The sequence below is a fragment of the Dermacentor albipictus genome, chromosome 2, assembly GCF_038994185.2.
Source record: "Dermacentor albipictus isolate Rhodes 1998 colony chromosome 2, USDA_Dalb.pri_finalv2, whole genome shotgun sequence".
Taxonomy (NCBI): Eukaryota; Metazoa; Arthropoda; class Arachnida; order Ixodida; family Ixodidae; genus Dermacentor; species Dermacentor albipictus.
In genome coordinates this window covers 32,796,860-32,941,038 of record NC_091822.1, presented here as the reverse complement: position 1 = coordinate 32,941,038, position 144,179 = coordinate 32,796,860, and the positions used below count along the sequence as shown (strand labels likewise).

Here is a 144,179-nt window from a genome sequence, read left to right as displayed (position 1 = left end):
CCGGGAAATGAAAAGTCAGTCTGCTGAAATAAAGGCATAGAGGCACTGGATAATGTAGGAGCGCGAAAGCTGTGTAATTGTTTCAGCTCTCTTTCTCCTTCTGTCTTTCTCTTTTTTGGTAACAAGGGAGATGTTACACTAACATGTCCAACTGCCTTTATTCAAAATCATACAGAAGAGTTAAAGAGAAGAAAACGAAGAAAGACAGCACCGAGCGGAGGGAAACTTCTTAGGCAATATTCCTCTCCTGCGTGTTATACTTAATGCCTCCAATAAGCGAGTCTATCTTTAACTGTTTCGCTTCTCAATCTTCAACACTAGGGTACGTGTCATCACTAGGATTGAGTAGGTCTACCGTTTAGGCCCCTGGTGATGAACAAAGCCTGGTGAAAAGCCGATGAGCCTTACAACGCAGAAGAGGTTCAGCTGTTTGATTGTGCACCTTACCCCCGAGGTTCAACACTGAACAACTCAAACGAAGGCATGGCACCATCATAGTTTCCTTACACAAATTATCATCGACATGAAAGAGCTGATGTACCCAAGTAGCACTAGTTTACTGTGCTCTCTGTTGCTAATCAACGATACTTGGAGACGTTGCAGGAACAAGTTGCTTTGTCCTCGTGCAGTCAGCTATTCCTTGTGCCAAGGATTCGCACCCGTGAAGCTGGACAAGAATGGCAGGCCCCGGTCCACGACCATCGTGATCCCAGTGATGAACGAGGCTTCCTCGGATCAGAGATCCCAGCCGGTGAACTGACTAGCCCAACCCAATCTTCTTTTTTTTATGCGAAGCATATTACGAGAGCTCAACCCAGCTCCTCAGGCGCGGCGGCGTCGCCATGAAACCACGTGACACCGTGACGTCACGACAGAGGAGAAGAGGCTTTGGTTCAACTCTTGCAAGACGGGCTGGGTGGGAATCGAACCAGGGTCTCTGGAGTGTGGGACGGAGACGCTACCACTGAGCCACGAGTACGATGCTTTGAAAGCGGTACAAAAGCGCCTCTAGTGAATGCGGTGTTGCCTTAGAAACGAGCTGTTTCTAAGGCGTGCATCTCTTGCTCAGGCGCACATTTCGTTGCCGCGCCGAACGCTGCTTTGCTCGACGCTCACCGCGTCCAATGCGGGGCGCGTAGTCGCTGCCCTGTAGCCCATTGTCTTACACCCCTTGGCGGGTCGACGGGAACGCTGTCGCGTTCCACTCTTGAAGGCGAAGCAGTAATGCATGAGTTGTTTCTTCGTCTAGCCGAACCAAATATAGCCAAGCAACAGCAGTTCACCAGGCTAAACAGTGGTTCAACAACTAAAATAAAGGCTGGTATGCTTCGCATCCTGGGCTTAACCTTACCTAAGCCACAGCCATTTTTTTACTTAAAAAGGCGGCACTCAGTGAGCTGGACGATAGAACATGTAGCCGATGCTGACCTAGATGACACATTCAGACACGCGAACCAGTGCAATAATTCTATAGCGCTAACAAAACCTTCATCCGAATAACAGTTCTCAGAGATACCGCCCAGCGTCTTGACATACCGAGAAGAAAGTCCTGCGCGAACGCCAGGAATATTTCAAGTGGCATAACCGAAGCAACATGCCGAAGTATTTTAGCGAGGTATTGCAGGGTGGCTAGTTTTATGGTAAGCAATTCGAATAAGTAATTCAATCAAATGAGTCTTTAGATGTGAGCGTAGGTAAAGTAGCTGTGCAACTACCTGGCGGTAAGAGCCGAAAATGTTACCTCAAGGTTACCAACATGAGCTACGCAACAGCCCTGTTGGGATTTGGTTTGCTCACGTTAATGCGGCATTCTTCGTGCGGTAGTGTATTCACACCTGCACCATTAGAATTGTCCTGGCCACCACTGAGACGAATACAAAGTGGGGAAGAGAAACAATGAAGCTTATTGTAAACGAAACACGTATATAATTAAACAAAGCGAAACACAGACAAACCAGTTAACGAGATGCCGTGACTAACAAAAACACTAATACTGTTCTAGATGTTCTCACACAAAATAAACAGGTATTTAAAACTGTAAGGTTGGTGACCGGTCACAGTTACTTGACATGCGTTGTGGTGCAGCTGCAAGGAGTCGGTCGCGTGAGCATCCGTCGCTGCTTACTTCATTAGAATTGGCTGCAGCTCGGCCAAGGAGTCATAGGAGGGGAGTGGTAGAAAAATTTTGTCTTCTGCACCATGTGGCCAGCGTCCGCGAATACCACAGGGTGGAGGTAGGACCGTGTCCGGATCGTCGCTAAAGTCTTCAAGCTTGGGCCCGCAGCCCGCCAGCTTCGGTTCTCCATCAGGTGCTCCTGGTATCTTGAAGTTCGGACCCGCAGGCCGACAGCCTCGCTTCCTCAGCCTGCCACTCCTAATGTCCTGAGGTTCGGACCCGCATTCCGACAGCCTCGCTTCTACCACCCGCCACCGATCTTTCTCTTGACAGAAAAGAAACCTCCCACTTTTTTTTTTCCATCTCTTCTCCTCCCTCTTGCAGAATTCGTGTGCCTTCGTGACTGGCTGTTCGCTGTTGTCTTGACTGGCTGGCTGGTGCCTGGCTGTTGGAACTTGTAGTACTTCTACAAGTTCAGGTGAGATACATTCAAAGTCTCTTATAGTCGGCTCCTGAGGTCGTGGACATATGCGTACGTTGTTTCATTAACTCCCTTGCGCCGGTTTCTTGTCGAGAGATCCTTGAGTATGGACAGCGGTCCTCGTACTTGACGTCTGTATATCAGTTCAAATGGCGAAAAGCCGAGGCTCATTTGTGTAGCCTCACGATAGGCAAACAGAAGTGGGGCGAGATATCGATCCCAGGCTTTCGGTTTTTCTTGGCATAGCACCCAGAGCCTCACCTAAAGGGTGCTGTTAAAGCGCCCCATCATTCCATTGCACATCGGGTGATAAGAAGTTGAGCTCAGTTGCTTCATCGCTAGTAAATCATTTCTTTCTGTAATCAAGTCTGACGTAAAACAAAATGCCTCGTCACGAAGAATCTCGCGTGGGAAACCAATCATTGGGAACATCTCAACCAGCCCTCCGACTACAGTTGCTAAATCGATTGAAGGTAAAGGGATGGCGTCCCTGTTGCGAAATCAAACAGACTGAGTATATACCGGTTGCCCTTACTCGATGTTGAACTCAAAGGGCCGATGATATCTACCGCGACGCGCTCGAATGAGGTATCAATAAGTGGAATTCAACCTACGGAGGCTTGCTCCCTCTATCCTGTGGAAAGGTTATTTGACCGGCATCGCACAATCTGATAAATCGTTTAACGTCCTCTTGGACGCCGAGTCACAAAAATGATCCAAGGACCCATGTCATGTTTTTCCGAACGCCTTGCTGCCAAGACAATGAGTTGTTAGGCGTCATGTTAAGAACATCGAGGCGCAGGCACCTCGGTACCACTGCTTTTACCATTACTTTCCCGGACGCATTTGATAGGATCGCTACAACACACCCTTACCCAGGTAAAACAAATGGGCAGTTGCACCTTTTCCCAGGATATTTTTCATAGTTTATTCGTAAAAATTGTAAAATTGTAAAGTGTTGCGTTTTCCTGCGGTTTTGCCCGAAACATTTTTCTCGATAGCTGCAAAGCTCCAACGTCTACTGGAGGACATGGCTTCGAGATCTTGGCACCCATTATAACCTGCAGAGAAGCACTATCTTCTTTCAATGTATTCATTTTAGGTGCTGCGCTTCCTGGAGAAGTAAACGAAGACGCTTTCCAGTTGGGAACTGGTTCCACGGGTTGGGATGATCCAGGAGCGTTCACAATGACCACATCATACTACAGACTACCCATGCACTTTGCGACCGAAATACCGGAGAAGTACGGTGATGAAATGTTCACCTTTTCTTCCGGAACGTTAATGGAGCTACCATCAGCCAGTAGTATAGACTCAGCGCCTAACATTGCTTCGTCCTGTACGAGAGCTCGTCGCACAACTATACTGTTGCTTACTGTATCTTCCAGCACCCATACAGTCTGTCCAAAAAGCTCCCGTTCTAACACCGGCGTGTCAAAACATTTCTTCGGTGAGACTCCCAAAGCAATGGACGAAGGCTTTCCATCTCACTGTCCGGTGACACTTCCAATGCCTTCCATGGCATCTTTTTGCTGGCCGAGAGGTATTAGGCAGCATATTGATGAGCCCTTGGCACCAGGTTCATTCCGCTTGCATGATAGCACGTCGTGTTCATATTTGCGGAAATATTCGCAATGTGGGCGTTTTATCTTCGCACGGCAACCGGACGTCTTGTGTCCCATCTTATCCCCTATGAAGTAACAGACTTGCGACTTCATTGCTTGCTTATCCTCCGTTCCTTTTCCAGGATTTTTGTTCAAGCTTCTCCTTGAACACCAGCGCAGCACGCTGCCTCTGAGACCCTAAATAGTGCTCTGCTACTTCCGAGGCCACAGACACGGTCTTGAAGTTTTTCTCGCGAAGGTGAAGCGCCATATTACTATGCCAGTTGTTCAAGAATTGTTCTGCAACTATCAAGTCTCGAACCGCATTCAATGTCTTCCCTTGGTTTGCCATTTCCGCCAAGTAGTAGAAGTAGCTGAACAGCCGAGTGGTACTTACTGATTTCTCAATCAAGCGGTTTAATTTGCAGAAATCTTTCTTGTTAACCCTCAGCTGTAAACCAAACCGTTACAACAGGGCTAGTTTAGTTTTGTTATAATCCAGGGAGTCTTCGGGCGACAAATGACCAAGCACTTTCATTGTTTCTCCACCGAGGCACAAGCAGAGATCAGTGGCCATATTTTATTTTGGCCAGCCCTGTCCCGTGGTTACATGTTCAAAGCGCTTTAAATTTGCGTTGAGGTCATCTCGAGAATCACTGCTCATTGGGATAAGATTATGTGCATTGATATATGTTGAGATCTCGGCTTGGTTCGTGTGACCTGACGCTTTCCCATGTTCTTTACTTTCTCCCGCCTGCAAATTCTGTTCTAATTTAAGCCTCTGTTTGGCCGCCTCTTTTTCGGCAGCCCGTTACTCACGCGCCTTCGCATCCCCCTCATGCGCCTTGGCTCCTTGCTTGAGCGCCCAATTTCGTAATTCCGGGCCCTGCAGCCCCAAGCGCTCAACCAATGTAATAAGCTCTACTAACCTGATGTTCATTATTCTCCGCTCAAGCAGCTATGAACAAAAGGTTTCATCCTGTCACAGCGAACGCCAATTTGTTAGGATTTGGTTTGCTCATGTAAATACGGGGTTGTTTGCCCAGTGGTGTATTTACATTTGCACGATTCGAGTCGTTCTGGCCGCCACTGAGACGAATACACAGTGCAGAAGATAAACAACGAAGCCAATTGTTCACGAAAGATTTACATATTTAAGACAAAGGAAAACACAAACACACTAAACGAGACGCCATGACTTACAAAAACGTTCCTGTAGCTCTAAATGTTCTCACACCTTACTAAACAATCGTTTAGAACAGTGAGGTCCGTGACCGGTCACAATTACTTGACATGCGTAGCGGTACAGCTGCAGGGCGTCAGTCGCGTGCACATGAGTCACTGCTTGCTTCTTTAGGATTAGCCGCAGCTAGGCAAAGCAGTTACAGGAGGGGAGGGGTAGAACATTGTCGCCTTCCACAGCGTGTCACCATGATCCGTGACCACCCCAGGCGGGAGGTAGGACAAAGTCCGCACCATCGCTGAAGTCTTGAAGCTCGGGCCCGGAGATCGCCAGCTTCGCTTCTCCGCCTGGCGCTCCTGACGTCTTGAGGTTCGAACCCGCTGCCCGACAGCCTCGCTTCCTCAGCCCGGCGCTCCTGACGTCCTGAGGTTCAACAACCTCGCTTCTTCCACGCCACATACCGGGCTTCTTCTCGAAAGATGATGATGATGATGTCCTGGATGAGTTTGGCGCTTACCCACTCGCGGGGATTGGCCAAGAGTCGGGCAGACTTTATGTGTTCAGAAAAGGAGGTAAAAATCCCGTTTTCTTTCTTCTCTTCTTGTTCTCCCGCATCCAGAACTCGTGTGCATTCGTGATTGGCTGTTAGCCGAGGTGGCCCGCCCTGCGAGCTCGCGCTGAATTACACTATTGTTTCTCTTCTTTCTACATGACGAGCCCTTAAATTGACAGATAGGTGAGTTGTTAAGGGTTCGGTTCTTTTTGAATGGCGCCACGGGAAGATACATATTAATGCTTGCGTTCATACCGTCATTTCATGCTGATGTCTGTCTGCGGCGCCGTTTTGAAGAAATTAGCACTTGAACTACCACAGCAAAGATAAGGACTGACCTCGCCGATATTTAAGCATTACGTGAGCATAGCTTTAATTCTACGCAAGGCAATTTTATCTTACCACTAGAACGGAGCATAGAGATTGCATGAATCATTTCTAACTCACGTAACATGATTTAAGAACCTAGGCGCCGACAAGAAGCAGCAATAATTAAGGCCTTGGTAGAGGAGTTTGTGATGAAGATCGGAAAGCGATTACTGGTCGAGTGTGCCACAAAACAAGCAAGAACCGACGAAATTGTGGTTATTCTAGCCGTTATGAGCTTGGAAGTAAGGAACAGGATGAACACTTCCATCCTAACTTCTGACCTAACTTAGGCATTATCAAAGTCGACCATGTCGTAAAGACACGAGAACCATGCAGGATCCGCCTCGGTGCAAACAGCCAAGAGTTCCCGGACCATTAGACTTTTATGTAAATCTTAGGAACATGCGACCGAAGCCTTAACTGTTAAGTTACTTTCAGAAGAGAAAAAAGGAAGGGTGGAAAACGCTGATGTTTCTTCGGTTGTGCCAGAACATTTCATCATGCGAAGCAGCATGGACTTTTCTGTGACAAGTCTTAGGGATGACACATACTACCAGCATGCCGCCCCCCTCGCCCCCCTGATCAGATACAGACAGAAGAAACGAGAAGAATTGAGCACAGTTTCTAGTTGTCGCCAGACATTCCGAAGAGCAAGATGTTTTTTAATCTGCCCAAATGTGGCCAAACTAAAGCAACCCGACTTCTCCAAATATAATTGATTGAGGAAGTCAGCGCAGATTTTACATATTGTCTATGTTAAAAAAAGTTTCAAGGCAAGCTTCTGAATGAGAAACAGACGGCCATTGATGAATTCGGAAGCATTGCGCTAGATAAAAATGGCACAGAAAAGTACGGTGCAGACTGTCTTTAGTCATTACGAATTCCGTACTATGTGAGTTCTTTCCACTGAAATCCCTGAGACATGGAATAAATACGCATTGTCATTAAAAACGTTTAATGCTCTTTGGAGGATCTTTTGTTGTAGTCTCTCATGAAATAAATATGCAGTAACACGACGAAGCTCACAGACTTCACAATTATTGAGGCAATTCAGGGGAATGCACCAAAGCAAGCGGAGATCATCATCTACCAAGTGTGCGGTTTGACCTCGCGCATTTAAATTTCTCCATACTGCCGGAATTTAAATATCTTCCCTCGGTAACGTGCTCTGATTCTGCAAAGTCAATTAAGTGTGTCGTGTTTGTTTAAACCTATAGCATAAAGACGCGACGTAACAGCAGTAACAGAAAAAGAAAAGAAATCAACCAGCTACCTGTAAAAAAAATGCAGCGTTCCAAACTCAAGACATGGCATATGGTGTGTATACTTCTGTGTTTTTCATTTGGTGGTGTAGCAGTTTGCTGCGCAGTTGGAACACACTCGCTAGCATGTTGCGCATCCCATAATAACTTCATGCGTGGCCGGCCTATATATTTAATTTGTGCCGCCGGCCTTCAGTATCTTAATTTGCACCATGCTTGGACCAATACATTCGGCATAGCGTACTGATCTTCACCCACTGCAAATATTGTCACGTGGTAGCGACAGCGAAGAAAGCAGCCAAACTGAGAAAGACGAAACTAGCGATTTATAAGGTGAACTTGTGCCCTCAAAACTAGGCTACGCTCAAAGAACGGCGACAGCGGCGAACGCAGTCGGCGATCGTCGAAAATTTGATCAGCGGGCCAAGTGCGTTGGCTTTTATACATCAGTCGTCGAATGTTCCTGAGTATTCTCTGGGACCCGCGTGCCTTCCAAAAAGTTCTATATTATTCAAGTCGAGCACACATGCAATCAGATTACGCAAGGTTCGGTCACAGACAGTGGATGGAAGCATCGATAACATTCCAGAAACTTCCGATACATGCAGGCGCGTCCTGCGCTGTGCGATAACATTTGTTTGGTGGTGAAACGTGTGGCCCGATAAAGACAAACAAGTAGATGTGTCATTATTAAATGCCTGCTATACAGCGAGGGAAAGTACTGTCAGAACAATACAACGTCTATAGACTAGTGCAGCGACATCAAACCGGTTTTGCGGAAAAACCGGTTATCCGGTTATTCGATTCACCGGTTATTCGAATTTGAATACCGGATAACTGGAGTGATCGGTTATTCGGTTAGTAGTAACCAGATATTCGGATAGCCGGATATTCGAATACACTTGTATTTGTTCATCTGTACTTCTGCCCAAATTACCTCTCTTTCTCTCTTATATTAGATTTGTAGTTATTTTTGCAACCGCTCTTGCGATCCAGATATCCTGTCTCGCTAACCTGCTTACCTTTCGTTCTCTAAATTTATCTTTCCAAATCACTGTGCTCTGTAAAACAGTACTAGATGTTTTCTTCCTGAAATTATTCCAAGCGCCAGCTATTTTAGTCGAAGCGCATGTCAATTTAATCCCAGCACCAAATAATTTATTCTACGCTCGACATACTTCAATCCTAATGAGAGTGAATTCAATGCAAAGTAAATATGCATTTGCGGAGGTGTTATAGCAGTTCAAAGAATGATGAAATGTTCTAATTTTGCGCCGACCAAACATAACTGAAGAGTTTTCTTGAAGAGCTTTCTTGAAGTGCATTGTCATGGTACTAAAGAAATGCCTTTCCCGCGCTATACATCATCGAAATATTGCACTAATATGGACAGTACATTATCGTGTAGTGGAACGGGGTAGTGTGTCGTCCAACCAGAAATAATGGCAGAACTGGGGACGCTTCTGCAATGGCGCCACCAGTAGGCAGCTGCAATCGACCAGCGTGCCTAGCGCACGTAATTTAAACGGGTTGTGCAAAACTTTCTGCATTTCTAAACTAAACTGGTCTCAAAACATATGAAATTACTATTATTTACAAAATACAAACAGTACAAACTGTTAGTACACATCAAAACGGGCTCTATGCGTGCACGTTTTGAACCGCAGATCATGCAGTATTCCTGATCGTCTGCACTGCGCTTAGGTTGCAGAAGACAAACAAACACTCTTCTACTCGTTCCATTCGGTAAGCGCGCATATGTTTTTAGTATTTCGAAACACACGGCGATAAGAAGCCCGGAAAGAGCACCTGCACTGTGCTTGGTGGGTTGCTTGCAATTCCTCTCATGTTGCATCAACCAAAACGGCAATCGCCAAGTTTCACTGAACACACACACACACACACACACACACACGCACACACGCACGCACACACACAGACACACACACACACACAAACACAAACACACACACACGCACGCACGCACACACACACAAACACACACACAAACACAAACACACACACACACACACAATAGAAAGCCAGCGTTTCCCGGGCACATACAGAATGTGTGAACGTGGCAACAGCGAGCAATCAGCGAGCTCTGTACGTACATGCATGACTTCCACGACAACCATAACTACCAGTCCCGGAGGCCTTGTGTTGCACCAATATTTTACCTTTTACCAGCATTTATTCCCAGCTGCAGCGACAGGTGGCGCTGTAGTAGACCGGCGTGATAATGGTTCAAGGACTTACTTTTGGAAATGCGGTTTCGGAAAAAAGGAACACACGCTGGCAATACAGGAGCAGGAAATACCTCAGGTAAGAGTAAATACCATGGCATATCGATAAGCGAAGGCAGTACATATATGGAAACACATGAAAAAAGAATAGCAGTAAAGGGGAAGAGAAATCCAGCCATAATGAAGCACAGGGTGCTATGCGGATACAATAGGTATGAGGTGCTCCGGGGTACGTGCAAAGGTGTAATGGTTCCAGGACTTACTTTCGGAAATGTGTTTGTTTGCTTTTAAGCAGGGGTACAATAAGGACTCGATGGGAACAATAGGCCTATGGGACGCATCGCATTGGGCGCTTACGGGAAGACTACAAATAAAGCTGTGCAAGGTGATATGGGCTGGACTAGTTTTGAAGTGAGGGAAGCTCGCAGTAAAACTGAGTATGAAGAACGACTGAGGAGTAAGGAAGAAAGTAAATGGTCTGGGAGAGTGTTGAAGTATCTGTAGAGGAAAAACATTGATTCACAGTGGAGGAAGAGATCTAGACAGCTTACCAGCAGGTATGCGGCCAGTAGGGTGGGCAACACAGCACCAATGAACGTCATGTAGAAAGACACATAGGCTGAAATTAGCTGCTGGGTGGCGGCAATGGAAAAGAAACAGGCCAATGAGTAACTACTTTAGTGGAAAAAGCAAAATGATGAAAGAAACAATTTCTGATAACTCAAAGGGAAGCTCATTACTTTTCGAAGCGAGGTCGGGATACCTTAGAACACGCACCTGTAATATTAGATATAAGAAGCAACAAGAAGCATGTGCGTGCTGCGGTAAAGCTAGGGAAACGATGGAGCATGTTTTATTAGAATGTGACGACGTCTGCCCAGTGGTTGATTTAGGCACCACTGGCCTCCTTGAAGCCCCTGGGTTCAGATAGAGCAGTGCGAAAGCAAACATGAGAAAATGTTCCAAAAGCCAGGGGAACTCATGCTTCAAAGTGTTGTTTACACTGGCTTTACTCAACAAAGTATAACAAAAACATAGACGTTTCGCCACCTATGCGGGTGGCATCGTCAGACGATGCCACCCGCATAGGTGGCGAAACGTCTATGTTTTTGTTATACTTTGTTGAGTAAAGCCAGTGTAAACAACACTTTGAAGAAAGCAAACATGTTAGCACTAGAGATTAGTAAGAGCCGATTGGAAGATTGGGGGAAGAAAAGTAGGGAAACGACAAAAAAACGGACACGTACAAAAGCAAAGTTCACAATAGGGGGCCAGAAATTTTGGTTGTGCGAGTGCATACTGTTTTTCTTTCTTTTTTTTTCTTTTTCAACCAAGGTAGGTCATTAGGCAGTATAAGAGCAAGAGGTTGGTGAGGCAACCAACCGCCCCATTCCAGAGGGGACGCTCTTAACATCCATTCATCCATTCATCCATCCATCCATCCATCCATCCATCGGAATCATTTCGCCGCAGGATGAAAAGCTGCCTTATTCGCCTGTACACAGTAACTATATTACTGCCACCTTCAGGTCGTGAAAAGCGTAGCTATTTGATGCCTTTGCTAGCATGCATTAAAACAAAGGGGCATCCAGCAACAAACTGCTGATTCGTAAGCTGATAAGAACAGGCTGAAAAGAGCGTCACGTGACCTCTCATCGTTCTGTTTTCTAAAAGGCCCGTTGACATGGATATGAAATGAAAGACCTTCGAATAATCTCTGCGATTACCACGTAACGCACCTGAGATCACGTGGAAGAGGGTATGACGGGATCTCGCGTAAGATTCGCCAGCATATTCCTGATTCTCATTCATATTGGCATGCATACCAAACAATCGAGCTTCTAAGGAGCTTTGTGATAGTACCCACGAAGCGTAAACTAGATCACATGGCGAAGGATGTCACGGCACCCTTGGTATCTTTCGGAAGCCCGCATGTGTTTTACAAACACAGTGACATGGGCGTCAAACGAACGGGAATCGCAAGAGCTATCCGATGGTACTCCCATAGCGAACGTCAAATCACGTGGGAGACGCGGTTCCGTGACCTCACGTATCTTTCACTGGCCCATGCCTCATTCCCAATTATCCTGACTACGATATAGAAAATGGAGCTTCGAATAAGGTCTGCGATATCACGCACTTCGCGTACTTAATACCATGTGAAAAATGTCACGTGACATCACGTATCTTTAGCCAGACCATGGGTAATTAGTAACCATGCCGACATTGATATCAAACGAGCGGGAAGATTAAATGCTATGCGATGGTGTACACGTAGTTGACGTTAAATCCCGTGCGAAAGGGAATCATGTGACCTAACTATCTTTCGCTAGCCCATGCATGATTCCGACATATCCATGATACCATGATGATATCCAGGATACTGACATGGATATCAAACGATCGGGCTTCGAACAAGATCTGCAATGGTACGCACTTCGCGTACTTTAGACCAAGTGGAAAAGAGTCACGTGAGATCACGTAGCTTTAGTCAGACCATGACTAATTACAAACCATGGTGATATGGATAATAAGCGAACTGGAAAATGCAAAGCTATGCGACAGTACACACGCAGTGAGCGTTAAACCACGTGGGAAAGGGCGTCATGTGACCTTACGTATCTTTCGCCAGGCTCATGAGTCATTCTCAACTATACTGAAATCAGCCCACACATTCATAATATTAGTATTATTTGCTATGGAAGCATACAAACACGAAAAACAAACAAGGGGGAGTAAGCTGACAACTGCGACTGAGAGGGGCACAACGCCTGCCCACTCTTTCGGGAGCAGGGAATGAAAAGGGAAGAGGAGAAGATAGGAAGCGGAAAAAATAGGAAAAAAATACTAAATAAACAAGACGCACAGACGGAAAACACAGAGAAATAGGTGGAAATGCCACTCACTGGTGAAGTAGTGGGAACGTAGGTCACGTCGTGTCAACACACTGGACAACGAACTGGCCAAACTGCACAGAGGAATTCGAATCTATACCACTCCCTGGTATAGAGGGAGAGAACGTAGGAGAAAGGAGAGTGGGATTTGCACTGGTGCATAATTCCGTCACACACCCCCAAAGGACAAGCCTCTTCATGTTGGGGAGCGTGACGATCAGACACGTCGTCTCAGACGCTTCGTATCCGTTCCAATTATAGCCACACACAGAGACGGGTAAGAACGCGCGTAACAAACGCACAGAAATTAAACAACCAGTGCGTCTTTTGCCCCGCAACACCACGGAAACAGCGGCGAAAACCATGCCACGTTACATCACGTAACTCTGCATTGAACTAGAAAAAAAGGAATTGGTAAAGCTTGCCATACTTTTTTTTTCTTTCCTAGCCCACGCGCACACACACACACACACACACGCACACGCACACACACACACACACACACACACAAGCACACACACACAGACACATGCACGCACGCACGAAGCCTCAAATGCTTACCAATTGTTGGTTCGGTAGTTGCTATCCACACATTAACGATGCTATCAAATTATTGTTATGGACTCGTTGCTGGGAACAATTGCTGGGACACCTCGGTCTCGTTGCTGGGCGGCTTTGTGCGTTATCACTGCACAAAATTCCCTACTATGTCAAAAGAGGTACGCGCTTTTGCGAACCCAGGGTGAGCAGTATTGGACATTTGGCTTTGGCTCGAACAATCTGAGTGCCAGTTTTCATCGGAATTCGCCACACGATGGAGCGGAAGATTTTAAAAGAATAAAATCGGTCAAAATTATCTCGGTATTATTTCTCTACTTCCAACAACGCAATGCCTGAACTCGTGTAGCATTGCACTGTATCATTACTAATTTTTTCTAATATTTCATTTCGCCATTTTTATCCATACGCGCTCTTCGCGATGCACTGACGTGCGTAAATGACGAGATTGTGTCATACTATTACGATGTCATAGAGCGATGCTCAAGGGACGAGCCGCCGCGAAATGGCGACGAACAGGGTCTGTGCCCTTGGCGCGAGCGAGTGTCGGCTAGGCGATCTGGCTCCAGTGTAAACAGCCTGTATATAGCCTCTTTCATATGTGCCTTTCCACACGTAACATTCTGGTGGAGGTCAGCGATCTCCGTCCTCGCCACGGAATTCCGAAGTGGTCGGTACATCGAGCTTGTCGCCATGTCTCCCGGTGACGAGACCGCCTTTGCAATGGCCTCGGCTTGTCCGACTGCTCCAATCATCACGGTTGCCCAACATCGCGACCCCGGTGTGTTCTCTGGCCTGGAGGGAGAGGACGTTGACGAATGGATCAAGTTATATGAACAAGCCAGTGCTAATAACAGGTGCGACCCAACGATCATGCTCGCCAAGTCATCTTTTATCTCCGCGGCACCCCATGCGTGTGGCGCCAAACGCATGATGACGAGATAAACAGTTGGGACAGATTCAAAGAAAAGCTCAGGGAAATAGCTGTTCGGTGACCCCATTGGGTGAAAGGCTGCCGAGAGAAAGGCTCTTGCGTCTCGTGTCCAGACATCTACAGAGCCGTACGTTTCATACAACCTCGACGTCTTGGCTCTCTGCAGCAAAGTTGACCATACTATGTCTGAAGCAGATAAAGTGTCGCATGTGCTAAAAGGCGTCGCCGACGATGCTTTCAATTTGCTTGTTTTCGACCACGTCTCGACTATCGACACCATCATCAAAAAATGTCATCGCCTTGAACAAGCTAAGACCCACGGTATCGCACATCACATCACGCGGCTACCCAACACAGCTGCTACGTCGACATGTGAGGGTCGACCACGCCAGACCACCCTCTGTGACGACATAAGCCATATTGTTCGCCGCGAGCTCCAGGCCGCCTGTTTGCCAGTTTTCTCCGCGACGCCTCCAGATGCACCAGCAACCACGATTGCGTTGATTCAGGCCGTCGTCAGACAGGAATTTCAGAACATGGGTTTCAACTCCGTGTGTTCATCGTCTCCACCCACGCTTCCCCAGTTCTCTAGCAGTCCTCATCGTCCCCGGCAGTCCTTATCTGCCACATCTCCCGCAGCCCGTCTGACTGGCATACCCCTGATGACAGGCCGATCTGTTTCCACTGCTGTCGCATCGGACACGTCGATCATCACTGCCGCAACGGATGGCCACAAACCTCCTCGGACATACACCGCCACTCACTCTCGCCTCTTTGGACGTTGTGTTCCCTATGCCACCCGCCATGAACCCATTGCCGCTGATGCTCCTGCCCCGAACCTTCGCTACAGCCGCTCGCCCTCACCTCGACGCCAACAGTCTCGTTCGTCCCAATCCCGTCGCTTCTCTTCATCGCCTATCGCCTCCCGGATCCAGCCGGAAACCTAGGCACTGCAGCTTCTGGAACTGAAGCTGCGTTGTCCACCCTGCCCTCAAATCATCTGCTCTCGTTACACACGAACCAAAACCTTCATGACGTTGACGTCGATGGCTATCCTGTCATGCCACTCATCGATACAGGGGCACATCTTTCTATTATGAGTGCTCCCTTCCGACGATGACTGAACAAGCTCCTCAACCCAGCTTCGGCACGCGTCATCCGCGTTGCGGATGGCGGTACTGTGCCTATCATCGGCTTGTGTACGGCACGTGTTATCATCGCCGGCTGCCACACTCCTGTCCTCTTCACCGTCATTGGTCATTGCCCCCACGACCTCATTCTCGGCCTCGATTTGCTCCCCGCGCATTCTGCTCTTATGGACTGTTCTGCTAGTACCCTTCGCCTTGATTTGCCGATTCTCGCAGAACATTCTGACGCACCCCAGTGCCGCCTACGCTCCACCGGCTTTATTCGCCTACCGCCAAAATCAATAGCGTATATTGAACTCTACTCTTCCGCAGCAGTCCCTAATGGCGAGTACCTCCTCACTCCTCTGCCCAACATTCCACTACAGTATGACGTTACCGTGCCTCACAGCATACTTACTATTACTGCGAACCACACTCTCAAGCCTATCTTTAACTTTGGATTGGCAAAGCAAATTCTACCGCAAGGTATTTGCCTTGCCAACGTTGACTGTTTCGGCGACCATCACCTGGCAACTTTATTGACCGATGCTTCTTGTGAGCTTAGCAGGCCCATCGTGCCAGATCGGCCGCGATCCCAAGACACAGAAAACGGTTGCGACGGACCTATCTTCTGCGCAGGTTGAAGACGTTTACCAAGTATTATTGTCCTACAGAGATATTTTCGACTACGACGGTCGCCCTTTAGGCCAGACGCTCGCGGTCAAGCATCGTATTCTTACTGGCGATGCTACTCCTATTTGCCGACGACCGTATCGAGGGTCTGCGTCGAAATGCCAAGTAATTCAAAGTTAAGTGAACAAAATGCGATACAAGAACATCATTGAGCCTTCTTTGTGTCCCTGGGCGTTACCTGCAGTGTTGGTTAAAGGGGTGGAGACATCAAAAGTTTCGTTCATGCGTTTGTTGATTCAAACGTTGCGTCATGCTTCAGGGAGCACGATACACACAGCGGGATTCACATACCCGATAAATATTTTAATAATAGCATTATTGTACCGAGCGATTTCGGTTTCGGTTTCTGGGCTCCGGGGGATGCTATGACGTCACAGAGGAGGAAACGCAAGATGGCTTGGTCACATGGGACACAAAAAATAGTGACGTAAAACTATGCTGCGTCGTCTGCTCGCGCATACGCGTCCTCTGCCAGCAGAGGTCAACTGGCGATTCGAAGTGCATGTCGCGATTATTATAATTATTGCGAAGAGCGACAACAACGGTAAGAAAATATTGCGGCTTGTGAGAGTCGGTGATTCATTCCGAAGCGCCGTAATCTTTAGCTTCGAAGTGAACCGGAAAAGGCCTAGCCACGATATCGGCGGCGCCGAACGATCACAGGTGGTGAAGCTGTGATCACAGGTGGGGGCCGTCGGTGCACAGAGTGACCACTCCTCGGACGCTGATTGGCCGCTTCGCCGTACGGCTGGCGCACAAATGGGTCCAGGGCCCGTGCTCTCTACGGCTAGGAAATCTCGCCGTTCGCGAGCAAAACCGCCGTCGCACGGGGGCCCGCGAACGGCAAACGGCGTGCGGCGAGTTTCCGTGCCGGTAACGTGGACGGGCCTTCACATTGAGAAAGGCCAAGCGAAGGAGAGACCACTCCGAGCTGCCGAACTATGCGACTATGCGAGGAGGGAAGCGGACAACACGAACGCCGCATACCCTGGTCCCTTTCGGAGTCGGCCGGCTACTGTTTTACACTCAAACGTGCAAAGGCCCGTCGGCACGGCAACTCGCTGCACGCAGTTTGCCATTCGCGGGCCGCCGTGCGGCGTTCGTGTTGTCCACTTCTCTCCTCCTGTGTCCGTGTCTGCACGCCTTACCCCTTCTTTGCATTAAGAAAGGATTTCTATATGCCTGTAGCTCGGTCATAGTGGAGGCTATGCAATGTCGCTCGCCTCAGCAGGCTCCGTAATCGGCATTTCATCGCTACTCATCATACGTCACGTTTTTGTGTTTGTGTGCTATGACGTCAATATTTTCGTTCCTCCTCTGTGACGTAGAAGCTGGCGCGCTAGCGATGAGTCTCGACTACGAGAATGAGTTTTTAATGACTTTTTGGAGCTGAATTAAAATTATTTTGAAATGTTTGCAGCGTCCGATACCTCGTTCTGGGTGTCCTTGCATACGGAGGCAGCCTACAACATGCTTTTATAGCCTCAAAATTTGGTGTCCCAACCCCCTTAAGAAGAAGGATGGCACGTGGCACTTCTGTGTAGACTACCGTCATCCGGACAGCTTCACTAAAGACGTCTATCCTCTCCCACGTATTGACGACGCCCTAGACCGACTCCGCAGTTCCAGCTATTTCTCTTCTATTGACCTTCGCTCTGGATACTGAACGATTGCTATTCACGATATGGACACAGAATAAACCGCGTTCATCACACCTGATGGCCTATGCCTATTTAAAGTAATGCCATTTGGATTATGCAACGCCCCAGCCACCTTTGAGCGTATGATGGACTCCTTGCTCCGAGGTTTCAAATGGTCCACATGTCTCTGCTACCTCGACGACGTCATCGTCTTCTCGCCCACGTTCGACCCTAACCTTGAGCGTCTAACAGCTATACTTGATACATTTCGAAAGGCGAAGCTGCAACTTAACTCGTCGAATGTCGTTTCGGCCACCGCCAAATTACTCTTCGAGGCCACCTCATTGACGCTTTTGGAGTACAGCCTGATCCCGACAAAACTCGCGCTGTCCCAGACATTCTGGTTCCGAAAACAGCCGCAGACCTTCGAAGTTTTGTAGCTCTATGCTCGTACTTTCGTCGTTCCATTGAAGATTTTGCGGCAATTGCTAGACCCCTCATTAATCTTTTGAAGAAAGACGTACAATTCTCGTGGGGTACTGCAGAAGCCGCCGCCTTCTCTCGCCTCGTTACTCTTCTCTCCTCACCACCCATTCTCGCCAACTTCGACCCTGATGCCCCTACAGAATTGCGTACAGATGCCAGCGGTCATGGCATAGGTGCCGTCTTAGCCCAACGTCAGCGTAGCCAGGATCACCTTATTGCAAAAGAACGGCGTTTGTTTGCAAAAGCAAAAGAACGCCGAGGACTGTCGTTCAACGGACTACCCGGAAGGACAGCTCAACGAAGCCACCTCAACGCCTACGTTGGTTAAGTTCCGATGATGGGGAATCCGCATCGGATCGCTCACCGGAGGTATCAGAGACTCACCGTCGATCCAGGTCAAGATCGCAGACCCGAAATAACTCCAATCCCAAAAACCCACCTCATTCCCAATCACCAAAATTGCCTAAATCGAGGGCTTTCGGCACTGTGACCAAGCAAGCGCCACAAGATAACACGGTAAGCTGGGCACGAGTCGTTTCTCCTACTGCTCGTGTAACAGAAAATCCCGAATATCGGAAGATCATTAACGAGAACAAGCTCCTTACCGAGAGCTTGGCAGAAATTAAGCGAGAGTTGGCCTCCCTCAACGCTAGTCGCTGTACCGAAAGAAAAAGAGCACATACCAAAGCAGCAGGCACGCCTCTCAAGGTTATAACGACGCCGAATTCCATGGAGGTCACACTCCAACAAGTTGCGCGTCCATTACAAACTATGCAAAATTTTCAGCAGCAGATGTACGCTGAATTTCAAAGCCTGAAAACTTGCGTCGATGAATCGGTGGCCAGTGCAAAGAGCGCGGCTCGTAAGCGAGCCAGCATTAGCCCCAGCGCTCAATCTAACCGCCGTCCGCGACCCATAACGACCTCGGACAGCGAAATCACTAATCATGGCGAGTAGAACGCGAGTACATCCCTAATATCTCGAAATTTGGCAATGGAACAGCTGCACCTTCCACAAGCGGGCGGCAGCTCTACAACAATGCATTAATACGGTGCCAGCCAAACCTGATGTTCTTTGTTTGCAGGAGATCGGTAACAAGCCGGTCAGATTGACTGGCTACTACACGATATCCCACCCAGACTACCCTAAGGTCGCGACGATGGTGCTCAAGGACATGGCAATCAGTATAGATTATCTGCGACTAGCAGCATCAACCATCAAATTGTAACAATACTACCGCAGAAGCGTAGCAAGGCAAAAACCATAATCACGAACGTGTAGAGCCCACCTAAAGAAAGGAGGGCCGATATTGAGGCCATCATTCGGTACGTCATGTGTCACTCCGGCACCCAGGATAGACTACGGCTTCTTGGGGACTTCAATGCTCCTCACACCAGCTGGGGTTACCGAACAGACACCCACAAAGGCCGGGAGCTCGAGCAAGCGGCCCAAGCATATGATCTCCAACTCATCATTCTCCTTCAAATCCCGACCAGATTAGGTAACAGCGTCAGTGCAGACACCTTTCCATATCTCACATTCACACTAATGTCAACGAGGTATTCTGGACCAATCTAGGAGAAAATCTAGGCAGTGACCATTTCATTATCAGCGTATGTGTAGGCTCCCCGAAAATTCGGCGACCCTTTGGCCAGGTGGTAATCACGAACTGGGTAAATTATTGCAAAATCCCCATGCTGGAGATATCACCTGAGAACGCTGAAGAGTGGGCAACACACATACGAGACGCTCATAAAGCAACATCTAAGCGGCTAGCGCTCACAGCGGAAACGCCGGTAGTTGACAACCATCTGCTACATATGTGGGAAGCCAGAAGGGGGCTAACTAAACGATGGAAAAAAACATTGACTTAATCGCAAACTGCACCACAGAATTACTGAAACATCAGAGTGGGCAAACGCTTACGCACAGCAGTTAGAGACAGCAAGTTGGGCGAGCTTTTGCGACTCACTTCGCGAAACGTTACACACCTCCAAGACATGGGCGATTCTTCGCACCATAATCGAACCAGGAAAAACAAAAACGGCCGATAACCGCACTCGTCAAAAACTTGCCGGAGAATTTTCAGGAACACATCAGGCCCTCCTCACTAAGCTTAAAGAGAAGTACGTAGGAGCAGTAATCACTCCCCCATGCACCTTGCCATACCAAGGGCAAGAAAACGCGGTGCTAGACGCTCCGATAACTATTGCAGAACTCTTCGCGGCAGCCCAAGCTGCGAGAAGAAACACTGCTCCAGGACCAGATCAGCTCACAAATGCTATGATCCGGAACCTGAGCGACGAGCACCTAGAACAGCTTACCCGGTATTTTAATGAACAGATATGGGAGAGGGGCATAGTTCCACAACAGTGGAAGGAGGCCAAAATCGTGCTTATTCCGAAAGCAGGAAAACCTCATGATGTACAAAATCTCAGGCCGATATCACTAACCTCCTGTCTTGGCAAATTATTTGGGAAGGTGATCCACACACGTCTCACGTCTTACATTGAAGACCGCAACCTGTTCCCCACAAACATATTCGGCTTTCGCCAACATTTGTTGACACAAGATGTTTTCCTGCTACTTCGCGAAGAAGTTCTTTGCAACACCATGGTTGGTGCGGAACATCTCGTTCTGGCTCTTGATTTAAAAGCGCATTCGACACTATTTCAGATGAACTTATCTTATCTGAGCTAAATGACATCGGTTGTGGACAAAGAATCTATGATTACGCCCGCTCTTTCCTGACCTCTGGCATCGCGACAATAGGCATTGGCACTACGCGCTCAGACCCTTTTCCCACGCCCAATAGAGGTAAACCGCAAGGGGCGATACTCTTCCCCCTTCTTTTCAATATCGGCATAAGACGCTTAGAAAAAACACTCGACGTCATACCTGGGATAGCGTACGCGTCATATGCAGACGATATTACCCTATGGGCAACCAGCGGCTCGTTAGGACAAATAGAAGAAATCCTGCAAGAAACAGCGACCGTTGTTGAAACCTTCGCTCGCAGAAGTGGAATGAGCTGCGCTCCCGATAAATCAGAATTTATCTGGATACGAGGTCGAGGCCTTGAAACTCACGAGCCGGTCTACCTCTTTCTAGGAGACAGCCAGATAAAGGAGGTCCAGAAAATGCGAGTCCTCGGACTGTGGCTGCAAAGCAACAAACGAGTAGATCACACAATTTTAACCCTTAGGACACGGTGAAACGGATCTCCCGTATGATCAGTAGAGTAACTTATCACCGAAAAGGTTTCAAGGAAACAGAGATGATCTGGCTCGTTCAGGCTTTTGTGCTAAGTCGTCTCACATATAGCCTCCCTTTCAAGGACCCCACGAAAACAGAACTAAAGGCCCTAGATGCGTTGATTAGAACGTCGTACAAAGCAGCTCTCGGCCTACCACAGGAAACCTCTAGTGAACGCCTGCTGGCCCTCGGGATTCACAATAACTACGAGGAGCTACGGGCAGCGACATTCATATCTCAACAGCAGCGGCTTAGCGTAACCTCCTCTGGCAGAAAATTACTTTGCCGCGTGGGTTACCCGACTCGTCCACAGTATGCGGGAGAAGATTTCGAATCTCTGCCCAGAGTCCTTCGTGAAAGGATCATAGTAGCCCCAATCCCTAAGAACATGAGTCCGAAATACCACCGGGGACGTAGAAGTGCTCGAGCTCTAAAGTTAATGCAGCAATTCGGTGGAAACCCGGATACAGTCTACACACATGTCGCTCGATGAGGTGCTTACAAATACGCCCTGGCAGTGGTAGGAGTGGCCGCAAATCAGGGGCTTGTGACTTGCGCGAAGGCTAGAGTTGCATCTGCGAATACCGCAGAAGCTTCAGCCATCGCGCTAGCTATTAAAAATAAGGACGCTCTAGGACAATCGTCGATAACTCTTACAGATTCCCAAGTCGCATGTAGACTATTCCTCACCGGGAGGCTACCACACAGCACAACTCACCTGTTAGGATCCAACCTAACGCATATCTGGTAACGCATATATGATCATCTGGTGCCCGAGTCACGCAGGACTCGAGGGCAATGAGAGAGCGGACGGCGCAACTCGTGCTTTTGTCAACCGAGTGGCCGACCCCTCTGACGAAAACCCCTTTTTACCATGAGGCATCCTTGAGCACCAGCGGCGCGAGCGAAGAAAGTACAGTCCACCACACCCTGACCTATCCAGGCAGGACTCTTATGACTGGTGCCGAATACAGACTTACACATTTCCAAACCTTTATTTGAAAAACGCCACTCACCCAACGCTGTAGAGCGTTCGCTGTCCTTGGTGCGGAGTCCGGCCAACTCTCGCCCACATTATGTGGGACTGCCAGAACAGGCCGCCCAAAATTTATACACCAAAAATAGCCGGCAAACATTCCGGAAGGGAGCAGTGGGAGACTTGGCTCGCCAGCAACGATCGGGAGATGCAACTAGCGCTCCTCGACCAAGCACGGCGGACCGCTCATGCCAGTGGCGCCCTGGACTAGGGGCTCCACCCACTCGCTTTCTGCATTTTTTTTCATTAAATAAACGTTTTGATATATATTATAGCCATGCTATCCAAATACGTTTCAGACGACCACCGTGACTGGGCCCAGGATCTACCTCACATTACCTTTGTGTACAACTGCTCCCGTCTCGAAAGTGCTGGCTTTTCTCCTTTTTACCTCTTGTACAGTCCTGAACCGAGGCTACCACTGGACACTGTGCTTCCGTCCACCACAGCTGCAACTAGTGCTTATGCCCGCGATGCTATCGCACGTGCTGACGATGCTCACCAACTTGCGCGCGCTCGTCTACAAGTCTCTCAAGGCAAACAAAAAGAACGCTACGACCTCCATCACCGTGATGTCCATTTTGTGCCCCGCACCCTCGTGTTGCTTTGGTCACAATCGCGTAAAGTTGGCCGTTGTGAAAAACTGCTTTGCTGCTACACAGGCCCATATCGCGTGCTTCTCCAAGTGACCGATGTCACCTGCGAAATCGTTCTAGCCACGCCCACTACGTCCTCTGCTGTAACAATCAATGGCATTGCCCACGTCGCCCGACTCAAACGGTAGAACTCTCCACGCGCCTTGGATATTTCACAGCATCGTGACGGCGCTTTTGCCGCCGGGGGGTAGTATTACGATAATATTGAGCGATGCTCAATGGACGAGCCACCGGGTCTCTGCCCTTGGCGCGAGCGAGTGTCGGCCTGGCTCTAGTGTAAATAGCCTGCATATAGCTTCTTCCATCTGTGTCTTTCCACAAGCAACAATATCATATTACACTATGCACATCAAAAGGATACTAGTTTTCTAATACCTCCTAACCTGCGTCGCTGCGATTTCTCGTGATAAATTTTTCGAGATTTCTCTACAGCACATGCGGTTCATTTGGCGCAGCCAGCTCAGTTAACCAATGCGCAAGAAAAATGTAGCACCGTTTACGCAACGAGCAACCTGGCAGGCACAATCGAACTTTAGCAAACACGTTTGCCTGACATGTCTATATCAAATTATTATCGCCTATCACGACTGCATAAGCTCCCTAACAGCTTCATTTCCCAACAACAAAAAACTATTTCTGGGATGCGGGTGACGTTTCAGAATGAAACTGGGAGAATAAATAATAAGGTATATTAGCACGCAATGCATTCGCGATGTTTGCAAACATTTTTCCTGAAGATCCTGACTCAGTGTATAATATTTAGGCACAACGTAGCACAGCATCCGGTTGAACGAGAGCATTACAACAATTCGATAGCATCATTATTGTGTGAACAGCAACTACCGAAACCACAATTTGCAAGCATTTCAGTCGTCCTGTACGTGTGCGAAGAAAAAAAAGATGATGGCGTGCGTTACCAATTCATGTCTTCTATCAATACCACGTCACTTTCATGGTAAATTCCGCCCATCGTGGTATTCATGGCAATTGACTCAGTAGCTAATCACGTTCAACGCAGATTAACGCGAAATCACGTGACGTGCGTTTCTTCTCCCTTTTCGTGGCGTTGCGTGGCAGAAGTCGCGCTGGCTGTTCGATTGCCATTTGTTTAGTATACATACCAGGACATCTGTGAATCACCCAATGACTTGAGAAAGCCTGTGAGGTCACATACCTCCCCTTTTAAGTAGTTTGACGTGCCCTTGGTGGGAACCATAGCAGGGCCTCTTGGAAGCCAGTTCGTATGCTATCCATGTCGATATGGTTGAGAAGCATCTATGGGCCTGCGAAAATTATGTCAAGTCACGTGATACCCTTCACTACCTGCTCTGAAGTTCGCTACGTGGGCAGCACCGCAAAGCTTTCACGATTCCAGTTCGTTTGATATCCATGTCAGAGTGGGTGGAAATTACCCATGGTCTGGCTAAAGTTACGTGATATTTCGACCCTTTTCCAGGTGGTCTGAAGTACGCGACATCTGTACCATCGCAGATTTTCTTCGAAGCCCCATCGTTTGATATGTATGTTAGTATGGCTGGGAATCACGCATGGGCTAGCAAAAGATACGTGAGGTCATGTTACACGCTTTCCCAGGTGGTTTGACGCTCACTACGTGTATAACATCGCTTAGCTTTTGATTTTCCCGCTCGTTTGATATCCATCTCGGCATGGTTGGTAATTACCCATGGTCTGGCTAAAGTTTCATGATGTCACGTGACCCTTTTCCACTTGATCTGAAGTACGCGAAGTGAGTACCATTGCAGACCTTCTTCGAAGTCCGATTGTTTGATGTCCATGTCAGTATAGTTGGGAATCATACATGGGCTATCGAAAGATAGTGAGGTCACGTGATTCCCTTTCGCACGTGACTTAACAGTAAATACGTGTACACCATCGCAGAGCTTTTAATCTTCCCCCTCGTTTGATATCAATGTCGGCACGGTTGGTAAAAACCCATGGTCTGGCTAAAGTTACATGATGTCAAGTGACTCTTTTCCACGTGGTCTGAAGTACGCGAAGTGCGCACCATCGCAGAACATGTTCAAAGCCCGATCGTTTTATCGATCGGGTTTCGTACGGAATGTACGGAATCCGCGCACGAAAATATACGCAATCCGTGTACGAAAATGTATGGAATCCGTGGCAGACCCATCACATTTCTTGAAGGATATCTCCAAAACAGAAGCCATTGGTCTGTTTAGATAACGAACTTTCATCAATTTTGCCTATTAGTTGCGGTGTCCCACAAGGGAGCATAATGGGACCCCTTTAGTTCAATATGTACATAAATGATATTGTAAGCATAGATCCTTCTACTGACTTCGTGATATACGCGAATGATAGCACACTACTTCTTTCAGGCCCTCACCTTTAGGATTTATTGGTGAAATGCAAAGGCCTACTAATTCATTGTCAAGGTTGTCAAGGATGAAGAAGTTAAGAATTAACCCTACAAAGTCTATGGCTATAATATTTCGCGCAAGAAACAAACGGATAAGACTGCATTGCATGCTTCATTTTGAAGATCACCATGTAGAAATATTAGAAGTTCACAAGATACGTGGAGCATATTTTTTCTGTAATTTAAACTGAGATGCCCATACCGACTTTGTCTGCAAGAAACTCTCTGCCGTCTGCTGGGTTCTGCCGCGATATCATGGAACTTTGCCTTTGAAATGTAAATTACAACTTTATTACGCACTTTTCTTTTCTCGCCTTACCTATTGCAATTTTGCATGGGCCACAATGACCAAAACAAACATAAATAAGGTTCTCCTACTGCAAAAACATTGTTCAAATAATCATCGATGTTGATAATACAACTACCCCTAAATATTTTTTGAGGCACATAACATTGTCCGGGTCAACCATTTGTATCACTTTAAATTGTTACAAAAAATGTATTTTTCGGCGGCATCCATTGCCTATTTTTATTCGACTCTGTCATCTGCTGACATGCGTCATGCTAACAAACACACAAGAACTATTATTACATTGCATATACCACGTTTTCGAACTAATTATAAATTACAAATGTTGTCTTACAACCTGCCCCATGTTCTAAACACGTATAAACAAACAATAGGATATACCAAAGCTGAGTTGCGAAAATATTTTGTTGATATCTCATTTTGTGTTTTTTTATGTTTTGCTTCATTATTACTATTATTTAATTTTGCGCATTTGTTTGACTATTTAAACGTTTCTTTTTTCTATTTTATTATTTAAATTCTTGTGCAATGATTATTAGACTCTGTATGTATAACTGCTGAATGTTTTCTCTTTATAGACTGTAACTATTGTATGTATGTCTCATTTCTAGACCACTCGTGTGCTACTGCTTGTAGGGGTTTTCGGGATATAGTCAAGCTGCTCATGAAGCTTTTTTGCCAGAAAACCCTCAGGTTGAACCTGGAAAATAAACTTATACTATACTATACTATACTATACTATATATCCGCGTCAGTATGATTGGGAATCACGTATGGGCCAGCGAAATATACGTGAGGTCACGGGACAGCGTCTCCCACGTGATTTGACTTTCGCTACGTGTATGCCATCGCATAGCTCTTGCGATTCCCGCTAGTTTGACGGCCATGTCATTGTGTTTGTGAATCACATGTGGACTTCCGAAAGTTACGCAGGGTCACGTGACATCCTTCATCACCTGATCTAGCGTACGCTTCGTGGGTACTATCAAAGAGCTCCTTCGAAGCCCGATCGTTTGATATCCATGCCAGTATGGATGAGAATCAGCAATATGCTTGCGAATGTTACGTGATATCCATTAACACCCTCATCTACGTGATCTCAGATGCGTTACGTGGGTATAATCGCAGAGACTGTTCGAAGCTCGTTCATTTGATATCCATGGCAGTGGGTCTTGTCGAAAGCACAATAATCAGAGGTCACGTGACGCTCTTTTCAGCCTATATTTGTCAGAATACGAATGAAAAGCTTGTTGCTGGATGCTCCTTTGTTTCAATGCATGTCAGCAAAGCCATCAAATAGCTACGTTTTGCTTGATCTGTTAACGGCAGTAATATAACGTCTATATCAGTGCAAAATTTTGATGAAATATCACGCGAGAAAGGCAGTTCTGTAGTGCCATCACAACGCTCTTTAAGAAAGCTCTTCAGTTATGTTTGGTCGGCGCAAAATTATAACATTTCGTGATTATTTTGAACATCCTAGAACACCTCCACAAATGTATCTTTCGATTAAATTATTCGGCTGTGAGATTAAATGTGTGGCAGCTGAATCAAACTTAAAGGCGCTTGGAATAATTTTAGCGGGGAAAATCAAGTATATTCCAACATTCGAAAATCCGGCTTACTGGTCATATATAGCGTATATCCTTAATATCTGTTTAATAAAATCCGGATAACCGGTTTTTGAGACCGGATTCATTTGCCTCCGCTTAAACCTGCTGGTCCGTCTGATGTATATTTGCAAGCACTACTACAGAACGCAACAAATGTGCTAGATGACGATGAATGTCATTTAAGCTCCGCCTACAATAATTTCACGTAAGCATGAATTATGCTATCAGTTTCAACATGCTCGTATTAACGCGGGATAGTGGGCGATGCACTTTTTCTGCCAAAGGTCATGAATTTCACGGGCGGCGCGCTCTTTTTGTTTAAGCCATTCACACCGAAGTGGAGCGTGTAAGCGGCCAGGTGGATTTTCAACTTGGTGAGGCAGTGAGCGCAATGCCGGAATTGGAGCTAAAGTAAGCGCACATGAAACAAACCTCTTTTTGTTCCTGCTCGCTGACTCCAGGGCGCATCCCAAAGGTTGTCTTGATCACACCAGGGCTGCGAAAAATTAACAGATACATGCTGACGTTTTTTTTTTAATTTCATAGTTCACTCGCAAAATTTGAGATCAGTTGGTGGTTGCATTCATTCGTAGGGAAACGGTTACAACTAATTCAGCCTCATATGGAAAAAATGATCTATCACAGTAATTACTACGTTACACGGAGATAAACATTGTTTTTGTAGGCTTTCATAACTACTTCAAAAACTTTTGGGTCGGCTTGGAACTTATTTATTTATGCGTAGAAAAGCTCACGCACTGACACTTATAGACGAGCTGTTTTCTGATCCACGTCTTACACATTGGCAAACTGCTATTCCTCCTCTTAAGCTGAACTAGAATGTAGTCCTATACTCCTTTCCTTTCTAACCCATACCATGCCCTTTCTTTCAACGCTTTGGCTACTCCTTTTCGTTTACTGCTTGTTGCGGTGTGGTTGCCTTCTTCAGCTACTTCCTTTAAATGTTTAGCAGCATAAGTTAATGCTGATATAACGCCTAAATAGAACATTTCAGACGAGGTAAGTACCCTGCCGGGAATGCCCTTGTATTGCCTAGAATATCCTCTGCACACGTTTAGTGCGAGCAGCATTCATTCGGAACTACACTTGCTTTTCGTATTATATTTGTATATATCATGTATTTTTCGGTAACTGGAAATACGCCAATGGTTATGTGCCCTAATACGCATCTTGGTGTAAGAGAAGTTCGGCCATTGGGCATGTCCAACTGGACTTGAACCACTGGCTATGTGCCAATGGTTATGCGTCGCTCCTTCCCGCCAACTACTGTGACAGCAAATGGGTCACTGCAATTGGTCTGCACCTCTTCAATGAATAAAATTAACGATAGCGCGAGGAAGTAGCCTGGGGACTCCACGTGCTTCGTCAAGCTCTCTAAAAACCTGCTCTCCACTTCTACATATTGCCAATTCTCTCTATCTCATTACTTTCAATATTAAAATAGTGGAATTGGACATAATTGCATTTATTTTCCTAATCATGCAATTTACGGAAGATTTAAGGAAACATTTGCACAGAGCCACCTGACAGTCCTTACAGTACTGTCTGAAGGCAGCAGCGGCAGGCACAGGCACTGATTCAGGAACGACAACACAAACATTACATTACAACACGAAACAATGTTGGCACCAACTTGTGCCATTAAAAAAGAAAATTTCAATATAAGAAAAAAGACTTCAAAAACCAAGCAATCCGCAGTTTATACATGAAGAAAAAGCAGAAAATTGCAAATTTTTCAATAGCAAAAAGCAGCATGAAACAGAAAGTTCGGTCATGGTGAAGTGCTTGCTCAAAAACTCATACAAACAGGCAACAGAGCAGGACGTACCATAAACGTTATTGCGCATGAGTGTGTTTACCAAGCGTAGTAAGCGATGATGGAGCATTTTAAACGCGCAGTTGGTTCGAGGACGTGGCACATGTCATTGCTCTAGTGATCCTGCGCTGTTCTCTTATCTGTTCTTAACTGCATTAAGTATGTAATGCACAACTAATTCTCTTTCTCGTCCTTACGATAGGCTAATGACAGCCTGTAGCTTCACAGAGAGCGCAGCGTAAGTAATTTCAACTGCTTGTAGAGAGGTGCAGTATGAGCATCTGCTAGAGCAATACAGATGGTACGAATTACCTTTTTTGAAGCAGGAATGATCTATGTAAGTTGGTCACCGATGTCGTACTCCCCATCAGACAGGAGTAGTGTATGTGACTTAGGAAGAGAGCATTCTATGAGAGAAGTATGGCTATGCGTGGCAGTGGTTTCAAACTCAACAGTATTCCAGCGAGTAGCGCGAGTTTTCCTGCCAAGAAGTCTATGTAATCAGTCCATGACATATGGCTATGAAAAAACACACCTAACGTTTTCGCATAGCGTACAAGCTCAATTCTTGAAGAGCCTATTGAATTGTCAATCTCTAAGTGCACTCGTTTATTTTTGGCTTGAAATGAAATCGCTTTGGTTTTGTCAGTGTTCATTATTAAGCTATTGCCCTGTAACCATGTATGTGTTTTAGCAAGGACAGACTTTGCAGTCGAAATGAGGTTTATAATGATGTTGGACGAAAAAAAGCATGGTTGTATCATCTGCGCAAATGCTATATTTTGGTTTTCTCAAGAACAAGATCATTTAAAAATACATTGAAAAGAAGGTGGCCGAATATGCTCCCTTGGGGAACTCCAACTTTTCCTTGCTTGATCTGGGAGCAGACGCCGTTTATTTCGACAAGTTGACTCCGCTGCTTTAAAGAGCATTTGCCTATATATAATCTAATAGCACGACTACCGTAGTAGTTTAGCTTCGTTATTAAAAGTTCATGATTACTATAGTCGAACGCTTTGCTGATATTAAGTTAGGACCCCTAGCGTAGCAGCTTTAATTCAATGTTTCGCAATATCAATTCTTTTTGCTCTATTAGAGCCAGCATTCTTGACCTCCCTCTTCGAAAATTATACTGACAGTCACTTAACAGGCTGTGTTTTCCTAAGAAATTTGAAATACGCTGAAATATTATTTTCTCAAGTATTTTCTCATTCAGGACGACGCTCGATTTATCAAAAAGTTTTGTTTTTCCAAGTTTTTCGGCTTCTTTTCTCATTATAATAATCATCACAAACATAACACATACCACCACCGGTTCCACACTCATTATGGGAAGCATTTTTAGTTCCGTTACCATACTCAGTCATCTGAAAAGGACGGTTAATCGGTCATTGCCTTTAGTTTTTTTTCTGTAAGTCAACTTCTAATGACCCGGGTTTGCTGCGACGTTATGAGATACGTAAATGTACTCTTAAATTTCTCTATTCTAAGTACAAATCATAATCTTTCTTTTTGTTCTCTCTATAATGTTGCGCATTATCTACCCGATTATGCAATCAGGCTTCGGCTGTTTTATGTCTCAAATCATTAGCACTAATCCGTTTGTCTTCCTTGTGCAGCTGTGTGGCCTTCTTGGGTGTTTCAACGTTGGCTGTCCGGACATCAGCGTGCTGAACCTCTCTGCGCATGTCCATCTTTCAACGCATCAAGACATCGATCAAGAAATACGCCCACCAGCATTGGAATCTTGGCATCCGTATCATCATTCTTCGGCAACACGTTCTGATTGCCAGGAACCTGGACTGCAGGGGGCATCACAGTGCACTCAAGCTATAAATGGGATTCATGCTCGTTTTGCAACCACTGGGCATGGCAGCATCGACAGAATGCGGAGCACTAATCCGTTTGTCTTCCTTGTGCAGCTGTGTGGCCTTCTTGGGTGTTTCAACGTTGGCTGTCCGGACATCAGCGTGCTGAACCTCTCTGCGCATGTCCATCTTTCAACGCATCAAGACATCGATCAAGAAATACGCCCACCAGCATTGGAATCTTGGCATCCGTATCATCATTCTTCGGCAACACGTTCTGATTGCCAGGAACCTGGACTGCAGGGGGCATCACAGTGCACTCAAGCTATAAATGGGATTCATGCTCGTTTTGCAACCACTGGGCATGGCAGCATCGACAGAATGCGGAGCACTAATCCGTTTGTCTTCCTTGTGCAGGTGAGCAAAAAGTATGGAAAATGTTTTCGTTCTAATGACCTATTCCTGTTGGTGCTGCCGTGCCCACGGCTTTGTTGCTTGCTACAGGTTTTCACATTGTGTCTGAGGAAATTATTATTGTTAGCCGGAGACATTGAATCGAACCCAGGCCCTGACATGACCCGAATTTTACAACAACTTAATGATATTGCAGTCGACATAAAAGATATGAAAGAGAACAGATTACTGAACATAGAGAACAAATTAGATGCCCTGTCCAGGCTTGAGAGCCGAGTAACGTCCTGCCAAGAACAGGTTAGTTGTATGAGTACAACGATTGAAAGGCTTGAAGCAAGGCTTGAGCATCTTGAAAATTATAGTAGGAGGTCAAATCTGATCATATATGGCATCCCAGAAACTGAAGAGGAAACAAATGAATCGCTTGAAGAAACCGTAAACAAAGATATTTTTCATGATATTTTAGGACTCGACCCTATCCCTATTGAGCGGATACATAGGTTAGGTAAACCGGCAATTGACAAAACACGTCCTGTAATCCTAAAGCTTTTAGACAGTAGGCATAAAACTGTGATACTCAAGAACGGAAAGAAACTAAAGGGAAAAGATTATTCAATTGGCGAAGACTTTTCAAAGAACGTTCGTGAACTAAGAAAGAAACTATGGGATAGCGCGAAGCAGAACCGAGATAAAAAAGAAAGGGTTTCCTTGGTGTTTGATAAGTTATATATCAATAATATTCCTTACGTTTGGGACTGCGAAAAAAATGATAAAGTGAGGGTTCAAAAAAACGACGGGATCGGCGCAAGTCGGCCCGTGACGCGAAGTTGTACGCAGTTGCGAAACCGCTCACCGATAAAGTGAGTGGTTCATTTACCTCAGCTTCTTTCTTCACTAAGACAGATAGCTTGTCTTGCCATAGTAACACGGGCCAATCTAGTATAAAAAGCTTGAGAATAGTTAACATTAACGCACGCAGCGTTGCAAACAAGAAAGACTCGCTTGAACTTAAACTGCTGGAGTTCGACCCACACATATCAGTCCTGACGGAAACTTGGTTACATGAGGACTTAGCAGATGACCTGGTATTCCCTCCTCATTATAAAGTTGTTCGCAAGGACAGGACCTCAAGGGGTGGTGGCGTAGCCATTCTCTTAAAAGACTCTGTAGAATGCGACCTTGTATATGATGTTCCTGACCTTGAATGCCTTTGCATAAAAATTTCTTGCTGGGGTCATTCTTTCATCCTGTATGGTTGCTACAGGCCACCAGATGCCGCACCCGACTATCTTATTAAGCTACAACATCACCTGTCTCATTTCCAAAATAAGAAAATACTGTTAATAGGTGACTTCAATCTGCCAGATGTGTGCTGGTACCGCTTACAAGGCGGTGCTAAGTCTGGGAGCAATGCAGACGTTCTGTTTGATGTCATGCTTACTCATGATTTAGCTCAAATTGTAAATCAACCTACTCGTGTACAAGGTTCATCTTCCTCTATACTAGACTTAGTTTTTGCTAGCCGTCAATATTCTATGCATACTGTATCGGTCGAAACAGGCATTTCAGACCATCACCTCGTAAGCGTATCGATAGATTTAGTTAAGTCCCCTTACCACAACAAAAAAGCCAGTCACGTACGTTGTTTCAAGGATTATTCTAGGGCTGATGATGCCGCAGTGATTGATCATATGGAAACTTGTTTATCGAGCTTCGATGATAATGACGATGTCTGCAAGCTGTGGGAGCGATTCGTCGAAATGTGTCAATATTGTCTAAATGCCTTTGTTCCGAATAAACGCAAAAAAGTTCACAAACGCACACCTTGGATGACGCGAAAGATTATTCAACTGAAGCGAAAACTAAAAAGATCTAAGAAAAAAAACCACCAGTTAAGTCAGATTGAAACGCTTAAAAATAATCTTGAACGTGCGGTTCGTGAGTCAAAAGACTTCTACTTTAACAGAACATTACCCAGTTTTGTTAAAAATGACCCAAGTAAATTTTGGAACTTCCTGAGTGACAGCAAGAAACATATCTCAAAAATAACAGCGGAGGGAGATACTTTGACTGATCCGATTGACATTGCACGCCATTTTAATTATTTTTTTCACAGCGTATTCTCTGAAGAAGGTGTACAAACTGTACAAAGCGCATCAAATTTTCTTGTATCGGAGGTTGACTTTGTTAGCCTCCCTGGTGTATTTGCTTTGCTTTTAGAACTGAAACCTAAAACTTCTTCTGGTCCTGATAATTTACCCAATGTATTTTTGCGACGCTATGCCGAAATAATTGCGAAGTTTCTTTTTGTGTTGTTTAAAAAATCTATGCTGTCATCAAAACTTCCGGTTGAATGGAAGACTGCTCGAGTTGTTCCCATCTTTAAAAAAGGTGACTGCACATTACTACAAAATTACCGTCCTATTTCTTTAACTTCCGCATGCTGTAAAATGCTCGAACATATTATTGCTAAACATATTAACAAATTTCTTGAAGAACACTCCATATTAAGCGACTTTCAGCATGGGTTTAGAAAGGGCTATTCTACAATAACACAATTAGTTACAATAGTACACACCTTTGCTAAAACACTGGATATGAATGGTCAAATAGACACTATATTTATGGATTTCAGCAAAGCATTTGATAAAGTTCACCACGAAAAACTGATTCAAAAACTAAAAAACATTAATCTTCCAGACATTTTAATATCGTGGATTCAAGATTACCTCACGAATAGAGTGCAATTTGTTTCAGTCGATGGGTGCAGCTCCAGTTGTCTCCCAGGCACCTCTGGGGTGCCCCAAGGAAGCGTCTTGGGGCCTTTGCTTTTTCAGATTTACATAAATGATATTGTTAATGTGGTTACTCCAGGAACTCATATTCGCTTGTTCGCTGATGATTGTGTCGTTTTCCGTCAAATTACGTGTACTAACGATCAAAACGACCTTGACCAGTGTCTTCGAAATGTTCTTGATTGGTGCAGCGAGTTTTCCATGGTTCTTAACACTGAAAAAACAGTTTCGATGCAAATAACACATAAAAAGAACCCAATTAACCACGTGTATACACTCGGATCATCAACACTAAAGCAGGTTAATAGCTACAAATATCTAGGTGTAACAATCACAAGCCGTCTTTCCTGGAACTCACATATAGATAACATATGCTCCTCTGCATTTAAAAAGCTGTGTTTTCTGAGGCATAAACTAAGAAATTCACCTTCTCACATAAAACTTCTAACGTATAACACTTACATCAGGCCAAAGCTCGAGTATGCTTCGGTTGTTTGGGACCCATTCACTAAACTTAACATAGATAAATTAGAAAGGGTTCAAAGAAAAGCTGTTAGGTTTATCTATTCCAAATTTAAAATCACCGACTCCCCCACTGACCTCATGGCGGCTAACAATATTGAAACACTTGAAACGCGAAGAGGAAAATATCGCCTTGAATTTCTTTATTCTTTACTTAACCATAAGTTTGCTTTGGATCCTTCACAGTACATATCCCCTCTAACCACACGTTATACCCGACATCATCACATTCACTCATTGACACCGTATTTTGCGAAAACTGACTGTTTTAAATATTCCTTTTTTCCGCGGACAATATCCGATTGGAACCATGTTATGACATCTTAATAGTTTGCAATATTTGTCTCCTTATTTTTATGTATATTTCTTTTCATTGTGTTCTGTATCTTTTGAGTTTTAAGAATATATGCCTGTCCTGCTTGGACCCTGAAAAGGGTCTGCAGTATGTACTAAATAAATAAATAAATAAATTCCTTTCGAGTAATCTGCAGTTTTGCTGACAAGAATGACGTCACCACAAAGGTGAAAGCTAGTGTAATATATATTGGCGCTCGCTTTCAAGCCTTAGCAATGTAACATCTCGAATACATCTTCGAATCACGCAGTGGATCAGAGTAGGAAAAGTGTGGCATTTCTAACGACCTTTGTTTATTACTCCACGCTTACTATAAGAATTATAATGTTTTGGAACCTGTAAATCTTGTGCAAGATATTTTATATGTATGCTGCCTCAGTAATAATAATACGCAAAGCCCGTATGAATGCTCGAGCACCCTACTAAATTAAGCGCATTATCATAACCTATGAAGGTTACGTAACAGTGTTGATAATACTTAAGAGGCTTCTCACTTATCTGAGTCACAACATGGATGTGCTCCTTTCTGGAACCTCTGGGCACGTATTCAAAAAAGCTCTAATGCGCTAATCAATTGCAAGGACTAATTTCATCTAATCCTGAAAATGGAAATAACATTAGCGAAAGCAGCCACCTAACGCTAAAGTTGTAAATAAACAGCTTAATTCTGCCCCATGGTGGCCGGTTTTCTGGGATAGTTGAAGGTAGATTTTTTTTAGTATTCTGAATGAAAAAAACAACAACAAAGTCTGATGGGACGATGGTTTGTGAGAATTTACTATTTTCTTTCATATTGTTACGTGCAACTGTAGCCCAATGCTATATAACTTTATTTAGAGGAAGGTAACGGAAGGCCAAAATGGCGACGCTATAACAAGCGGGTCCACGTCGTCTTCCTCCTCTTCAGCGCAGCCACGCTGTGGTAGCTGTTTCATAGCATCACCCCCGGCAGCAGAAGCACCGTCGCGGTGTTTAATTTACACATCCGCTATGAAAGGTGTATGGTATGGCTTTAGTCTCACCACGTGGACGATGTCACTTGCCGCCGACGATGACGCTGAGAGGTCGGCGGGGACGACTCCATACGTGCCATCGGTCACTTGTCGCACCACATGGTATGGGCCAGTGTAGCGCGACAGCAACTTTTCGGAAAGGCCCATCGTCGAATGGGTGACCAGAGAAGCACCAGAGAGCCCGGAGTAAAGTGCACGTCGCGATGGTGGCAATCATAGAGGCGTCTCTGATGCTCCTGTGAGGCCTCGAGAAGGGAGCGGGCGAGCTGGCGTGCGCGGTCGGCGTGTGCGATCGCGTCGCGGGCGTATTAAGCGGCTGAACGTGTGGCCGAGGGCAACAAAGTGTCTAAAAGCAACGCAGGTTCTCGGCCATATAGGAGATAGAATGGCGAATAGCCGGCGGTGTCGTGACCCGTTGATATATAGGCGAATGTCATATATGGTAAGTGAAGATCCCAGTCGTGGCGGCCGGTCGCAACATACTTCGAAAGCATGTCGGTGATGATCCGGTTGAGGCGCTCCGTGAGGCCGTTGGTCTGTGGGTGGTAGGACGTGCTGAACTTGTGCTTTGTTGAGCACAAGCGGAGGATGTCCTCGACGACTGCGGACAGAAAGCTGCGGCCATGGTCAGTGAGTAATTGGCACGGAGCACCATGCACTAAGATGATGTCACAGAGCAGAGAGTCAGCAAAGTCAGTAGCACACCTTGTCGGATGGGCTCTGGTGATTGCGTACCGCGTAGCATAATCAGTAGCGACGGCGACCCATTTATTTCCGGAGCCCAAGAGTGGAAACGGTCCAAGCAGGTCTAGACCAACACGGAAAAAGGGTTCCGGCGGAATGTCGATCGGCTGGAGAAATCGAGCTGGAGGTGTGGAGGGCTTCTTCCGGTGCTGAGAGGGCTGACAAGCGGCAACGTAGCGCCGCACGGAGCGGGCAAGATCCGGCCAAAGGATCGACGTCGTAGACGGCCGTATGTGCGCGAGACGCCCAAGTGTCCAGCCAAGGGAGCGTCGTGAAGTTGTTGGAGGACAGTCGAACGCAGGTGCGACGAAATAACGAGCACAAGTCAAGGCCGTGTGGATTGAGATTGCGGTGGTATAATGTCCCATCCTCAAGGCGAAACATCCGGAGAGAGGCGTCGCCAGGCACTGACTCCAGATGGTCGATGAGGGCTCGTAATGAAGGATCGCGGCGTTGCTCGTTGCCGATTTCAAGCAACTGGGGCACAGAGAAAACGCAAGCGATGGCGTCCTCATCAGCCGGTTCGTCGATGGGGTAGCGGGACACACAATCGGCATCCTGGTGCAAGCGTCCCGTCTTACATACCACAGCGAAGGTATATTCTTGCAGGCGTAACGCCCAGTGAGCGAGTATAGCCAGCGGAGGCCGTGGTGATCAGTGATGACACGGAAGGGGCGTCGGTACAAGTATGGGCGAAACTTCACAACAGCCCACACAAGAGCGAGGCACTCGCGCTCTGTGATTGAATAATTGCGCTCGGTGGGTGATAGAAGTCGGCTGGCATAGGGTCTAACGCGATCATGTCCACGCTGGCGCTGTGCTAACACTGCTCCTATGCCGTGACCACTGGCATCAGTTCGAACTTCCGTTGAGGCTGACGGGCCAAAGTGGGCCGAAATTGGAGGCGTGGTAAGGAGAGTAGTCAGCTGCGAAAAAGATGCGGCATGGTCAGGACCCCAAGAAAAACGGGCGTCTTTCTTCAAGAGGTCGGTAAGGAGGCATGCGATGGTCGCAAAATTTTTCAAAAAGCGTCGGAAATGAGAACACAGCCCTACGAAACTACGAACGTCTTTGGTGGACTTCGGAACAGGAAAGTTTGCAACGGCGCGAATTTTGTCCGGATCAGGTCTCACGCCTCGGGCGTCCACGAGGTGTCCAAGGACGGGGATTTGGCGGCGAGCGAAGTGACATTTTGACGAGATCAGCTGGAGCCTGGCGCGGCGGAATACGTCAAGAATCGCTGAAAGACGGTATAGATGCATGTAAAAAGTGGGCGAATAAACGATGAAGTCGTCCAGAAAGCACTAACAGGTGGACCACTTGAACAACTGAAGCAAATAGTCCATCATTCGTTCGAAGTAGGCGGGTGCGTTACAGAGAGCGAAAGGCATCACCTTGAACTGGTAAAGGCCGTCAGGGGTAACAAATGCACTCTTCTCTCGGTCCGTGTCGTCCACGGATATCTGCCAGCAACCGGACCGTATGTCGATAAAAGCGACATCAATGAGTGGCAAAAGGCACACGTCCTTTTTGTGATTTTGTTCAGGTGGCGATTATCTAACACAAAAACGCCACGTTCCATCCTTCTTTTTGACAAGTACGGCGGGAGAAGCCCAGGGACAACAGGAAGGCTCGACAATGTCATTTGCAAGCATCCTTTTGACTTCCTGTTGGACAACAGCTCGTTCGGACACAGAAACACGATATGGACGTCGATGAATAAGGTTCGCATAGCCAGTGTGTATGCGATGGGTCGCGACGGACATTTGACCTAAGTGTCTATTGTCAAAGTCAAAAATGTCGCGATAGTCTTCAAGAATGCGGCAAAGAGCTTCAGCTTGAGCAGGTGTAAGGTGAGAGGAAACCATCTTCTCAATGCCAACGTCACTACCATGCGATGACGTCACTGTATGGGCTGAGCTGTGACGATCTTCCACTGTACATGGCTCGATCTCATCATCCTGCAAAGCGGTAATTATAGCCAATGAAATCCCCTGAGGCAGAACTTGCGTTGTTAGCGCGAAATTGACAAAGGGGAGGCAGGTGGAGTTGCCAGTAATTGTCAGCACAGTGTGCAGCACGGTAACACCACGTGTAAGTGTAACTGCCGGAATTGGTGCGACCACATAATTACCGTCAGGTACAGCTGGTGCGGACAACAAGTCGACGTGTGTCACAGATTGAGGTGGTAGGCGAATAAAATCCATGCAGCTCAAACGGCTTGGAGGCGGGTCCACAGGGTCGGCAAGAGGCAAGTCAAGGCGAAGTGAGCCGGCCGAACAGTCAATGAGGGCAGAATGATTGGCAAGGAAATCCAGACCGAGAATGAATTCGTGAGGGAAATGCTCGATGACGGTGAAGAGAACGACGGTGTGTCTCTCAGCAATGGTGAGTCGTGCAGAGCACATGCCAACAATAGCGACAGTTCCTCCGTCCGCGATTTCTACAACTCGGTTCCGGGCGGGCGTCTGAACTTTCTTGAGCCTACGGCGAAGAGCAGCACTCATAAGGGACACATGTGCCCCGGTGTCAATCAATGCGCACACAGGAACATTGTCGACGAGAACGTCCAAAAGATTCTTGTTCGTGGGTAATGTGAAGCGAGGATTTCGTTCGAATGTCGTCATTGCTGCTTCACCTCCAGAAGCTGCACTGTCTAGTTTTCCGGTCGGGGGTGCGGCGAGTAGGTCGGAGAAGGAGCACAGCGTGACAGGGGCGAACTAGATTGACCAAGGGAGGGAGAAGGTGAGCGGGAGTAGCGGGGTCATGTCAAAGGTGTCGCAACGTCAGATGATAGAGCGGGCATAAAAGGGGCAATGGAAAAGGATGCCCTATAGAGGCGAGGGTGGTAATCAGGCGAATAGCGCGTCGGAGAAGTCCAGTGGCTGCGGCAGTGGCGAGCGACATATCCAATGCGTCGGCAGTTGAAACAGATCGGCTTGTCGTCCACGGATAACCATTCGGTGGGGTTGCGCTGTCCATAAGAGTAAGAAAAGCGCAGTGGGGACATGCGTAGAGACAGAGGTTCCGAGCGTACGGAACGAATGGGCTGCAGGCCGACGTTGGACAACTCTTGACGGACGACGGCCTGTATCAAGGAGATTGTCACCAAAGAATGATCAGGTGACGGGAATGAAGGGGCCGCCGGTAGTGCCGCTTCGACCTCGCGACGAATGATGCGGGTCAAGTTGTCACATCGCGACGGCTGGTGGAAGAGGTCGTCACAGGATGACGTAGCAGCTGTGTTGGGAAGTCGCGCAACGTGCTGTGATACCCGGCGGCTTTTTGCATGCTCGAGACGGCGGCACTCCTTGAGGATTGTATCGATGCTGGTGACGTTCGTAAACACCAGTAAATTGAAGGCGTCGTCAGCAACGCCTTTGAGGACGTGATTAACCTTATCCGTCCTCAGTCATGTTCGGGTCAGTCTTGACACAAAGGGCCAAGACGTCGAAAATGCATGACACGTAGGCCTCGGTCGACATCTGTACACGTGTGGCAAGGGGTTTCTTGGCGTTTACTTGTCGACCAAACGGATTTCCAAAAAGGTCGCGTAGCTTGTCTTTGAAGAGATTCAAGCTTGAGATCTCCTCTTCGTGAGTCTGGAACCATTCAAGGGAAGCTCCGTCGAGGTAGAAAAGAACGTTCGCTAGCATGATAGTCGGATCCCAGCTGTGACTGGTGCTGACACGTTCGTATAAGCAGAGCCAGTCGTCAACATCAGGACTGCCGACCGCGTTGAAAACACCAGGATCCCGAGAGGGGGTAACGGTGACGTAGGTCGAGGCTGCAGGCGGAGACGGTTAGGTAGATGAAGTGCCGCCAGCAGGAGCCGAAGTTGTACTGTCGCCGTTGCGACCGCTGCGATGCTCCATGCCGGCTAGGGGAACGTCCACCTCCACCAAATTAATGTTACGTGTAGATGTAGCCGAATGCTATACACAATATATTTAGAGTAAGCTAACAGAAGGCCAAAATGGCGACGCTATAACAAGCGGGTCCACGTCGTCTTACTCCTCTTCAGCGCAGCCACACTGTGGTGGCTGTTTCGTAGCAATATGGACCACATTTTGACTCCCATATCTTTGGTATATGCACGAAAGCGTAGTTTCATTTCACTTACTTGATCGCGTTCACCCGTACACCATATTGCGCGTTCTCTGAAAGAGAGGGAAAGCTATATGATGACGATTGCAGTTTCTCGTCTATAACTGTACATAGCCTAAATTCATTACCGATATTATCGATTACATCGGCTTCGAGCAAAGAGAAATGCGGAGCATAGATGAACAGCACACGTGTATCGGAACTTGAAAGAGAAATCCAAGACTCTTAGTTTTGCGAATGTTACGCAAGAAGAGTTTTTGAAACAAAGAAACGCCCTATTTTCTAGAATCGTGAATAATAATCACCGCACTGAAACACAAGCTAGGAAATGCGAAAGGGACATAAAACAAAACATTGCGGATTTCATAGGTTGTAGGAAAGACGGCCAGAATTCACAAAGAAACTTATGAGCAAATTATGGCACAAGAAAGATTTTAAAAATGCGCATTCACAAAGCTGAAAACGTTTGTAAGACCAGGAAGCTTACGATGCCCACCACCATAAAAACCAGCGCTGCAGTCGAAAAGAGACGTGCGTGTACAATAGCAGCAGAGGTGTGAACTTCCGCTGTGCGCCAAAAGAAAACAAATGTTTATTTTTAAAATCTCATTTGCGTCGATGTTGCTGATGCAAGTAGAAAATTTTGTCATAAATGGGCAGTAGTCTTAGTAAAATAATGATGCTGATATGAGCTCGTCGGGTTGCCCTTGGTAAACAACCGAACGTACTGTCCCAGGCGAACGGCTGGGATGCCGCAACTAGTATTCTAAGCATGAGAGGTGCTTGCTTGTTGCTGACGCTAGAAAAAAGCGTGCAGGGTAGCTTTACCTCGTGATTGATTTAGGCATGCACCAGTGCGGGAAAAAATACTACAATGCTTTTGTGCCTTAATATTGTTATTGCTTACATAGGCGCATAAGCTCGAGCAAGTTGTGCTGGCGCAGGCTATTTAAACACTACAGGGATTTAAGTGTCGTCAAAGTTAATTCGCGGTGACGTAGTTGCAAGTAATGCGGAATCCATCAATGATTATGAACCAAAGTTGGTCAGTGATATCATCTGTTTTCTGCGTCCCTAGCTGTGTTGTACGTTCACGGTAAGTTTTCCCACGCTTGCAGGCTCTACTTCTTCCGTTTGGGCGCTCATGTAGTAAATATTTTTTTCAGGGGAGTTGTAAAAACAACAAGCCTAAACATTTGAAATTGTCAAAGTTTCTTACTGTTAGAGAATTTCCTGTCAAGTTTGGTGTCATTAGACAAAGTCTACCATCTATTCTCGTATCTATGCAATGCGGGAATAAATTCTATTGCCGTAATATCTGGGCCCGGTTTTTGTGATGATATTTAAGCAGTGGAAACTTACATGCATGTAGGTGGGTGGCTATTAAGTTATTGATACGAAAGCAGACATCACTGTGCTGACGGCAGAGATATATATATCAAAACATTTATTTAAAAGAAAAACAATTGCAGAAAGCGAGTGGGTGCAGCCCCTAGTCCAGGGCCGCACGGGCTTGAGCGGTCCGCCGCGCTTGGTCGAGGAGCGCTAGTTGCATCTTCCGATCCTCACTGGCGAGCCAAGTCTCCCACTGCTCCCTTCCGGAAAGTTTGCCGGCTATTTTTGGTGTATTAATTTTGGGTGGCCTGTTCTGGCAGTCCCACATAATGTGGGCGAGAGTTGGGCGGCCTCCGCACCAAGGACAGCGAGCGCTCTACAGTGTTGGGTGAATGGCATTTTTCAAATAAAGGTTTGGAAATGTGTGCGTCTGTATTCACCGCCAGTCATAAGAGTCCTGCCTGGATAGGTTAGCGTGTGGTGGACTGTACTTTCTTCGCTCGCACCGCTGGTGCTCAAGGATGTCTCGTGGTAAAAAGGGGTTTTCGTCAGAGTGGTCGGCCGCTCGGTTGACAAAAGCACGAGCTGCGCCATCCACTCTCTCATTGCCCTCGAGTCCTGCGTGACACGGGCACTAGATGATCATGTGTTTCTGCGTTACGTTGGATCCTCTTAGGTGAGAGGTGCTGTGTGGTAGCCTCCCGGTGAGTAATTGTCTACATGCGACTTGGGAATCTGTAAGAGTTATCGACGATTGTCCCAGAGCGTCCTTAGTTTTAATAGCTAGCGCGATGGCTGAAGCTTCTGCGGTACGCTACTAAAAACTCCGCGGCGTTGTACGGATTTCATGATTTACGAAGTTAATCAAGTTTTAGCCCTTCTTTGCCGAAGTACAAACGGCATCATCGTTTAAACATAAACCACGTGAAACAGATAAATTTACACAATTTTACGTGAAACACGTAAAATTGTGTAAAACCTAGTTGCTGATGAGGTCACAATCCGTATTTGGATCGCTTATGTTCGTACACTACCCAATGATCTCCGTGTCACAGGCGCACGTCGAACGGCCTGTCTACAAGCTGGTTGTGTCGTCACACCACTGTCTTCACAAACACGTATCCTAGCGAGCCACAGACACAGCTATTCAATCTGTAGGAACACATTCATCAACATGGCACGGTATTGCGCAAAGCCAAACAATGCTGGATACACAGGTACCGACAGAATGCTTGGCATAATAGCTTCCCACAATGCGTGGAATCTTCACATTTCTTTTTCTTCAATGTTTTGTTCAGAACAATATCAACCACGTCATTATCACGACGGCGTCGAACCCAAATGATTTAAGCCCGTACAGTTGGTTGCATGCTCTTTGTTCCCGCTTGAATTCTGTTGCCCCTTCAGTAAACTGATTTATAGAGCGTTTCTCTCAGCACTGTTTGATGTTGGTTAATAAAAAGTGCTGTTTGTGCGTTTTCTACTTTGCATATGGCTTTGTTGCGTTCTCACACTGCGGAAGCACCTCAATTGCAGAGCTAAAACATGAACCTAACCATTCATCATCGTCATCATCATCACCAGCCCACTGCAGCGCAAATGCCTCTCCCGTACTTCTTTAAATACCCCGGTCATGTGCTAATCGTGGCCATGTCGTCCGTGCAAACGGTTTAACCTAATTCGTCAACCTAACTTTCTGCCGTCCCCTGCTACACTTTCCTTCTCTTGGAATCCAGTTCGTAATCCTTAATGACCTTCGGTTATCTTCCCTCCTCATTACATAAGCTGCCCATGCCCATTTCTTTTTCTTAATTTCAACTAAGATGTCATTAACTAGCGTTTGTTCCCTCAACCAAGGTGCTCTTTTCGTATCCCTTAACGTTACACCCATCATTCTTCTTTCCATAGCTCATTGCGTCGTCCTCAATTTAAGTTGACCCTTTTTCGTAAGCCTCCAGGTTCCTGCCACGTAGTTGAGTACTGGTAAGACACAGTCTATGAAGACGTGGAATCGGCGATGGGTAGAGTGAAAACTAAATACACTATATTAATGGGCGACTTTAATGCGAAGGTAGGCAAGAAGCAGGCTGGAGACAAGGCAGTGGGGGAATATGGCATATGCGCTAGGAATAGCAGGGGAGAGTTATTAGTAGAGTTTGCGGAACAGAATAATATGAGAATAATGAATACCTTCTTCCGCAAGGGGGATAGCCGAAAGTCGACGTGGAGGAGCCCGAACGGCGAGACTAGAAATGAAATAGACTTCATACTCTGCGCTAACCCTGGCATCATACAAGATGTGGACGTGCTCGGCAAAGTGCGCTGCAGTGACCACAGGATGGTAAGAAGTCGAATTAGCCTAGACCTGAGGAGAGAACGGAAGAAACTAGTACATAAAAAGCCAATTATTGAGTTAGCGGTAAGAGGGAAAATAGAAGAATTCCAGATCAAGCTACAGAACAGGTATACAGCTTTAACTCAGGAAGAGGACCTTAGTGTTGAAACAACGGACGACAATCTTGTGGGCATCATTAAGGAGTGTGCAATGGAAGTCGGTGGTAACTCCATTAGGCAGGATACCAGCAAACTATCGCAGGAGACGAAAGATCTGATCAAGAAACGCCAATGTATGAAAGCCTCTAACCCTACAGCCAGAATAGAACTGGCAGAACTTTCGAAGTTAATCAACAAGCGTAAGACAGCTGACATAAGGAAGTATAATATGGATAGAATTGAACATGCTCTCAGGATCGGAGGAAGCCTAAAAACAGTGAAGAATAAACTAGGAATCGGCAAGAATGAGATGTATGCGTTAAGAGACAAAGCCGGCAATATGATTACTAATATGGATGAGATAGTTCAAGTGCCTGAGGAGTTCTACAGAGATTAATACAGTACCAGTGGCACCCACGACGATAATGGAAGGGAAAATAGTCTAGAGGAATTCGAAATCCCAAAGATAATGCCGGAAGAAGTAAAGAAAGCCTTGGGAGATATGCAAAGAGGGAAGGCAGCTGGGGAGGATCAGGTAACAGCAGATTTGTTGAAGGATGGTGGACAGATTGTTCTAGAGAAACTGGCCACCCTGTATACACAATGCCTCATGACCTCGAGCGTACCGGAGTCTTGGAAGAACGCTAACATAATCCAAATTCATAAGAAAGGAGACGCCGAAGACTTGAAAAATTATAGACCGATCAGCTTACTGTCCGTTGCCTACAAACTATTTAATAAGGTAATCGCAAATAGAATCAGGAACACCTTAGACTTGACGTAGTAGTTCTGCGGAAAAGAAACCCGCAAGGTGGAGAGAAGTCATGAATGAAGGGAAAATGAGACATCCACCCGTTCGTAGCAATTGCTACAAAGGAAACCCATACGGGTTCCTCGAAAGAAAAGCCTCATAGTTGAAGAAAAATTCGTCCTGGTCCGGGACTCGAACTCGGGACCACCGCCTTTCCGGGGCAGCCGCTCTACCATCTGAGCTAACCAGGCGGCTAGCAGATGGCAGGGCGAAGTCGAATTTGTCGACAACACGAAGCAAACGCAAGAGTTTGACGTAGTAGTTCTGCGGAAACCCGCAAGGTGGAGAGAAGTAATGAATGAAGGGAAAATGAGACATCCACCCGTTCGTAGCAATTGCTACAAAGGAAACCCATACGGGTTCCTCGAAAGAAAAGCCTCATAGTTGAAGAAAAATTCGTCCTGGTCCGGGACTCGACCCCGGGACCACCGCCTTTCCGGGGCAGCCGCTCTACCATCTGAGCTAACCAGACGGCTAGCAGATGGCAGGGCGAAGTCGAATTTGTCGACAACACGAAGCAAACGCAAGAGTTTGACGTAGTAGTTCTGCGGAAACCCGCAAGGTGGAGAGAAGTAATGAATGAAGGGAAAATGAGACTCTCCACCTTGCGGGTTTCCGCAGAACTACTACGTCAAACTCTTGCGTTTGCTTCGTGTTGTCGACAAATTCGACTTCGCCCTGCCATCTGCTAGCCGCCTGGTTAGCTCAGATGGTAGAGCGGCTGCCCCGGAAAGGCGGTGGTCCCGGGTTCGCGCCCCGGACCAGGACGAATTTTTCTTCAACTATGAGGCTTTTCTTTCGAGGAACCCGTATGGGTTTCCTTTGTAGCAATTGCTACGAACGGGTGGATGTCTCATTTTCCCTTCATTCACCTTAGACTTCTGTCAAGCAAAGGACCAGGCAGGATTCCGTAAAGGCTACTCAACAATAGATCATATTCACACTATCAATCAGGTGATAGAGAAATGTGCGGAATATAACCAACCCTTATATATAGCTTTCATTGATTACGAGAAAGCGTTTGCTTCTGTCAAACCCTCAGCAGTCATGGAGGCATTACGGAATCAGGGTGTAGACGAGCCGTATGTAAAAATACTGAAAGATATCTATAGCGGCTCCACAGCCACCGTAGTCCTCCATAAAGCAAGCAACAAAATCCCAATAAAGAAAGGCGTCAGGCAGGGAGATACAATCTCTCCAATGCTATTCACAGCATGCTTACAGGAGGTATTCAGAGACCTGGATTGGCAAGAATTTGGGATAAAAGTTAATGGAGAGTACCTTAGTAACTTGCGATTCGCTGATGATATTGCCTTGCTTAGTAACTCAGGGGACCAATTGCAATGCATGCTCACTGACCTGGAGAGGCAAAGCAGAAGAGTGTGTCTAAAAATTAATCTGCAGAAAACTAATGTTTAACAGTCTCGGAAGAGAAGAGCAATTTACAATAGGCCGCGAGGCACTGGAAGTCGTAAGGGAATACACCTACTTGGGGCAGGTAGTGACGGCGGATCCGGATCATGAGACGGAAATAATCAGGAGAATAAGAATGGGCTGGGGTGCGTTTGGCAGGCATTCTAAGATCATGAACAGCAGGTTGCCATTATCCCTCAAAAGAAAAGTATATAATAGCTGTGTCTTACCAGTACTCACCTACGGGGCAGAAACCTGGAGGCTTACGAAAAGAGTTCTACTCAAATTCAGGACGGCGCAACGAGCTATGGAAAGAAGAATGATAGGTGTAACGTTAAGGGATAAGAAAAGAGCAGATTGGGTCAGGGAACAAACGCGAGGTAATGACATCTTAGTTGAAATCAAGAAAAAGAAATGGGCATGGGCAGGACATGTAATCAGGAGGGAAGATAACCGATGGTCATTAAGGGTTACGGACTGGATTCCAAGGGAAGGGAAGCGTACCAGGGGGCGGCAGAAAGTTAGGTGGGCGGATGAGATTAAGAAATTTGCAGGGACGGCATGGCCACAATTAGTACATGACCGGGGTTGTTGGAGAAATACGGGAGAGGCCTTTGCCCTGCAGTGGGCGTAACCAGGATGATGATGATGATGATGATGATGATGATGAAGATGAAGAAGAAGACACAGCTGTTATACACTTTTCTCTTGGGGGATAATAGCAACCTGCAGTTCATCATCTTAGAACCCACCCTGCATCCTGCCAAACGCACCCGAGCCCATTCTTATTTTTCTGATTATTTCAGCCTCAGGATCCGGATCCACGGTCACTACCTGCCCTAAGTAGATGCATTCTCTTACCATTTACAGTGCCCCGCTACCTAACGTAAACTGCTATTCACTTTCGAGACTGTTAAACATTACTTTAGTTTTCTGCAGATTAAATTTTGCACCCACCATTCTGCTTTGCCTGTCCAGGTCTGTGAGCATGCATTGCAATTGGTCCTTTGAGTTACTAAGCAAGGCAATATCATCAGCGAATCGCAAGTCAGTAAGGCATCCTCCATCAACTCTTATCCCCAATTCTTCCCAATCCAGGTCTCTGAATACTTCGTAACCTGGAATACCTCCTGAATAACCTAACCGTTACAGTTCATTAAAAGGGACCAGTACTAGGATTCGGTCCTGCAAATAGCCACGCGTAGCAAGTGGATCATACCATCGGAAAAAGTATTCAGCGGCTGCAATATCAGCTTGAATTTAAAACAGAAGCTCGCCCGCTCATTCACACGAGGGTACCCTGTCCAGCCCACGGAGCAAGAAACATTTAGGAGTGGAAACTCCACTGTTTGCGGCGACCAGAAAAGGTCACAAGCCCGCGTAGCGATATCGTGCTGGCCGCGCCTGGCGGCTTGGAAAGAAATTACCGTCGTTGAGAGGGCGCCGGAGCCGCCTGCCCGGGCGCTGTATTTTTTGTTTTTTTCGCTGCGGCTTGCACGACGCGCCGCATGACGCCGTCACTGTATACGGCCCCGTCTGCGCATACAACAATGGTAACCTTATCTGGTCGCCCGCGCTCGCTCGCGCTGACGGGAGTTTCACCTCCTAAATGTCTTACTCCGTGGTCCAGCCAGAGACTCGAGGCCCGACACACCTATGCCTCTATGCAATCCGCACCCCTTCTTACAACACAGATTAGGGCACGTGACTTCGGTAAATTGCTCAATGCACAGCACGCCATAAGATAACAGGGAGTAAGCCGCATGTGAAAACGGACGAGAAAAAAAAATAAAGGCGCGCTCGCAACTACACAGTGATGCGGCAGTGGGGTAACGGTACGGGAGGAGGGGACCTATAACGTAAACCTATTCCAATATTTTCGATTCCAATGCTGCACTCAGTCGTTTATCATTGGCCGAAAACTTTTCGGGCCACCCCCTTTTCTCCAGTCTCTTACGCGACGTCGCGAAAAAGGTGACAACGCACCATCTGATATGATGTGTGCAAACTGATTATGCGTGATTACACCGAATGAATGACAACGAATCATTTCTGATTCGATGCGTTTTTTTGCCGTATTACTCTTGCATTATGAAACGTTTCCGGGATGCGCCCACTTCGCCTGTCAGTCACGCGATGTCAAAAAAACACGATAACTCATAGCGTCAAAGTAGCGTGCACACGTTAAAAGATGCATTAACATTCCGAACAAAACAGATTTTCTTTATCAATAAGCGTAGACTGCCCCGTTCCAAATGGAATAGAAGATGGCTGCCCGCGAATGTCTCCGCTAGCTACTCCGAGCGTCCAGTGAGTATGGATTTGGTTGCGTATAATAAACATTTTTCTGGGGCAGTATAAAATTATCGAGCCCTTTCAGCACGTATGCGACATCACTTTGTCAGCTCTTATTTGCTGAGGACACGTTCGTGCGGCATTTTTAGCGTTGCGTTGCGTTGCACACCGCCGCGATTTTCTACAAGCCACCGCAAGCTAAGTAGGGGAAGCGGAATAATCGCAGACGCCGGCACTTCCCTCTTCATCCGGTTAGCTATTTTGGCTCGAACTTATCGAACGCCTCTCCATTTCATCAAACGCTTCGCTTCTTTTCAACCAATTCTATAAGAAAATGTGTTGAATGTAGGCTATGCTATTTGCCTAGAAAGCAACAAATGGGACCTCCGATGAAAGGGAAGTGCGTTTGATTGCGCTTTTCAAACAACGCTGTCGGTTACCGCCCGATGATTGCGCCGGCGGATACGTAAATTGGACGTCAGTAGATTGGAATATAAACAGATTGGAACTGTTTTACGTTATAGGGCCGCAGACATGCAAGAAAAGGCGCTTGGGGACGCTAGTCGAGAGCAGAAGTATAGAGCGTCTATATTTGATGTGCAGCTCGCTTATTGGCGGCATGGCGACAGGACATTTCGATTTCTTCATTTTTCTTTTAAGGATGAGCCAATGAACAAAACATCTTGCTACCAAACGTAATAAGTGAAACGCTCCTTAGGCATCGCCATACACATTTTATTGGACAACCATATTTTTCAAATGAGCAAGGCGAATAATTTTGTAAGGGTTTAGGGGAAATACATCCGGACGCCTCATTTACAACGACTAGACGATATCATGCAAAGCATCCATATAGTACTCAGGCGACATGATAGTCTTGATCACTAATTTTATTGACATTTAGGGGCAACCATTTTCTGCTCCACTTTTGTTTCATGTTATGAGTGCCAACGCATGCAACAACAAAGCCATTAGTGGCGGACCACCTGGCATTCGATACGGGTACTAGACGCTGACCGATAAAAATCGTGTTTTGTGCCCTCTTGAGGAAAGCAAATTTGTGGTCTGCACAAACACGGAAATGGCTGGTTCCTAGTTTTACCACCTGTCAGGATCACGTTCCAGTATTTTTTCGCGTTGATTATTTTTTTTTTCAAAAAGAGCACTGAAGTTGACAGCGACTGAGGCTCACCAAACGCCGTGCATCTTGTCAGGTGGTCCAGCGCTGCTTTCGTCACGCTATATGGAGTCAAGTAGCGCACCTATAAGAAAAGAAATACGACAGTATACTTAACTGAATAATTCCGCTGGTAATACGGCAAAAGGGGCAAGTCAGGTGGGAAACTTTTTATGATGTGTGTATGCTCATGCGAAAATTACACACCACACGAAATGTCTGTTGTTCATATCGTTACGTGTGAAAAAACACAGATGAAAGAGGCTATATACAGGGTATTTACAATAGAGCCAGACCACCAGGCCGACACTCGCCCGCGCCAAGGGCACAGACCCACTTCATCGTCGTTCTCGCGGCGGCTCGTCCCTTGAGCATCGCTCGATGATATTGTAATACTACCCCCACGGCGGCAAGAGCGCCGTCACGGTGCTGTTATATATCCAAGGCGCGTGGAAAGTTGCAGGGTTTGAGTCGGGCGACGTGGACAATGTTACTGGTTGTCACAGCGGAGGACGTAGTGGGCGTGGCTAGAGCGATTTCGTAGGTGACATTGGTTACTTGGCGAAGCACGCGATATGGGCCTGTATAGCAGGAAAGCAGTTTTTCACAAAGGCCAACATTACGCGATGGTGACCAAAGCAACACGAGGGTGCCGGGCACAAAACGGACATCACGGTGACGGAGGTCATAGCATTGCTTTTGTTTGCCTTGAGAGACGTGAAGACGAGTGCGCGCAAGTTGGCTAGCATGGTCAGCATGGGCGATAGCTTCACGGCCATAAGCGCTAGTTGTAGCTGTGGTGGACGGAAGCACAGTGTCCAGTGGTAGCGTCGGTTCACGACCATGCATGAGGTAAAAAGGCAAAAAGCCAGCAGTTTCGAGACGGGGAGAGTTATACGCAAATGCAATGTAAGGTAGAGCTTCGTCCCAGTCAGGGTGGCCGCCTGAAACGTATTTAGATAGCATGTCTGCAAGGGCGCGGTTCAAACGCTCAGTGAGGCCGTTCGTTTGAGTGTGGTAGCAGGTGCTAAATTTATGCTGTATTGAGCAGGCACGCATGATGTCATCAATGACTTTGGCTAAGAACGTACGGCCACGGTCTGTAAGCAATTCACGCGGAGCACCATGAATCAAAATGATATCATGCAGGAGGAAGTCCGCAGCATTAGTTGCGCAACTGGTCAGAAGAGCGCGGATTACGTCGAAGCGGGTCGCCTAGTGCTCCGCGACGGCAACCCACTTCTTTCCTGATGTAGATTCCGGAAATGGGCCGAGAAGCTCTAAACTGACACGATAGAAGGGCTCGGCAGGCATGTCGAGTAGCTGCAGGTAACCAACGGGGGGCTGGGAAGGCTCCTTGCACCGTTGGAAAAGTTCACAAGCGGTGACGTAACGTCTTACGAAACGGGCAAGGCCCGGCCAGAAAAAACGGCGACGTACACGGTCATAGGTTCTAGATACGCCGAGTTGTCCTGCCGTTGGTGGGTCGTGGAGCTCTTCTAGAACGGTTGAGCGGAGGTGTTTAGGTACGACAAGTAGGAACTCAGAGCCGTCCGGATGAAGGTTACGACGGTACAGAGTACCGTCGCGGGGGACGAAGAGGCGTAGAGTGGCGTCAGTCGGAGGGTGTTCAAAACGGTCGATGAGTTCTCTGATGTAGGCGTCACAACGTTGCTCGTCGGCGAAATGAAGCAGCTGCGACACAGAGAATACACAATCAGCAATTGTAGCAATGGGGGAGTGAAGGTCGTCATCAGGGTAACGTGACAAGCTGTCAGCGTCTTGGTGCAGGCGACAAGACTTGTAGACCACGGAATACAAAAATACTTGTAGTCTCTAAGCCAATTGACCCAGCCGGCCTGTAGGATCTTTTAGGGATGACAGCCAGCAGATGGCATGATGGTCAGTGACTACGGAAAAAAAATTACCGACGATTACGTTACTTCCTAATGCGAAATTTGAGCGCAGCAAATAAGCTGTTTCACCTTTTCGATAGATTGAGGATTCGGCGGTGCGAACGGCAGGGTCTTCGCGGCGGCTGCGATGAGCTTCTGCTTCAGCCTCGCTTACTGCTGGTTGCTCTCGACGGCGGCGATGAGCCTCCGCTTCGGCGGCGCGAACTGCAGGGTCTTCTCGGCGGCGGCGATGAGCTTCTGCTTCAGCCTCGCTTACTGCTGGTTGCTCTCGACGGCTGCGATGAGCCTCCGCTTCGGCGGTGCGAACGGCAGGGTCTTCTCGGCGGCGGCGCTTAGCCTCTGCTTCGGCGACGCGTACTCCTGGATCATCTCGACGGCGGCGACGGTAAGCTTCTGCTTCGGCGGCACGCACCTCTGGTTTCTGACGGCGACGGCGCTGGGCCTCTGCTCTGGCAGCTCGTTTAGCAGCAGCAGCAGCAGCAGCAGACGGAGGACTTCCATCGGTCGTCTCGCTCATGGCTCAGAAAGAACTGGCAGATAATCTCGCAGTGGCGAACGGCAGCGGCAATTTCGGCTCGGGCGGTGCACATATACAGATCCGCCGCCACCGATCTGGCTCTCCGATTGCCACCGCACAGGGCGAACGGCAGCGGCAATTTCGGCTCGGGCGGTGCACATATACAGATCCGCCGCCACCGATCTGGCTCTCTGATTGCCACCGCACAGGGGTTGCATTGGAGGAGGAGCGAAGAAAGGAATTAAGTTCGAGCCGGCGCTTTGACAACCGGAGACTCGCAGGAAGAGGGGGGAGGGGGGCGGCGTGTAACCCCAGCGGCAAACGATGGGGGCAGAAGCGCGCGCAGCAAGCGGACAACACGATAAAGGGAGGAGGGAAGAGATAGCAGCGACTGACTGATGCCGCTGACGCCGATAGTGAGTCAACCCCAGCTGCGGAGTTGGTTTCAGGGACAACGCCGGCGATGCCGACACAAACAATATGATACCCTCGCTTCCGCAGCGCTAAGAACCAGGTCTAGCCGTTGGAAGGTGGTCACGTATTCGTCGACGTGCCGGGGCCTACTTGAAATAACCGGCGCGTCGGCAACTGAAGAGCACCCTATCCGCCACACAAGAACAGGGGGGGGGGGGGACCCTTTCCTCCTCTTTCTGCATGGCGGCGACGGTGTTCTATGCAGTCACGTTATCTTGACTCTCTAGCGGCGTCAGCGGCATCCAGCGGTATCAGTCGGTCGCTGCTAGCGCTGGGGGGATGAAAGGGGGGCGGAGCTGGTTACGAGGCCGACGACAACGCCGACGACGACGCGAAACCCAGGAACGGACGCCAAAGAGCTGCGATCTAAAAGGGCGATCGTAGAGGTAACGACGGAACTTCGCAACCGACCACACTACAGCAAGGCCTTCTCGTTCCGTAATGGAATAGTTGCGCTCCGATGGTGTGAGGAGGCGGCTCGAATGATCCATAACGCGATCCTGACCACGCTGACGCTGGGCTAAGACGGCACCTACGTCATGACCACTGGAATCTGTACGCAATTCTGTAGGGGCCTAAGGGCCGAAGCGGGCGAGAATGGGTGGTGAGGAGAGGAGAGTGACGAGACGAGAGAAGGCGGCGGCTTCTGCAGTACCCCACGAAAATTGTACGCCTTTCTTCAAAAGATTAGTGAGGGGTCTAGCAATTGCCGCAATATCTTGAACAAAACGACGAAAGTACGAGCAAAGCTCGACGAAACTTCGAACGTCTGCGGCTGTTTTCGGAACCGGAAAGCCTCGGACAGCGCGAGTTTTGTCGGGATCAGGCTGTACTCCAGAAGCGTCAACGAGGTGGCCCAGAACAGTAATTTGGTGGCAGCCGAAAAGACATTTCGACGAATTAAGTTGCAGCTTCGCCTTTCGAAATACATCAAATATAGCTGTTAGACACTCAACTTGAGTGTCGAAAGTGGGCGAGAAGACGATGACGTCTTCGAGGTAGCAGAGACATGTGGACCATTTGAGGCCACGGAGCAAACAGTCCATCGTACGCTCAAAAGTGGCAGGGGCGTTGCATAACCCAAACGGCATTACTTTAAATTCGTATAGGCCATCAAGTGTGATGAACGCGGTTTTTTTTTCTGTCCATATCGCCAACAGCAATCTGCCAGTATCCAGAACGAAGTTCTGGATACTGGCAGATTGCTGGCAGGACGTGGCAGCGGGTAGACGTCCATCTTACTAATGTTGTTCAGATGGCGGTAGTCTACACAGAAGCACCACGTGCCATCCTTCTTCTTAACCAACACTACAGGTGACGCCCAGGGACACGAAGAAGGCTCAATGATGTTTTTGTCTAGCATTTTGTTGACTTCACCTTAAATTACTCGGCGTTCCGACGCAGAAACTCGATACGGTCGTCGGTGAATAGGAGTAGCATCGCCAGTAAGCATCCGATGCTTTACCCCGAGCGTCTGGCCTAAAGGGCGATCGTCGAAGTCGAAAATATCTTTGTAGGACGATAGTAGTTGGTAAAGGTTTTCAGCCTGCGCAGAAGACAGGTCCGTTGCAACCATTTTCCGTGTGTTGGGATCGGCGGCCGAGGTTGGCACGATGGGCCTGCTAAGCTCGCAACAAGCATCGGTCGATAAAGTTGCCACGTGATGGTCGCCGAAACAATCAACGTTGGCAAGGCAAATACATTGCGGTAGAATTTGTTTTGCCAATCCAAAGTTAAAGATAGGCATGAAAGTGCGGTTCGCATTAATAGTAAGTATACTGTGTAGCATGGTAACGTCATACTGTATTGTAATGTCGGGCAGAGGAGTGACGAGCTACTCGCCATCAAGGACTGGTGAGGAAGACCAATATAGGCCATTGATTTGGGTGGCAGGCGAATAAAGCCGGTGGAGCGTAGGCGGCAGTGGGGTGTGTCAGAAGGTTCTGTGAGAATCGGCAACTCAAGGCGAAGGGTACAGGAAAAGCAGTCAATAAGGGCGGAATGCATGGAGAGAAAATCGAGGCCGAGAATGAGGTTGTGGGGGCAATGAGCAATCAGGTGAAGAGGACAGGAGTGTGACGGCCGGCGATGCTGACACGTGCCGTACACATGCTGATGATAGGCACAGTACCGCCATCCGCAACGCGCACAACGCGCGCCCACGCTGGGGTGAGGTGCTTGTTCAGTCGTCGTCTGAAGGCAGCACTTATAATAGAAAGATGAGCACCTGCATCGATGAGTGCCGTGACATGATAGCCATCACCGTCAACGTCAAGAAGGTTTTGGTTCGTGTGTAACGTGAGCAGAGGATTTGAGGGCAGGGTGGACAACGCAGCTTCATCTCCAGAAGCTGCAGTGCCTAGTTTTCCGGCTCGATGCGGGAGACGATAGGCGACGGAGAGAAGCCACGCGTTTGGGGCGAACGTGACTGGTGACGTCGAGGTGAGGGAAAGCGGCTGTAATGAAGGTTCGGGGTAGGAGCATAAGTGGCAATGGATTCATGGCGGGTGGTGTAGGGAACAGAAGGTCCACAGGGACGGGAATGAGCGGCGGTGTATATCCGAGGAGGTGGTGGCCATGGGTTGCGGCAGTTACGAGCTACGTGGCCGATCCGACAGCAGTGGAAGCAGATCCACCTGTCATCAGGGGTACGGCATGCGGACGGGTTGCGGTGAGATGTGGCACAAAAGGACTGCCGGGGATTAGGAGGGCTGCTAGGGAACTGGGGAACCGTGGGTGGATACGATGAACACACGGAATTGAGACCCATGTTCTCAAATTCCTGTCTGACGCCGGCTTGAATCAGCGCAATCGTGGTTGCTGGTGGATCGGGAGGCGTCGCGGAGAAAGCTGGCAAACAGGCGGCCTCGAGCTCGCGGCGAACAATACGGGTTACATCGTCGCAGGGGTGGTCTGACGCGGGAACCCTCACATGTCGACGTAGCAGCAGTGTTGGGTAGCCGCGTGATGTGTTGTGTGATACGGCGGCTCTTAGCTTGTTCAAGGTGACGGCATTCCTTGATGATGGCGTCAATAGTCGAGACGTGACCGAAAAAAAGCTAATTCAAAGCACCGTCGGCGATGCCTTTTAGCACATGCGACAGTTTATCTGCTTCAGACATCGTATCGTCAGCTTTGTGGCAGGGAGTCAAGACGTCGAGGATGTATGAAACGTACGGCTCTGTTGATGTCTGAACACGAGACGCAAGAGCGTGTCTCGCGGCAGCCTTGCGCCCTATGGGGTCGCCGAACAGTTCCCTGAGCTTTTCTTTGAAATTGTCCGAACTGTTTATCTCGTCGTCATGCGTTTGATGCCACACGCGTGGGGTGTTGCCGAGATAAAAGATGATATTGGCGAGTATGATCGTTGGATCCCACCTGTTATTAGCACTGGCGTGCTCGAAGAGCTTGATCCATTCGTCAACGTCCTCTCCCTCTAGGCCAGAGAGAGATTAAAACTTTATTAAATAAAATATTAAATAAGAGGCAGTGGTGGCGTAGAGGTAGAACACCCGCCTCGCGTGCAAGAGGTACGTGGTTCGAATCCCTGTGCCGGCAATTTTCCACCGGATTAAAAAAAAGAGAAAAAAAATCCGCGCGTTGATAAAATTGCACAAACAGGCCTGGAGTGTGGCCTGATCCCGGTGACCAGAACCGGTAACGCACTCCCTCACCAGAGCAGGATTGGCCACCCTGGTGCAGTACTTGGCCACAACCTCCCATATGAACACAACAATCAAACACCGGCCCTCAGTCCCCAGCAGCTGCGAAGCAACTGACCACGGCGGCGGTCAGACCTGCAACGCAGCAGAGGGTGCTAAGAATCACTGGCTCCGGACAGGCCGCCAATGGAATATGAACCTGGCAAAGTTTAACGCTAGAACGTTATCTAGTGAGGCGAGTCTAGCAGTGCTATTGGAGGAATTAGAGGGCACTAAATGGGATATAATAGGGCTCAGTGAAGTTAGGAAGCCAAAAGAAGCATATACAGTGCTAAAAAGCGGGCACGTCCTGTGCTACAGGGGTTTAGCGGAGACAAGAGCACTAGGAGTCGGATTCCTGATTAATAAGAATATAGCTGGTAACATACAGGAATTCTATAGCATTAACGAGACGGTGGCAGGCCTTGTGAAATTTAGTAAGAGGTACAAAATGAAGATTGTACAAGTCTACGCCCCTACATCCAGCCATGATGACCAGGAAGTCGAAAGCTTCTATGAAGACGTGGAATCGGCGATGGGTAGAGTGAAAACTAAATACACTATAATAATGGGTGACTTTAATGCCAAGGTAGGCAAGAAGCAGGCTGGAGACAAGGCAGTGGGGGAATATGGCATAGGCGCTAGGAATAGCAGGGGAGAGTTATTAGTAGAGTTTGCGGAACAGAATATTATGAGGATAATGAATACCTTCTTCCGCAAGCGGGATAGCCGAAAGTGGACGTGGAGGAGCCCGAACGGTGAGACTAGAAATGAAATAGACTTCATACTCTGCGCTAACCCTGGCATCATACAAGATGTGGATGTGCTCGGCAAAGTGCGCTGCAGTGACCACAGGATGGTAAGAACTCGAATTAGCCTAGACTTGAGGAGGGAACGGAAGAAACTAGTACATAAGACGCCGATTAATGAGTTAGCGGTAAGAGTGAAAATAGAAGAATTCCAGATCAAGCTACGGAACAGGTATTCAGCTTTAACTCAGGAAGAGGACCTTAGTGTTGAAACAATGAACGACAATCTTGTGGGCATCATTAAGGAGTGTGCAATGGAAGTCGGTGGTAACTCCATTAGGCAGGATACCAGCAAACTATCGCAGGAAACGAAAGATCTGATCAAGAAACGCCAATGTATGAAAGCCTCTAACCCTACAGCTAGAATAGAACTGGCAGAACTTTCGAAGTTAATCAACAAGCGTAAGAAAGCTGACATAAGGAAGTATAATATGGATAGAATTGAACATGCTCTCAGGAATGGTGGAAGCCTGAAAACAATGAAGAAGAAACTAGGAATCGGCAAGAATCAGATGTATGCGTTAAGAGACAAAGCCGGCAATATCATTACTAATATGGATGAGATAGTTCAAGTGGCTGAGGAGTTCTATAGAGATTTTTACAGTACCAGTGGCACCCACGACGATAATGGAAGGGAAAATAGTCTAGAGGAATTCGAAATCCAAAAGGTAACGCCGGAAGAAGTAAAGAAAGCCTTGAGAGATATGCAAAGGGGAAGGCAGCTGGGGAGGATCAGGTAACAGCAGATTTCTTGAAGGATGGTGGACAGATTGTTCTAGAGAAACTGGCCACCCTGTATACGCAATGCCTCATGACCTCGAGCGTACCGGAGTCTTGGAAGAACGCTAACATAATCCTAATTCATAAGAAAGGAGACGCCAAAGACTTGAAAAATTATAGACCGATCAGCTTACTGTCCGTTGCCTACAAACTATTTACTAAGGTAATCGCAAATAGAATCAGGAACACCTTAGACTTCTGTCAAGCAAAGGACCAGGCAGGATTCCGTAAAGGCTACTCAACAATAGATCATATTCACACTATCAATCAGGTGATAGAGAAATGTGCGGAATATAACCAACCCTTATATATAGCTTTCATTGATTACGAGAAATCGTTTGATTCTGTCAAAGGCTTTCTCGTAATCAATGAAAGCTATATATAAGGGTTGGTTATATTACCCTCAGCAGTCATGGAGGCATTACGGAATCAGGGTGTAGACGAGTTGTATGTAAAAATACTGAAAGATATCTATAGCGGCTCCACAGCCACCGTAGTCCTCCATAAAGCAAGCAACAAAATCCCAATAAAGAAAGGCGTCAGGCAGGGAGATACGATCTCTCCAATGTTATTCACAGCATGTTTGCAAGAGGTATTCAGAGACCTGGATTGGGAAGAATTGGGGATAAAAGTTAATGGAGAGTACCTTAGTAACTTGCGATTCGCTGATGATATTGCCTTGCTTAGTAACTCAGGGAACCAATTGCAGTGCATGCTCACTGACCTGGAGAGGCAAAGCAGAAGAGTGGGTCTAAAAATGAATCTGCAGAAAACTAAAGTAATGTTTAACAGTCTCGGAAGAGAACAGCAATTTACAATAGGCAGCGAGGCACTGGAAGTCGTAAGGGAATACACCTACTTGGGGCAGGTAGTGACGGCGGATCCGAATCATGAGACGGAAATAATCAGGAGAATAAGAATGGGCTGGGGTGCGTTTGGCAGGCATTCTCAGATCATGAACAGCAGGTTGCCATTCTCCCTCAAGAGAAAAGTATATAATAGCTGTGTCTTACCAGTACTCACCTATGGGGCAGAAACCTGGAGGCTTACGAAAAGAGTTCTACTCAAATTGAGGACGACCCAACGAGCTATGGAAAGAAGAATGATAGGTGTAATGTTAAGGGATAAGAAAAGAGCAGATTCGGTCAGGGAACAAACGCGAGTTAATGACATCTTAGTTGAAATCAAGAAAAAGAAATGGGCATGGGCAGGACATGTAATGAGGAGGGAAGATAACCGATGATCATTAAGGGTTACGGACTGGATCCTAAGGGAAGGGAAGCGTAGCAGGGGGCGGCAGAAAGTTAGGTGGGCGGATGAGATTAAGAAGTTTGCAGGGACGGCGTGGACACAATTAGTACATGACCGGAATTGTTGGAGAAATATGGGAGAGGCCTTTGCCCTGCAGTGGGCGTAACCAGGCTGATGATGATGATGATGAAATGTAAATAAAATAAGGCACGATGGTTGGAGCCCCTATACCAGGGCCCCACTGCCACGAGCGGCTCACTGGGCTTGGTCCAGAAGAGCCAACTGGCTCTCCCGACCCTCGTCCGCAAGCCATGCCTCCCACTGCCTATACCTCATTGAACACACCAGGATCGCGATGTTGGGCAACCGTGATGATTGGAGCAGTCGGACAAGCCGAAGCCGTTGCAGAGGCTCTCTCGTTACCGGGAGGCATGGTGACAAGCTCGATGTACCGACCACTCCGGAGTTCCGTGGTGAGGACGCGGATGGCTGACCTCCATCAGAATGTTACGTGTGGAAAAACACAGCTGAAAGAGGCTATATACAGGGTATTTACACTGGAGCCAGACAACCAGGCCGGCACTCGCCCGTGCCATGGGCACAGACCCACTTCGTTGTCGTTCTCGCGGCGGCTCGTTCCTTGAGCATCCCTCGATCATATCGTAATAATATTGTTACGCCAGAACTAATACTTACAGATATCTTCAAATGCTAGGTGGAGACAACGCCAAGCGGGAAGCGAGTTGGAGTCCAAGTCCACATGACTCGTTCTCTGAGGCGCCCGCTCCTAGACTAAGTAAGCTTCGGAATCGCTTGTGTTAACCATGCGAAATCGCGCTCGTGCCACTGCTCGCGCGTTCGTCGTCGTGTTCTTCCACAGCGATGTCCAATACTGCGGCCTTGAGGAGGCGCTCACGGTCCTCGTCGTGCGATCTAGCTCTGTGCTTAGGTATCGCGTCCCTCGGTTCTGGCTTCTCCTGCTTTGAGGACTTAGGTCAAGTATCGGGTGGTATTTTCTTTGCTCAGCTTGTAATTGCACGTTACTGTCTTTTTCTTATGTGTTTTCTGTTAGCCTTGCTTGATGTCTGTATCAGCACCTGGCTACGGTGCTTCCCCGTGGTCAGCCTCGTTAGCTCCTCAGGAGCTGCCGCTTGAGTTTTTTGTTCGCAGTGAAGCCGGCAATGTTCCTGTGGCCATGGTACCTAACGACGGTGGTACGATTAATATGAAAAACCCAAAGATGATTGAGGGGGAATCACAGAAAGCCTCACTTTACTTCCGACACATCACAGTGGTTCCCCAGTTCGGCAGAGGGGGTATACTATGCGGCTCGCCAGACCAGACCTGTGTCAAAGAAGTGCTGAATTGTTCTACATTTGCTTCCCATCCAGTGAGCTGTTTCGTACCGCCAGATCTCGCATGCTCTAGAAGCATTGCATGAGGGGTAGAGGTCACTTTAACCACTGAAGACATTTTACACATGTTCTTGGTGGCTGCAGTCATCTCCATCTACCTGTGTAATCGAGGGATTGACAATAAGTAGATAGCAACAGAGTCAGTCATAGTTACATGTGCTGAGACGATGCGGCCCACGGAAATTAAGGTCTGGCCCCTAATTTACAAGGTAGGAGCTCTGGCTGCACGCATTCTACAATGTAACAAATGTTGGCAATTCGGTCACAGCATCAGGGGCTGCGGACTTGCACCTGGCCACAATTTTAGTGATTGTTGCTCCAATGAAGAGAAATGTTGTCGCTGTGGTGGTGGTGGTCACGCAGTCAACTACTCGAATTGTCCTGCAAGATCACAGGAAATTCAAATTATAGATGTAATGGAAAGGAGACGTTGCTCAAGCCGTGATGATGTTGAGGTCCAGGGGAAATCTAAGGGATATGCAGGAGCGACAACCCGTCAGCAAATGGTTGCAGACACAGCCATTTCCGATTCTATTGGGGCAGGGGCCGAAAACGCCTTCTCAAAAGCTATGGAACGATTAATATCAAACCTGTCTGTGACTCTAGCTCAAGTGTTGACATCACGAATGATTCAGCTGTTCAGTCTCTTAGCGAGTTCTAATGCTAGCTCGCAAATTCTTACGCACACCCTAACATCGAATGCTGAAAAGCTAATGGATCCTTTATCAATTATTGTAGAAGGCGCAGACAGTGCGAGGCCATCAACTTCAACTCAGCAGCTCAATGGATGCTTCTCTGGATCAGTGTCGGAAAACGACCAGGATGTTGAAATGGACCTCCTGACGCTTAAACGCACAAGATCACCTAATCGATCTCTGTCCCGCACTCAAAAGTCAAAAGTTTGTGAAAAATAGTCTTTCCAAGTCCGGTTCTAATCCTAACTCTTCCAGCTCTGTCCCTCAATCAAAATCCACAATGTACAGTACAGACAGTCATTCGCAGAAAGAGTTTTTAGAAGGCAGTATTTTCTAGGAAGCGGTTTTAAAGTAGGCAATAATTCACCATAGATTATCTAAAGGTATTACAGCGGAACTGCCGTTCCATTACTTCTGCAGCTACCGATTTATCAGGTTCATTCACAACTTTCTCCCGACATTATTCTTTTGCAGGAAACTTGGCTCTCCAATGACCAAGATTATTATATAATTTTTTTTTAAATTTCGAGTGGACCGCCCATCGAGAAGCGGAGGACTTGTTTTCTTGATAACATTATTTGTCTACGAAGTTTGAGATACTAGCAATAGCTGTAACTATTCCTGGTTCTTCCCCATTTTCCTTAGTTAGTGCATATTTCCGAAAGGCATGCATGATATTCGTTTCCTTCGTTCCGTTGAAAAACTATAAAGGAGAGAAATTGTGATAGCCGGAGACTTTAATTCGCACCATGTGTACTGGGGTTTCAAAACGGACTCGTGTGGAAAGCGATTGTTGGACTGTACAATAAATCAAAATTTTTGTTGCTTAAACACGAATTGAGCTACCTTTATTCAGTGTCTTTCTAAATCAGCATTAGATCTAACATTTGCCAGTTTAGGAATTACCGTAACTTCCTGGTCTACTGTCCGCTCAGCGTCACATAGTGATCATCTACCTATTAGGTTTGATATTGTCTGCCCTCTTATTCCCCTGGAGTCTCCGACACAGACTTTTGTCAATCACCATAAATTTCAGAGTGTCTTAAAAACGTCCTCAACTCCCAGAAAACGGTACCCAATGACATCAAAGCCGTGAGGCTTTGCTCTGTATTAAAAAGTTCCTTTAAAAAGTCACAATTCAGTGTTCACATAAGTAAAATACAACCACTCCTTGGTGAAATTCCGACTGCACCCGGGAGTATAGACGACGAAAAGCCGCGTGGAAGAAATTACTTTACAATCAGTGTCCGACTAACTGGTGTGATTATAAATTCGCAGCTGCTGCTTTCATGAGAACAGTATCGAATGGCAAATACGAGTATGACAAAAAACATCGTGACTTCCTCTCTAAGCCCAGCAACAAAACAAGCTCTGTTCAGATTCCTTCCCCACAGAAAATTCATACCGACGCCAGCAAATACTGAATCGATAATTTTTTCACCACGCGACATATCTGCTTCTTTTGGAATTCATATCAAAGGGCTTAGCGCAATGCTTAACATCATGTTTGCCGAATGGGCCACTAATGCCTCCCAACGCCTATCACATTGTCGAAGTCACTGTGTCAGAGCTTTCTAATGTCCTTAGATCTCGGCCTGCCTGAGCTCCAAGTCCTGAGGCCCTATAACGTAAAACTATTCCAATATGTTTCTAGTCCGTACTCCTGATGTCAAATTTGCGTAACCACCGACGCAAGCAACGGGCGGTCACCCGCAGGGTTGTCTGAACAAACCAATAAAACGCTCTCCTCATTCATAGGAGGTCACTTTTGTTTCCTTGAAAAACAACTAACATTGCCTACAGTGAGCGGCTTGTCGTATCTGATTGGCTGACAAGAGGCGAGGAGAACGCTTCAGTGGAGAGGGATTCGATGGGGCAGAGCCAGTGCACTGAAAGTTTATAACCGGATGAAGAGGGTGGTGCCGGCATCTGCGATTGGTCGGCTTTCCCTTACTTAGCTTATGGTGGCTGGTCGAAAATCTCGGCGGCATGCAACGGAAGCTCAAGAATGACGCTAAAAGGGACACTCAGCAAAGAAGGATTGGCAGAATGAGGCGGCAAACATGCCGAAAGTGCTCGAAAACGTTACACGGCCACGCAAGAAGTATTATTATGCGCAAATACACCATGCTCTCCGGCAGGTGCGAGTAGCCAGCACCTCAGCGATCGGCCACAGCCATCTTTTATTCCTTTCGCAACGGGGCAGCCTGCGGCTATTCAGAAGAAAAGTCAGTTTTGTTCGCCATATTAATGCATCTTCATTGCGTACACGTCAATTTGACGCGGTGAGTTTTCGCAGTTTTGTGACGTCGCGTGACAGGCAGGTGAAGTGGGTGCAGCCCTAAAATTTTGACCAATAACCGGAAGCTAATGGCGAAAAGGGGTCGAATCAGAAGTAACTGTTTCTCGTTTTTCAAGCAAATCGTGCATAATCAGTGCGTACCGTCATATCAGATGGGTAGGTATCGCGGCTTTCGTGACGTCGCGTGACAGACATGAAGTGGGGGTGGTCGAAAAAAGTTTTTCACCAATCGTGGATGGTTGATAGCAGAACAGGAATAGAAAAGTTTGGAAGTGCTTTATGTTGCAGCGCCCCTGATGGCATTTCGAATGCCATGCTAAAAATGTACTTTGAAATGACTTATGATGACATTTTGAACACAGTGAATAATTCTCTGCAAAATGCTTGGAGTCCACTAGAACGCAGGACAAGCAAAATTATTCCGCTGCTTAAAAAACAAGAAGCTGGCTACAATCCTGACATTAGGCCTATCTCTCTTACGAGAAATATGGTAAAAATAATTGAAGGAGTTTTATATAATCATATGATGGATCATATATCTGAAAATTCGTTACTGATCTGAAGTCAAATAGGTTTCCGGCCCCGTCTCACCATTTAGTGTGCACTATTGAATTTCCATACACATTACCAGGCACAAAGAAAAATAAAATGTTATTACCTCTCGGGCTAACTACTCTACAGAAAAACTGCCCTTCACCCAGCCCACTCTACGGAATATTTAAAACAAAAGTACAACTGACATTTTAAATATAACTAATGCTGCAATACGGCAACACTATGTATAAGGTATCTAGTCTTTATCATTGGATGGTTTTTGTGTTCATTCCCAGTGTCCATTTCGGTGCCTATGTATGTTTTCGATGTTCTTTCCCCTAACCTTTTAACTGCCGCCTTGTAGAGGGGGCTGCGGGCCCTTGTCAAGCTGCCGTTTGTTCGTGGAGCTTTTACCTGCAGCCTCCTCACTCTTTCTTGATGAGAAAAAAAAACATTATTATTATTATTATTATTATTATTATTATTATTATTATTATTATTATTATTACATGTAGACTTGGAAAGCCGCATCGAACTTGCTCAGCATAGAAAAGAAGTCAGTGCTATAGTGACTCTTGACATAGCAAAAGCTTACGACAGCGTTGAGTACTCTCTACTGCTGGACACATTACAGTCCTACAATTTTCCGAGGTATATACCGGCATGGATCTTGAATTTATCAGAAACAAGAAAATTTAATTGTTCTCAAAACGTCTCTTCAAGAAAGTTTGATCAGGCAAGAGGGATGCCCCAGGGTGCTGTTCTGTCTCCTTCAGTACTTCAGTACCACTGCACCAGGATGTGAATCTGTATGTCTATGCAGATGACACTGAATTTTTCGCGACAGCTAGAGGCATCAATTCCCTTCACCTGTCTTTGCAAACGTACCTCTGTACTCTACAGACATGGCTTCACAATCTTCATGTGCCAGTAAACGTAAACAAAAGTGCTGTCCTTGTTTTTCTGCTTTCCGGGCCGTTACAGCTACCATTAGTATAACCCGCCGCGGTATCTCAGTGGCTATGCTGTTGGGCTGCTGAGCACGAGGTCGCGGGATTGAATCCCGGCCACGGCGGCAGCATTTCGATGGAGGCGAAAGGTGAAAACACCCGTGTACTTAGATTTAGGTGCACGTTAAAGAACCCCAGGTGGTCGAAATTTCCGGAGTCCTCCATTACGGCGGGCCTCTTAATCAGAAAGTGGTTTTCGCACGTGAAACCCCATAATTTACTTTATATTTCATTATTCAATATTACGTGAACAGAGAACCATTCTTCAGGTACAGTCGCTTAAGTACTTGGGTATCTTATTGGACTAAAAACTTAACTGGCATTTTCACATAGAAAATATTGTAATGAAAGGGACACGACCTGTCGGTTTACTACGTAGAATGAGTAACCGACGTTGTGGTATCAGAAGTGACGCACTAATTATGATATATCGTATGCACGTATGACCGATTCTAGAAATTGGTTGTGTTTTGTTCTCCGGAAGTGCAGAATATAAATTAAGATCACTTGTTCTGTTAGAAAGAGAAGCTCTTCGACTATATTTAGGTCTTCCTAAATTCGTTGCTAATAATGTATTATACCAGACAGCGCACCTACCTACTCTTCACACGCGATCCAACATGCCTAAGGTTCAAACATACAAAAGAGCTTATGAATATTTGCTACGATGTGGACAATATGCATTTATTAGTGAAGCAAATTCATTTTTTATAAGATGTGGTCACGATTGCATACTCCACAAGTTGTATTTGTGCGAGCACAATAAGCACCTTTAAATGTTCGCCTTAGAGAAATAATTCCGCTTGATAGGACTCCTTGGTCGCTCAAAAGTGAATTTGCAGACATTTTTCCAAACAATGCGAAATTTCTGCCCACAACATATTTGAATGACCGTTTGCAAGAGTATCTGGCCCGTTTCAATATAAATGTAATAGCGACTGATGCTTCTTCATGTGAAGAGAAGGCTGGCGTGAGTATCTACTCACCATCCCTCGAGTGGTCTCTTTTACTTCGTCTATCAGATTACACATCATTTTTTCGTGCTGGACTTCTGGCAATAGTTCTTGCCTTTCGGAAATTACCCCTTCATACTACAAAAGCTGTTCTCGTCACAGATTCTCTATCTGTATGCAGCGCACTTACTGCGTCTGTAAAGTCGACAGCATGGAACACGTTACATTCCTTAGCTCCAGCTCCCATAAGTTTAGTTCATATGGTATGGGTCCCAGGCCACCGAGACATTCATATTAATAAGGTTCCTTACTTAATTATTACCTTAATTAATTATTAACCATCCTTAGCACGAGATTCTTTAACAGGTCCTGTAACATCTGCACTGCCGGCAACGGCGCACACCACTACAGCCAGATTTAGGCAATTTTCTTTGAGCGAAGACAAAAAAGCCCTGTCATTAGCAAAATCTACAGACTTTTTTGCACCTAAATATTCTTGGAACAGGCATATGTGTCCTAACCGGAAATTAGAAGACTCATTTCCTAGGCTGCGTCGCCCTATTCCAACACCTATTTTTTACTTGCACAGATGTGGTCTGGCGGTATCCCCTCTATGCCACCTCTGCAATGACTCGGAATCTATAGATCATTTCTTTATTATCATGTCGGCGGTTTTCTACTCATCAAAAACCATCTCTAGAAATTCCGCTTCAAAATTTAGGATTGCCTTTAAGCAGTACTGTTATACTCTCCCTTGGAGCAACAGTGTTGGGATACAGCCACAGGAACGTTTGTCTAGACATTTATAATTTTCTATGTGGCTCAAATAAAATGCCTTGTTAATAGTTCTTAGTTTCTACAATTTATTTACTTCTGCTTCAATTTAGAAAATTGCCGGACTTCCGCCTACGCCCGATCACCCAGGTCAGCAAGCACAAGCAGCCACGACACTACACTCTAAGAACAGTTTACACCCTTTGGCTTGCCCCTTCTGCCACACAAAAATAATCGTCATCTGCCTTGATGCGTTTCCTTTCTTTATCGCTGCAAGCCCGGAACTTTCCAGTGACGAACGGCACGCGCGTTATCAGAAGAGGCACTCCAAAGGGTGTAAACTGTTCTATGCTGATAACGCGCGTGCCGTTCGTTACTGGAAAGTTCCGGGCTCGCAGCGATAAAGAAAGGAAACGCATCAAGGCAGATGACGATTATTTTTGTGTGGCAGAAGGGGCAAGCCAAAGGGTGTAAACTGTTCTTAGAGTGTACTGCCGGAGCCTGCCACCCCTTAAAGAAGGTGATGTCGTGCGTATAAGAGGGTAAGCGCAGTAAGCGCAACCAATGTTCCCAATTACAAGAAAAAGTCAGGTGATCGCCCCGGCCGGACCACGGTCCTACCTAGTTCAAGCCGATGACAGCGTTCTGCGGCGCAACCTGCAGCACTTGCTGTCCACCAGGGAGCGATTAGCTTCATGCCCATCGGATGACAGCAGCTCTGCTGAGAGCCGACTAACGGAAACCCAGCATGTCCCATCATCGCCACAGGACCCTGCAGCCACTGGTGCGACGGCACAGCCTCCATCGCGACCGACAAGGCCATCCATGCGGTTAGCCTACAACATGGACTTTAAACAAATTACCAATGGCCAATAACGAACATCAAAAGGGGGGGGGATGTATCATATCAGGTATCAGTACTTGCCTGTTATCAACAGCCGGTTCAGTGCAACGTGCTTCATTTCCCTCTTCCTTGTTAACTCCTACCTTCTCTCCCCATGGCCCTATGGATGTGCGGACCGCAATAAACATGCATTCATTGTTTCCTGAGTTCACGCCGTTCGTCCTCACGATACAGCTAACGCGATTGGGTCATGTGCTCGGGGCTACATTGCCACTTGTGATCTCGAACATACCCCTGGCTGGGTGAGCGACCATGGTCCAATTACAGCTATACCTTAAAACACGGGGTTGACAAGAAATTAATGTGATTAATAGTAAAATTAGTATGAAATGAAAATTTCGCGATTTGCTGTCATATTATAAAACCTAACAACGTTGAATTTACCGAAAATAAATATTAACTGGCAAGTGTTTTAGCGAACACATGTGTTTACCTTGCTCAGTTGTTTCAGACAGCAGTAATTCTAGCCTAATATTTCTTTCCAATACCTACGAACTATCCCTGGCCTGCGCCTCATGAGGAATGTTATAATATCCGCTTATTATTTCGCTAAGACAAGCAAACCAAACAAGTATGTAGATTACCTGGGGCATCATTGTTTGCTTTCGTGACTGTACATCGGGATGTCACTTTCATCAAAGGTCACAGCGTAATCAGGACATACTGCGCGATCAAAACGCTATTTCCAGCGAAAGTTGCACAGAGCCAAAGATCACCTCGTTATGAGCAACACATAACACATGACGTTACCTCTCCTTCGATCTACCATAGTTTGTGACCCTGCTTTTGGTCTACACCGATACTCCTCCGCACTTCATCGTCCCAGTACAACGGTGGAGGCAGCGCATGTTTATTTCAACGTCTGTACGTGGTCCTCTATTCATGCGCAAACATTCACCGTCAATATCGGTCCTTGTTCTCGTAGGAGGATTTGCAGAATATGTGAATGTGAAACATCCTGCGCTTCATTCCAGGCACGTTGCGGTAGGTTGGTGGGTAGGTAGATATGTGGGTATTTCCGTTCTCGCCACACTTCAGGTCTCATATATTAAAAATAAATTTTTGAACGACAGTCGAATCAAACCTCTGCCTTAAAAAAAGAGGAGTCGAATACTCTAAAACCTATGCCCCAATCGCACGGATACTCACCTCGTGCCGAAGCCCACTATCTCTTTGCGGCATTTAGGACTTTTGTCAAATACCACTTTCTCCTGTTTTTTTAAATGGCGATAGCTAGACACAAAGAGAGAGCCAAAACTTCATTGAAAGTCTTTGCTGGGGTGAAGGGAGGCGGAGGGCCCCGAGACTAGCCCCACTGGCGCTGCCATTCCTATGGCAGCGCCCAGACTTTGAATCGGCGGCGGCGCCGGCCAGCCGGACTACCCAGAATTAGTTTTCCGGGCATTCCCTGAGCAGCATGGCCTCCCACTGCTCGGGCGCGGAGATTTTTATGGAAGGATTGGTTCTGTGTTCGAAGATGTGTGGTCCTGTGGGGCATGCCCATATAATGTGGGCAAGATCTGCGCATGGCAAGTGGAATGTTTTACGGTGCGGTGTAAAGGCATCGGGGTAGATGATATGGTAAAGGGACGGTACAACAAAGGTGCGCGTCTGTAGGAGCCGGACCGTGGGTGATTGTGGATTATTGAGAGACTTGTCGGAAGGAGGCTATTGAGGCGGGAATTGCAGTAGTACGCGAGGATATCGCCATACGTGATGATGCGGCGGCGCTTGATGCTGCATCGATTGCGCTAGTCTACGGCCTCGTGATCAGGGGCTGGCGGGTCGTGAGGCGGTCCTGAAAACTGCTGGCCGGGAGAGCAGTGATGTGCCCGGTTTTCGTCTCCTCGCATGGCGTCGTGTGTGGCATTGTTTCCCGTAAGACCTGAGTGGCTCGGAGTACTGATCAGATGGACGCTAATACGACGGGAGGTGTGTGTGGCGATGAGAATGCCGGAGCTTGGGACGAAATGGTGCCTCTGTTACGTAGGGCCGTCATGGAATTAAGACCGACCCAAGATGCAGTAGTAGCTGTATTGGAGAGAGCTATAGAAGCCTCTTCCCCTTATTGAGGATAAATGCTGCGTATGGAACTGGTTATTCGGATATCAAGTTTCGAGCCATGATCACGGCAAGTCCCATGACCGATTCGGTCGGGTAGTATGGGACGTCGACATGAGCTACGTGCGAAGCACCCTCATACCTACTGCCGAGTTGCTGAGCCTTTGTGGTCGAGGTGCATGTTGGTCGGGAGAGGGTGAATTATGGAGGTGTCGTGGATGTCCAGCGGTATGTAGTGCTTGACTCCATCCTGCGTGAGGTAAGGAATGCTCCGCTTACTGAGGACTTGACGTAACTGTCGTGGTGTGGGAGGAGCGTTCGTAGAGAGCTAGGGGCTGACCCTCGATGAGCTGGCTGAGACTATTATGAAAGTCCGACTCGGCCAGATTTCAATTGACGGTGTCGGGCTGAAGTTCGAGTGCTTTTTTCTTATTCCTTTCTTGATGACATTATGCTTCTTATAAAGGGAAAGGCATTGGAAAGGCGCAACTGATACGATGCGACTGATGTACGACTGATGGCAATAAAGGGGTAGGTGGCAGTGAGTATGGAAGGAAGTTAGAGCGGGAGGCCATGACTGCCCCACACGAGTTGCGTGAAGGCTTTTTCCGTGGTGGTGTTGCATCCTAATTGGGAGGTACTGCGAGCGCACTTCTGGAAGCACTCGCTTGAACGGGCCGTGGAGCGACTGCGATAGCGGGCTGCAAAGGGATCTCCCCAGCGCTTCTTAGGCGAATGGGAGCGGTGACTGCTTGTGCCGTGGAGCGATGTTGAGTTTGTGCTTGGCGCTGCTGTAGGAGTAGGCGTGGGGTAGGGTAGCGCCACGCACAACCCTTGTCTCCGGTGGGGTTGCCGAGGTCACAAAAGGAACATTGTGGATGGAAGGCGTAGTCAACTTGGGTGTCTTTTTTGGAGCATGTGGCGTATCGGTTGCAGGATAGGACCGGGAAAATGACGGCGCGATGCCAGACTGCTCCGCAAAGGGTGCAGAATTCACCTTTCTTCTTGGGGATATATTGTTTGTATTCCGTGCCTCGGCATTAGACTTAAAACGGGACTTGTTGTCCATCGAAAACTTTCATGGACCGAGTTCTTCTTATCGATCCCACGAGCTTGCAGGATAGAAGGGCACCGCTTGACCAGGCTGGTCGTAATTGCTTCATCACCGTCGTGCAGTGGGATCTCGTGGATGATCGATCACGTTAAGGGTGTCATCCGAGGATGTAGCGTAGACTGCCGCCGGCTAGTTCTTGCCTCCTATCTAAAGGGAAGTGATCTCGCTGTAGCGATGGACATTGTGCATCTTAGGGGCGCTGACGAAGACAATATTGCAGGCTGAGTCGGTCCTCTAGGTATAGTCTTCGGTGTCAGTCCGATGGAGGCCTGTAGCAGCGAGGATGGCGCCGCGGATTGGCATTTATCCTATTACGGTGGGATCGAAGGCGTGTGATAGGCGATGGGCGACTTTAATGTCGTGTTCAGGAAGCTTTGGAAGTCTTGAAGAGCGCAAGTGATGGAAGAGTCGCAGCTGGCTTTGCTACGATTGTGTGGCAGTGACGCGTGCTGGCTTAGTTGGCTGGTGCTGGCTTTCCTTGTTCTTGCGGCTAAAAGGCCATCCGTATTCGGCTGTACAATCCTCGGCGGCAATTATTGTTCCTTCGACATCGACAAAATCCATGATGACTATAGGGATAAGCACGAGAAACCACGTGAGATACCGGTTGCGTCAAAAACGCGCGCTCGCAAGGCCAGCGGAGAGCTTGTTGTTGGGGTCAGCGAGGCGGTAGCTTGGCGTGGTAAGAAGATCACCGAAAAAGGTACTTGGTGTGCACCAAATACGATGAGAATGGCCTCTACGGAGAACTGGGGCCTCATAACGTAAAACTATTCCAATGTTTTTTTTAATATTATTCCAATCTTCTGACGCCAAATTTACGTAACCGCCAACACAATCATAGGGCGATGAGCTGCAGCGCTGCCTGAACAGCCGAATCAAACGTTCTGCTACCTTGTAGGAGGTCACTTTTGTTTGCTCTCCTAAGAAATAGGATTGACTACATTGAGCTGGTTTTCTTATCTAACTTGCTGACAAGAGAAGGGGAGTCCGCTCATGTGGAGAAAATTTCGATGGAGCCGAGCAAGCGCAATGAAAATAGATAACCGGATGAACAGGGAGTTGCCGGCTTCTGCAATTGGTGCGCTTTCCCTTACATAGCTTGCGGTGGCTTGTCTAAAATTGCTGCGGGGTCCAACAGACAGTTAAACATGCCGCTGAAGTGTATCCTCAGCAAAGAAGAGTTGGCAGAACGATGTTGTAAACATGCCGAAAGGGCTCAAAAACATTACATGGCCGGGCACAACTTCATTTATGTGCAAATAAACACATGCTATCCGGCAAGTGCGAGTAGCCAGTGCCGGAGCAATCGGCAGCAGCCATCTTCTATTCCTTTCGGAACAGGGCAGACTCCGGCTAACCAAAAAAGAAATCCAGCTTTGCTCGGCATATTATTGCATCTTTAACGCGCACATGTCACTTCGACGCAATGAGTTATCGCGATTTTGTGACGTCGAGTTACACACAGGTGAAGTGGGTACAGCCTGAAACCTTTTGACCAACAGCAGAGGGCTAATGGCGAAAAGGTGTCGAATCAGAAAGAATTGCTTTTGTTCGGTCGAATCACTCATAATCATTGTGTACGCGGCATGTAAGATTGGGCGCTATCGCGGTTTTCTTATCACATGACAGGCAGGTGAAGTGGGCGTGGTCCAAAAAAGCACTTGACCAATCGCGAAGGGCTGTTTGTAGAATTGCAATAGAAGTTTCGAATAGGTTTAGGTTATAGCACCCCTGGGTCGCTATTTTGTAGCGATGCCTTTTCCGATTCTATGCTTTTTCAGGCTTTTCGCGCTTGGCGAGTGGTCAGAGTGACGGTCTGCCCACATTATCAACGGGATCAGGCGGCTGTGTGTGGTGGATGATAAGAATAGCATAGAATAAGGCATAAGGCATCGCTACAAAATAGCGGCCCTGATGTCTTCACGGAGGCCATTTCGGCGGTGGTTGGGCGTTTGAAGAGATAATTTCTCCAGGAGGATTGAAAAAAGATAGAGCCCATACGATGTGCGTCCTGTCACTGGCGCCACCTGGTGGAAGTGCCCTCGTGACAGCTGTCGCTTTGGTTCATATTCCCCAGTATACTACTTATATTGGCTAACACTACGCAGAAACGGCGCGATACGGCCCCGCCATCAGGATGGACCCAAGTAGAACACGTTTTGCCATTTCATTTCCGGAATGTAAATGGTGTTGTTGTTTTACCACGCGCGAAATAACAGTCAGAGGTGCGTACGATATTACAACACGTAGTCCCTGACGACGCCACGATGCATGTTGCTCTCGCTTACGCTCATCCAATATCTATGTAGAACGCAGCAATCGGCACGTAATAAGCGGGAGTCAAAGAGTCTGAGTAGAAATCCTGCCATCGGAGTCAGGCGATCGTCGTAATTGTCATCTTGCTGCTGTCGTCTCTAACACGCCCGCGTCACGCGCCTAAACGTATATGAATAAGTCTCGAGACTGGCTCTGTTTTGGAGAAAGTAATTTTATATACGTATCCAGACACTTTCATATTGAAAAGTGTCCTTGCAGAGTAATTCGGTGCTCGAGATGTTCCTGCCAGTTTGCAAGCAAGATCTGCAATTCTTCATTTTAGACGGATTGAGTGCCCTCTGTGATTAGCGCTTGATTTAAGCAATCTACTATAAATGACAACCTTTGAGCGGGATTTTTAATATTTACATTAGAGCGAAATAAGCGTAAACATGTCCTCACGAAGTACCTCTCTTTCACGTTGACAGTCATCCCTAAAATCATAATTTAGGTGTACAGATACGACTCAGAGGTGAAGCAACAGTCGTCGCAGTAGAGGAGCCAAACCTATCAATTGGTGACGAAAGGCTAGACACTTTCGCAGCTCAACAAAGTGCATGCTGAGCTTGCTTTTCGGCGCGAGGTGCATACACTTGGTTGCTTATTCAACGTTTGTCCTCGTGGTGATGCAAAGTGTTACAAGCTGGACCTATAGTGTACTGTTTACCCACTCAGATCTTGTGTCCGACAGTGTGCAAAGTAGGCGTATCTGTTGTATCCGTATTTCGCTTTGCTTCCTATATGTAAATATGTTATGGATGCCCCCTAGTCTCAACCTATGGATCGAAATGTGTTCTTATCATGATTTACTGCGTACTGTATGTAGAAAAAACAACTTTAATTTAAGTCAGCTCATTCCCGAAAGAAGATCAGTGGCCAGCTACCCAAAAACTCCTGCGCATAACGTCAATTCGCATACTGCGTGGCACCTGCCTTAGTGTCTCCTGAACCGGAAGGACTAGTTGAGGGGCGATGATGCAAAATAGTACAGCCTAGCGGCTCTGAAACGTAAACATAGTCGCGAAGAAAATTAAGCAAGCACTGTAATTAACACACGCCGTTTATAGTTTGGCTGCATATCAGCCATAAGACTGCACTCATTTCATTAAAATTTCAACTTGCAACCATTCGAATTTCATCGAGGAAACCGGGCAAACATCAATAGGGAATCTAACAAAGCCTCCAAGAAGTACTGTACGGAATTGCACTCACCCGATCTAAAAAATTTAGTCACTGTCTTAAAACGTTTGACCTTCGCCTACCGTCACTTCCAAATGTCCCCGTTAACGTCGTTCCCAGGAAAGACTTGCTGCAACATGTACTTTGCCAGCAAAGCAAAATGAAAGCCGTGTAACGCTGTCAAGTCATTGTATAGGGATTCATTGCAAAACCTGCTAATAGGCCTTGCACTTGAAACTCTTCCAGCAGATTACACTTAACAACACCTACATTTCCTGCGCGTCTTCTCAATTACTCGACCCGTTGACTAATCCAAAACACCGCGAAAAATATACCATACGCTTTCTGCAAGGCTTTTAAGCCCTGCAATATGTAATTTAATAGAAATGTTGTAACTTTACCTACACACAATATACTTCCGGACATAACAGCCTTAACATACCTCCCCCCTCCCTATTTTAGTCCTTCCAGAAGAGCCGGCGAGATTCTTCGAAAACCGTAAGACACGCGTACGACGTTGTCAAGCGCTTCAATAAGTAAAATGCTGTGAAAGCAGCATCAAACTTACAGATTTGTCTGTACTTGAACCGCATATCACGCACTAAATGTTCATTCCTTCAAGTATATATCGTGACTCATTAAGTTCTGACAGCGCTCAGACAAACGTCGCGCACAGCGCATAAAATATTCGAGTGCTTGCAAATAGAACCTTTTCAGGCAGCTTTAACTAAAAAGACGTTTATACATAGCGCATTCTTCACTAATAAAACCATCCCCTCTCTTTCACAATAAATCTGAATGTACGCTATGTGATGCGTCGAGCTCATTGAGCTCGACGTCGAGCTCATCGTCGTCAGCAAGCATTTTGCTTGCTGACGTTGGTATGAGCTAGTGCTCACGGGGGTATGAGCAATTGATGATGACACTTCTCGATATGCTGTTCTGCATGTTGTATGCGTAATTGGAAAGAATTCAAGCACTCTTCACTTCACTTAGCGGAGTGCTTGTAGCCTCTGCCTGACGGGGCTATGAGCCATTGCATTTTTTGTTGCTTACGGGAGCATGAATGCTTACGGGGGTATGAGCCATTGATGATGATAGTTTTTCTTCACAAAAAAAATGCAGGGAAGCCTAGCCATGTACAGCTTCGCTGTAATTCTGCGCTGGAATGACGAGTGGCAACGAGCCAGCTGTGGAAGAAGACGATGACGCTCGAGCGATTGCTGATTATGACTGTTTAGCAAACTCCGACAACGATGTCACAATGTCTGCATAAACAACTTCGCTGTAAATTATGTTGCACTTGAGGTTCACGTTTATATTCACCCAAAACGGCAGTGAAAGCCAATTGCTATAGGAAAGAGGCACTCCTTAAACATACCGGCAAGGATCCAGCGTAACTATCTAAAATATAACAGCAAATAAACTCAAGGCATTGAAAAATTCCTTGGAGAGCAACAAACGCTTCAAAAGGTGAAAGTGAGGAGCATCGACAAAGATACGTAGCGTTGACAGACGCTTCTCGCAGTAATCCCCTAAGAAGTCGTTTCTGTGACTTCAGATCCTACAATACATAACGTAAACGAATTGAAGGCAGCCACTGACATGATCGCTGCAACAGGACTCACCACTGTTGACGACGAGGCGCTGGAAATGTTGATAATGGTGCCTGAAAAAATAGGTATTGTTAGGATATCATGCTGTAAACGCAAATGCGTACGCCGCGTCCCGTAACAGTAAGCGTGTTCAGCAAGTTAATTTGCGGCAACATCTCCAGGACAGATGATGGGAACAACAGAAGAGGTGAGGAAAAGGTTAAAAAGACGGACAGCATATAGCGTATGCTTAGCATTCTGGCACGTTCGATTGGCACGTTAGCTTGACAAGACAAGAACGTATTATTTCCCGCTCACGGTACTCAACATAAGGCAAGGGCTAACTAAAAGAAAGCTAACATTGCTGGGAACTTATAAATGATGCATTTCCAGAGCTTCGGAAAGAATACAGAGACAACTCAAGAAGAACAGCAGTGAGGTCAACCAGACGAGCGTGCCTTATGCTAACCTACACTGTGGGTAAGGCGAACCAGGAAGAAACGAAAAAAAAGACAGAGCAAAAGAGAAAAGGACAGTAAAAGAGAACAATCGAACAAGCAAATATTTCTTGCCTAATTTGTGCACCAATGTCTTAGAATGGCAACTTGAGTAAGTGCGATGTAAATCTGGTAATAAGCGGGTCCTTTTCGCGACCAATTAAGTGATCCAGTATGCGATCAGGAGAGCTTTGCGCTCAAGCCATGCATCTGAGGTGGCAGATTTCGTTTTACATGACGTCATCCTGCATCACGACGCACCCCGTCAGCTTCTCACTGACCGCGGCCGCACCTTCTTGTCCCGAGTATTTGAAGACCTAGTTTTTTCCTGCTCTGCCGAGCACAATCTTTCCACCGCCTTCCACCAGTAGACAAACGCAGTGAGGCAGCGGCTCAAGCACACGTTGGCAGAAATTCTATGTACGTTTCAGACGGCCACAGTGATTGGGACCGCACGTTAACTTCGTGACCTTCACCTATTATTCGTCCCATTACGAGACCGCTGGCTTTTCACCCTTCTGCCTTCTATTTGGCCACCATCCTTCTTTGCCCTTCGACACACTGCTTCATTCCTCGACGAACACTCCCCCTGCATACGGTCGAGGCGTCTTCGCTTGGGCTCGCACGGCTTAAGTATCTGGCTGTGTGTCAGGCCACGCAGAAGACCCGCTACGACAGCCGACATTGGAACATTCAATTTCCCCCTGGCTCCATTGTCTTCCTGTGTACACATTGTCACCGTATCGACTTGTTCAAAAGCTTCCGCTGCGCTACACAGCGCCTGACACGACATTGCGTCAGCTTGGCGACATAAGCTACGAGATCGCTTCACTGGACTCGCGAGTTGCCCCGGTCGTTGTGCATCTGCCCAGACTGAAGAGTTACTTCACCGCTAGTTCACCTCCCTTATAGTTAGGCCATGACGGTGTCTTTACAGGCGAGGTTTATATTATGGTGCAACCAAGAATTGTGCCAGTGAGAATAAGAAGATTTGACATGTAGAGGTGGAATCGGTCACGACAGTCATCTAGTTTATGCACCATTCTCTCTCTTTAAATTATTGTTAGTACATCTCGGTATGTGACTTGTGCAACGTAACAATATTTTCAGCAGATATGACCAAGAAATGCCAATGAGTATACATTTTTTTACTTATTTTTCACAACAAGATGAGGCATTAGACACCCGCTACCCAAACTTCAGCTAGAACCAACATCGCTATGACGATAGAGAAAGAAATTCAACAAGAGCGGACACTCGGTGAAAAGTAGCAACACGAAATAGGTAACGCTAGTATTAGTGTCGACCATGACCATTTGGTGCGCGTGAGCATCGGAAAAAATGTGAAATGGAGTTAAGAGACATTGCTTTTTTTATTCTTTCTAGGCAAAACTAAAAATAGCAACTTTTTCTTGCTTTAAGTAGCGACAGGCCAATGAGGTGCCGGATGCATGCGTCATGCCGGTGACACGCCGCGAAAGCGAGCGAGGCTGGCTGCGCATGCGAGCGTTGACTTTTCCTGCGACTCATCGCCATCTTTTTTTTCTTTTTTTTTTCTGTAGCCTAGTTTGTTGGCCTTCCGGCGTATTCTTGCGTTTCTTCTACAGTTCAACATGTCACCTCTGCACTACTGAACTACGGCAAGGTGAGAAATATTGTTTGACAGCGTGTGACGCATTTCAAGCATTAAGCCTTGAAACATGGAACCCAAACTTCTGACGCAGTTAACGAAAAACATCTAAGCGCTCCTGGCTCAGTTAATTTAAGTTAATGACTCGTGTTGGGAGTTATTTGCAACGCTTCCGCTAGTCCCACAGCTTGGTCCCACAGTCCCACAGCGTGGTCACCACTTGGCAGTGGTGACCACGCTGCTTGGCGCTCAACTAAAGGTTACTGCTTGTTCCTACTACAGATCGCCGTTTCTGCTGGAGCTGCATTCCGACGTTTTGGAAAGAAGCGGTCTTTCGTCACGTGCATCGCCGTGGTCAGCGAAAGCACGGGAGGCGTAGCCTTTGGACTGGCTACCACTAGGAGGCGTGGTGCCTATCATCAGCTCCAGGGCATATCTCGGCATCTTGCGATACCGCTTTTGCTATAAAAGCAGACTACCAGCCACCCGTCCTTTTACTTGGCAGTGGTGACCACGCTGCTTGGCGCTCAACTAAAGGTTACTGCTTCTTCCTACTACAGATCGCCGTTTCTGCTGGAGCTGCATTCCGACGTTTTGGAAAGAAGCGGTCTTTCGTCACGTGCATCGCCGTGGTCAGCAAAAGCACGGGAGGCGTAGCCTTTGGACTGGCTACCACCAGGAGGCGTGGTGCCTATCATCAGCTCCAGGGCATATCTCGGCTTCTTGCGATACCGCTTTTGCTATAAAAGCAGACTACCAGCCACCCCTCCTTTTACTTGGCAGTAGTGACCACGCTGCTTGGCGCTCAACTAAAGGTTACTGCTTGTTCCTACTACAGATCGTCGTTTCTGCTGGAGCTGCATTCCGACGTTTTGGAAAGAAGCGGTCTTTCGTCACGTGCATCGCCGTGGTCAGCGAAAGCACGGGAGGCGTAGCCTTTGGACTGGCTACCACCAGGAGGCGTGGTGCCTATAATCAGCTCCAGGGCACATCTCGGCATCTTGCGATACCGCTTTTGCTATAAAAGCAGACTACCAGCCACCCGTCCTTTTACTTGGCAGTGGTGACCACGCTGCTTGGCGCTCAACTAAAGGTTACTGCTTGTTCCTACTACAGATCGCCGTTTCTGCTGGAGCTGCATTCCGACGTTTTGGAAAGAAGCGGTCTTTCGTCACGTGCATCGCCGTGGTCAGCGAAAGCACGGGAGGCGTGGCCTTTGGACTGGCTACCACCAGGAGGCGTGGTGCCTATCATCAGCTCCAGGGCATATCTCGGCATCTTGCGATACCGCTTTTGCTATAAAAGCAGACTACCAGCCACCCGTCCTTTTACTTGGCAGTGGTGACCACGCTGCTTGGCGCTCAACTAAAGGTTACTCCTTGTTCCTACTACAGATCGTCGTTTCTGCTGGAGCTGCATTCCGACGTTTTGGAAAGAAGCGGTCTTTCGTCACGTGCATCGCCGTGGTCAGCGAAAGCACGGGAGGCGTAGCCTTTGGACTGGCTACCACCAGGAGGCGTGGTGCCTATAATCAGCTCCAGCGCATATCTCGGCATCTTGCGATACCGCTTTTGCTATAAAAGCAGACTACCAGCCACCCCTCCTTTTACTTGGCAGTGGTGACCACGCTGCTTGGCGCTCAACTAAAGGTTACTGCTTGTTCCTACTACAGGTTAGTGCCCACTGTACATATACATTTGCATTTATATTCATACAGTGTCGTCACCACTGCCAAGTTTGAGTGTGTGTTTGCTTGTTTCGCGCATCAATTGCTGTATGTTAGGATTGTCGATATGGCTAAGGAACTTGCAAAGCTGAAGGAAGATATAAGAGCTGAATTGCTCAAAGAAATTAAACAAGAAATCAAAGCCTTCAAAGATGAATCAGAACGTGACCTTAGGAACGAGATCCGGGAGGTGCGCAATGAGCAACGCGAAATGAGTAAGAGTATTGAATTTTTGCATGAGTCAATCAAGGAAATGAGACAAAAGCTTGATTCTGAGGTCTCAAAGAATTCAAGTCAGGCAAAGGAAAATGACGAACTGCGCGCTAAATGTGCTGCTCTGGAAAAAAAAGCAGGTGAACTTGAAAGGCGACTCACGCATTCGGAGCAGTACTCACGAAACGCTAATCTGGAAATACAGGGCGTTGTAAAGAAAGAAAATGAGGACCTTGCTACTATTTTGACTGATATAGGCACTGCAATCCATGAGCCAATCAGTTCATCTGACATTGAGTGTTGTCACCGTGTCCCAACACGCAACCCGGATAAAACAAACATTGTCGTTCAGGTTAAATCTAGAGCTAAACGTGACGCCACCTTGAAAAAAGCAAGGAAGACAAGAATCACAAACAGAGGCCTACGATTGGAATCTACATGCCCCGTTTATGTGAATGAACATTTGTGCCCAGCGCTAAAGAGGCTGCTTGGCATGGCAGTGAAAAGGAAATATGAGCTTAAATGGAAATCTGTGTGGACCAGCAACGGGAAAATCTATGCAAGGGAAAGTGATACATCTGATGCTGTGCAAATATCGGAAGAACGTGATCTTGCTAGGATTACGTCTGCTGTTTCTGACGTGACTGGGAACGCTCACTAAAAATTGCCATGGAATATCACGATTTCATCTTACCGCATCGTTTACAATTACAATCTTATTCTAGCATTTCCGTTCTACACTTGAATGCTCGATCTGCAGTCAACAAACAAGACATTATTAGTAATTTTTAAAATCTGTTTTCCTTCAAGTTCGATATCATTATGCTAACCGAAACATGGTATCATGACAGCAGTGCTCGGCTGTACCTTGATGGCTATGCTGATTGCGTTTTAAATCGAACTGATAGGCGAGGAGGGGGTGTAGCAATCTATGTCTCGTCGAGATGGAATTGTGAAGAAGTATCAGAGTTTCGTAAAACAACAAACGACTATGAAATTTTAACGCTTAAACATTACTCCGATATAATTTCTGTCGTATATCGCCCGCCAAATGGAAATATTTTTGCCTTTCTTAATTTCTTTGATAATTTGCTGGAATATGTATCTGCTAAGGAATTTCGACTTGTCTGCGGGGGAGACACTAACATAAATTTTCTTGAAAATACTGCTGCTACACTGGATTTTACTAATAGAGTTAGCTGTGCGGGATTTGTAAACCTAATTAGCACACCAACTCGTGTTACGTTGTCCTCGTCTACATGTCTCGACATTCTTATCACGAATATTGACACTGTCATAGAGCATACTGGAACAGTAACGTCGGACGTCAGTGATCATTGTCCTGTGTTGACATGACATATCGTTTCAATGTGAGAAAAAGTTGTTCACAGTCAAATGTGTTTACTATACAAGATATAACTGATAGAAATATGGATCTTTTCAAACGCACAGTTTGCAATTATGACTGGTCTTTCCTATACGAAATAGGTGATGTGAATGTCGCGTGTTCCAAGTTTACGTCAGCGTTTATACAAATCTACAGCGCACATTTTCCCTTCAAAAAGATTAAGCAATCCAAAAAAATAAGAAAACCCTGGATTACACAGGAACTTTTTAAAATGATAAACACAAAGATAAACTGTACCATAGATTTCTTACAACACGCTCGCCTGAAACGCTGACACTGTTTAAAAAGCAGAGAAACAAACTAAATACGGAACTTAGACGCGCTAAGAATGCTTATCATGAGCATCTGTTTGCAAACGCCACTGGTAAACATCCTGAAACCTTGTGGTTCATTATCAATAAGGTTCTTGGCCGCGAAAAGCATGCTGCCTCACCAGACAAGATAATCTATATTAACAATGAAATTTCAGGTTTAGCACTCGCAAACCATTTCAATAAGTACTTTGCAAGTATAACCGTGCCACAGCAAACTCTGTCTGATACGTCATCGTTTCTTTCCGTTTCTAACAGCTTATTTTTCAGTCCCACTAGTGAATTTGAGGTATTTAGCACTATCATGAACCTTAAAAATAGTAAAGCTCTTGACATTGATGATATCCAAATAAAACCTATCAAGTATGTTTTAGAATACATCACTCCCGCTTTAACGCATATCTTTAATCTAGCTTTACAGTCTGGGGTGTTTCCAGAAATGATGAAAATGAGTAGGGTAACTGTACTTTTTAAAGGAGGCCACAGAAACGACGTATCAAATTACAGACCCATCTCAATCATTCCAGTATTTTCCAAAGGATTAGAAAAGATTATTTTTTCTCGCTTATCAAACTTTTTCGACAGACAAAACATTCTATCTAGTGCTCTGTTCGGCTTTCGTAAAGGTAGGTCAACAGAAACTGTTTTGCTCACACTCAAGGAGCATGTACTAAAAAACATAGAAAGAAATCTCTTCACATTGGCACTATTCATTGATTTCAGTAAGGCATTCGATTGTATAAATCATAAAATTGTGCTATGGAAATTATCACAGAATGGCATTAGAGGTATTCCTTTAGCATTATTTGAGTCTTACCTTACTAATCGAAAACAATCAGTATGTATAAAACACGAAAAGTCAAGTTTTTTTCCTTTACTAAATGGCGTCACACAAGGGAGCGTACTAGGTCCTATACTTTTTAACCTTTATATTAACGACATTACTAATATTGATACAACTGTAAAATTTATCGTGTATGCCGATAACACTAATCTTCTCATTTCTGGTCCGAATTCACAAGAATTAATAGAAAAATGTAACTTTCTACTCAATAAGCTATCTGAATGGTCAGTCGCTAATTGCCTAAAAATAAACCCTACGAAAACAAAAGTAATGTAATTTCGCGCAAAAAATAAAGTTATTACTAGTAATCAAACCTTAGTGTGTGCGGGTAAAGAACTGCAAATTGTCGATGAACATAAAATATTAGGCGTCACTTTTTCCTTGCACCTTACTTGGGGATAAACATGTTGAAAATATCTGCACAAAAATGTCTGCTATCATAGGCGTTGTGTCTCGATGTCGGCGTCTTCTTCCAACCAAAGCAAAACTGAACATTTATTATGCCTAATTTTTTTCCCATTTAAATTACTGTAGCTTAGTGTGGGCGACTACAGGAAAGACAAACATCATGAAAATCCTTTCTTTGCAAAAGAAAATGATTCGGCACATTGACAACATGGGTTATCGGGAGACAACGCGGCCAGCGTTCTTAAAGCATAAAATTATAAAAATAGAATATTTCTACACGTTTCGCCTTCTAAATTCATTTTATTTCTCAAATACTGCCTTCAAAAATTTCCTAGTGTCTACTGCATCTTTGACACCAAAATTCAATTCTTCCAATACGAGAAATAGTGATACATGGTATGTCCCGTGGTTTCGAAATAAATATAGCCTACAGTCATTAAAACATAATCTACCACATATATGAAATAACTACAAAGGTACATATACCTCTTCATCGAAGGAACTGCGAATGCATTTTGTAAACATGTGATCAGTGATTGTTTATCGTTCTTTCAGAGGCAACTGTACGCGTTACTGATTTTGTAACCCATACACATGTAATTCTATCTTCTGGTGTATCGAATGTGTGTTTTTTTCTTTTTAGTCTGTACTATCTACTCTCTATAACAGAGCGACTTGTATTAGTCTTATTATTAACCCTTACACACATACTTCCATTTTTTCTGATGTATCAATTATGTATTAATTATGTTTTTTTCTCTTAGTCTTTATATTATTTTCGGTCTTGCTATTGTGCATTTATGTAATTAATTTATTCTCAGTGTCTAACAATGTTACAATTTTGATGCAACCACCATGTATGCCTTGTAATGGACCATCGGCCTAGTCAAGCTGTTTTCCAACAGCTTTTAGCCTATGGTATCCACCAGAACACTTTGTAATTCTGGAAATAAAAATTGAATTGAAATTAATTTTGGTTGTTTTTGGGCGCGCTTACCACGTCTGGTGTTGTGGCGCACTTGGCGAAAAGTAGTTCGACCGTGTGACACAGTTAGTTGCGCATGTACAGAACCTTGCTGGGACCAGTTCGTGATACTTTCTCGGACCCAAAGCATTATTGTAATTAGTTTCCTTTACTCTTTGGGATACTTCTGACGCCCTCTCGCTGCGCATGCCGTTCGGACGTAATCAGCAAAAAGCAGCTCGGCCATGTGACACAGTCAGTTCCGCATGAACTGAACCTTACTGGAACAATTTCGTAACAGTTTGTCTGAACACCCACATGATGGTAATAATTTATTTTTTACATTTCGGGATACTCTTGATACACACTCACGGCGCATGTCGCGACCCAACCAAAAAGCAGCTCGGCAGCGGTGACAAAGTTAGTTTTGTCTGTACTAAGTATTAGTGGGACAAGCTTGTGACGCTTTTTATGGCCCAGTAACAACATATACCTTCTTATTGTACCCACACTTGTAGAAAACCCGACGAGCACTTTCCAAGAGTGATATAACGGCAGTGTGTTGCTTGCGCCGGCAGAACGCGCAAAACATAACCTCAAGGCGCTCAAACACCAAGAACTGGTAACTCGCAAATGCTGTCTTATGAAAGACCGAGAACAGGCTTCGCACCCACGCATTTGTCTTGAGTGCGAGTAGAAGAAATTCTGCGAGCGTCTAGCGCGGTGTGGTATAGAGCCTGTGTTGTGACTACGTGTGTGTATACATAGCGTACTATCGCGTCGGTTCAAGTCAAGTTCTTTTGGAGACTAGTGGTCGCCCGTGTAATTGTGCTCCTAAAGTGCAGGAAATAGGGCCCCGGGAATGGCGAATGCTTGGAAGCCGGATGTTCTCGTGTTATACATGGTATTGTTTGGGATCATTCGGGTATTTTGTACGCCCTGTATGTAAAAGCGAATTGCTTTTGTTTGTAATGCCGCCCATTCAGCAGTTTCGCAAGTTCTGCCTATGCACGCACTATTCATTTAATGTGTTAATGCCAAAATCAAACGTGCCTGTAATTAAATTTTTCAGCTTACGCCGTCCGGTGCAGTATCGTACCGGAACTACTGCGGCTTATCCGGTGCCACAACGTTGGATGAATGCAGAAAAAAAGCGGAAGGAGAATTTATACAAGCAAAAGAAACATTTACTCATTTCAGAAGACGTCTTGCGTTTTCTTTATGAAGTTGCCGTGGCACATAATCGATGGAGGCTTGTTAAAGACAGTCCGCAATCATTTTTGCCTAATAATAAAATGATTTGACACAAAGACCACGGGCGGTTGAGCAAAGATGCAGAACAAATACAGCTACCGCCAGCGTAGCCGACGTAAGGCGTTCCTGCTAGCTTTCAGAAAGCGCGCGCCCAAAACCGAAAGCGCAAGTGTGGGTCAGGTATCAATGTCGGTGGCTTGGAGCGCTACAGTGTATTCGGCCGCTGGGTTCTTGGAAGTGGCCGCTCTAGCGGAACTCCTTTCCTTTGCTGCGACTGTCAACGCTAATAGAATTAGTATCCAAGAAATGTAGCGACAATCCCAAGTGCCCATGCCGAACCGCGTCATGCCTGAGCCGAGTGCTACAGCCACGCTCATGTCTGCCTCACGTACTCATGGCTCACGTGCTGCGCCATCTAGCGGTGCGCACGCGACTACGTCACCTGGCATCCAAAATGTGTCCCTTCCGAAATTGAACGTGTGGGGCGACGGTGCGCGTGCGCAGTGTACAGCAACCCCACTCATGTGTCACGCTTGCCGCTGGACTCGCTTTGCCATCTAGCGGCGTGCCCATAAATTCCAGGTGAGGTTCTCCAAGCTTTATGTGGTCTGCGAGATCCGTAGTGCAGTGGTGCGTGCTACCGCTTCTTGTTTAGCTGTTTTTTCTTTATTGAAGAGCTGCTGAAATGGGCGTCTTGCGATGGAGTTTGAGATATAGTAGCGGCGCCTGGTGGCGGCGCGCGAAACGACATCTGGGTCGTACCAGCTTGGGTCGTATTGAGCCCTGGCTGTGGCGAAGCACGTTTCTAGGCCGAGTTTTGCGTCGATTCACACTTTTTTCTGCCCTGTTGCGAGTGCGAAAAGGCTCGTCACTTCTCACAGACCATGCCGACCACGCTACGAGCTCGCCGCAGCTATAGTTTAACGAAAACTTGCTCTCCGTGTGCCGTGGGACGTAATGCTGGGAGCAGACGTAATCGGTGACGCCGTTCCGGAGAGACCTAGCCCAGCCTCGAGAAGGCGTCACCGTCATTACTTCTGCGTCGTGGGCTGCCATGAACAAGAAGGCCTGAATCACAACATCAGATTCTACCGTTTTCCTTCAAGACCTCACGAAGTGGAGCGTCGGGCGCACTGCATAGCTGCAGTTCGTCGCGCTGAGTAAGCGAAACTTCGCGCCATGCTGACTGCTTCGCCTGTCTTGAAGCTTGCTTGATTATCTGCGTTCTAAATTTCGGTCTTTTGCACCTACAGTCCCGACAGCACACTGACATAGCAGCAGGCATGGCTGGTAATTCACGATTCGAGACCCGGCCACAGCGACAATGAACAATTCGACCGATGCGAAGTGGTTAAGTGACCAGGTGTGTGCAAATGACCACAAATGGCCGGGCTGATTCGGTGACAATTCACTACCCCACTACGAGCAGCACAGGCTAGAGAGTTAAATGTGCTCATACTTGACCTCAACTCAGCATGTTGAGGCAGCGCAGCAAGGTAGTATTGATTACAGCAGATCGATGTTCCAGCGCTGCCATTAAAAGCTACGTCAAGCGACTAGCGCACGAGCTCGCGCTGCAGCGCGATTCGCACGTATGTGCGAGCTCATATGCATTGCATCAGTTATTACCAGTTACTAAAAGGGACAGATGGCCGCTACGACAACGCAGGCATAACTACTTGTTTAGCGGCATGCAGTCAACAAAGATTGCAGGAGGCCCGCTGTTTCGCGGCATGTCGAAAGACCGCTGCCTTCGCGGCGCGTACGATCATGTGCTCGAGCAGTTCCGTACACATGATGTCTGCTTATCGCTGCTGTGGATTCATTTATAGCAAGCATTTCCTCGCGTTTGTGCGCCTGAATCTAGCAGCGTGCAAGCCTAACCTGAAGTTCCACTTCGTACGCGACTCGCTTCACTAGCGAATTCTTGAACGGCATGCAGGTATTCGGCACTGCATAATTTCTTGCCTTTACGCAGCGTGCCACCCCTGAAAAAATCTTCGGCACCGGATATTCGCTGCAGGCCGTGATACAACACAACCGAAAGTGGCGGGTCCATATTGTGAACGTGCTTTCCGAAGCAGACGACCGAGCTTGGTACGACCCATTTTAGGACAGAGGGCGCTTTTTAGCACCTTTTTCGCAGCGCCCCCTGGGCAATGCAAGAGCCCCACAGGTTACATACACGCAATGTCAGCTCAAAGAGCGTTGTAAGCTGTTCGCAGCAAAATTATGCCTTTAATAGGTTATCTCATGGAGTGCTTTACATGGATAATGTTTGATATCATTAATACTATTTCGATATCATCGAGCGATGCTCAAGAGACGAGCTGCCGCGAGAACGACGATGAAGTTGGTCAGTGCGCTTGGCGCGAGCGAGTGTCGACCTGGCTGCCTGGCTCCAGTGTCAATAGCCTGTAAATAGCCTCTTCTGTCTGTGCCTTTCCACACGCAACATTCTGGTGGAGGTCAGCGATCCCTGTCCTCACTACGGAACTCCGAAGTGGTCGGCACACCGAGCTTGTCACCATGCCTCCCGGTGACGCGCCCACCTCTGCAATGGCTTCGGCTGGTCCGACTGCTCCAATCGTCACGGTCGCCCCACATCGCGACCCAGGTGTGTTCTCTGGCCTGGAGGGACGGGGCGTTGACGACTGGGTAAGATCTCTGAACACGCCAGTGCTAATAACAGGTGGGACACAACGATTATGCTCGCCAATGTCATCTTTTGCCACACGCGTGGGGTGCACCACGTGTGGCACCCCGCGTGTGGCACCAAACGCATGACGACGAGATAAGCAGTTGGGACAGTTTCAAAGAGAAGCTATGGGAACTGTTCGGCGACACCATTAGGCGCAAGCCTGCCGCGAGAAGCGCTCTTGCGTCTCGTGTTCAGTCGTCTACGGAGCCGTACGTTTCCTATGTCCTCGACGTCTTGGCTCTATGCCGCAAAGCTGACGATGCTATGTCCGAAGCAGATAAAGTGTCACATGTTCTAGAAGGCATCGCCGATGACGCTTTCAATTTGCTTGTTTTCGGCAACGTCTCGACTATCGACGCCATCATCAAAGAATGCCGTCGCCTTGAACAAGTCGCCGTATCACGCACCACGTCACGCGGCTACCCAGCATTGCTGCTACGTCGACATGTGAGGGTCGACCACGTCAGGCCACCACCTGTGACGACGTCACCCGTATTGTTCACCGCGACGCCTCCCGATCCGCCAGCTACCACTATTGCGATGATTCCCAGGGCTCTACTCCCACGGTTCTCCTAGTACACGTAAGTACCAAGAAAGTGGATGGGGAAACGCCGTCGCGGTAGTAGTACACATAAGTACCCAAGAAAGTGGATGGAAAAAACGCCGCCGCGGTAGCTCAATTGGTGGAGCATCCCACGCGAAATGCGAAAGTTGTGGGTTCGGTTCCGACCTGCGGCAAGTTGTGTTTTCATCCACTTTAATTTCCATTTATTTATCGTTACGTTATGTCATTTATTATGCACAACGAATTTCCCCTATGTTGTCCTTGGTGTCAGTGTTTGTTGGCTTCTCACAATATGACTATATATATATATATATATATATATATATATATATACAGGCATATTGTAATGAAAAAGAAGGGCACAAGGACAAGGCCAGCCGGATCGCCAGTGCTAAGAACGAGCGCGAGCCGTTCGGGCAACCAGCTGTTCCTGCTCTGCGTGACCTTCCTTCTCGATTACGAACAGACGCTACCAACTGAACTGTTCAAACAGTCCATTACAATTGGTGGAAGGTGCGGGGTATTCAAGAACATCTACACCCTGGAACTCCGGTCTCGGACTCTGCCTCCCGTCATGCCTGCCTCTCCCCAGCCCACGTCGCCGCCACCCTCCGTTGCCAGCTCTGGCGCTGTCCCGCAACGCCATCCAGCGGTTTTCAGCGGTGCGGATGAGCAGGACATCAATGTCTAGTTGTCTACATTCGAACGGGTGAGCTTGCACAATCGATGGGACGATACCGCCAAGTTAAATGCGGTCATCTTCTACCTTGCACGAGTGGATCACCTGTGGTTTAAAAATCACGAAGCCGACTTTCAGTCCTGGTCCGCGTTCAAGGCCAGTTTAGCTGAAGTTTTCGGTCGCCCCGCCATCCACAAATTGCGCGCCGAGCAGCGGTTACGAGAGCGAGCGCAACAACCCTGTGAAACATTCACCTGTTACATCGAATAGGTTTTCGACCTGTGCAAACGTGTGGATGCTTCTATGCCTGAAAACGAGAAATTAAAGCACATTTTGAAGGGCGTCGCCGATGACATTTTTCAAATGTGGATCGCCAAGAGTCCGCGCACCGTAGCAGAGCTCATAAACTTGTGCCAAAGCTACGACGAGTTGAGAAGGCAGCGCGATTTGACCAGGCGCCCCTCAGTGGCTGACGAGGCCCTCTCTTCCATGACCGTCCTCCCTGATCGCTCCCCCATGCTCAGACAAATCGAAGCTTTCGTGCGGGAAGAAATTGCACGTCAGCTCTCTCTAATGCCGTTTGCTGAGCTACCCCAACAGCAGCCGCTGCCGTCACAGCCTCCTACACAGCTCGCCCCTACGCTCCGGCGGTTTATTGAAGAGCAAGTTGCTGAGGCCCTACCTATGCAGCATCAGCAGTACCCTGTCGCCGCGCCACTTACCTACGCAACCGTCGCCGCGCAGCCTCAAGTTGCTGAGGCTCTACCAATGCAGCATCAGCTGTACCCTGGCGCCGTACCACCTACTTACGCATCCGTCGCCGCGCAGCCTCCTCGTCCACCACTCGTTGCGCTACGTCCACGGCCGCTACCACCCGTTCGTAATCCCATTCATCGACTTGCTCCTGCGTTTGCTAATCCTTGGCCCACACAAGACAGCAGGCCCTTATGTTATGCCTGCGGTATTCTCGGCCATTTTGCACGACTGTGCCGCGGCCGCGTTCTGCACTCTGATGGGTTGGTGCAGTCGCCTCCCTACGCCGACGTGCAACCTTTTCAAGACACTTATCTTAGTCGGTAGTCGAACAGGCCACCAGCCGAGCGCCCGGTCCTTCCACGTCGTTCGCCTTCCCCGCGTCGCAGCTCGTTATCTCCCTTGCGTCGGCGCCCTTCACCCACGCAAGGGGAAACCTAAGCGCCGCAGTTCAGGAGGCAAGAACTGCGTCGCCATCGATCTGTACAAGTCCTCCATTGTCGCCTTCGAACGTTGTCGACCTTACTGTGGACGACCTCCTTTCCGTTGCGCTAATTGATACTGGAGCAGCCATGTCTGTCCTAAACGAACGCCTCTCTCGCGCCTTACGAAAAGTTACGACGCCACTTTCTGGGTTTTCTCTTCGCACAGCAAGCGCCCAGTCAGTGCAGCCTTCAGCAGCATGCACAGCTAGAGTTGTTATTCAGGGCGTTCTCTATATTGGGGACTTTGTGGTTCTTCAGTCCTGCTCTCACGACGTGATACATGGGTAGGACTTTCTTTCGCGAAATAACGCCGTCATCAATTGTGCACGTGCTGAAATCGAATTATCGCCTCTGTATGACGTACGCCTCGTCGGCGCCACATCACTTCCCGCTAAGCTAGTCCTTTGCGAAGACATCACCATACCGCCGTACTCGTCTGCCGTTGTTCCCGTCTTCTGTGGCGCTGTCTCTGGAGGCACTGTCCTCTTCACTCCTTCGGAACTCTTCATAACCCGCAAAGATGTTCCCCTCCCTTTCGCCACGGTTGACATTTCTGCCGGTCTCAGCGCCATCGTTGTCTGCAATCCGCTTCCTACAGCCCTGACGGCTCTTTGCGGTGAAGCACTTGGCCATGTTGAGCCTCTTGATAACATGTTTATAACCGACGTGCCGGATCCTTCGTATACAGAGCTCACTGACTTCTGTGCACTTTCCACTTCTGCTCCGCTATCGCCTGACTTATGCACACCTTTCATTGCCGATGACCTTACTTCCGAGCAGCGCTCCCAGTTTCTTCACCTGCTTGCCCAGTTCCGTTCTTCTTTTTATGTCGCTCAGCCTACTCTGGGTCGCACGTCAACCGTCAGCCACCACATCGACACTGGCTCCAATGCGCCATTGCGGCAGCGCCCGTACTGCGTATCCGCCAAGGAACGTCAGGTGATCAGTGAGCACGTGGACGACATGCTTCAGCGCGGCGTCATTCAACCTTCCAATAGCCCGTGGGCATCACCGGTGGTTCTCGTCACAAAAAAGATGGTTCTATTCGGTTCTGCGTCGATTATCGCCGTCTTAATAAGATAACGCGAAAAGACGTCTACCCTCTACCACGCATTGACGACGCTCTGGACAGCTTGCAAGGCGCTGAATTTTTTTCTTTGTTGGATTTACGTTCGGGCTACTGGCAGGTCCCGATGTCAGCAGTTGATCGCCCTAAAACTGCATTCATTACTCCGGATGCTTTATACGAATTTAATGTGATGCCATTTGGCCTATGTATTACGCCTGCTACGTTTGAACGAATGATGGACAATATCTTGCGCGGTCTCAAATGGAGCACGTGTTTGTGCTACCTCGACGACATCGTTGTGTTCGCCCCTGATTTCAGCACGCATCTTCTTCGCCTTAGGCAAGTGTTGACGTGCTTGACCAACGCAGGGCTGCAACTGAACCTGAAAAAGTGCCAGTTCGCCGTGCGCAAGCTCATGATTCTAGGTCACGTCGTATCACAAGACGGCATTCGCCCCGACCCATCAAAACTTCGCGCTGTGACAGAGTTTCCGAAACTTAAGACACTCAAAGAACTCCGTGCCTTCATCGGCCTCTGTTCTTACTTCAGACGCTTTGTTCGCAAGTTTGCCTCAATTATATCACCTTTCACACTACTCTTAAGTGGCGCCAATGACCTAGCCTCCTGGTCTCCTGCTTGCGACACCGCGTTCGTGACGTTACGCTGTCTCCTGACGTCTCCGCCTATACTGCGATACTACGACCCCACCGCCTCAACTGAAGTGCATACCGATGCCAGTGGTATTGGCTTTGGCGCTGTCCTTGCGCAGCGCAAGCCTGGCTACTCTGAGTACGTCGTTGCTTACGCCAGTCGTGCGCTGACCAAAGCGGAACGCAATTACAAAGTCACAGAAAAAGAATGTTTGGCCATCATTTGGGCACTCGGGAAGTTTCGCCCTTATTTATATGGCAGGCCTTTCCATGTCGTTACTGACCATCACGCCCTTTGTTGGTTATCCTCTTTGAAAGACTCGCCTGGACGCCTTGCCCGCTGGGCTCCGCGCATTCAAGACTACGATATACACGTCATCTACGGCTCACGTCGCAAGCACACTGACGCCGACGCTCTCTCCCGCTCTCCACTGCCAGCCCACACGGCCTCCCTCTCGGCCATTGATGCGGTATCCTCGGTCGACATCGCCACCTGCGCATCCGAACAGTGCAAAGATCCTTGGGTGGCCTCTCTTCTGGATCTCCTTTCTGGCTCGCCTGCATCTCCCATCTCCCGCTCCCTGCGTCGCCAGGCTGCCCACTTTGCGGTCCGGGATAACCTCTTGTATCGACGCAACTACCAGCCCGATGGTCGCAAGTGGCTCCTGATTATCCCTAAGACTTTGCGTTCCGACATGTGCGCGTCTTTCCATACTGACCCACAATGTGCACACGCAGGCATTTTGAAGACGTATGACCGCCTGCGGCAACGTTACTACTGGCGAGGAATGTTTACTTTTGTCCAAACGTTTGTCCGCTCGTGCCCGCAATGCCAACGCCGCAAATCTCCGCCTCATCCAGCCCACGGTATATTACAGCCGCTTCCGTGCCCTGCTCGTGCCTTCGACCGTGTGGGAATTTACCTGTACGGGCCGCTACCGCTAACACCCGCTGACAAACGATGGATTATTGTCGCAGTTGTTCACATTACACGCTATGCTGAAACCGCTGCTCTACCTGCAGCTACCGCCAGTGACGTTGCATCCTTTCTGCTCCATCGTTTCATTCTTCGTCATGGCCTACCTCGGGAGCTGCTGAGTGATAGAGGCCGTGCGTTTTTGTCGCAAGTGGTTGAAGTACTGCTTGCTCAATGCCGCATAGTTCACCGGACCACCACGGCGTACCATCCTCAAACTAACGGGCTTACGGAGCGTTTCAATCGCACCCTAGGTGATATGCTCACCATGTACATACGTTTCATCGGAGCATACAAACTGGGACATCATCCTCCCATTTGTCACATACGCATATAATACGGCTACACAAAGTACTACAGGATTTTCTCCATACTTTCTTCTCTACGGTCGCGATCCTTCCCATACCATCGATACGGTTTTGCCTTATACACCAGACACGTCAGAGTGTGCTCCCGTTTCAGCCGTCGGCCGATACGCCGAGAAATGCCGTCAATTAGCCCGAAAGTTCACCTCCGCCGACCAACAACGACAAAAAGCCAATCGTGATGGCGACGCTACGAATCCGAACTTCGCTCCCGGCACACTTGTCTTGCTGTCCGTGCCTGCTACCACGCCTGGACTTTCGACAAAGCTTCTCTCGCAGTATGATGGACCATACCGCATCGTCGAATGCACCTCTCCGGTCATCTATTCATAGAGCCGCTAACACCGACATCCGACAAGCGCCGCCGTGGACGGGATGTTGTTCACGTTCAGCGCCTGAAAGAATTCTATGACCCGCTCGTCTCCACGTCGTAAGGCGCCAGGATGGCTCCTCTTTTACACCAGGGGTAATTGTAATGAAGAAGAAGAGCACAAGGACAAGGCCAGCCAGATCGTCAGTTCCGTGCCTGCAGTGGAACCAGTGGGCCAGCCGGATCGCCAGTGTTTAGCACGAGCGTGTGCCGTTCGAGCAACCAGCTGTTCCTGCTCTGCGTGACCTTCCTTCTCGATTACGAACAGAAGCTGCCAACTGAACTGTTCAAACAGTCCATTACAATATATATATATATATATATATATATATATATATATATATATATATATATATATATATATATATTGAGAAAAGGTTTATTGGCGGCTCCTAATGTAACGGCACAGCAACCGGCAACGGCGAAGCAGCCCGAAGCACTGTCCAAACGGACGCCAGCAATCAACAGCGCGAGCCGAGACGAGCCGCGCGTTGGCAATGCGGCTGTGCCGCGAGGCGCGTCTTCTTCTTCACAATCTCCCCCCGGACAAAAAGAGCCATCCTGGCGCCTTAAGAATCGGGAGGCAGAGGGTCGTGGTAGGGCTTGAGACGCGAGACGTGGACAATGTCACGTCCACGCCGGCGCAAGTCTTCAGGTGGTGACAGGGGCTCAATGAGAAAATTCACCGGGGATGTTTGCTCCAAGACTCGGTAAGGCCCTTCGAATTTTGGGACGAGTTTCGAGGAAAGCCCCGGCGTTTGGAAAGGGACCGACAACCACACAAGAACGCCTGGAGCGTAGGTCGTGCTTGGATGCGTGTCGAGGCGGTTTTCTTTCTGGCGCTGCTGTTGCTCTGCCGTAAAGGAGCGCGCTAGCTGGCGGCATTCTTCGGCTTGTCGGGCGACGTCGGAAACAGGTAGACACTCGGAGGCGTCAGGACGGTATGGAAGGAGCGTGTCGATGGTATGCGTAGGCTCGCGGCCATACAGGAGGAAGAAAGGTGAAAATCCCGTAGTGGCCTGGATCGCGGTATTGTACGCGAACGTGATGAATGGAAGGATGCGGTCCCAGTTACCATGATCAGACGCCACGTACATAGAGAGCATATCACCAAGTGTGCGGTTAAATCGCTCTGTGAGCCCGTTAGTCTGTGGATGGTATGCCGTGCTTGTCCGATGAATAATATGGCATTCCGAAAGCAAACTTTCGACGACTTCGGAGAGGAAGGCGCGACCGCGATCGCTGAGGAGTTCCCGAGGTGCGCCGTGTCGAAGCACGAAGCGATGTAGGACGAAAGAGGCTACATCCCGCGCTGTAGCACTTGGTAAAGCAGCAGTTTCGGCGTAGCGTGTCAAATGATCAATAGCAACGACGATCCACCGATTGCCGTCTGGTGTCATAGGAAGTGGGCCGTATAGGTCGATGCCGACGCGATCGAAGGGTGTGGCAGGGCACGGGAGCGGCTGCAAGGCACCAGATGGGCGTAAAGGCGGCGATTTGCGGCGTTGACAGTCAAGACAGCACCGAACAAACTTGTGTACAAAATTGTACATGCCGCGCCAGTAGTAGCGGTGGCGAATGCGTTCGTACGTCTTGAAGACTCCGGCATGGCCACACTGCGGATCGTTGTGGAAAGCGGCACATATTTGAGACCTTAAGCTGCGGGGAACCACCAGAAGCCACCGACGACCATCAGGAGTGTAATTGCGACGGTGCAGCAGCTGGTCACGAATGGCAAAATGAACTGCTTGGCGTCGGAGGGTTCGGGATACAGGGATGGTCGACGATCCAGAAAGATAGTCGAAAAGAGAAGCGACCCACGGGTCACGACGTTGTGCGGTTGCAAAGGAGTCCATGTCGAGAGATGACACGGAATGTGCGGAAGTTGTTGCGCAGGCCGAGTCTGGAGGTAAAGGTGAACGAGACAAGGCATCTGCGTCGGAGTGTGTGCGTCCACTGCGGTAGACGACGCGAATATCGTACTCCTGGATGCGTAGTGCCCAACGGGCTAGGCGGCCAGTGGGATCTTTCAAGTTGGCGAGCCAACAAAGCGCATGGTGATCTGTGACCAAGTCGAATGGGCGCCCGTACAGATATGGTCGGAACTTGCCAAGTGCCCATACTAAAGCCAAGCACTCTTTTTCGGTCACGCTGTAATTGGCCTCAGGCTTTGTCAGTGTGCGACTCGCATAGGCGACTACATATTCGGGGTAGCCCTCCTTTCGTTGGGCGAGTACGGCGCCGAGACCGACCCCGCTGGCATCTGTATGTACTTCAGTTGCAGCTGACGGGTCGAAATGGCGAAGAATAGGTGGGGAGATGAGAAGACGACGCAGCGTAGCAAAGGCGGAGTCACATGCAGAGGACCAGGAGGAGAGGGCGGCGTCACCGCGTAGAAGCTGAGTCAATGGCGCCAAGATCGATGCGAAATTTCGAACAAAGCGCCGGAAATATGAGCATAGGCCCACGAAGCTTCGAAGTTCTTTGATGGTCTGAGGCTTCGGAAACTCAGCGACTGCTCGAAGTTTTGCAGGATCGGGTAGAACGCCATGCTTGGACACAACGTGGCCTAAAATGGTGAGCTCTCGCGCGGCGAAGCGGCACTTCTTGAGGTTGAGTTGAAGGCCAGCGTTCGTTAGACAGGTCAAAACTTGTCTAAGGCGGAGCAGGTGAGTAGGAAAATCAGGCGAGAAAACCACGACATCGTCGAGGTAACACAGACATATAGACCACTTGAGGCCACGCAGAGTGTTGTCCATGAGTCGTTCAAAGGTGGCAGGGGCGTTACAAAGCCCGAAAGGCATCACCTTAAATTCATATAAACCGTCAGGTGTAATGAACGCGGTTTTCTGGCGATCGGCCGCAGCCATGGGGACCTGCCAGTACCCTGAACGCAAGTCAAGGGACGAGAAAAATTCTGCGCCCTGAAGACTGTCGAGGGCGTCATCGATGCGCGGCAAAGGATAGACGTCTTTGCGCGTTACCTTATTTAACCGACGGTAGTCGACGCAAAAGCGAATAGACCCGTCCTTCTTGCGAACGAGAACGACAGGAGATGCCCAGGGACTGTGCGAAGGTTGAATAACATCACGGCGCAGCATATCTTCGACTTGGGTGATAATGACACGACGCTCTTCGGCAGAGACGCGATATGGTCGTTGACGTAACGGCTGATGTGAAGCGGTGTCAATGTAGTGCCGCACTTCCGACGTGCGGCCCAGGTGAGGTTGTGAAACGTCGAATGAACTTCTAAAGTTGTGCAGGAGATCAAGAAGGGCGGCGCGTTCGGCAGGTGTGAGGGTATCGGCGATGGCATGCGAGAACGCAACCCTGGACGTTTCTTCAAGCGCGGACATCGAAGATGCTTGGCCGGGGTCGACGTCAAAAGAGTCTCCAGGGACGTCAACCAAAGACGAAGAGTCGAGGAGTTCCACGAAGCCAAGGCATTCACCAACGAGCAACGTAAGAGGCGCACAGAGGGGATTGTAAAAGTAGAAATTGCTGCAGCCGCCAGCCATGTCAAGCGTCGCGAAGGGTAGTGGGAGATATTTACGGCTCATGAAGACGTCGGACGGCGTGAAGAGGACCGTTGCATCAGCGATGGCATCGCAAAAGACGGGGACGAGGGCGAAGGAGCCAGGTGGAATATCTGTGTCCTCGCGCACGGTAAGTTTAGAAGGGCGGTCGCAATCTTCGTCCAAGGGTGCGTCACAAGGGGAAAATTCAACTTCGGCGCGTGCGCAGTCGATCACGGCTTTATGACTGGATAAGAAGTCCCATCCGAGGATGACGTCATGCGAGCAGGTGGGAAGAACAATACACTCGACGATGTAAACAATGCCGTGAATAAGCACACGTACAGTACAGGCTGCGTGCGGAGTGACGGGCTGCGCGCTTGCCGTACGAAGCGACAGTCCAGAAAGCGGCGTGGTCACCTTGCGCAGCGAACGGCACAGTTTGGCGGCTATCACAGAAACGGCTGCGCCGGTATCCACAAGAGCGAATGTAGGAACACCTTCTACACAAATTTCGACCACGTTAGCAGGAGAGGCGCGAGGACTTTGACAGTTCGAATGGGGCGCAGTTCTTGCCTCTTGAACTGCGACGTTCAGTTTTCCTGGTCAGGTGGTGCGGGTCGCCGACGCATTGGGGAGAGCGAGCGTCGGCGAGGGGATGGCGAGCGACGCGAAGGAAATTCTGGGATGTCAGCACGAGCATACGGTTGGGGGGAAGGAGCGGCGTATTGGCGAAATGGCTGGCTGCCGTACTGGAAGGGCCGCGAGGCGTCGCCGAACGCTGGAGGACGACGGCGGCAATATCGGGCGACGTGTCCAGGAGTGCAGCAAGAATAACAGATGGGTCGGTTGTCAGGTGTCCGCCAAGGATTAGCTCGCGGTGCGGTCCAAGATGTAGCATGGGCTTCCGGTGGCAGCGGTTGGGACTGGGTCGTGAAAGACGCCGGTGGAGGCCTGCGTACTGCCTGGGCGTACGTAAGAGGCGCGGCCACAGGCAGGACTGGCTGCGCATAGGTGAGAGGCGTGGCGACAGGCTGCACTGCCCGCGTAGAGTTGAGATTCACGGCTGCAGGCGGCTGATGTGGTGCGGAAGGGACAACGTGGGCGACCTCTTCGGAAATGAGGGTGCGGAGCGTGTTTGGAAGACGGGAGGTGGGCTCCTGAGTGAAGGGGACTAAAGAAAGTTGGCGAGCAACTTCCTCACGCACAAAGTCCTTGACCCGCTGAAAGAATGAGGATGGGTCGTACATGTTGTCAAGGCTCGCCAACAAGTCGTCGCTTCCCAAAGGACGCCGAGTCGAAGCGCGTTGCTTCCTCAACTCATCGTAACTTTGGCACAGGCTGACAACTTCAGACACAGTGCGCGGATTCCTGGCTAGGAGCATCTGGAATGCGCCGTCATCGATGCCTTTCAGTATATGGCGAATTCGCTCAGCTTCTGGCATTGCGGCGTTGACTCGTTTACAAAGGTCCACGACGTCTTCTATGTAGCTTGTGAACGTTTCCGCCGTCTGCTGTGCTCGGGCGCGCAAGCGCTGTTCGGCACGGAGCTTGCGAACAGCGGGTCGGCCGAACACTTCCGTAAAGGTTGTCTTGAAGACTGACCATGTGGGCACGTCACTTTCGTGGTTGTGAAACCACAGTTGGGCAACACCAGCCAGATAAAAGATGACGTGAGTTAACTTGGCAGGATCATCCCACTTGTTGTGTGCGCTCACCCGTTCATACGACGCAAACCAGTCTTCTACGTCTTCGTCGTCTGCACCGCTGAAGACCTTGGGGTCCCGTTGTCGTGGAACGCCGGTGCAGGTGACGGACTGTGGCGTCGGTGCCGTTTGGGAGGAGCTGTCGGTCATGGCGGGTGGTAGCGTTCGTGATCTCAGCTCCAGGGTTTCAAGCGACGGGGTTTGAGTCCCAGCACCTCCACCAATTGAGAAAAGGTTTATTGGCGGCTCCTAATGTAACGGCACAGCAACCGGGAACGGCGAAGCAGCCCGAAGCACTGTCCAAACGGACGCCAGCAATCAACAGCGCGAGCCGAGACGAGCCGCGCGTTGGCAATGCGGCTGTGCCGCGAGGCGCGTCTTCTTCTTCACAATATATATATATATATATATATATATATATATATATATATATATATGTATATATTACGGGGAGACAATTATTGTATTTACAATATATATCGTTACAAGGTTGTAGCGTAGTAGCCATCTACCGATCCTCCTCTTCACCTCCAGTTCTGTCCCCGTCGGCAGAAACTCAAACCTGACATTACCCTAGGCGGCAGAAGCCCCTAGGCTGTTGAAGCAGCGTGCGAGTTATAGGGCTTTAGTCGCGAAACATGCAAGCTATCACTTCTCGGTGGGGCTGCAGACGTCGAAGTCTTAGGTGATATCTCATATATGAAGGTGGTTACTTAGCGAAGAGCTGGGTATGGCCCCACATATCGCGACATCACTTTTTCTTAAAGGCGGACGCGACGGCAGGGTAACCAAAGCAGTACAAGTGAGCCAGGGATGAAATGAGAGTCCCGACTCCGACTGTCGTAACGGTGCTTTTGGTTATTCTGATACGCCAGAAGACTGTCACGGGCAATGCGACGTGCGGCGGTCGCGCCAACAATGGCATCGTGAGCATAGCACGTGGTAGTGTTGGCATCGGAAGGGAGCAGCTAGTCAAGAGGGAGGAGTCGGTCAGGGCCATATAGTAGATAGAACGGAGAATCACCAGTAATATCGTGATGCAACGAATTGTATGCAAACGTCACGAAAGGTAAGGTGCAATCCCAATCCAGGTGATAATCAGACACGTATATGGGGAGAATGTCCGTTAGTGTACGGTCGAGACGCTTGGTAAGTCCGTTTGTCTATGTGTGGTAAGCCGTCGTGAACTTGTGGGACGGTGAGCAAGAGTGAAGAAGCTGGTCGACATCCTTAGAAAGAAAACACCGGCCCCCATCAGTGAGTAGCTGACATGGGGCACCATGATGTAGGATCACTTCATGAAGGAGAAAATTTGCCACATCAGTTGCGCAGCTCGTAGGGAGCTGCCCGCGTTGCCCCAATGCCCGCGTTGTGGCATAACGCGTGGTATAGTGCATCGCAACGGCCACCCACTTGGTGCCCGGGGATGAAGTTGGAAATGGGCCAAGGAGGTCCACACCGACGTGGAAAAATGGCCTAGTGGGAATATCTATACGCTGAAGGTGCCCAATGGGAGACAATGGAGGCTTCTTGCGGTGTTGTCAAAGTTCGCAGGCAGGGACGTAGCTTCGAACAGAGAGATATAGTCCAGGCCGCAAAAATTGCCTGCGCACACGGTCGTAGGTACGGTAGACACCCAAATGACCAGCGATGGGCACATGGTATAAGTGCGATAGAATTGTCGAGCGCAGATGCTAGGAAACGACGAAAAGCGGTTCAGAACCATGTGGATTCAGTTTGCGTCGGTATAAGGTCCCGTCCTGGAGAGCAAGCACACGTAGGGAAACGTCCTGTTGTTCCGAGGTAAGGCTTTGGATGATGGATCACGAATATGAATCACGACGCTGCTCGTCGACGATGCTTGAGAAGTCAGAGATAGACAAAACGCAGGTTTCTGTATCGGTTTCGGTGTAGTCTAGAGGGTCGACAGGATAGCGGGGGCGGCATTCGGCGTCCTTATGTAGCCACCCAGATTTGTAGGACACGGAAAAGGTGTAATCTTTCATGCGTAAAGCCCAGCGGCCAAGATGGCCTGTCGGGTCTCTGTGTGAGGACAGCCAACATAAGGCAGGACGATCTGTCACGATCGTGAAATGTTAACCGAACAGGTAAGAGCGGAAATAACAATGGAACAAACAAGGGCCAAGCATTCACCTTCTAATATGGAGTAGTTGCGCTTTGGTGCTTAAACAAGACGGCTAACGTACGCGATCACGCGATTGTTATCCCGCTGTGGTTGGGACAAGATAGCGCCAATGCCATGGCCGCTAGCATCAGGGCGAACTGCTGTATAGGCATGCAAATGAAAGTGACTCACCTCGGGTGGATTGATAGGGTGACCGATAAGCGCTGAAATTGCTGCAGCCTGGTCGGGTCCCCAACGAAAACTGGCGCTCTTTTTGAGGAGTTCTGTGGGAGGACGACCGATTTCAGCAAAGTCCAGGATAAATCGCCAAAAATAGAAACACAGCCCTAGGAAACTTCGGATAACGGTAGAAGAACGCGGAAGTGGAAACTCCCCAACCGCATGATCTTTATCAGGATCAGGCTAGACGCCAGCAGTCTCATGTTGAATTCCAATGGCAGAGTCGGAGCAGCCGACGGACTCCGCGATCGAGCACTCGACTCTGGCGTAGAGCAACGCCTCCGAATCCGCCAGCTAACTCTATGCCGCCAGTGGAACACAATCTGCGCCGCCGGAGCAAGGCGGAAGCGGAACTTCTGTCGCCGAGTTACCCAGGATGCCTTGCGTGTTGTCATTTCCTTCCGCTGTTTACTCACAGCACCGCCGCACCGGTCACTTGTCTCTTCAACGCTGTTCACCTGTTTTTTTAAAAGTGCGGAATAGATATCTCGCCAAGCGTGCAGCAGCTTTTGCTTCCTCGCGAGTCATGACCGGTGCCGCCTCGCAGTAGACAAATGTAGTAAAGAAAATACGTCACGCAGAGTTCCAGTCTACTCCGCCGATTTTGGCGGAGCATCTTTTTCTGCTCCACGGACCGACTACCGCTCTGAATCCCCTCCGACTCTTTCAGTGGAACACCTTACTCCCGCCCTCACTCTGTCATTGGGACAAACTTGCTCCGAAACGAGCAGAAAAACTTGCTCCGACTCCGCCATTGGAATTCAACATAAAGAAGTGACCAAGTACTCGGATTTGGCGGTGGCCGAAATGGCATTTTGCAGGATTCAGTTGTAGGCCAGCTCGTCGACAAACAGCAAGGGTAGCTGAGAGTCGGTGGAGCTGGCTCTCAAACGTCGGTGAAAAAACAATGACGTCATCAAGGTAGCAGAGACATGTGGTCCATTTGAATCCGCGCAGAAAATCAATCATGCGCTCGAATGTAGCAGGGGCATTGCACAGTCCCAAAGGCATCACTATAAATTGGTGGAGACCATCTTCGGTGGCGAAAGCGGTCTTTTCGCGATGTCATTCATCCACTGTGATTTGCCAGTAGCCGGAGCGCAAATTAATCGACGAAAAATAACTGGCACCGTGTACGCTGTCTAGGGCGTCATCAATAAGCGCAAGCAGATACAATCATTTTTGGTAATCTCATTGAGGGCACGGTGATCGATACAAGATCGCCAGATATTGCCCTTCTTTTTCATTAAACTACAGGCGACGCCCACGGACTGCTGGAAGACTCCATAATATCTTGGGAGTGCATTTTGTGCACATCCGTTTGGATCCCCTGGCGTTCAGCCGCAGATACACGGTAGGGCCGCCGGTGTATACGAGGTGTGTCACCAGTGTGGATTGGACGTGACGACACGAGTTCGACCTAGTGGGCAATTGCGAAAATCAAAGATCTCTTCACAGGACATCAGAATGCGGCTAAGGGCGTCGGCGTAAGCATGTCGTAGATCAGTAGCTAACATTGGCGTAAACTTGTTGCGTGAAGTAGGAGGGACAGAAGCTGCAGAAGTGTCGAATAGTGGTTCGGGTGCCAGAACAACTACTCCACAGCCTTCCAAAAGGGGACATCACAGCGATATATACATCCTCAGGAAGCACTTGCAGACACGAACTAAAGTTCGGAGGAGGAAGCCACGCTCGACTGTTGACAATAGTTACAATTGAGCTCAATTGTGCTGTTTGACATGCCAGGAGGACGTCGCAAGGTGGGGACACCACGTAAGAACCATGTCGAAGTGATGGAGAAGGTGAGATGAGGAAGTAACTCGCAGCATCAGGTTGCAGTACAACGAATTCAGTAGAACGAAGTCCGGACTTGTGGTCGTTGGTCGTGTCGGCAAAGTAATTGGGCAGTCGGGGCGAAGGGCGCCTGCTGCAGAGCGAAGAAGTGCTGAATGGGTCGTCAAAGTTGATTCCAATAATCACTTCGTGGGGACACTTGGTCAGTGCAGTGAGCAGGAATAACGCTAGGCTGCCGGCAATCGTAAGACGGGCGGCACACATTCCAATCACGGCTGTTCTACTGCCATTAGCTACTCGAACGGCAGGCCACTCGGCAGGTGCCAAGAATTTAAGGAGACAGCTACGGTGATCTGATCGCATAACCGACATCTGAGCGCAAGTATAGATGAGGGCTTGAACGGGTATCATCAACAAAAATTCCAACATGGTTCGATCGAGCAGCGGGGGTCAGGAGAGGTTACGCAGTACGAGTCGTCAATGCAGCCTCACCTCTGGGGGCTGCATTGCTTAGTTTGCCGAGAAGCGGACCGTGTAGGACGGCGACGAGGGACGTCGAGGTTTAGGCGAACGGGACTGACGGCGTTGCGGCGAGGGCGAGCAGCTAGTGGTATTTACCCGAGAGGGAAGGCCAGCATGGTATCATTGAGAGAGAGGCGACAGACGCGGAGGGTCTCGGTGGAAGTGGCGATGAGCATATGGTTGAGGCGATGAGTACCGGCGGCAAAGTAATTTGGCCTGTAATCCGGCGTTGGCCACTCAGAGGGGTTCCGATATCGATTCGGGAACGACTGTCCAGGTGCAGTAGAGGCAATGACAGGAGCGGTAGGGTTGAAACGTGGGCGGTTGGCAGAGATGATGTCCATGTTTGCAATTTCTTGGCGGACAACAGCTTGAATTAGCGAGATGGTCATGTTGTCATGCGTATGGGGACAGTGAGAATTTTGTACCCTAGCCTCAAGTTCGCGACAGATGACCTGTGTGAAGCTTGTCGCTGGAGGTGCATATGGCGCCTGAGGGCCGTTGTAGGATAAAGTGGCAGCCGTATTCGGAAGTCGGTCGAAGCATTGTACAATGCGTTTGCGCTTCGCTTTCTCATAATTCTGTCATTACTTATTGATGGACGCAACCATTGAGCAGTTCCTGCAAAGCAGGAGGTTGAACGCATTGTCCACGATACCCTTGAAGATGTGTCCAACCTTATCGGCCTCCAGCATGTGCGCGTCTGCGTTATGGCAGAGAGCCAGAACGTCTTGAATACGCGTGACGTACGAATCGGTTGATCTCTCGACACGACACACTCGCTCTTGCTTGGCCTCCTTTCGACGTCCTACAAGTCTGCCGAAAAGATCGCGTAGCTTTTCCTTGCAGCAGTCCCAGCTTTTAATGCCAGCTTCATGCGTCTTGAACGATACCTTCGCGGTTCTTCTGCGAAGGTATCGAAGTACAAGATCACGTTGGCCAGCGTTGGTGTCGCATCCCACTTGTGCTTACCGACGTGTTCATACGACGTCAGCCAGTCTTCGAAGTCGACCTAGCCAGCGCCGATGAAGATTCCCGGGTGATCTATCTGTGTTAGCACTACCTCCGCTGGTGTCTGAGCGGCGGAGGCAGCGTCAGTAGCCATAACAGCGGAACCAATGTGACTCCCGCTGCGAAGATCCAGGGCTGGCTTGTGGCAAGAGTACTCGGCACCTCCACCAAATGTTATGGGGCGGAAATAAATGTATTTACAATATATACGGTTACAAGGCTGTAGCTCAGTAGCCAGGGTAACGCCAACTACCGATCCTCGAGACACTTCAACCCCCTCTTCCCCTCCCAACGTGCTTTTGTCCACAGCGGCACGAACTCGTAGGTCGCAATCCACACACACACACACACACACACACACACACACACACACATATATATATATATATATATATATATATATATATATATATATATATATATATATATATATATATATATATATATATATATATATAAAGTAATCTTGAGGTGCAAAGAGACAGAGTATGAGTATCTGCAAGTTGAGATGATCGAAGATCTTGCGTAAAGACACATCGGGGCGCTGTTCGGCAGTAATGTTGAAGAGTTGAATGATGGACAAGAGCTGCAGTCGGTCAGAGCCGCGTTGAGTGGGTGTAAGAGGTACCAGGACAGGAAGCCACAATGGGCGTGCAAACGGCCAGACTTCTAAAACGCAGAACATGTGTACTCTTGATGCCGCAGTGCCTAACGGCCAAGAAGGCCTACGCCATCTTTCGGTCCCGACCGACAGCAGAGGGCACGGTTCAATCGTCGTCAACGTTAAAAAAGGCTGCTATTACCTTGAGCGCATTTCGGATCTGTCTGGCAAAGAATTACTGCTTTCCGCCCGCATCAGGAAGGCGATTCTTTTGTCCACGGGCACTTCCGGGCCGGCTTCCCGGAATACATGGGTCATCTCTTCGGTGAAGATGGCGATGGTCACAATGGGCAGTTGCACTCGGGCTGCCAGCAGTAGTTCGGTACTCTCTCTTCCAACAACACTCGCAAACGTCGTTAGGAGGTTGTTTTATAAACAGGTCCCATGAATGGTCTACCGTTTCTCAAACCAATTTTTTGGCGGTGTCATCCCAGGAGAAGCACACATGAGCAGTTTGTCCTCAGATATCCAGGCGTTGAAGTTTGAAACTCTGCAAAATGTATTGAGCCAGGTTTCTGCGGGATCGGATGAAACCCCGCGCCAGATAGTTGGCTCACTGTGTTTTGGCAGTGTGATGATTGCAGGCGATGCTCAGTCCGTCACGCTGACAGTCAAGTTTCCTATGCTCTTTGTGGTCGTACCGGTTAGGAGCAGTGCTCCGGTTGCAAATTGTGCAGCCTGAGGCTAGTTCGATGGTACGGAACAGCATTGGCGTCCTCTTTACGATTTTGACTAGGCTCTCAGTTGGATGAGCCCATTCGGTACACGGAAAGAAAAAGCGCTTCCACCCTATGTCACTTTGCTGTGACTGTGAAGAACGCAGTGACAAAATTGTTAATAACGTGAAAGCAAGTAACACAGGTATAACGACAATAGCGGCTAGCACAGTCGGTGATCGTTGAAATCTCATATGGGAGCAAAGTGTGTCGGCTATATATATGAGTCGTCGAACGTTCCAGCGTAATCGCTGATGCGCCATGCTTTCCATAACTCATGTCACGCATACGTATCTCTAAATAACAAATCTCTACCTATTGCATAATTCATGTCGCGCATACAAAGTGATTACATAAAGTTCGGCGAGAGCATACAGAACAGAAAGCATTAACGATAACAATCGAGTAAGTTCCAAATCATGTCGGCGCGTGTTGCATTGAGCGATAATTTTAACTTAGCAGATAAAATTCAGTCCCTGGAAAAAGTATAAATAAGTGCATACGTCAATATGAAGTGGCCTTACTTTCGAAGGACAGCTTCTAGGTTTCCGACAACAGACAAGTTGCAATCGTAAGGCTTCAAAAACTACGTAACAGCCTAGTAAATCAAAAGGGCTACTGCCGATATACAATGACACCACACTGGAATACGTCCGGGCTGGTATCGCCGAAAAAGGACTTTGAACTTCTTTCAGATCAAAGCAAGCTATATTAAATGATGCATAAAGGAGACACCCGAGAAGAAGCATTGATCACGTACGTCGGTACGTCTTTTAGACGTAGCCTTGCATGCCAAGGAATGCAGGTCTCTCAACGAGGGCCTTGAAAAGGGAGACAGCTTGTATGAAAGCCTTGGAAAAGTACTTCTGTGCTTCAGGGAGTACGTTATAGCGGTAATCTTCCATGTAGAAAAGGCGTACTTCTAGATTTCTGTGCCGCAGCACAAGAGAGACGACGTTATCTTCTCGCGTTTTGCCGAAGGCAACCTAATGGACATTCAGCTTCAAGAATGGAGGATGACACGTGTCTTCTTTGCAGCTACGTGGAGCCCATTCCTGCACACCGCGACCATCCTTTACCAATGGGAAGTGGGCACCTAGGGCCATGGCACAAAGAGCGAACACACTGGCCGAGTCATCTTACCTAGATAGCCTGGTTATACGTTCCAACATCGAAGAAGCGGCGCAAGAACTTTGTCAAGGGAAGGAACTTATGACAAATAAATAAAAAATGGGGTTTGACATGCCGAAACCGCGATTTCATTTTCATGCATGCTGTAGTGGGGAACTTCAAAATAATTTGGACGACCATGAGTTCTTTGCACCTAAATCTAAATACATACGTGTTTCCCCATTTTGTTCTCATACAAATGCGGCCGAGTTGGCAGGGATTCGAGCCTACGACGTCGTGCTGAGCAGCCCTACACCATAGCCACTAACCAGCCACTAGCCACTACACCATAGCCACTACACCATAGCCACCATAGCCACATCAGGAATTATGAAGGCGGCAGGAATTATTAGGAAAAAATGGACCATGATTTCACCTAACCTAATGTTCCCCGTGGAGGGCTAGATAGAATCACACAATAAAACAAAGAATAGTACTACATCAGCACTTCGTCGAAGGTTTTTGCGTAGTTTGGAACCTGGCAACACTGCATGTTCGTGTTTCTTTAGACGGCGTACTTGTATTCGTGAAAGCCAACTTATACACTAACCGGGTTATCTTACAGACGGCGTCAGAATATTCGATGCACTTGGACTCGCTGCCGGTACACTATGGCCATAGGGATATTATTTCAAGAGCTGTGTTCAGGAGGAATAAGCTGGGTGGAGACCTTGTGCGACTACCTTAGTGAAGAATGGTAAGGCTAGCTCCGACAGCTTCCGCCACTTCAGGACATAATAGTTCCTCGCTTTCTTGATGGACGAGCTAATCTATCCAGCAAGTTGCACGTCTTCGGCGACGCCAGCCCAGCTGCGTGCGGAGAAGCGCATTACGCCGTCACGGACGTGCCTGAATGATCCCTGTCGCTTATCGCCAAGTTACGTGTGGCTCCTATAACAATAGCTGCTCTACCAGGTTTGGCACTTGTAGAGCATTGGTTGGCACAGGGCTGTTAACCTGCATGAACCGCGCAGTTGGTAACGTTCGTCTTCAGTACATCACGCGGAGCGGCTCTATTATTGTATTGTGAATTCGAGAAGACCACAATATGCAAGCAATTGGGGCCTGGTTGCATTACGGAAAGAATGTGCGCAACAGAACCATCCCGGTGGAGATACTACACTGCATCGGAGAATGCATTTGATCTGCTGACGCGTGGTGTAGCACTTGACAAAAGGATTTCCAGCTGCAAATGGGGGCATGGTCCATACTGGCTAAATGTAGAAATGGAGAAGTACCCTTTATAACAGTTAGCCTCGATGGATGCTGATGACGCTATCAGAATTGACGAAGCAGCAGTTCATTCAGCAACGGCAGCGAAAGTCTTCAGTGCAATCATAGAAATTGAGCGCTTCAGGAAGCTTCAGTGCTTGTGGAGGATCACAGCATGGGTGCTAAGATTTACAGACAGTTGCAGACAGAAAGAAAAAAACTGCTCATCTAATGGCGACAGAGTTTCTTTGTGCTGAACACTACTGGATTTACTATGTCTTGAAGCACGACTTCTCTACGTAATTCAGCTGCATAGCACGAGGACGACCAATGGAACTCACATCGCTTGTCGCCCATCTACGCCCATTCGTAGACATCGACTAAATTCTCAGAGTCGGCACATGTTCGTCCCTCATTAATTCACAACAAGAAGTGAAGCACCCAGTAATACTCCTAGCTAATTATTCATACTGAACTGCGGTAGCCCTCAGAGCTCATCACCAGGTCTTGCATAGTGGAGTGTGCGATACGTTTACACAGCTGAGAGTCGTGCTCAACTGGCCAAGCACGTATAACTGTCAGGATGGTTATACATAGGTGCGACCAGTGCAAATGGTTCGCCGCCACCGCAGGAAGTGCTCCAACCATACCTTTACCAAGTATCCCGATAATGAGGACAAACCCTTTTGAAGTTACTGGCGTGGGCTTCGCCCACCCGCTCTAGGCATGGACACAAGGAGGAGATTTCCAGCGATATTGATATGTTGAATTTTTCATCGTGTGGTTTCGCGAGTTCCCTTTGAGCCCATTTGAAGCAAGATACCTGAGGCATTTCCATTCGGTATGCCACATTTCGTCAACCGAAGAAGACTCCCTAGCGCTATCCGGACAATGCTTATATCTTTCAAAAAACCTCAGCTGACCTAAAACGGCTCTTTCACATGTTCGGAAGAAAAGTTGTGAGACATCTTTGCAACAACGGAATCTGATGGAAATTTATTCTACCGAATGCGCCATGGGTGACGAGGATGTTAGAAGTGGCATGGTCCAGTCAGTGAAATTTTCGCCGCGAATTTGTCAATATCTTAGGGTGGTAAACATGACAGAAGGAATGTTTGAGTTATGAAAAGTCTTTTTTGGGCTTCAGCATGAAACAAAAATATTTCTCTCACCAACGAAACGCACTATAAACGCAGCATAAAACTCTAGTCAACAACAAACTATGCACAACAGCATTTATTCAAACTAGTCACTAATGTCTAGGCCTTAAAGTCTAGGAAAGTTCAAATTATTTAAATTGAGTCGGCTGACATTGCAGCGTAGCCTGATTGTCGCTGTTTCCGACTAAAACTCTTGAGCCCGCCGGTGATATGTGGAGAGGATGCCACTGTCTCCGACCTCCAGTGCATGACTGATATCGTCAGAAAGTCAGGACGGTGAGTCCTGCGGATTGTAGTAGCAGAGGCTCTCAGTAACGACGCCGTCGGCCTGTAGCTAACGTCTCCGGCAGGGTGCCCACTGGGCTCACGGGTCGCAGCCGCGGCCGCTTAAGCACAGCCTCCACTAGACTGAAACCGCCTTCACGCGCCATTTGTCCCATCTGACCTCCAGGTCCTTCTGCTTCCCGTCGCCCCAGACCGTAGCTGGACTGCTATCTGCTGCTACGTGCCCTTTCGCAGTGTTGGCCACGTAGCTCAACGGGTATTATTCCATATTTCATCTTTCATAAATTCAGTTCTTTTTGTTCGTCCGCTTCCTTATTTTCTCCCACGCACTTTTTCTTTTTCTGTTTTCGCACCTCCTGCTCTCTTGCTCCTCTCTTTTATCCTTTTCTCTGTTTCTTTTTTACTTCATGGCTCTAAGATACTCGGCGAAGCCTTGCTCAACTTTGAAATATTTGAGACAGTGCTGACACAGGACGAAGCGATCATCAACTCGAGGCATCTCTCTTTCGCTGAGACACAAAGCAGAACCATGGCCTTTGGCGCCTACCGATATATTACTTAGACTATAGGTTCACTACCATACCATACGACACAGTTGAAGTTAACTGGCCACTCGGGGCGAGCATATGTCGTGGGTCGACACGCCTGCCTGACCTCCTGACAAGTTCTGGAAGCGATGACGAAAGCAATATCTTCTGCAACTCCGATCTGCTCATTTCGCAGCCACGAGAGTGGCCACTCAGGTGAAGGAAGGCGATGTCGTGAGCGTGCATTGTCGGACATGACCACGAAAACTATAGAAGGTCGCAAAGCTCATTAAAGTTTTTCAGAAGTTCAGACGGTCATGTGCGCTCCTAAAAGCTGAAGCAACAAGACGGTATGGTTAGAAGACGGCCCATACAAAATCTGCATCCATTAGAACCCTGTGATTGTCTGCGCCGCCGTGCTCGGAATGTTTTATTCGCATGCGCCGTCCGGGTCAAGAAAAGAAGAAGCATGTGGTTGAGACCGTGGAGAGAAGAGGAACTGTTTGAAGTACTTGGTGGGCTTAATACTAGCAGGCCGTCGCAGCAGTCTCATTATAATGCATTTGTTTAACCTATCGACAAGATCAAGTTTGTCTGCGACTACTATTATGCCATATTGCACAAATATAGACGCTAAATACTATTTCTAGGCATGCGTAGGCCCAATTATGCAGGAGTATCGCTGTGCATCTGAGGCTAATATATAATTTTTAAGCAACGCACCTCTTAAACGTTCGTATTGGGAATTTTTTTAAATCTATAGGCAAAGCAGCATTAGAGCTTGCGTAATTTGCAAGATATATATACTCCCAGGGTTAATTCTCGTCGTAACACACAAATACTCCAAAATGTAGATGGGAAAACCGCGCCGTGGTAGCTCAATCGGTAGGGCATCGCACCCGTAATGTGAACACGTGCGATCGTTCCCCACCGGCGGTAAGTACTTTTTTCATCATATTTCATTTACCATTATTTATCATTTCTTTATTTTAATTACACTGTACAAGTAGTTTCCCTAGTGTTGTCCTTCATGGCTTTGTTTGTTGTCTTCTTATGATACTATATATATGTGTGTGCGTGTAGGATCCGGAAAATCATGGTCACACCAACAGCAGGAGTACGACTGGAGTTTTTATATAGTTGTAAAGCACGGCAGCTGTTGGGTGACGGTGAATCATAGATTACGCACCTTTGCTTTGACGCAAATGGGGAATAGCGTTCCGAATCATACAAAGCGTACCACGAAGGTTGACATTCCAAGCTCTGTCAAACTGCTCCAACGTTGCAGTGTCTGTGTATCCTTCCACCCTTAATGCAGCGTTGTTTACCTGAAGAAAAAAAGACAGTACGCCCACATAAATTGAACAGCAAGACTTAGCGCGGCACCTTGGTCCCTACTTGCTTTGTTTGAGCTGATTAGGAGCTATTAAGTTCGGTCTCAGTTGTTAAAATTATTTGTCTACTTAAGTAATGATGACGCTGAAGTTTCTCAGGCCGGCGGGCTTCACATCTTTCTTTCTTTTGTTTTTTACAGGGAAAGATAGAAACGAAGAAATGAAACGAGGATGAGAAGACACGTGTGGTCTACTTGCGCCCATTAGGTGAAGAGAATATTTATCTGCTCATTTATTCATCAATAGAGCGATCTTCTTGTCAAACTCTTTGGAGGATGTATACATACTTCGAAACGCGGCATACATATATAGATCTGCAATTACATAGAGATTATCAAAATAAAATTTAAAATTAGTATTCAAAATATTTCAACAAGGAACCTAGAGCGTAAAATATTTCAATCTGTTTTTATTGCATTCTCCTGATGTAAAATTTACTGCTTAGAGTTGGGCCACATGGTTAAGGTTCATTGTAAGGTTCGTAACAGCGCAGCAGAAGATGCGGACAAAAGGAAGGTAAAAGCAACGACATGGCGCTGACACAACGCTAGCTGACACGGCACTGACGCCAGCACCGTGTTGCAGTTTTTACCTTCCTTTTGTCCGTCTTCTGTGTGGCGCTGCTACGGACCTTACAATGAGTCAGACTTACAGAACCACGGAAAGAAGCATCGGACGGTTACCCGCAGCGTTGTTTGGAAAGCCTAATCAAGCGCTCTCCTGGGCTATAGGAGGTCACTACTTCTTGGTTTGAAAGCGAATAGCATTGCCTACATTGAGTGGTTTTTTAGCGTGAAATGCTTTTAGCTCCCGTTGCCAGCGACCTTCAAGACGTTAAAAAAATATTGCTTCTCAGTTCTTCCTAATATTTGTTCGAAATATCTGTCATTCTACAACTTTAGTGCGCTGATGTTTCATTTGTCATTTGCAATAGGCGACGTTCAAAGGCACATACAGGACAGCATACACTTCACTGCCATCTTTCGGCAGTCAGACGCGGTTTACGGTGCTCTGTGAAAGCCAGCAGTCCGTGAGTTCCGCGGTGCGGGTTTCGCGTAGCCTCTAGAAATGGCACTACACTGCAGGACGCCTTCTTGAGGCGATTTTCTTTTCTAGCTGGGCAGTGCGCTCTGTCATCCCGCCTTCCACCAGCTTTTTTCTTCAAGTTCGGCAGCATCCATATGACCAGTGCAGAGCATGGCGTGGTGCGGAGTGATGCGGTGTGGTGCAGTGTGGTGTGGTGGCGTGTACCGTTGCGAACATGCACTACATCCATTTTAAGATTGTGACTAATACCATTTCCAACCAATCTGCTTTGCCGGTTGCCATTTCATGCTTACATCTAGTTTGAAGTACGACGACCTCGAGCAGAAGATGTGGGACGCCTTCATTCCGTTCGTAACTTGCGTACACAACACGGCAGTCCAAGAAATAACGCAGATGCCGCCGTTCAAGCTGGTTTACGGAAGAAACCTGACGACGATTCTCGACGCCATGCTTTCACCGGTTACTGACGAAGAAAACCTCGGCGTCGCCACGTTTCGGCAGCACGCCGAAGAAGCACGGCAACTCCTCCATCTGCTTATCAAGAACCAGCAAAGAAGGACAGCCGACACTACCATTTTCGATGACAGTACATGGAATACTCTGCGACCGTGTTTCCATTTGTACCCCGATTCGCCGACGAAGGTTAATGAGAAACTTTTTCGACGTTATTTCGGACCCTCCAAAATTAACAGACATCTTGGCGCACTGGACTGTGAGGTCGTGCCTGACGGCATTACGCAATATCTACGGCATCGCCCACAATCTGATGTAGTCCACATTGTGCACCTTAAGCCTTTCTACCAGCAATAACGTACTCTGTGACATTTTTTTCTTTACTACACATGCTTTAATTTTATGCGAAGCATACTAGCCGCACAACCACACTCAGCTACGCGGCCGCGCCGCGCGCGGCCGCGTAGCTACCATATGACGTCATAACAGCTGCAAAAGCGGAGGCTCAACTCGTGCGCCCGCTTGCGGCCGCGGAGCTACATAGCCGGGTCTCAGCTCGTGCGCTCGCCTGCATGAGTTGTTTCTTTGTCTAGCCGAACCAAATATAGCCAAGCAACAGCAGTTCACCAGGCTAAACAGTGGTTCAACAACTAAAATAAAGGCTAGTATGTTTCGCATCCTGGGCTTAACCTTAGCTAAACCACAGCCATTTTTTGGTCTTTTGTTTGGAGCATCCGAACTATGCTTGTTAAGAGCGAAACACTGGCACGTCTACGTGTTTATCCTTCTCTGTTGACTGCTTTTGACTGGCTGCAAAATGTTAAGCGTTAGTGATTCGTCGGTATGTATCGGTAGTTTCTCGAACATTATCGATGGTTTTATCTGTGCTATGTTCTAACTGAACCCTGCGCAATTTGATCGCATGTGAGACGCGGATTCACTAGTTCTTTCTGGAAGGCACGCTGTTCACTAGCGATATATCCAACTAGAAAATATGTGCCACGTTTAAACTTGACTCAATGAATACTAAGTTTGGTACCTAATGGGTTCAGTGAATCACTAGTCCTTCTGCTGATAACAAGGTGGCAGATTTGAGCGGCGGTGGCGGTGGCTGCGTTCAGATGGTGGCGGAGTGCAAAACAGCGCACGCGTAAAAAGATGTCTCACTGGTTGAAATGTACAACGTTATCAAAGCTAAATCAAGGATCCCATATAAAGGGTGTAACACAGTGCCCTTCAAGAATGGTTGGCGAAATTATTTCCTGATTCACAATGAGCACTGAGAACAACAACAAAACAAGTTCCAGAAACATCCCTACGGAGAAGTTATTCCCATTGCCTCAGAGCAGGTTTGCTCATTTTTGATAAAGAGACGAGGTCTAATCGATATATCCTAGCGCGGGCCGCTCGTTCTGGGCAGTGCTATATGCGAATGCATTTGTAAATACACCAGTACACATACGTTACCACGCTTATGTAACTCTTACTACGTAACATCATTCTTGAAAGACCGTGGTATTCTTTGACAAAGACCTGAAATATGATATCAGCAAACATTCCCTATCGTTACCCTTGACCAAGTGCTATAGTTCCAACTATTATTTGTTAAAATACATATGCAAGCAGGCGCCAGACATTGTACATCGCACTCACTAGAATATCAAGTTTTCCGAAGTGCCTCACGGTCTTCTCCACAACAGCGGCGGCATCCTCGTCGACTGATATGTCTCCGGGTACAACGAGTACCTGGCAAGGAACGAGAACACAAAAAGAGCAAGTAAATGTGCAAGTGTTGTATCTACATTACATAATAATGAGAGTACCGCACAATACATTGGAATTCTCGATGTTTCCTTTGTCGATTGGTTCGTTGCCACGCAAGTAACTTTAAGAAAATCATTCAAATAGAATATTTCTTACACACGGCCTTATTAACGCTTTAGTGCACAATTTCTTGTTTCCTAAAAAAGTTATTCATGGAATTGTAGGGAAGCATAACAGTGGCTGAACTGCCATGGAAACTAACTTTAGCGAATTTCTGTTGTTTCAATTTGTAAAAAATGGTATGTTGCGTATTTGCAACAACGTGCAAATAAAGAAGAAGTGGAAGGTGAAAGATAGACTTAGTGCGATTCATACTCAGATGTTTATTTGCACGCCACAATCATTGATGCAACTATGAGGTTAATGGGGAACGAAAAGAAGCAATTGTAGTTGCTTGTGAAACACAGGTGGTTCCCGCATTTCGTGCAGTACGTCATGCAAATTCTCGTGCAGCCAGGAAACAATGCAGTGTTTTCGTGTTATTGTCAAAATTTAGAACATAGGAGCACAGACGTAAGGCTGTGCCCGTGGCGACGCGACACGGCAGCATGCGGATGCACCACATCCTTTTGGAAAAGAAATTCGACCAGAAGACATCTTGCACGCATATTGAATCTAAACGGACTTACACTCGTGGTTGTCGTCACTCCTGGAGAGGTCACTGCCTTCACTATCTGTGGCGATTGCTCGGCCATAAAATCGTTTGGGAGCCATTTCAATTTTCCGAAGAAAATAAACCATGTACACATTGTTGCATTTGCGCAACGTGGCACCGTTCCGTCGCCAAGAGCAAACTATTCCGAGATAACACTGCCTTTTTTTTAATGTACAGAGTCAGGAGGATGTGGAGCTTAGCGTAAGAATTTTTTAGCGCTTTGTCAAATACATTTACAACTGACAAAACTCGCATGTGCTCGAAATTTGTCATGCTCGTCATGCGCTCGAAAGTTGCGGGGGCGTTGAAAAACACGAATGGCATGACTCGACATTCACATAAGCCGTCTGGTCGGACAAAGGCCGTTTTACGTTGGTTGTCTGGCTCTAAGGGGACTAGCCAATACCCGCTACGTAAGTTGACAGAAGAGAAGAACTCCGCGCCTTTGAGGCCGTCAAGGGTATCGTCAATTCTCGGTATAGGGTAAACACCTTCGTGAGTTATTTTGTTAAGTAGAAGGTAATCGACATCGAATTGAATCAATGCCTCTTTTTAACGAGAACTAGGGCTGCTGCAACATTGCACGATGCCGCGCTTGAATATATATTTCTTCGACCATACTTAGTCGTCGAAAAAACAGCCCTACGATGCTTACTTACGATATGGATTTTGTCGCAGCGGCGGAATCGTGCCCATGTCGATGCACAGAAAAACGGTTGACGTTGGAACCACAGGAACAGGTTGGAAGTCCAAAGAAGGGGGAGACGTGCCTCGGGGAAGTGGAACCTAGTTACGTCAGGAATGGAGTGACGGTGTTGGCGATAGAGTGATTCTATACATCGAGAAACGCCAGGTTTTGGACAGGAAAACAGATCATCGCATGTATCTCAATGGTGACGCAACCTGTTGGCATGTCGATGATGATACATGGGTCTACGCTCAGAACGTATTCCCTACGAAGCAATGTGCGGTGATATGGCAACTTGCTCGGGGTGTACGAGTAGTTTGATGACGCCATGGTGAACCTCTAAGAGGGCAAAAGGCAGCAGTGAGCCTATGCGGCGAATAATCATGGCAGAAGGCGCAAAAAGGGTGTCTGCATCAGTAACAATGTTGCAGGACAGCGCGGCAAGGGCAGAAAAATATTGCAAAATGGAAATGTCTTCTTTAACGAATACTTTATCACCGCTTTCGTGAGCATCAACAAAGGGGCATTGCAAAGTGCAGCACATTTCACTCAAGCGCAGGAACAATGATTAAGGCGTCATTAGCTGAAAAGAGGTCCCAGTCTATAAAGTCGTAGGAACATAAATAAAGTCGTGGGAACAAGAACACAGCAAGAGAAAACCATCGATGTAGAGTAGGCCATCAATGACAACACGGGAAGTGCATGCAGCTGCAGGTGTGGTAAAGTGCACTGGCAGTGCGAAGTGAAACATTTCACAATAGTCCCGTCACTTTTGATGCGAAAGCGTCAAATGGTGCTTTGAGCGAAAAACCCGGCGTATATAGTCTGTAGCAGCTAAACGAAACGTAAAGACCGATTGGCTGGAACGGGCGAAAGGGAGTATACCTGCGCCCGCCTTAGCGCGCCAGGTATTGCCTGAGGGAAGAGGGCATCGCCGCGACATCACGTCACCTTTGCTCTCGCAAGCCTGCGTTATCCGCGGTGCTCCTTCTCCGCGCAAGCTCTCGCCAGCGTTAGAACTGCGCCTCTGGAAGGGTATTTCAGAACGGGCCAAGCGTCGCGACACGCTCACCTGCCAGCGAAGAGCTTAGAACTCGAAGGAATGCTCAGCAAAATTCAATTGGACATAAATCGTTTCGTATTAACACTCATAAAATGTGTTTAGGTGTCCTTGAGATCGTTTTTTTTTTACCAATGGGGCAAAGTCTGCCAAAAATGACAAAAACCGCTCTACCTGTGGGAACGAGGGCAGGTGCAGTGACACCGTCAACGTATACGTCGATCACATTCGTCGGAGAGGGGCCTTGGTATTTTCGTCGACGACGCAACTCTTGCTTCGGCAACTACACCGATTAGTTTTCCCGTTCGGGGTTAGGGGGACGACGACACATCGACGAAAGTGAGTGGCATCGAAGTAACTGCGAGCGACGTGGTCACCAAGTGGTCGGTGGTCTAAGTACGAGTATGTCTGGTCACAATGCCCCGTCGGAGATGACAACGGTTACGGTGAAACGTACGGGCTAGACTGGAAGCTCTGCCGATAGGGCGTCATGCTGCGACGACAGAATCGTGCGACATGTCCAGGTGAACCACTCTGAAAACCAATTGGCCGGTTGTCGGGTGTGCGCCATTGTCCAATGCTTGGTGGGTACCTCGGCTGAGTGAAGCGAGAGGCTGGATGCAAGGGTCCAGATCTCGGCAACGGCACGAAAGTATTCAGTGGTTACCGCGCGACAATCCCGGCGTAGGTGGAGGGCGCATTTACTTCGCCATAGGAAACGGGTATAGGCACCGGCGGAAGCTTGCGGGGAGGACACTGAGCTTGGAACATTTGCTCTTTTATTACGTGCCGAAGGTGGCTGCCTCGCAGAGGAATAGGGAAAGCTGCCGAGTGACCTCTGCCTGGATGAACTCTTTTATCTGGGAGAACAATGTCTCAAGGTGCGGCGCCGTGCGATGCGCGACATGGCTTCGTCTGAAGTAGTCCGGCTCAGCCTGAGATTATGCTACCTGCAGAGTCCGTCAAAACTTTGACAAAGCTTTGACAGGCTACAGAAGGAAGGACATTGCGAGGTTTCTTAGAGAGAAGAATATAAATTCAATCGTCCAAAATTCCTGTTCTGTTGCGGCGCACCTTGTCCGCCGCCATGGTTTCCGAGGTGACGCGTTTAGAGAGGTCGACGATGTCACCTATATGGCTCGGCTAACGTTTCATAAGTTTGCTGGGACCGTACTCGTTGGCGCTGTTCTACACGAAGCTGTCGCATGAAAGGTCGGTCGAAAACTGATTTGTAACTTGGCTTAAGTCGGCCCATGTCGGAAGGTCGACTTCGTCGTTTTTAAACCATACATTGGCTGCACCCATTAAATATAAGAGTACGTGATGGAGCTTCATGGTTTCATCCCGTTTGTGATGGGTGATAACGCCTTCATAGGATGACAGCCAGTCTTCGACGTCGTTCAACCGTGACGCAGAAGATACAGGATCTCGCTGACGGAGGGCACCAGCGCAAACAATGGCTGACCGAGAGAGCGGTGTATGACAAGCGTCGTCAGACATGACGGACGACAGAGTTCGACAACACAATTCCAGGGTAAGCGAAAACCGCAGCAACCTACACCAAATCATTAAGCAAGTGCATGAATGGGCACAGCTTTAGAAGGATCAGGACCAGCAGCACCATTTACTTAAAACCAATCAGGGCTCCGGAAGAGCGAGCACGAATACCAGCGGAGAGATGGCGATGGGGCGACCACGCATGCCCACAGGGGTGCAAGGGTGACCTGAGGGAGGATAGGCTAAGTCTTTTGTGCGTTTAAGCAGAATAATTTACTTATCTGTGCCTCATGCGCCTAAGCGTTCATGCCAGCGAGAGTGAAGGAGCCACCGGGAGTCGGGATAAAGCATTCGTTAGAGAACATTTGTGCAAAGCCACGTTCTCCTTCTTGATCACGGTAGAATGAAGCACACTAAAAATGCCGCAGTTTCGCCGAAAGGCGAAGCATCGATCGCGATAGAACACTTGTGGACCGCTGTACAAAACGTTCTCCTGATAGTAGTTTTATCGGCTGTATCAACTTGTAAACACAGGAATATTGACTAAATTAACAGTCATGGTGTCACGCAGCACGCTCAAGCAAACAGTAAAGAATCTCACTCAATGTACGCGGAAACTTGCTGTCAAAACGCTGCAGTGAGAAAACGCGGCAGCAGTAGTGAGCGGATTGACTTTCGTGCTGCGGCTCGCATCAACACGCGCATACCCGCCGTGATAGCTCAGTGGCTATGGTGTTGGGCTGCGGAGCACGAGGTCGCGGGATCGAATCCCGGCCACGGCGGCCGCATTTCCGTAGGGATGAAATGCGAAAACACCCGTGTGCTTAGATTTAGGGGCACGTTAACCCGGGGTGGTCGAAATTTCCGGAGTCCTCCACTACGGCGTGCCTCGTAATCAGAAAGTGGTTTTCGCCCGTAAAACCCCATAATTTTTTTCGCATCAGCGCGAACTAAGTCGCGAAAATACAGCGCAGTGCGGACTCTTCACCCATCGCAGATGGCTTTCAAGATACAGTGGCCTGGCAGGGCCCCGTATACGGAAAACCTATCCCGCAGGCACCTAGGGGTCAGAGCTGCGTCTACTGGCTCTCGCCACATCCATTTTGGCTAGCATGGCGGCACCCAGAGAAGCGGCCTCCGACGTTGCCTCCGAGATATGTTTCTTTACGCTCCGACGCTGGGCTGCCGCCGCGGTGAACGCGATGCAGCGGTGCGCACTGACGCCTATTTGGTGATGGGAGCATGCATCACTTGCATTGTGGTGCATCCGATGCACGTGGAGCAACTTGAAATACTTCAAGATGCCCCTGTGCAACGTTGCGCAAGGGTTGCGTGCAGGGGCGCTATAACGTAAAACTATTCCAAACTTTTCTATTCCAATTCTGCTATCAAGCTCTACGATTGGTTAAAAACTTCTTGCGACCACCTCCACTTCACCTGTCTGTCACAGGACGTCAGGAAAACCGCGATAGCTCCCCATCTGATATGATGTGTACACACCGATTATGCATGATTTGACAGAAAAAAGAAAAACAGTTATTTCTTATTCGACCTCTTTTCGCCTTAGCCCTCGGCTATGGATAAAAAGTTTTCGGGCTGCACCCACTTCACCTGCCTGTCACACGACGTCACAAAACAGCACAAGCTCACCGCGTCAAAGTGACGTGTACGCGATAAAGATGCATTAATATGCCGAACAAAACTGAATTTTCTTCGGAATAGCCGCAGGCTGCCCTATTCCGAAAGGAATACAAGATGGCTGCCGCCGATCGCTGAGACGCTGGCTACTCGCACCTGCCGTAGAGCATGGGTGCATTTGCATATAATAAAGCTTCTTGCGTGGCCGTGTAACGTTTTCGAGCACTTTCGGCGCGTTTGCCACCTCATTCTGCCAACTCTTACTTGCTGAGGGTCAGCTTTAGCGTCATTCTTAAGCTTCCGTTGCATGCCGCCGTGATTTTCGACCAGCCACCACAAGCTGAGTAAGGGAAAGCCGACCAATCGCAGTCTCCGGCACTAACCTCTTCATCTGGTTATCGAGTTTCAGTGCACTGGCTCTGCCCCAGCGGATCCCTCTCCCCTTGAGCGTTCTCCTCGCCTCTTGTCAGCCAATTAGATACGACAAGCCGCTCAGTGTAGGCAAGGCTATTCGTTTTTCAAGCAAACAAAGGTGACCTCCTATGAACGAGGATAGTGTTTGATTGGTCTGTGCACACAACCCAGAGGGTGACCGCCTGGTGCTTGCGTCGGTGGTTACGCAAATTTGACGTCAGGAGATTGGAATAGAAACATATTGGAATAGTTTCACGTTATACGGCCCCAGGCCTTTGACAGCACTACACCTCGCTGCCGAAAGCTTCGTCGCTCCATTTTCAACGACGCTGATGAAGTATTCATGCGTAAAGCCGACACGCGCCAGCGAAAAGCAAGCAGATGGCGGGATGATCATAAAGCCATGTGCGGAGGCCACAGCGATAACGAAGACACTGTAAGTTTTTTGCCGTTCAAAGTGCACATTTCCGAGAACGCTAGCACGATCAAGTAATACTTAACGCCGCATACGTTACGCGAAGCGCACACTTGTCCAAAATAATTCGACGCCGCCCAGAGTGACTGAGTACATAGGAGTACAATAGGAGAAGCGCGCATATATTTGCGGGTGTGCGTCGATGAGCCTTCAAAGCCTGCTTCACCCCATAAGCAGTTTCCTGCTTCCGCGCGTGCGGCTCAGCTCTGACGCCCGATTGTTCGTGGGATATGATTTTCTTATACCCGCTACGCGTGAAGGAAATGCGCGTGGCCAACACGCAATTGTCTCGCCTCTTAACGGAATAAAGCGTAGACCAAGAGGGGAAACTTTAAACACCGAGCTTGCTGACATTCTTCAGTTATAAAAAAACAAAACGAAAACGAAATGCGAAGGTTGTGAGTTCGGTTCCCACCTGCGGCAAGTTGTTTTTTCATCCACTTTAATTTCCAATAATTTATCCTTGCTTTTTTCATTTATTAGGCACAAGTAATTCCGCCTATGTTGTCCTTGGTATCAGTGTTTGTTGGCTTCTTATGATATGTGTAATAAAAATCAGGCCCCTGGGTAACCCCCTTTCTTCTTGTTTAAAACGAAAACGGTAATTTATGATGGCTTCAGCACACGACATTTTTGTAATACGGCAAATGATTATGTGGTGTTGCAGTGAAGCGAGTGAGAATTTGCGCGCATAGTTGTTGTAAGCAAGACTTTATTGTAAATTGGGAAACTGCACTGGGCCATGGTCTCGCCTTTATTATAATCTCAGGTGCTAACCTGGGGCCTCCACGCTGAAGCACACATTCTCTTGCAGTGAAGCAAATTGAGAATTTGCGCGCGTACGAAGTGTAAGCAGCATGTTATAAAAACTGGAAACACAACCATGGTTGTAGTCTTTATTATTATCTTAGGTGCGCACTTGAGGCCACTGTCTGCCGGTATTATTTTTCTTTCGATTGCCGTACAACATCACCGGAGTACCTATAAGTATTGTGGGGAAGCTTTTTAAAGCACATTCACCATAATGAAATGCGTATAAACTCTTGCTTAAACTGCCTATGCGCGGAAATGCTCACTGGCTTCACTGCATTACATTAAATGCTTCGCCGTATTACAAAAGTGTCATGAACTGATGCCATCATAAATTACCATATTTTTGTTTCTTTTTTCATAACTGAGGAACCGCAGCAAGCTCGGGGTTTTAGTTTCCCCTTCGTCTACGCTTTATTGCAATAAGAGGCGAGACAATTCCATATTAGCCACGCGCTTTTCCGTACCGCATAGCGGATATAAGAAAATCATACCCCACGAAGAATCAGGCGTCAGAGCTAAGCCACACGTGAGGAAACAGGAAAGTGCTTATGGTTTGAAGAATGCTTTGAAGGCTTGTGGACGCACACCTGCAAATATAAGCGCGCTTCTCATTCTGCGTGGCATGTCTCTGTCACTCTGTGCGGCATCGAATTATTTTGGACAAGTGCGCCCTCCGCGTAGTGTATTGCGGCGATATTACCTCATCGCACTAGCGTTCTCGGATATGTGCATCCTGAACTGCAACAAAAACTTATCGTGTCGTCGTTATCGCTGTCGCCTCAGCACATAGCTTCATGATCACACCACCTGCTCCTTCTTCCTTTTCGATGTGGCGCATGTCCACTTCCCGCATGCATGCTTTTTCCCGTGTCATTGAAAATGGAGCTACGTGGCTTTCGGCAGCGAGGCGTAGGGCTGTCAAAGGCCTGCACATAACCCTTGCGCAACGTTGCACAGCCGCTTCCTGAAGCATTTCAAGTTGCTTCACGTGCATCGGATACAGCACAACGCAAGTGATGCGTGCTCCTTTCAACGAATGGGCCTCAGTGCCCACTGCTACATCGCGTTCGCCGCGGCGGCAGCACAGCGCCTGAGCGTAAAGAAACCTGAATCTCGGAGTAAACCTCGGAGGCCACGTCCCTGGGTGCCGCCATGCTAGCGAAAGTGGCCTGTGACGAGAGCCAATAGGCGCGCAGCTTTGGCCCCCCGGTGCCTACGCGATATGTTTTCCGTATGCGTGGCGGTGGAGCGCGCGTCTCCTCCGTACTCTCCCCGCGAAGCCTTGCTCGCGAGGGAAGGTGGCACGCTTCTTCCCCAATTTCGTCCTTTGCGTGCGTGAGATTGAGCAGTAGTCGCCGGCTCACCCTTGCAAGCTTTCACTCGCACATACAGCCTACGGCACGCGGGGACGATTTTATCGGCCTTGGACATTGAACAAAACCTCTCGGCGACTCCTACTGCGGAAATCCGCCTGCAGTGTTCAATAACTGCTATCGTAATAAAAAGTGATACTCTTCGATAGTCCTGCCATTGAATGTCCTTTAGTGAGCCTGTCGTCACAAAACTCATGAATCGCGTTCAGCACCACGTCTATCACTAACACCGAACGTGTTTTATAAACTAAGCTAATAAACAATATCGTTCTAGGCTCAGATCGTGCATACATAAGTCTTTGTTGCAGCGTTGCGCCCAATAAATAAATTCTTGTAATATCCGGGTTCCCTAAGGGCACTTGTAGTATGGTAGCAGGTCCTTGATGCATGCTGTAGAAACATGTGATTTATAACCACCGCGGAAAAATTATTCACAGACCCAGAGATTTAAGCACAGCATGCAGGTCCACATATTTGCTTTACTCATGTAGCAGCAAGCATCCCTCTGAATATGTAGACACACGGGCTGTCAACACTCTTGTCCCAGTGTTAATAGGCAAAATGGTTCGCCACCGCTGCTCCTTACCTTGTCGTTTGGAAGCCCATTTTCACAACACGCCTTGGCAACGTTATCAAGTGGCGCTTTCTTCCTTGCCATGAGAGAAAGCGCGCAGCCAAGGGAAGCAAAATGCAGGGCAGTACTTTCCCCAATCCCCGCTGACGCACCTACAAGAAAAAGACCACAATTTCAGGAGAACACTAAAACAAATACTGCGCTGACTGCTGTACACCTTCGTACTTTGTAAATTTCCAAGAATTTACTTGAGCCCAAGTGTAACAATATACCACTGTGCTCAGGTTTACACAATTAAAGACATCTAGAATACACTGTGAAGCAATGGAAGCTGCATGTTTTTTAGTGTGTGTTAATGTGGCCGGTTGCATAAAAAGGGAACTTTCAGTTGAGAAAATTTTACTGCTCTATAAAAGTTAAGTGATGAAGTGTTATTGGTTTTTGACACTTCAATGAAAAAGTTCTTCCGCGACGTAACTATGGTCCTTGGTATGAAACGAACAAAAAACTATCATGCACTACGCGGCAACAGTCGTGATGGCAGCTATTGCAGCTGCATGCTTTGCGTTGCTGTGGGCATGTGAATTTGTTGCCGAGAAATAACTTTTTAAAGCGTAAGTATTTTTTGGCGAGTGCCCCAGTCCGCTCAAGTGAAAAGTGAAATGTCTTGTACGCGCAAAAAAAATTCGTAATTTGCAAGGTAAAGGACAACTGCAACGAAATTTTCGACCGCACGAAAGACCGAGTTTCAGATAATTTGGAGGTGCTGTAGCTTCTGTGCAATATTTTACGCTTCAAATACAGGTCAGTGCGTCGCTACAAAGAACTCGCTGAAATTGATGTTTTGCATACCGAAACTGAAAAAAACGCCCCCATTATTGCCCGGCGGAAATGATGTACGGTGAAGAATGTGGAGAACCAGCACCTGTGCTGTCTGCTTTCCTTGCTTATATATATATATATATATATATATATATATATATATATATATATATATATATATATATATATATATATATATATAACTGCTGGGCTAGTTGATGATCTTGCATACTGAGTGAGTGAGGAAAAACGTTTATTGAGTCTTTCAAGAGGTTCGCGGTTACGAGGTCCCCGTCGTCTTCATCTTCTTGGCGCTGGCGACTGCAGACTTCTCTTCAGCAAGGGTGGGCCCCTATTCCAAGGCTCCATTGAGTCGTGCTGCATCGCTCGCGTGCTGCACTAGGGCCCTTTGGGCCATGAGCTCGCTGCTGGTGAGCCGACTCTCCCATTGCTCCGCACTCGGGTGTTCGTGTTTGTGGAATGCTTTGTTGCGTTCGCACTCCCAGGTGATGTCGTAGAGTGTGGGTGTGGCACCGCCCCAAGGGCAGGTGGCCTTGTATTGTGTCGGAAACATATTATTGAGCACGTGAAAGTTGGGGAAGGAGTTTGTTTGTAGTCTGCGCCAGCTGGTCGCTTCCTCCTTTGTTAGGTCTTTGTGCGGTGGCGGATATCTAACTCTAGTTCCTCTATGTAAGTTCAAAGTCTCTGCGTATCCCCCCTCGCAAGCCTGCAGGTGGGTCTCCGGGGCATTCGACCGCCCTGCTCGGAACGCTTTGGCTCGGGCTAGGCTGTCTGCCCTTTCGTTCCCCCGTATGCCTACGTGACCCGGGATCCAGATTAGTTTGTTCCTGGGCTTTTCCTTCTCGGCGGAGGTGGCTCCGCTGAGTATTCTGAGGGCAGTTTTGCTAATTCTGCCCCTCGTGTAGTTGCTGCACACCTCTTTTGAGTCCGTCAGAATGATGAGAGATCGGCCTGTTGTATAACCGTCACCGCCAGCGCTACGGCAATCTCCTCGGCCTCCGCTGTGCCAGCTACATTTGCCATGGCATACGTGATCCGGTTTCCTTCCTTGTTAACCACTACCGTCGCGGCCACGCCTTCTTTTCCGTGTGGATATACGGCGGCGTCCGTGTATACTGTATTGTCTAGACGGGTTAGCGTTCTCTCAACGTATTCGGCCCTAGCTTTTCGCCTGTCTTCGTGTAGGTTGGGATCCATATTTTGTGGCAGTGGTCCCACATTAATAGTTTTCCTGAGGTGGTCTGGTACGTCAGCGTATCTGTCTGCCAGTCCGCTCGTATCCCGACCCAACCTCCTCAGGAGCGCTCGTCCCGTAGGGGTGCCTCCAAGACTCGCCGTTTGCGTACCCAGCAGAGCCTCGGCGAACTCGCTGAAGGTGTTGCTGATGCCCAGCTGGAGCAACTTCTCGTTCGGCGTGTTTCTCGGTAGACGCAGAGCCGTCTTGCACGCCATCCTGAGGATGGTGTCTGCTTGCTATCTTTCTGCCTTGGTCGTCACGTGGTACGGCAGGGAGTACGTGACTCGGCTGACAATTAGGCTGTTGACTAGCTTGAGAGCGTCTTCTTCTTTCATTCCGTGTCTCTTTTGGGCGACCCTATTGATCATGCGGCCCACCTGTTCCGCCGCCGTGCTCAGCAGGCTAATGGCGTGGCTGCACTTCCGGCTGCCTTGTAGCCACATGCCCACACACAAGAAAGACGACTGCACGGGCGCTACTTCAACTGTTTAATGAGGGTGCAAGCACTCGACGACATATAGCGTAAGTATATATGTATGTATGTATATATATATATATATATATATATATATATATATATATATATATATATATATATATATATATATATATATATATATATATATATATATATATACATATATATATATATATATATATATATATATATATATATATATATATATATCTGCGAACAGGTCACGCGCGTCTCCTAGCCGCAGGCGAAGTATTCTCCAAGTACAGCGCGATTTTTCTGACTTGTCCTCTACGTTCAACAGCGCAAGGCCTCGATGCGTTGAATCACCGCACGAAGAAGAGTGCATTGGGGTGGTCAAGCTAGTCCGGCTAAACGCGGACGCGATACACGCGTAGCACCGTTAAGCTACATCAGCAAAATTGGACGCTCAAGTATGGTTCTAGTGTGGCTGGCCCGGGAATGGAGCATGTTCTCTCGCACGCCTAAGCGGTTGGATTAAAATATACCTCGCGCTAGCTTGGCCAACCAGCAGCATTCTGTCGGGCTTCGCTGAAGCGAGCGCGTTGCTTTTGAGCCTTCGACAAAGAAAGAATCGCTCGCTCGCCGCGCAATTGTGCGCTAGCGCTGCGGCAACAACTGATCGCTGTGCTGCTGCGGGTCACGTTTAAAGCGCAGGGTAAAATTTGAGCGATCTTAGCAACTCCGGCATGACATATCCGACTTCACCGGCCGCGGCCTGGTACGCTAAAGGCGCTGGACTTAGCCTATCAGACAACAACCGCCGAGTGTAGTAAAGAATGATAAGTAACAGAAACTCATCACGACCTGGTTAGAGGGGTTCGGTGCTAAGCCCGCATTAAAACCCTTTGATAACCTGACAGTAGCGACACTCTTCTCCCCGCGAAGCTTTCCTCATCGATTCTCTTCGCCCGCTGGCTACGGCCGCGGTGCATGGCATGCTTTTTCTACTGGGCTCCCGCGGGCCGGCCGCAGCATTCTACGCAGCTGCGTTATTTTGGGCCAGTTGCATGCCCCAGTGGCGTTGAAAATTTTGAGAAATGCTGATAACAGCATGGATAATGCTGAATGCAACGTTTATGAAGTGGTTGATTTTTAAAGCCCTATGAAATGCGTATACTAGTGTAAAAAGATCTTTGAGGCAAGTTCTGTACTCCAGACAATTTTTTTGCCACATTATGAGATACTTTGCTTCGTGCGTCTGATATGCCATTGCTTGTGGCACATCCATCTGCGTGTGGCTTATTAAGCGGTAGCCTTAGATTTGTTCAAGGTTACATTGTGACGTATAGAAAACACCGCGTGACCAAAGGAAGACAGGGAGCGAACCAAATCACGTCCAGCCGCGTATAAGGGACGAATATTGATTAGCGAAATTAATTAATTAGTGATTGTATTGAGATAAATGAAGCTGTATTAACCCATTAGAGACCGGTTTCTTTTTTTTCTAGCTATCTTGAAATAAATCTGATATATTAACTTACCTTTATACTAATAATTCACATGAAAGAAATTATTACTCTTGCCTAATTATTTTCCGAAATATAGCCCGTGACCATATGGTCAGACTGGGCCCTTACGCTACAGCAAAATACTCGAAGTTAAAAACAATTATTTCAAGCTATGAAACATCACAGAAAACATACATGGCAAATATTCGAGCACTTATTTAGTGTGATATGGCTTGAATCATGGAATACACATGCCGACGTCAACTTTGGGCATTGTGTGTGCACCACGCTGTTGCAATTATCTCATGCACACCTCCACCTCTTGCCATTAGGTATTGGTGCAACAAAGTGGGCCACTTGGTCATACCATGTACCATTCAGGACATCACCAGTCTTTGGGATTCTGCGTTGACCAGGTCCTCTAGGCTTATTGTCCCATGGCATCAGGTACAGTTTTGTGCAATTTGCCTGCGGAATTCCACCTGCGTGACGTTGAACCCTGTGCTCCGAATTAGCGCCCAAGCGTTGCTGTTAGATACATAACAAAGTCAAGTGAAAATCGGCCACCACCACTTTTTGCCACTGATTGTAATCCAATAGGCGCCTACATTTGCATCCATCTGGTCCGTACTTCCTATACAACTTGTGCTGAGCAACAGTATTTGGATGGGCCACCTTGATTCGCTTCTTCTCAACACGAGAGTACCTGTCTGCAGATGACATGGGCTCTACGCCGTGAATGGTGCTTACGATCAGTACTACAGAACTGTCCATCCAGCGGACAACAATTATCCCGTTGTCGCTCAGCACGGGATCTTCGTGCCTGCGAGGTTGGTGCTTGACGAATTCTGGTCAAGCGATACGGCACTCTTTGGGAACACGGTTCTTTTTCGCTGTGCCCGTGCTTTCGTAGCCCTATGCCTTGAGATGCCTGAGTAGCTGCATGCTTGTGAATAAATTATCAAAATAGAAAAAGAAAGGAAAGTTGTGCATCTCTGCTGCGAGTTCTTCCACCATTTGAAGAATTGGCGCCGCTGCTTTTCCGAGATCCTTTTCATATTTTTTTCAGATGTTCCGGGATCCCCTGCTTGCCTTGATATACTTTGAAGTTTACAAGGTATCTGTTCTTGGCATTTAGGCACCATACTTTATACCTGAAGCGGATAGGCTTTCCGCGCATAAACTGTTTACAGCCATCACGACCATAATACTCGATCACACTTTTGTCATAGCTCAGGTGACGCACAGGTTGAAAATGCTCCAGAAACCTTGCATTCAATAGTGCCATCAATGGACGCAACTTTGCCAACTTGTCACTAACTGCTAGGCTTGCATTTGGCACAGTACAGGAATCGCATTCTCTGAACGAAGCGATTTCTTCGCACAGCATTGTAGGCCATCGTGTTTCGCCTATCCGTGCCGCTATCCCAATAGCACTTTTTCCCTGGCAAGCGGTTATAGCCAGACAAAACGAGCACTCGAAGAAAACTTAATTGTTATTTGGTAACCTCCGGATTGGGCATATTCAAAAATAACACATACGTTCTTGTTTGTTCGACTTGCAGCTCCACGACGGCTTTGTCAAAAAGTTCGAGCAACTCAACAGGTGAAAAGTCCTTGTAAGCAGCAAAGTTTGGGTCGGGAAATATGCCAAGGCTTATCTGGAGATCACCCTTCGTCCACTTAGAAACAGTGGATAATTTTGCAGGAATGGCCGCATCAACTACAGAAGAAACCTCTGATGTACCGTCACCTTCCTCGCCGGGGTCATCACCGTCCGAGTCACATCCACCACGGCGGCGTCCGTCAGAGAAAACAGTTTCAGCGCCGGCTCATAGCTGCCACCTGCTTAGATTGTCAATGAGTCCACCTGAGTCTTCAACGGCCGAGGCTTCATCCGAATAGGTGCTAGCCTCTGGTGGCTCGATATAAATCACTGACACGTCGACATCTTCCTCTACGACCATCTTCGCTATTTCTTCTAACATCAACCTATTCAGACAATAAAATAAGAAATAACCACTGCGAGAACGCGCCAGGAGCCGTGCAAGAGATGAGAATGCAGTTTAAAAAAAATAGAAATTTAGGTAACCTAAAGGCCCAGCGTGACTATATGGCAACGCGCAAGATAACACCCTCGTTCATGGATAAATCAAACATTAATCTTTCACAAATGCTCATCGAAGGTCACATATTCAAAGAACAATACGGAGGTAAGGCTATCTGACTATTGCTTAAAGAAGTAGTGGAAAAAAACACGCTTACCCCTTGAAGCAATGCATGGCAACGCTGTTCCCAGAGTAATACTTATTCCCGCCTTTGCGAGGGGCTCCCACGAAATGACTGACAGCTGCTGCCACTTGGTATACATAAAGGGAACTCTAATCTGTCAAACGGCACGTCAAATGCGATTTTGGTGCTGTTTTATTAATCGTAATTAATTGAAACTCACTGTGCAGACTACTGTGACCATATGGTCACGCTGGTCTTTAATGGGTTAAGGAGAATTAAGGTGGGCTACGGTCGATGAAAGTGAATTATGGTAGATGAATGTGGATTATGGAGGATTATGGTGAATTAAGGAGGATTAAGGTCGATGAAGATGGATTAGGGTGAAGTACGTCGCAGTGCTAAGCATTACTGCCTACAGAATATTCTCTGCATTACTACACCATGACCACACTCATGTTTGATTGCCAAACCTTAGTAATCAAAGCGTATCGATGCAATGATTTCGGCTCATGTTAAATAAATAAACAAGGTTCCCCATAGAACAGAACCGCAGATAGGTGAATTTAAAGGATTCGCTATTCAAGCGAAGATTCCTGGCCTCCCCTTAGATGTTGATATTAACGGCAAGCGTGCACGTTCATGCACGCTTGCATAATACACCTCCTGCATATTGCCTGTGTCCGTGCGAAAGCCAAATACTCGTCGCTCACTCATCCTGCGTCGAAGTGTAGTTCAAAGCAAATTCCAAAAATGCAAGATGTTCTTAGTTATTGCCTAAGAGACGCGAGTGCCAAAGCCTTGTAAAGACAACTGCAATTCACCCTAAGACCCCCCCATCGACCCTTATCCACCTTAATCTCCTTAATCCACCCTAATTGGTCTTAATACTTCATCATTAACCCTAATTCACTTTAATACAACCTAATCGACCTTAATCCACCCAAATCCTCCTTAAGGCACCTCAGTCCTTGTTCATGCACCTTAATCCACTTGATTACTCCTTAACACGCCTTAATCCACCACAATACACCAAAATCAATATTAATCCTCCGTGATACAATTTAATTCAATCACAAATGTATTATTGATCCACTTGGCTTATCACGAATCTCTTATACATGACTGGACATGCTTTCGGTCGCTTGTGGCATTTATTCCTGAGTCACGTGATATTTTATTTTCATAACGCGACCTTGCAACATAGATGTAAATACTTTTGTCTGAAAACAAAAAAAGAAACGCATTGTGGTCGAGCTAGCGTTCGCCACCCGCAATACTAAGGGCATACTTTCCACTATTTTTTTCAGGGCCTACAATCATTGTTTGTCTCACGCACACATCGACGTAAGCTGAAAATAATAGCTCTTCTATTGCCCGCTATTTCAATTTTCGCCAATACAGGCAACAGATCCTAACAATCCCGAAAATTGCGATCGAGAGGCTGTATCTTCGCACATAAATGTTCATCGCGGAAAGCAGAAACTATAGCGCTGCACTTGCAACTAAATAACGACAGTTGGCGACATGGGAGGTGATGGAGTCCCAGCAGAATATTAAACACAGTGAGGACTACCCCATTTTTATGCAACGCACAAACTGCCGCAGCAAAAGCGCTGGTGAGCAAGCCGGAGAAATAAAAAATGTGCAGCTTTAGGGGATGCGTTGATATGAGCAATAAGAAAGACACCTCGCCCCGTAAACAACACTGTTCTTTGTCGGAACAATGTTATTTTGGCCGATGTTATGCAGCCACTGCTTCCTGCGCAAGCCATCACGCTTTCCTTGTGGTATACAAAAAACTGCATCATCATCTGCGAGCGACTTGCTGCAGTTGTACGCTCAATGACACGGCGGAGCGCTAGCACAGACAGCAGGAAACACAGCGTACAATTTTCGCTACACCGAGATAAAGTGCTGATGCCAGCCGAGCTGAAGCGAAAAATGGCATGGACGAAAAACAAAAACAAGTAAAACGCAAGATCCGCGCGTTTCCAAGAACAACTGCAGGAAGACCAATCGTCGTGCAGAAAATCGGACGCAAGAGCGCTTCCCGCGGGGGAGGGGGGAGGTAACGCACAAGGGGCGAGGATCACGCACGGCGGCGGCAGAGTTCAAAGAGTGGTGGTACTCTCAAGGAAGGAAATAACTTTATTGAGTCCTGAGGGATCCCTCCCCACCCACTCGTGGTTTATTGGTCGGCAGGGGTCGCGGGCAGCACCCACGTTGGGACGGGAAGCCCGTGAGCCTCCGCCTTTTCGTGAGCCCTCTGGACTGCCCGGAGCTGGGTCTGGTGGTCGTCGCTTCGCAGGGCGTCCACCGAATCTTCTTCTTTACTGAACACGGTCCTGCTTAATTCGGAGCATTGCCACAGCATGTGCGCTAGCGAGCAGTACAAGTCGCCACAATCCGGACATTGAGGCTCTACCTCTGGTGAATAATGGCTCAGTCTGCCTCTCGAGGGGAACGAACCTGTCCGAAGTATTCTGTACTGTACATCGATGACTGTGGTCTAGTGAGCTTAGTGTGGGGGACGGGAAGGTCCTCCTCGACAGCTGATAGTGCGCTATTATTTCCTTGAAGGTGAGCAGCGGGTCTCGGTGCTCCCCTCCCTCCCCGCCACTTCGCTGGCCATGATCGCTGCTGTGCGTGAGTCCTCGCGCACGGCCGTGCGCCCGCTCGTTGGCGTTGGGAACGTCGGCGTGCACGTTTGGCCTGATGTGGGCCGGAAATAATTTGTCGATGTGATGACCCGCGGCTCCTTCGTTGCCTAGGACGGCCGCCGCTTCCCGCGATATCGAGCCCGAGGCGAATGCTCTGGCCGCCGATCGCGAATCTGTGTACACGTAAGGACGTTCGGGACCCTCATTACCATGGCTATTGCCACCTGCTCGGCCACTTCGGACGTTACTCCTTGACCGATGCCGCGTTAACGATCGTCCCATCCCAGCGCATCCAGACGGCTGCGTACCGGTCACTGCGCCCGTACTGGGCCACGTCTACAAATGCCAATAGCCCCGGGCAGTCGTCGGCCGATTTAGGCAGTGCTCGGGCCCTCGCCTTTCGGCGCCCCTCGCCGAATTACGGGTGGACGTTTCTCAGAAGCGGTTCCACCTTGAAAGTGCTCCTGACCACCACGCTGAGAGCGAACTTGCGTCTCTCAAATTATCGAGGAATTCCAGTGCGCGTCAACATACGGTCAGAAAGCCCGTCCTGGCGCTGTGATGAAGCTTGGTACATTTCGTTCTGGCGGGATTGGCAGTTGGTTCTTTGCGTTCTTGCATGGCTTGCCGCTGTATCTACACCATGGCCACCTCCTCGCGTTCTCCTTCGTGGCAAATGCAGCATGTGGTTCCTGCTCGTTTCGGGCGCTGTGTCAGAAACGCTGTGTTCGTCTACGTCGACGCATCCAATCTAGAGACGCGCGAAGTGTCTTGAAGGTGGTATACTAACGCGAATGCTCACTCGATAATATCGACCCTAAACACAGCTTTCGTTTTCGCGCGCCATCGTGGCTTATAGTACTTATATTCATCCCGCGAAAGCGTAAGTGACTGTGCTGCAAATGATGAGCAAAATGAGAACAAGGTAAAAGTGAGAGCCAGTGATTCAAGACAAGTCCACTCGTCGAAGCCTTGGCTCCCATTTTTACCTTGTTCTCGTTTCACTCGTCGGCTTGAATTCCTATCTCCTGCCTTCCCCGTGTTTTCGCTGTGTTGTTGAAATGTATCTGCAGTTTACATGCTCAGTACGCGTTCCTAGTCTGCCTCGCATTTGCCTGCTTTGCCGTCGTGCACGTTTGCACTCTGAAAGCTGGGTCAGGAAAGATGTGTTTGGCTTTCCTCTACTCAGCTTATTGTAGTATACAGCCATCGCTCGTGTTCGAGTACGTATTCAAGTGCTCGACCGCCACGCAATGCATCGGCATTCTCTCAGCAGCTCGAATCACGTGCGCAACAGGAATAATGCACTTCGCACGCTCACAGAGACGCACGTCAAGTCGCATTACATGAGCGAGCAATGCGCCTGGCTGCCTAAACACACATGGCACAACTGAGAGATCAACAGGAGCGTAGGGTTCGTCAATATTCGCCACATCCAGATCGCCACCGTTCTGCCCCCTTGTGCACGCGTCGTCTGCAGAGGTGCTAATTAATAGCTGCTAATAACAACATTAGGCAATTAACAGTCCTGCGGCTTTGACAAGACAACTTTGAGAGTATATGCTAGGTATTTATAGTCAATTTATGCCAACTAAAATTTCGTTGGAGCTGGCCTTTAAGGCATTTGTTCGTTATAATAGTGTAAATGTAGATTATTGGTAGCTTTATATGCAATAACGAACAATTAGAAAAATTGCTCACAGAGAAGGCCCATAGGGATAATTAGAAGATGCATGCGTAAGCTTATAATGGTAGTGGGCCAACTAGAAATTCGAAGGTGGGTGAAATGAAGTTTAGGGGTAGGCCCATTTAAATTGGGGGTTATTCTTACGCTTATTTAGACAAATCAAGTGAAGCTTGTGCTTTTTTTCTGCAACTAAAGACAGTAGTTTTATCGGCCGCAGACACTCGTAAACATTCGCTTAATAAATTGACAAGCATGATGTCAGGCGCGCAAAGCTAAAAAGAAACACGTCGCTCTCGATAAGCGTGGACACTCGCTATCAGAACGCTGGCGTGAGGAGGAGCAGCAGTAGCAGCGTGTGAATTGGCCTTCGCGCTGCCTCCCGCTTGAAAGCGAACAAAACGGGGAGAACACAGCACAAACGAAGCTATGAGACCTCGGTGCACCTAGACTCGTTACTCATCGCAGATCGCTTTCAAGGTGAGGCTTACTCAGCCGCACTCAGCCGCGTTATACGCAGTCGCCGCTGGAGTAGAACGCCTTCACCGTGTGGAATACGGCGTGTATCCTGTCCGCCTCCCACGCTTGCACGTGCGAGACCAAGCCACCATCCTCGGCTCACATTCACGGGCTTTCACTCGCACCTGCAGGATATGGCGCGAAGCCACGCGTTCATCACACTTGGGCTGTATACAGAACACCACGGGGACGGTGACACCAGAAGTGTACCTGCAGTGTCTATATCGCTTTTATTACAATGAAAACGAAAAATGATAAAGCGAATATCACATGACAGTCATTGCCACACGGTTGAACGACTTCTGAGCGCGTTTGTAGCTATCGCCTCCGTGAAGTCAAGCCTTGTGTTAAACTGCACATGCTCGCCCATTACGAAGCTTCATTCTAGAACGTTTGAAGGCCCTCCAAAACTCCTCGCTATCACGTAACACTATAGTGGAAATATCACATTTTTAAAGCGAAAGCTTTACTGGCTGCGAACTTGCGATTTCGCGGAGGATTGAAAAGGAGACCTCGCGTGCGCCGCAATCATAGTTGAGGCGGCAGTATGGGCTGCGACAATTCTGATAGGCAGGAGGAGGCCTGGAATCGACGTCGGACCTAGATGAAGAGGAAATGAATCGCCCAGGAAACAGACGAACAGCGCGCCGAACCACTGGCTAAACGTCGCAACATAGCTAGACAACCAGACTAACCTGGACTTGCAATCAAGATTAACCAAGGCTAACCATGGCTAACCAAGGCTAACCAGCTTTAGCTTGCGCTACGCATATCGCTACGACCCGCTCCGCTGCCTTTCCACCTTTCCGTCACGCCGCGTGCACCACTTACTTTTATTTTCTTTTTCCCTGTATGCGGCGCGTTCAGTTTTTTTTTATTTTTTTTTAACGCGTGCGCGAGCCACGGCGCACAACGACACCGTTCGCACTACGCCGCGCATTGGCATTGCTTGCGAACTGGCACGTGGAGCGCCGTGGGCTATGCGATGGCACGCACGCAGTCTTGCCCATATTTATACCAGCATGTGCCGGGACATAAATAATTTCCACTTCCAACACAACAAATCGTTCGCCTCGCTTTATTGACTTCATTTTCGAAAACAAAGATATTTTCTTATAACGTGGTGTGATACACGCTCAACAAATGAACAAAAGTGAAAGGTGCACGACATATACATGGGTACTAAAGACAAAAATTTACAGACAATGACATAACAAAAACAAACGCTAGAAAACGCGAAGGCCGTTTCATGTACACAAACATAAAAAAACTAGATTTTTATACAACGCCCTGAAAACGAAAACGTAGACGACCTTCTGATATATGCTCTAAGATATTGCACAAAACTGGATGACTTGTATCACACAGTCATGGCAACTAAAGAAAGGGAAAAACTCACTGGCAATGGCAAAAACAATGGCATGCTATATACCTAAAAAATTGAATAAAATGCTAAGATTGCTTGATTGACAGCCACAGAAAAAACAAGAGCTTACTTATAAACCTGCACTGAAGTATATGAAATGCGTGACATGTTCATTACTACTGAACGAAATGAAAAAGACATGGCAGCACAAAAATAAAATTGTACTAAAAACTGAAATACGCATTATAACACTACTTTGCACTTGGCCACAACTTCAGTAACGGTGGCAAGGGGGCACAGAATGTAGTCGGCTTTTGCAGCAGGAGAAAGGCCTATACCTCAATCAATAGGCCTACAACACGACTCTTCTTTCGCCGCGAATGCAATGCTTAGCAGTAAAATTACGTCACTTAAGGCACTAATCCGTACCTACTGGACACTCCTGTGTGTAATAAACACGAACTGCAAACATCTGCATTTAGGACACTTGCAATGCTCATACTTTCCAGAAGAAAAAGAAAGCGTATCGTGCCTACACATGAAGGTTTTTCGAGCGCTTTTCCTATCGGCGATTACTTAGATTATACACAAACACGAACAGTAATTTTTCAGCGGTTAGTACGTTTGCAAAACCTGACACGAAGAAAAAGCACTGAGGGTGGAACGGAAAGCTAAGCAAGTTACTGAAGTTGCACAATGAGACTTGGCACAGAAAAACACAACTCATAGACAAGGTGGCAATGACGAGGAACATCTATTTGCCAGCTTTCTCTACCGGTAAGAGGGAAGTTTAGCCCAATCAAGGCACAACGACGTCCGGAGGCTCATAGAGCACACACATGGACAGCGCTGTGTTCGTGTACTCTCAGCGTCAAATGAAACGTAAACAGCGGAGTGCGTGGCCCAAGCATAAGTGAAGGTATAGTGCGCGCCGTCCCGTCATTACCAATGACAAGTGCGCACAACCAGTGTGGCCACACGGCGCTCATTTGGGAGTCGAACAAACGGCCAAAGGTGCTGGGCACGCGCACGCCTGCCACCGACGCGGCTGCCAGCGATAGCGCGCTGCGCAAGTTTGCTGAATGAAAGAATGGATGAGGCGCAGAAGCCGCAAACCGGATCTACAATGATGATGGTGCAAACTGCACTACGCACGCGGCTGTTCACGCCGATGCACTTATGGTTTCGGCGAACTGTGCGACAATACTCGCCGTAAAGTGGGAATTTTAGGTTCTCTATTATTTTTATTTTCTCCCTTTCAAATGTAAGAACCAGAACAGAAGCAAAAATATCTCACTATAGGGGGATCGCGAGGTGCGCGATCCCCCTATAGTGAGGCAGTACATGCCTATCAATGCTGATGACTGGACCATGCACGCTATACCTTCACTTATGCTATGCCGACGCGCTCCGCTGTTCACGTTTCATTGGACGCTGATAGTACATGCGCCTTCTGATATCCTTCGGTCTGCGCTCTCACCTGTTGCTTTTAAGCAACCGGAACAACCTAGAAGGGCTTGTTTTTGAGGTATTCGTGCACCACTGCACGATGCGCGAGCGGTACGAGTCATGAAACTGGTAGAACATCGCGGAGCACAAGCACACACTATCGAGGACCACGAAACAGACGAAACTACCGATACCGGTCCACGAACAGCAGCGCGCGCTGCCCGATAACAACAGATAACGCAACATGAAACGTCATGCAGCGGGTCAAGCCGGCGGCGGGCAGCCGGGCGCACGCGGAGAGAGTCGAAGGTGAGGGCGTTGCCAGATATGGCAAGGAGAGAGGAGTTGAGAGCAGGGGCGAAAGGGCACGCTTGCTGCATCGGTGAGCGCGCCCATCTAGGAGGTCGTGCAAGGGAAGTGGATTTGCTTTCCCGCCCTCCCGATGGGTGGCGCCAATTACCCCTGCCCCCGGAGTGGCCTAGTTTCCTAGGCCGGACCCAGTGGGAAATTAGAGTTGACGAATTAGAGTTGAAGAAGCCGAGACAGCGAAGTGGCGTGAGGAATATAGTGGATAGGTGGCTGAAGTGGAACTGGCAGAACCATGAGGCAGAAAACGGAGAAGGTTATGGCGAAAGGTTGAGAAAATAGGAGTGCCGGTGGCCACCAGGCATGCCGGGAGCGCGGAAGCAGCGCTGGCGTTGGCTTCGGACCCATTGAGCTTGCGCTAATTCGCCTGCGACGCCACTGCCGCTGGAGAATGTGCTCCGCGGGAGCCACTCGGTGCAATGTTCAGTGACGCAATCGGCGGAAATGCTTCGTCTGCTGCTTCTGCTAAACCAGATGCCCGAACAGAGGCTCAGCGCCACGGCCGAAAGCACCCATCTTTCTGAACCAAATTCTTTGCCACAATATATCACGAATTCAAAACACATCGGCCAAGTTAAATGTATCTGGTAGCAAAGATTCCATAGAAGCCTATACGTTTACAACATGGCGTTTCATGGGGCTTCCGACATCTGTGTGACGAGGGAACACTTTCCGCGGAAGGAAGAAAATTTTGTGCCATTTCTATTAAAAACAGTATTGACGTCACTTTCGATCTCAAAGTAGCAAAATTTGATTTGGCGGCCTACCATTAGAGATGTACTTTCCTATGCCCAGCAAGTAGACTGGATGGGCATTTCGAGCCTTCAGAGCGGTAAGAGATGCAACAAGAAATCAGCTGTACGGATATCGAAATCGCATGCCTGCATGAACATCGTTTATTTGGTGTTTTGGAGGAGGGATGACGGCTAGGGCGCAGAGGTTGGACCTTGTCGGGTGCTTGGACCCAGGTTCACGAGTACTGTACCAAGACGCTTCTGGTCTTCTCAATGGCTGGTCGTCTCCCGACAACGATACGACGCAAACCGTACGAAGAAAATGGCTGGGATGGGAAGTCACGGCTTGACGGACCCAGGCTCGCAGCGGCCTCCACCCGGAGGCAGGTGTCTCCCCGACGACCTGTGGCGTCTCTTCCATTGTGTGAAGAAGCAGGTGACGTTTCGACAGCCAGAAAGCTGCAGGACTCAGCATCCTTCAGCGCCTTCGAACGTCGCTACTCTCTCTTCGTCATCTGGATCTTTTACAGCAGAAACTTACGTCCGGTTGACTCCTTTTTCTTCCAACATTTTTCTTGAGACCGTTTGTGGCCTAGTAACTCGAACTTTCAAGTCATCGCGATAGCGTTGAGCCTTAATGATTTAAGCCGTAGTGTTTCTTGCATGCTCCGTCTTTCTGCTTGAATTCGGTTGCAGGTTTAGTGAACTGATGTTGAGGTTTTGTCCGAGCACTATTTGGTGCATGTTGATATAAAGGGTGGTCTTTGTGTGATTGTTAGTATGCAGCTGACATTGTTCATTTCTGACACCGAGACAACGCCTCTTGTGTTAGAACAATTCGCTACAGTCAGGTGTCTTATTCGTATGCCACAAGCATGAAGTTCTTATGATCTTGATGGTTTTTATTTTCCTTCCCTTGTGAGCACCAGCCACTTGCTTGCCTCGACGCGTATTCTAAGAAGTGTTTCCTCGTCACCGAGGCTCACAAAAGGTAATTTACAAATAACTGCACAAGTTACTATTATAGTAGACTTTCAGTTTTATCCTGTTGTATTTGACGTTATGTTTACCTACTAAGTATATTTGTTATACATTGAAACACATACACCCAATCCACAGTGGGCACCCAAATTATGTGTATGCCTCCTTGCTTTCTATTTTATAAGGTGTTCTCTCAACCTAACAGTGGCGCAATGGCCTGTCTGCACCTGCAAAGGGAAATCTCGAAGTGGCTCACGTTAGAGGTGAACGAGAGGATAAAGAAAGAAGCCGAAAGATAGCTTGGCCATTATCCCGTATATAGAAAGGTTCGCGTACACTTTGAAAATATGCGACATCGCACTATGGTGTGAGAGTTACATTGCGCACCAGATTAACTTTGTAGCATCTTCGCTACAGTATACAAAGAACAAAAAGTCAGTGAAGTATAATGTTAATCACAGAAAATGTTTTATTTCGTCCCCCAATAACATGGCTTATCATCTGCCCCAGTTATGTGGGAACGCATACGTTGCCCAGATAAGCTTTTTCTTCAATCTTACCTTAAGGAGACATAAGAGAAAGGTAGAAATCAAGACGAGATATTCACAATTGGCTGCTCATTGTGCGTTGTGTGGATGTGTTTCATTGTACAAGAAACTACTGTGGTAGATAATCTTCAGCAGAAAGATAAAGAAATATAGTTATGTGTCAGTCAACCTTCTGCGGGCTTCAGCGTTTATAGGTATCACTTCTTTCTATATATGTGCAAAGCCATAGTGAGACTTTCCCGAAGTCAGTCATACCCGCGAAGGTAACATTAACATTAACGTGCCACTGGCAAGTGTGGCGCCCGATGTAACTAATTCATGCATTTACTCAGGGTATATTTGCAGCCGGCACATAATTTCCCCTTACATGGTGAGTTTTGGTGAGTCAAAGAAGGCTTCCTGAAGTCTTTCCTTTCTGTTTGTGTATTTTGGCTTTCTATGCACAATGTGCATTGTATTGTTACTGCTGCGTGTGTGTAGCTGGTTGCAGTGTAGCTATCACCCGTTCTGCTTCCTTCTTTGTACTCATCATTCAGGGACTATTTTTCTTGCAACGAAGTACAGCTACCTGTGCTACATATTTTTCGAACATGTTTGCTTTATGGCAAGTTTTGTATTAGTGCTTATTCTAATCTCTCTAAATAGTTGGCGTCAGCTATTATACTTTGTCTTCAAAATGATGGTAATGTCAAACAAAATGGGCAGTATAAATATTGCTGTACGTTTTTGTAGTATTGTCAGTACTGAAGTATTTAAGCGCTGTTGCACACTGTATGAGGCAATAAAACTGATGCACCACTTTTTAGTGCAGTGTTTTTCATATCAGTTTTCACTCACGCAAAGAAACATAAACGAGTTGTGTAAGAAAATTGCGAACGAAATGCAGCATAATGAAGGCAGCTGTTTTTACTTTTGAAAGAATTATCGATCGTCCATCAGCTGGTTTCATTAAGCATTTTGTAATGAATAGATTATGTAATATAAGTTAGAATGTTGTTATTATCTCACTTTATTATCCGGGCTACCTTTGTACATCAATATAGCCATTTTTTTATATTTTATGAGTACCTTATTTGCTTAGGAGGTTAAATTCTGAGTTCTAAATGAGAACATGTCTGTTAGAATAGGGAAATATGTTTGTCTTAAATGTATTTTCACATATTACAGGACACATGCGATGGCCTGAGTGGAACCTTTGCGTAAGTGGCATATATTTTGGGGTGATATTTTGGGCATTGCAGCACCACGCATATGGAGTAGCAAGGTGCATGTTGGATGTTTCTTTAAAGTTATTTTGTTTGGCTGGCTATTGATTTCAGTTTAATGGTAAAGAAAGCTGCGTGATATCAACAGCGATTCTCTGCGGATTGATTCAGTTGACCATTCAAGAAGAGAATTGTCAATGATGAAGTATTCGCGTCTGGTTCCTAACCTGCCACAAGATTTATGACAAGTTAATTCAGGATTCTTCGTTATTCTGTGTTGCCTTTTAGAGCTAGTCACTTTGAGAAATCACTTTTCACTGTCGGCAGAGGGTTTTGACTCAATCTGAAAATCGGCTCAACAGTGGCACCTAAGAGTGAAGCTACTTGTACAGGTTATTTACTGTACTCCCTTTGCAAGAGTCCTGCGCCACGCACCATGGGTAACTTGAAACAATGCTGCAGTCATCCTACTCATCAAGAATAGTTACTCGAATCCCTCAACAGTGGCCATGGGAGCCTTCTTCCTGTATCGTCTGACTCATCTTGAATAGTTACCGGAATCCCTCAGCCGTTATCTTGCAACCATCTTGAGAGGGTCCAGGGGAATACTAGAACACAGTGTACATGACTATTGTGTACGAAAATAAGTAACCACATTGAATACAGCGTACTTAGTCTTAGGACTCTCTGTCGAAAGACATTTCGGGTGTCTCCCCCAAAGTTGGTCATATCTGTGAAGAGCTCAGACGCTTCGAAAGGAGTAAGGGATATTCTTCTTTAGAGCGCAGTTCTGTTGCCCCAACCGCTGGCACGTGTCGGCAAGCTTGGGCGCGCGCCGACAAGCGAACGCTTCGCTTTGCGTTGATGGAAGGAATAGGACACGCAGCCACTGGACAGAAGCTCTGACTGCTCAGACGCGCGCCGAAGCTCGCTCCTCGTCTGCGGCGCACTGTTGCTGCGCTATTTTGTCTTCATCCGTGAAAGTTCGGCCTAAAACAGCCTGCTGTAAACTAAGCTTGAAACAATAAGTTAGTGATCTGTATGCGCTTTTAGATATAAAAAAAACACGTTTGAATAATGAATGTACGACTGCCGCAACAGTTTGTTTTTATTTTTGAAGTAACAATAGTGCACAAAATATCGGCATCAGCG

The 144,179-nt window shown here is 47.7% G+C and overlaps 2 protein-coding genes across 3 annotated transcripts in view; both read right to left on the bottom strand.

Moving 5' to 3' along the window:
- LOC135916613 (cyclohexanol dehydrogenase-like) overlaps window positions 1-60,786 on the bottom strand; it is a 61,237-nt gene extending 451 nt beyond the window's left edge. The window contains exons 1-4 of one of the 2 annotated variants that reach the window (XR_010568986.1): window positions 60,681-60,786; window positions 50,552-50,621; window positions 41,029-41,065; window positions 27,850-27,913 (exon numbers count right to left, since the gene is read on the bottom strand). Coding sequence is in view for 1 of the 2 variants with exons in the window: in XM_065450042.1 (XP_065306114.1) it covers window positions 27,850-27,913; window positions 50,552-50,565 (78 nt within the window). In the remaining variant the exon portion in view is untranslated. The remainder of the gene's footprint in view (window positions 1-27,849; window positions 27,914-41,028; window positions 41,066-50,551; window positions 50,622-60,680) is intronic. The other variant, XM_065450042.1, reaches the window with a different exon arrangement.
- Window positions 60,787-70,774: 9,988 nt separating this feature from the next.
- LOC135916588 (uncharacterized) lies at window positions 70,775-127,551 on the bottom strand. The gene is made up of 6 exons (XM_070533206.1): window positions 127,446-127,551; window positions 125,269-125,408; window positions 115,899-115,991; window positions 112,541-112,679; window positions 76,873-76,913; window positions 70,775-70,882 (listed from the first exon to the last, which is right to left on the bottom strand). The coding sequence occupies exons 1-6, from the start codon at window positions 127,549-127,551 to the stop codon at window positions 70,775-70,777; spliced, it is 627 nt and encodes a 208-aa protein (XP_070389307.1).
- Window positions 127,552-144,179: the final 16,628 nt, after the last annotated feature.

Coding starts and splice junctions, on each gene's coding strand:
- LOC135916588 (XM_070533206.1), bottom strand. CDS start 127,551: ATGGCGTGCAAGACGGCTCTGCGTCTACCGAGAAACACGCCGAACGAG. Junction 115,992..125,268: donor ATGGGCTTCCAAACGACAAG/GTAAGGAGCAGC, acceptor GTTCCTTGCCAG/GTACTCGTTGTACCCGGAGA. Junction 76,914..112,540: donor CCATTTGCGTCAAAGCAAAG/GTGCGTAATCTA, acceptor CTATTTTTTCAG/GCACCATTATCAACATTTCC.